Here is a 144179-nt window from a genome sequence, read left to right as displayed (position 1 = left end):
ATTTTTTATGGTGTTCATCTGAGGGGTTAGGTCATGTGATAGGTTTTTTAGAGCCGGTCGATACGAACGCAGCGATACCTATATGTATACTTTTTTTCCACCCTATTTTCTACCATTTTTTTTTTACTTTGTTTGGGGAAAATGACATTTTTGTTTATTTTTAGTTGAAACTTTTCAACTATTTTTTTCACTTTATTTTTTGTCCCACTTTGGGACTTGAACTTTGGGGGGTATATTCCTTTACAATGCATTCCAATACTTCTGTATTGGAATGCATTGGCTGTATGAGTAATACTGTGTGTATTACTCATACAGCTTCCGGGGCCTGTGAGATGCAGGGGGCTGGATCTCACAGGCTCTTCACGGGAAGGCAGCGCGATGCCTTCCTTAGACATCGCGCTGCCTTCCATGCCATCGGGTCCCCTCCACAGCCGAATGGGGACCCGATGGCACCGCCGCACAGCCGCCACAACCTCAGATAAAGCCGCAAACCGCAGGTTTGAATTGACCTGCGGTTTGCGGCGATCGCCGATACGGGGGGGTCACATGACCGCATAAATCACAGAAAAAATGCACCAAACGGATATGCCACTGACTATACTGGCTAGTCATAAATGCAGATATTAAAAGCTGAGACTTTTGCCAATATATTCCTGTCAGGAAAATATCGGAGCCCATCATGCACCACGTCACGGTCACTCAGCATGGCAAGGGGTCCTACCACTACGCTAACTATGGTGTGAACAAGGTCTGAAGGTGATGTAATCCAGCTCACAGCCAAGCTTCCACACAACCGCCTAGCAGGACAACTAGTGCAATGTGAACAAAGCCAGACTGTAAGCCACACCTATATCAGATCATGTGATGGAGGTTACCAGGTGCAAAAGAGTGTTTGAATGCCAGGTAAAGGCACATACACTACATATAAAACAAGACATAAACAAAGAAATATAGTGGCAATTCTGGGGGAGCTGCTCAACCCCTAACATTGTAGCGTGTTTTTCATTGAGGGAGCAGCCCCACCGCATGTGGACCACAGCAAACGACTATCCCCAGCAAAAAATGCATACGGTGGAGGATGTCGGCGCGGTCCACATGCACCACAAAGGCATCCTACACAAAACGGAGCATTGTGCGGCTGAAAATATAATCATATAAATCATAAAATAAATGCACCAAACGGATATGCCACTGACTATACTGGCTAGTCATAAATGCAGATATTAAAAGCTGAGACTTTTGCCAATATATTCCGGTCAGGAAAATATCGGAGCCCATCATGCACCACCATAGGCGTGCTCAGCCTATTGCATTAGGGTGTGCACCCTAAAGCACAAACACACACCGCGCGCGTATGTATGTATGTATGTATGTGTATATATATATATAAATATATATATATATATATATATATATATACACACACACACAGTACAGACCAAAAGTTTGGACACACCTTATCATTCAAAGAGTTTTCTTTATTTTCATAACTATGAAAATTGTAGATTCACACTGAAGGCATCAAAACTATGAATTAACACATGTGGAATTATATACATAACAAACAAGTGTGAAACAACTGAAAATATGTCATATTCTAGGTTCTTCAAAGTAGCCACCTTTTGCTTTGATTACTGCTTTGCACGCTCTTGGCATTCTCTTGATGAGCTTCAAGAGGGAGTCCCCTGAAATGGTTTTCACTTCACAGGTGTGCCCTGTCAGGTTTAATAAGTGGGATTTCTTGCCTTATAAATGGGGTTGGGACCATCAGTTGCGTTGAGGAGAAGTCAGGTGGATACACAGCTGATAGTCCTACTGAATAGACTGTTAGAATTTGTATTATGGCAAGAAAAAAGCAGCTAAGTAAAGAAAAACGAGTGGCCATCATTACTTTAGGAAATGAAGGTCAGTCAGTCAGCCGAAAAATTGGGAAAACTTTGAAAGTAAGGGCTATTTGACCATGAAGGAGAGTGATGGGGTGCTGCGCCAGATGACCTGGCCTCCACAGTCACCGGACCTGAACCCAATCGAGATGGTTTGGGGTGAGCTGGACCGCAGAGTGAAGGCAAAAGGGCCAACAAGTGCTAAGCATCTCTGGGAACTCCTTCAAGACTGTTGGAAGACCATTTCAGGGGACTACCTCTTGAAGCTCATCAAGAGAATGCCAAGAGTGTGCAAAGCAGTAATCAAAGCAAAAGGTGGCTACTTTGAAGAACCTAGAATATGACATATTTTCAGTTGTTTCACACTTGTTTGTTATGTATATAATTCCACATGTGTTAATTCATAGTTTTGATGCGTTCATAGTCATGAAAATAAAGAAAACTCTTTGAATGAGAAAGTGTGTCCAAACTTTTGGTCTGTACTGTATATATACACACACACACACACACACACACACACACACACAAATACACTAAGGGGTATTAGGATACATTATTATGCAGGGGTAATATAACTAAGGGCTATCAGGGTAAATTATACAGGAGTAATATAACTGAGGAGGGCTATCAGGGACATTATACAGGGGTAATATAACTTATATTATATAAGTTCTATTACCCCTTCATCATGTCGCCTGAGATAGCCCTCTTCAGTTATATTACCCCTGTATAATAATGTACCCTGATACCCCTTAGTTTTACCCCCTGTATAATTTACCCTGATACCCCTCAGTTATATGGTATCATATAACTAAGGGGTATCAGGGTACATTATACAGGGGTGTAAATGAGGAGGGGTAGCAAGCAGCAGGGAACATACAGGGCAGAGTTCCAGTGGCGTAGCGTGGGTTGACAGCACCTGAAGCAAGCCAAGTATTGCCCCCCCCCAACCTGTGGACATGCCCCTTTTTACAAATAATGCAGTAGATGTCACCTACAGTCCTATGTAACACTACAGATAACACAGTGATAACTGTCTGAGTACAGATAATGCAGTAGATGTCACCTGCAGTCCTATGCTACACTACAGATAACACAGTGATAACTGTCTGAGTACATATAATGTAGTTGATGGGTGTGAGGCCCCAGAATTCAGAACACGTACAGTGTGACCTGAAGTCTGGGGCCAGGCTTCAGCAGTGTGGGCCAAATCCTATAGCCACCCCCCCCCCCCCAAACAGATATGTGGATGGACATTACATATAATGGTACACACTATACAGTACAGTACAGCAGCACATACCTGTTACATCCAGTGACGTCTCCTGTGATGTAGACCTTCCTCAACGTCTTCATTCGGCGATAAGACCGCCATATTACCTTCTTTCAGCCGCGTCTCTGCAGAGTTTCACAGAAAAATGTTTAGATTTCTCACTTTACTATCATCCTCAGATAACAGGCCTCCCCTCCACCCGTAGTGCCCATAAGTATAATGCCCTCTGTATAATTATAATATATATTGGCCCCTCTGTATTATTATTATTCTTAATATTATAATGGCCCCCTCTGTATTAGGCTCCATTCACACGTCCGCAGAATGTGTTCGCATCCATTCCGCAATTGTGCCGAACGGGTGCGGACCATGCATTCTCTATGGGAACAGAATGGATGCGCATCTGCATTTCCGGAGCGGCCTGCCGAACTTCCGGTCCGCAGCTCTGGAAGAAAATAGAACATGTCCTATTCTTTCCCTGACGGCACATGTGCCCCATTTCCCTGACGGCACACTGGGTGAATGTTGTGGAGGCCGGAAGCGAGTCATACTTTGGGATGGCACAGGTGCTACCGACACCAAGGATTGCAGGCCCTACGTCGATCAGGATTTCCGCCAGCACCTACGTTAGTTGCTCCAAACCCTACTTCTCCTCCTCTACCCTCCTCCACTTCCACCTCCAAATTATCCTAGTGCAGCACCAGTCATTAGCTGGAAAAAGTGTAGCACTGCAATGGGGAAGCGGCAACAGGCAGTGCTGAAACTGATATGCTTAGGGGACAAACAGCACACCGACACACACCTGTGGCAGGGGATAAGAGACCAGACTGAGCTGTGGCTCTCGCCACTCAACCTACAACCAGGCATGGTTGTGTCTGATAATGGCCGTAACTTGGCGGCTTTGGAGCTCGGCAAGCTCAGACACATCCCATGCCTACCCCAATTTGCCTGAGCTACTGGTGAAGGTGCGCCGCGTGTGTGCGCATTTCCGCAAATCAGCGACAGCTTCAGCCGGTCTGTCAATGCTGCAGCAGCGCTTGAAATTGCAAGCTCACTGGTTGTTGTGCGATGTGAGCATGCGCTGGAACTCCACGTTCCACATGTTGGCCAGGCTTTCTGAACAGCAGAGGGCAGTAGTGGAATACCAGCTGCAACATGGTCGTCGCCTTTCCAGTCAGCTTCTGCTATTCACAAGCGAGGAGTGGGCATGGATGTCTGACCTCTGAGAGGTTTTAAGAAACTTTGAGGAATCAACACAGATGGTGAGTGGCGATAACGCTATTATCAGCGTAACCATCCCACTTCTGTGTCTACTCAAACGCTCGCTGCTCACAATTAATTACGCTTTGCATGTGGAAGAGGTGGAAATGGGGGAAGACCACCATCAGTTCATCTGCTCAGCACGAATTGGACGATGAAGAAGAGGAGGAGCAGGAGACGGTTGCCTCCGCTACAGAGAGTAGTACCCATGGAAGTTTAATTCCATCTGTGCCGCGTGGGTGGGCAGAAGAGGAGGAAGAGGATGAGGAGACTGAGAGTGATCCACCTGATGACGACAGCAAAGTCTTGCCTGTTGGTACTCTTGCCCATGGCTGACTTCATCTTAGGCTGCCTTTCCCGCGACCCGCACGTTATACACATTTTAGACAACACAGATTACTGGTTGTTCACCCTTCTCGACCCCCGCTACAAAGATAACTTCTCATTTCTCCTTCTTCTGGTGGAGAGGACGAGGAAAATGGTGCAATACCAGAAGATCCTTGTTGAAAAATTTCTCCCAAAATTTCCATCTGACAATGATGGCGTCAGAGTCCGTACTTCCTTGGCCAACCAAGAAGGAGAGACAAGGGGAACACACAGCAGTTCCAACAGAGGCAGGACAACACTCTCCAAAGCCTGGGACAGTTTGATGACACCCCGCCAGCACCCTCACACTGATGCGCTGCCTAGTGTCACAAGGAGGGAAAATTTTTGGAAGATGGTGAAGGAGTACATAACAGACAGTGTCAGCATCCTCAATGATCCCTCAGTGCCTTAGAACTACTGGGTGTCCAAGCTGGACACGTGGCACAAACTGGCGCTCTATGCCTTGGAGGTGCTGCCCTGCCCTGCCTTCAGCATTTTGTCTGAGCGGGCATTTAGTGCTGCTGGTGGCCTTATAACAGATAAGCGTATCCGCCTGTCAACTGAAAATTTTGACAGGTTGACTCATAAAAATGAACAAGGCCTGGATTGACCATGACTTCTCGACGCCACCAGAGCAGAGCTGATAAACATAAAGTCACTTTAAATGTGTTGTTTATAATGTACTGAATACACTATATTCCCATGCACCCCTTCCACCACAAACAAGGGTATATGGTTGAATCTTCCTTTTCTCATCCTCCTTCTCCTTTTCCATTATATCAACACATGCTTGTTCGTCGCATATAATGCCCTCGCATATATGCCCTTTGCATATACTGCCCTTACCAGTAGAAAGAGGGAGGTGCTCATGCGCTCTACAGAGCACTAGTGAGACCTCATTTGGAGTATTGTGCACAGTACTGGAGACCATATCTCCAGAAGGATATTGATACTTTGGAGAGAGTTCAGAGAAGAGCTACTAAACTAGTACATGGATTGCAGGACAAAACTTACCAGGAAAGATTAAAGGACCTTAACAACATGTATAGCTTGGAAGAAAGACGAGACAGAGGGGATATGATAGAAACTTTTAAATACATAAAGGGAATCAACAAGGCAAAAGAGGAGAGAATATTTAAAGGGAATCTGTCACCAGGATTTTGGGTATAGAGCTGAGGACATGGGTTGCTAGATGGCCACTAGCACATCCGCAATACCCAGTCCCCATAGCTCTGTGTGCTTTTATTGTGTAAAAAAACTGATTTGATACATATGCAAATTAACATAAAAGAGTCATATCTTACTTGTGTGACCAGAGAAGAGTCATATTTTCAAGCTATCACTCATCTCAGGTTAATTTGCATTTGTGGTCAGGACCTAAACGAGTGGAAGATGCCCAACCACCACCCCCCTACCTAATTGGCCTGAGGTGTGCCTTGGCCTCACTAGGTCGGTATGCCTGAAAAAGGGGGCATACCCTGAATGTAATGGTTGAATGACTGAATGAAGAATGGGAATGGGTGGGCAGGGGACGTCCGAATGCCGACGTGCTGCCTGGGAGAGCCAGACTGCTTAAGACAGGTACCGGCCTGCGGCCAGCCTTAACACTTGTGGTCAGGACCTAAACGAGTGGAAGATGCCCAACCACCACCCCCCTACCTAATTGGCCTGAGGTGTGCCTTGGCCTCACTAGGTCGGTATGCCTGAAAAAGGGGGCAAAACCCACCAGTGAGGGAAGGATTGGCCTGAGGTGCTACTCTGCCAATGTACTGAATGCTTGGACCAGCTCCGCTTGTGGCTCCGGGATATACCGTACAAAGCACCCCGAGCGCCAGCGCCCCAAGTGTTTAATGATATGCACAGGGACTCCATGCTTGGACGCCGCGGATGCCGCACCGATGCGGAAAGAATGCCCCGAGAATTGAGGCGGATTCAATCCTACACTGGTCAACAGGATGCGAATATGTTTGATGAACTGGCTGGACGTCAGTGGACCAACAGGGAATGGAAGTAATGGGTCGGGTGGGCTGTGAAGACTAAGGGCCAGCAAGAGGTTGTCCAAGACTGTCACTGGACACCATGCGTTTGTGGTCTGGAAGAACTTAACTACATGGCCGGGACCTACCTGCCTTGTTTTGTTGTGAGGCAACTGCGAATGAGTTACTGCCCATCCTGACTAAATCTCCCTTGCGGAGAGCCACCGCCCCTTGTCTGGCCTGTGTCACTTCACCTGGTCTTAAAAACCCGTAAGACGCCAAGTACATCGCCGCCTTGATCACCAGGCTGGGAAGGACTCCGAATGGTGACAATGTGAGAACTTCCGACAGGCTACGAAACGTGTCCCCCTTAATAGGTCGACGGACCGACTTGACCGTGACCTGGCTTTTTTTGAATGCCTCTGAGGATGGCCTTGATCGGGTGAGCTGAAAATATAGAGGGTCTGTCTGGCTCTTGAAGTGCCAAAAAATGCTGCACCCCAGCCAAATATAGCCTAATGGTGTTGTAGGATAAAGCCAATACCGAATGACAATAAGACACGAAAGCCACCATATACTTGACCTGACCTGTGTCACCTCTAGGATATGCCAACTTAAAGTTCGAAAAAACCACCCACGCTCGGCGGTACGACCGCAACGTACTGGCCGACAAAGACTTGGTAATGAGTGAACTGGCGACCACCATCAGAGAGTCTAATCCAAGACCAGCAGCCGCCAGTCCGGTACCGGGGTGCCCACTGAGTCTGCTTCTGGGTTCTGTAAGAAAAAGCGAGAAAAATCAAAACGAGATAAAGCATCAGCTGCAACGTTGCTGACCCCGTCCAAAAACAGGGCATGAAAATGAAACCCCTGTTCCAGAGCTATCCAGGTCAATCTACGCATGAAAGACATGATGAGTAACGATTTAGATCTGCCCTTGTTAATGATCTCTGCGGTCGCCATGTTGTCAGTGTGGAAAACCACCGTGTGACCCGACCACCTATGCCCCCAGACTATAGCAGCTGCTACGATAGGATAGATCTCGAACAATGCCGACATCTGAGAAAACCCTGGCAACTGTAGCACGTGTGTGGGCCATGAGCCGGCGAACCAATGTGAGCCAAATATGGCCGCGAAACCTACCGAGGCAGCAGCGTCTGAAAATACATGTGGAGAATCAGAAGTGGCCCTCGGAATAAACATGGAAATGCCGTTCCACTCACTGAGAAATCTGTCCCACATGAACAGATCTGCTCGGGCGTTCGCATTAAGATGCACTGATGCGTCCAAATCACTGGTCTGTTGTAATAAGACTAGCAATCTTGAAATGAATGATCTACCCTGAGGAATGATCCTCATGGCAAAGTATAACATGCCCAACAGAGACTGCAATTCTCTCTTGGTGCAAACCTGAGACATGAGCAAGGAACGGACACCTGATTTGATTCTGTCGAGTTTGTCTTGTGGCAGACTGGCTGACATGGCACGTGAATCAGAGAGATCCCCAAGAACGTGACAACCTGCGCAGGCCCTTCTGTTTAGTGTTCGGCCACTGGAATGTTTAACTCCTTGAAGACCTGCAAGAGAACCTGCAAGTCAACAGGTGCCTGTGAGGGTTCTTCGATCAACAGAAAATCATCCAGGTAGTGAATGACATTCTGGCAACCCTGTTCCAACAAAATCCATTCCAGTGCCTGCGCTAACCTGTCAAACAGACTGGGGCTGCTCTAGGAACCAAACGTCAACTTGGTGGCGAAATAGTACGCATCTCTCCATTTGATGCCATGCCATTGCCAGAGAGATGGGCTAATGGGCAGCAGTTTGAACGCATCAGAGACATCTGCTTTGGACAGCCAAGCCCCCATGCCTGTCTGAAGAATGACCTGGATAGCCTGGTCTACGGAAGTATACTTCAAGGAAATTCCTCGGACGGAATCAACGAGTTGAGACTAGGACCGTGGGAAGAATGTGGAGCAGACAAATCATAAATCAAACGAAATTTATTGGAATATTTTCCCTGCACCACCCCCACCGGGCTCACCCTCCAAGTGCAGAAAGGAGGGGACTGGAAAGGACAATGATGAAACCCTTGTCCAGCTCAACTGCCAAGAGTGAATCCACCAGACCAGCATGTTTAGAAGCCGACTGCAAGTTGGGGCATTCATAAGTCTGCTGGGGCAAGGTGATGAGCCCAGTGTGAAACCCCCGTGAAAACCCTTCCACCAGGAATGAACGGAACGGCTGAACCGGATGAAGCCGCAGCATCTGGTCTAGTGCCTCCACATTCACCCGGCTCAGTCACGCCGGCTTCAATGTGCAGACCGTGACCGGATGTGCCCTAAAACATGTGGCACAGACACGCAGGAGCCTGCACTGGCTGAAGTTGCAGATGGCGTAGACCACTGCAAACAACACAACAAACACCACAAAACAACAACAACAAAAAAGAAAACGAAGAAAGAAAAAAAAGAGAAAAAAATAAATAAACTGTTAACCCTACGACCTGCTGCCCGTAAGCTGACAAACAGATGACGGAATCTAAGCCCCTCCCCTTCCCCCCCCAGCAGCGTGAAACGAATGAACGAAAAGCCTTCGAGGCTGACAGGGAGTATGATAGTCGTTTCCACTGACGTATGAAGCGAGCCCGAGTTTGTGTGAATCTGTGACGTGGCAGATTAATTAAAAACGAATACTGCGGGCTAAAGAACCTACAGACGTGGTAGGTGATGTATGTAAGTATAGGATTTGTGAAAACAGACCGTATGACGTATGACACTAGTCTACGAGATGAAACGGGGTGTGTATGTCGTGCGAGCGTGTAGCTGTATTGGCGGATGTACCTATGCTAGAGGTGTATAGATGAAGCTTGGTGGATAAAGTTTTTTTTTTTTTTTTATCCCAAAAAATTGTCTCTTTTTTTTTTTTTTTTTTTATTTGAACAACCCACTCATTTTATTTTTTTTTACTTTATTTAACAATCCACTTGTACCCTTTTTTTTTTTTTTTTTATTTCTTTATTTGAACAACCACTCTTTTTTTTTTTTTTAACTTTATTTAACAATCCACTTGTACCCTTTTTTTTTTTTTTTTTTCGTCAAACTGCCTGATGTGCGAACTATGTGTCCTAAGGTATATATGTAGTGTATGTGATGAGTGTCAAACATGTGCACAAGCAGCAACCTTGTAAGTAATCAACTCAGTAATGGCACCAGGACCCAGCTGCCAGAGTTTAACCTGCTGAGCCCAGATAACTCGCAGCCCCTGTATGAACTTAGATACAGGTTATGCTGAGACAGGCAATGAGCTCCAACTATGTGACAATGCTGCCCATTGGTGCCAAAACTTGAATTGCATGTGCCTGAACGCAGTGAGGAGAAGAGATCCTCCGGCACACTTCCCCCTCTCTACACACCCTCCTCCACGTTGCCACGCTCCCCAAACAAACCAGTTATCTTGGAAAACGACCTGAACAGCTTGCAGACTGAAGGGAAAGGTACACCCGGCTTCTCTGAGATCCGACTCGTGCAGGACGCTTGCTGATGACGTCACACCCGGAAGTAGCAGACGTCCGAAATGCCGACGTGCTGCCTGGGAGAGCCAGACTGCTTAAGACAGGTACCGGCCCCCTCCCACAAATCCAGGCTAGCCTGCGGCCAGCCTTAACACATGTAACAAATCGGTTTTTATACACAATAAAGCACACAGAGCTATGGGGACTGGGTATTGCGGATGTGCTAGCGGTGATCTAGCAACCCATGTCCTCAGCTCTATACCCAAAATCCAGGTGACAGGTTCCCTTTAAAAGAAGAAAAAACTGCTACAAGAGGACATAGTTTTAAATTAGAGGGCAAAGGTTTAAAAGTAATATCAGGAAGTATACTTTACTGAGAGAGTAGTGGATGCATGGAATAGCCTTCCTGCAGAAGTGGTAGCTGCAAATACAGTGAAGGAGTTTAAGATGCATGGGATAGGCATAAGGACATCCTTCATATAAGATAGGGCCAAGGGCTATTCATAGTATTCAGTATATTGTAACATAGTAACATAGTACATAAGGCCGAAAAATACATTTGTCCATCCAGTTCGGCCTGTCATCCTGCAAGTTGATCAGAGGAAGGCAAAAAAAACCTGTGAGGTAGAAGCCAATTGAAAGAAGAATATCCAGCTCAATTCAGGTGAAATTATAAATGACCTTTATTCCAGCATTAAAATCCGTAATGCAAGTATATGAGTATAAGTGTATACTTGCATTACGGATTTTAACGCTGGAATAAAGGTCATTTATAATTTCACCTGAATTGAGCTGGATATTCTTCTTTCAAATTTCTGAACTTTACCGCATCCAGGTGCGGCAAGGGTGTTCACAACCAACGCAGGTGAGAGCTGCCTTATTATATTATCCATATTCAGAATATTGGGCAGACTATCTGCCGACACATTCTATGTTTCTATGTTTCTATAATGTTTTACAGGGTCAGCTCACCAGCAGGACCTCACCTACAATGTTTTACAGGGACAGCTCACCTGCAGGCCCTCAACTACAACCTTTTAGATTGTCAGCTCACCAGTAGGCCCGCACCTAAAATCTTTTACAGGGTCAGCTCACCAGCCGGCCCGCATCTCAAATTTTTTACAGGGTCAGCTCACCTGAAGGCCCTCGCATATAATGTTTTAGAGGGTCAGCTCACCTGCAGGCCCGCACCTAAAATCTTTTACAGGTTTAGCTCACCTGCAGGCCACATCTAAAATCTTTTTACAGGATTAGATCACCTGCAGACCCTCACCTACTATACCTATTAGGTAATTTGCTTGCATGCTGCCCTGCTTGGATGTGGTAGCTAGTGATAAGCGGCAGGGGTCATATTCGAATTCACAATATTTTGCGAATATTTTGTAGAATATTCGTCGAATATTCGCAAATTTGAATATTCGTTTATTCTACGATTTTTTTACTCAAAAAATCGGCAAGGTAATGATCGTGTAATATGCAAATTTTCGTAATGCAAATTTTTATTGCGAATCTTTCAACTTAAAACTATTAGACAAAGAAGATTATTGCACTATATTAGCTAAATTGCTCTATATTCGTTTTTTTTCGAATATTCGCTATATTGCTATAACTTCGTTTTTTGAATATCATAATAATCTAAAACAAGAATATATAGCAATATAGTGAATATTCGAAAAAAAAACAAATATAGAGCAATTAGCTAATATAGTGCTATGATCTTGTCTAATAGTTGTAACTTGAAAAATTGCAATAAAAGTCGCATTACAAAAATTTGCATTACAAAAATTTGCAAACAACACTACTCCTAATGTCAAATATACTGCAGCCTTCTCATCAGCCCACAAGCCTAGAAGCAGGGAGGGATCATGTGTACTGATTAAAAAAAAAATCTAATATTCGAAATTACGAATATATATCACTATATTCAAATATTCGCGAAGTACCTATATTCGCGATAAAAATTCAAAATTCGAATATTCGTGATCAACACTAGTGGTAGCCATAGCTGTTTCTAAGGCTCCCTCTCCGGAATCGAATGATGATTCCCCCGTTACCGATGGGCTGAAAATAACATTGAACATTGATAGAGCAGACATCCGACTGGGACGTGCGATCAGCCCCAGGTTATTAGAGTCACCAAAGCAGCAGCAGGACCTCGCCAATAATGTTTTAAGGTGGTCAGATCAGCAGGACATTGCTCCAAAGTTTTTGAGGGTCACCCGCAGGCCATCAATCATAATTTTTCAAGGCTGTGTATGATACCCTCCTTTATTGTAACAAAGGGTGTATTGGAGTGCTGGTTCCTTGTAATTTTTGGCAGCCCTTTTACTTAGCGCATAGGCTTTATGAGTGTAAGAGTCCCACTACCTGAACAATTGTACCACAATGTGAATGTGGCCCTCCTTTATGTGATATACAGGTTATATCAGAGTGCCTCTCCCTTGTAATTTTTGGCAGCACTTGCACTTTATATACAAGTAAATATACAGGAAAGAATGTCAGTCTGTAAAAGTGGCATACAACTCGGACAACATCATTCCCAGCAGCGATCTGGAAGTCCAAGATGCATCCAGACATCCTCTCAATGCTGTTCCCGAACCATTTAGGTGGTGTTTCCATAATTTTCTGACCTTTTCCTATGAACCAGGCACCCTCCCCTCTTCAGTGCAGGAAGTGCCTTGTTTAATACTCGGGTTCTCCCATTGTCTTCCATTATACTCTGGTGCACACGAGCATCCCGATGTGTTCGGCCAGAACACCCGAGCACCCAAGCACTTTGTACTACAGTAGCATTTAATGTAGCACAACTCCTTTAATATATTATCACTATATTTATTTGTAGTTTGGAGAGACATACAGTACAGACCAAAAGTTTGGACACACCTTCTCATTCAAAGAGTTTTCTTTATTTTCATGACTATGAAAATTGTAGATTCACACTGAAGGCATCAAAACTATGAATTAACACATGTAGAATTATATACATAGCAAACAATTGTGAAACAAATGAAAATATGTCATATTCTAGGTTCTTCAAAGTAGCCACCTTTTGCTTTGATTACTGCTTTGCACACTCTTGGCATTCTCTTGATGAGCTTCAAGAGGTAGTCCCCTGAAATGGTTTTCACTTCACAGGTGTGCCCTGTCAGGTTTAATAAGTGGGATTTCTTGCCTAAGAAAAAAGCTGCTAAGTAAAAAAAAACGAGTGGCCATCAATACTTTAAGAAATTAAGGTCAGTCAGCCGAAAAATTGGGGGAAAAACTTTGAAAGTAAGGGCTTATTTGACTTGAAGGAGAGTGATGGGGTGCTGCGCCTGATGACCTGGCCTCCACAGTCACCGACCTGAACCCAATCAAGATGGTTTGGGGTGAGCTAGACCGCAGAGTGAAGCAAAAGGGCCAACAAGTGCTAAGCATCTCTGGGAACTCCTTCAAGACTGTTGGAAAGACCATTTCAGGGGACTACCTCTTGAAGCTCATCAAGAGAATGCCAAGAGTGTGCAAAGCAGTAATCAAAGCAAAAGGTGGCTACTTTGAAGACCTAGAATATGGACATATTTTCAGTTGTTTCACACTTGTTTGTTATGTATATAATTCCACATGTGTTAATTCATAGTTTTGATGCGTTCATAGTCATGAAAATAAAGAAAACTCTTTGAATAAGAAGGTGTGTCCAAACTTTTGGTCTGTACTGTATATTGTATTTATTTCAGAGTTAATTTGTGTTGGTCTAATTATTATACATTTACCTTATAATCTAAAATTTGTTTGATACAGTTTAGCACTACAATAAAAAGAAACGGTGATAGGAAAAGAAGACTTTTTCCCTTATACACATTTTAAGTGATGTGATTGATCTATTTAAAAATGCATGACAACCCTGCCTACTTTACGAGTCATTTCATTAAGGTCCTGTGTTTTCTTACTGCTAAATAAATGCTATTTCAGCTAAATCTGCTTAAGCGAACATCTGGTGGTTAGGGTTATTAACTTCCATTTGTTTTCTATGAATCTAGAATGCGTTGTTATGCTATCATTCATCTAAAAACAGAAGCCAAGTATTTGAATTATATCTCTGAGATATCTTTACATTTTATAAAACTAAATAATTCATATATCGTACTCTAAACTTCACCATCTTTTATATTGTTTTTGTTTAGAAAATTCTGAGATTATTGAAAAAAAATGTGCTTGGATATTTAATTTAACTAAATCAAAATAAAGCAAGTAACCTTATTTTACTATCCTAAGGAAAATAAGTCTAAATGATAATACATAGATCATAAATAGGATAATGTCCAAAGTGCATAAAAAGAAAACAATGCTCAATAAGCAAATACTGTGAATCCCATCTGAGGATCCCTTTGTGAAGCCCTTTCATTTCAAATTTCTGTTGTTTTGCTGCAAAGCTTTTATATTGCTTAATTCCCTAACATGACGTTCTTATGATTGTCAGCCGTGTTACAGATGCAGTGGAGCTGCAATCCAGTCCGTGCCTTAGGTCTGCAAACTCTTACTACGTTTTCTCTCCTTTCTCATGCTGCAGGAAGGGATAGTCTGCAGGCTTGAGTCAGTGCCTAAGTTGCAGAATATACAGCCCTTTACAATTGTATTCTTGTTTTGTTATATTACAACCTGGAATTTTTGCGGGGATTTTAACGGGGGGTTTGTGCCATTTAACTTACACAACATGCCTATCACTATGAAAGCTGTGAGGAATATGGATTAATATTGTACTGTCAGCATGTCCTCACACCCCCATGTGCTGACAGATAGCGAGGGTAGTGAACTCCACAGGAGGCCCCTGCTTCAAAGCCTCAGGCCTGATTGTCATCTGATGCACCTCTTGGCATGTTCAGTGTACATGCAAAATTAGTTTACACCCCCCAGCCATCTGAATGTCAGTTGGCAAGGAAGAGAGCCCCCCATGGGGTCCAGGCTTCAAGGAGAAGGTCACACCTCCACCAGTTTGGAGCCAACTGAATCCTGCAGGAAAACCCCCCAGCAGGGGGTATCTGCCCTTGCCCAGGATCAATGAGACACCCAGACATGTGGCACCTACCTTTCATAAGGAATATGAACCGCCTGGCCATCGCAGGCGCAAACCGGATACATATTTGTGTCCGGGTGGCCACGAGGTACGTTCCCATGGTCTTTGTTTAATGAGACGAGGTCAGGGTAGAGAGATATCCATATCTCCCCATAGAAACCACATACGGTACCAGGTTTGGGCTCTACTTGTAGCCGGAACCCAGGCAGGGTCCATTGGTCCCAGAACCATCTCCCTATGACCCTCTGGTCTGGAGCTATGAACCCTAAAGGGTTTTGTGGGTCATTTGCTGCCAGCCCAGAAGAGGGGGAGTGGACCCCTCCCTGAGGCCGGGAGGGGAGGGGCCGGCTACAGGTTAAAAGTCTGGTGCCAGCAAGGTAGGCGCGTCTTTCTCTGAAGAGGGGTCACATCCTACAAATGTGTTTAGAGGGACCCAGGAAATAGCTGAGATCACGGCCCTTCATGTGGACTCCAGCATAGAACATCTCAAAGGACTTCATCTTACCCGGTAACTGACTTTTACACTGCTTAACCCTGTTGTAACCATATAACCTGTAATCTGTAACCTCAGACCACCTGTATTAATATTGTCGTGTATATTGTGTTAAATCTAGTGTGCCCAGACGGCGATTAAATCTATAATTTAATCTTGTGCTATCTTGTATCTCGATCACGAATCCCCACGTCCGTGTTTTGGGCCTAGTTGTAAGCTAACGCGGTTGGTTTCTGACCCTATATAATCCCGTTAGCGGACCGGGCTTATATCAAACTAGAACTGGTGGCAGATACCCAGGCTGAGGAGTCGCTGTTTCACTGCGGCAGTGAAAAGGCTCTCTCAGGTTGTTGCCTCTCTGTGCCCGCGTGGACAGGAGGTGGTGTGTAAGCTATACCAACCTGACCTTACGTGCTCACTGGAGGGCATAACTTCACGTTTTTGGTAGACCCGTGACCATACCACGTCTCGTGAGCTCGACGTAGCTGACGTCAAGTGGGCACGAGGTGTGGCATTCATCACAAAAGCACAAATATTATTATTGTGACACAAATAATAATTGAAACCAAAAAGCAGAGAACTTTAATGTGCATAAGTATTCACTCTCTCAAAGTCAATACTGTTTGGAGCCACCTTGTGCTACAATTACAGATGAAAGTCTTTTGGGGTTTGTCTCTATAAGCTTAGCACATCTAGACGCAGGGCTTTTTCCCCATTCTTCTAAACAAAACTGCTTCAACTCCTTGAAGTTAGATGGATTGCATTGGTGTACAGAAGTCTTCGAGTCATGCCACAGATTCTCAGTTAGACTGGGGTCTGAGCTTTTAGTAAGCCATTGGGAGACATTTAAATGCTTCTCTTAAACCACTCCAGTGTACTATATTTTACGTCCATCTATCTTTCCATCCATCAATACTAACAGGTTTTCCAGTTCATGCTGATGACAAGCATACCCACAGGATGATGCTGCAACTACCATGCTTCAATGAGGGAATTGTGTTCTTGGATGGGGAAATGGAAGGTTGGATTTGAGACACATATTCTAGTTTCTGACCAGAGAACCTTCTTTCATGTCTTTAAAGGGTTTTCTAGGAATTAAGATTTAAAAATTATGGAAAATACTTAATTATTACTTAATTATAAATATTTTCCCAATTATCTTTCATTAGTTATAATGGCTCGTTTTGTCTGGGGAGCAATCATCAGGAGAAATAAAAACGGCCACTCAAAACCTGTCTTTATCACACAGTTACTTCAGAATACTGAGGTAGAGAGCTGCCTCATCATCCTCTCTGCTCTACTTGTCAGCAATTCTGATCTTGAATACAGCTGATAAGACGACAGCTAAATCTCTGTAGAAATGGAGTTCATGGGGAAAACATGATGAACAGAGAGGATGGACAGGACAGACTGTGGTAATGTGGGGCTGTGGTAATAGATACTGCATACATGTGCTGCTGCTCATAGCTACATGCCCCCTCCTCTGTACTGAATGTCTCTTCATGAAGTTCATTCCTACAGAGAATCAGCTGAAGAAAGTATTCAGGATCTTAATCCCTGACAAGTAGAGAAAGAGAGGGGGTTGAGGCAGCTCAGGGTAGTTAAGTAACTTGTCCTCCTATGTGATTAGGACAGGTTTTGTTTGTACTGATAGGATGGTAGCCATTTTATTTTTCCTAAGTGATTTCTCCCAGACAAAATGAGCTAATATACATAATGGAAAGGTATTTGGGAATATATTTATAATAAAGTAATATTTAAGTATTTTCCTTTTTTTAATTCCTGGAGAACCTCTTTAAAGGAGGGCTGTTCTGCAAACTCCAATTATGTTCTCTGTTATGTTTTCTCGAAGTAATGTTTTTTGTTTTTTTTCGGGTCACTACATAAAACCACACTCTGTGCATGTTAAGGCTTATAGTGGTTCTAAGGAGAGATACTTTCATCTGTGCTTGTGGACCCTGTAGATAATTATTGTTGGTGTCTCTGCTGAATCTCCTATTACTGTCCTCTGTGCCCGGCCTGTGAGTTTTGGTGGGCAGCTTTCTCTTGTCAGGTTGGTAGCTATGCCATAATCTTTCCATTTTGTTATAAATGAATTAATGGTACTTTATGAGATATTCAAACTTCGAGAAATTTTTTAATGCAATCCTGTGCTATAAATCTCACAACTTTGTCATCGACCTCTTTAGAGAACAATTGAAAGTTAAATTGGTTATACCAGACCTTATTTAGGAGTTTTGTAGCAAAGGGGGGAATTCATATGACACACAACTTTTTAACTCACAAGTTTTGTAGTTATTCATTTTTTACATTTTTTAAACATTTGGGCTATTTTCAGGTCCATTGCATAAAATCTACCTTAAAATACAGAATAAACACCAGGGGTTTAAATATTTTTGGAAGGCACTGTATGAATTTATTACTAAGCGAGTTCCCTTTTCATACACAGATACAATGCACTCACCACTTGTAATTACCGCTTTGGTAAAGAAGACATTTAAGAGATTTTAGTTTTTCTATTACCAAATTCTAACAACCGTAACATTATTTTTGTCTTGATACAGTTGCATGGTGTCATGTATTTTACTGGATAAGCTGTAGATATTGTTAAACCCCTTACAACCAAGCAGCGTACATGTGTGGTACTTGGTTCTAGATTTCACTCTGGAAAGAAGCACATATTCGTGGCAGATTAAAGCTCCTGCATATACAATCTAAGGAGATCATTGGGTCCCCCACTGGAGACCCAAAATGAAGACAAAAGTGGTTTATTATTTAGGAGAATTTTTTGTGCTAAAATTAGATTTAAAAAAAGTAAATAATATATACGGTAATAGAATACATAAAAATGTAATACAAAGAGGGGGGAGGAGCCTGGATGCTTGAAGTGGATGGCTGTGTGAAGTCACAGCTCCTCCACACCTAAGCGAGAAAAGTCAGATTAGAAGCGAAAACGCGCTCAAGATTGTTAAATATGGAAGAGAAAGAGGGTTGATCCCAGGACACACCGAGATCACACAAAGGCAAGCAGGATATGCAGTGTTTCCTTAAAAAGAAGCGCACACTCACGCAACGCGGGCAGAGGAGGAGAAGGAATCGAGGCAGACAGCACGTGCGGAGAGGAGACAGAGACCCAGGACGGCTCTTTGGTATCTAAATCCTTCCTAACTAAGGTACTGGGTCAAGCGCTTGAGCGGGCCATTAAACCTGTGCTAACAGAACTGTCTGACATAAAAACAGAGTTACTGCAAATTGGACATAGAGTCGTAGGGCCCTGAAATAACGGCTCACTAAATAGTAGCACACTCTGCAGAATGGCGGAGCACGTGACGCTGCACACATCGATGATAATGATAGAGGATCAGGGAACCGCAGCAGACGGTGGAATATACGCATGAAGGGGATCCCTGGAGACTTGGTCACCCCGAATCATTTTGCAAGGTGAAAATGGACATAATTGTGGATTTAGTAGGCCAAGAAGCAGCCTCATCAATTACAATAGAGCGTGTACAGTTGTGGCCAAAAGTTTTGAGAATGACACAAATATTAGTTTTCACAAAGTTTCCTGCTAAACTGCTTTTAGATCTTTGTTTCAGTCGTTTCTGTGATGTAGTGAAATATAATTACAACGCACTTCATACGTTCAAAGGCTTTTTATCGACAATTACATGACATTTATGCAAAGAGTCAGTATTTGCAGTGTTGGCCCTTCTTTTTCAGGACCTCTGCAATTCGACTGGGCATGCTCTCAATCAACTTCTGGGCCAATTCCTGACTGATAGCAACCCATTCTTTCATAAACACTTCTTGGAGTTTGTCAGCATTAGTGGGTTTTTGTTTGTCCACCGCCTCTGGAGGATTGACCACAAGTCACAATGGGGATTAATGATCTGGGGAGTTTCCAGGCCATGGACCCAAAATGTAAATGTTTTGGTCCCCAAGACACTTAGTTATCACTTTTGCCTTATGGCACGGTGCTCCATCGTGCTGGAAAATGCATTGTTCTTCACCAAACTGTTGTTGGATTGTTGGAAGAAGTTGCTGTTGGAGGGTGTTTTTGGTACCATTCTTTATTCAATGGCTGTGTTTTTGGGCAAAATTGTGAGTGAGCCCACTCCCTTGAATGAGAGGCAACCCCACACATGAATGGTCTCAGATGCTTATAACTGTTGCATGACACAGGACTGATGGTAGCGCTCACCTTTTCTTCCTCCGGACAAGCCTTTTTCCAGATGCCCCAAACAATCGAAAGAGGCTTCATCGGAGAATATGACTTTTGCCCCAGTCCTCAGCAGTCCATTCACCAGAAGATCAATCTGTCCCTGATGGTTTTGTTGGAGAGAAGTGGCTTCTTTGCTGGCTCTTCTTGACACCAGGCCATCTTCCAAAAGTCTTTGCCTCACTGTGCGTGCAGATGCGCTCACACCTGCCTGCTGCCATTCCTGAGCAAGCTCTGCACTTGGTGGCACTCCGATCCCGCAGCTGAATCCTACTTTAGGAGACGATCCTGGTGCTTGCTGGACTTTCTTGGATGCCCTGAAGCCTTCTAACAAGAATTGATCCTCTTTCCTTGAAGTTCTTGATGATCCTATAAATTGTTGATTCAGGTGCAATCTTAGTAGCCACATTATCCTTGCCTGTGAAGCCATTTTTTATTGCAATGCAATGATGGCTGCACGCGTTTCTTTGCAGGTCACCATGGTTAACAATGGAAGAACAATGATTTCAAGCATCACCCCTCCTTTTAACATGTCAAGTCTGCCATTTTAACCAAATCAGCCTGACATAATGATCTCTAGCCTTGTGCTCGTCAACATCTCACCATGAGTTAACAAGACGATTACTGAAATGATCTCAGCAGGTCTTTTAATGACAGCAATGAAATGCAGTGGAAAGATTTTTTTGGGGATTAAGTTAATTTTCATGGTAAAGAAGACTATGCAATTCATCTGATCACTGTTAGGAGTTATACATGTTACATGTTTACTGCCACCTGTAGGCTATATAGATATGACAGTTTATAAATACCTTGTTAATATGTTTGTGTCTGAATAAAGTTTGTGAATTACCTCAGATCGCCTCAGGAAACATGGTGTCAGAAGTGGAAAGGGCTTGGTGTTTTAGAAACCACTAAAGTCCTAATATCAGAACAAAAGATCAACAAGATAGTTTCTCTGGTAATTTATTAATAAGATACACACAGTGTTTACTGAAAATGGCTGCAAACAACTTCCCTGTGCCGTCTCCCATGGACTGTAAGGGGACGTGGCAGTTAACTGGGACATATTTCAAATCCCAGTGGGAAGATTATGAGGTGGGCAAATGAACTTGATAAGAAAGACTCCAAGATAAGGATAGCGACACTGCGCTCAGTGATGGGAAAGACTGTCTAACGTATTATCAGCACCTCTCACTCTCTGATGCCGACTAGCAGGACATAGAGAAAACTCTGGATGCATTACAGAGTCATTTTATGCCTTCACGTAACATCATTTATGAGAGGTACATATTCAATACCACAAACCAAGGCCCATTGGAAACTATAGATCAGTATGTGATTAGACTGAGGCAGCTAGCCGCTACATGTGAGTTTGGAGTATTACATGATGAACTTATCAGAGACAGAATAGTTCTGGGATCAAAAGACATTAATGCTAGAAAGCGAATGCTCAGAGTACCAGACCTGAACCTACAGAGAGCCATTGATATGTGTAGAAGCCATGAACTTACAGAAATGCAAATACAAGCAATGCAAGAAAGCAAAAGTGAAACTGAAGCTGTACATTATACTGCTAAAACATATAAAAAGCCCATGAAAGAAAGCAAAGTAAAAACAATCAGATGTAGATAGTGTGGAAACAATCACCCCTGGGGGAGAGACCACTGTCCTGCATATGGAGAAACCTGTAGTAAATGCAAAAAGCAAAACCATTTTTCTAGAGTATGCAGGCAGAAAGCAAATGCCAGAATACATATGGCTGAACAGATCAAGAGCAGCAGCTCAGAAGAATCAGTATTCACTATTATTCATAAAATAGGAGCAGTAAGCAGCCCAGGAGCACAGTGGTTTGTACCACTAGAACTCAGCATTGACAGAGAAGCAGGGGAAAGGTTACACTGTCAGTTAGACTGTGGGGCCACCTGCAACCTTATGACATACAAAGACTATTGCAAAATTGTTAAAGAAGGAAAGCCAACATTACAGAAAAGTAATGTCAAATTAAAATGGTACAATGATACCTATATGATACCTATGGGCCAATGTAATCTAAATTGTACATATAAAGATAAAACATATACACTGCAATTCCAAGTTGTTCCAAGGTAAACACAAACCACTTCTCTCAGCAGAACACATGTCAGAAAATGGGCCTCCTTACACTGAATGTAGAACATAATGTATTATTACATGATGACCAGCAAACAACTACAACTTCACACCCTTTTCTTATGAAATGAACACAACTGAATATAGAGACATTTTCAAAGGACTAGGGTGTCTACCTGGAGAGTATCACCTTAGAAATAGATGAAGCAATACCTCCTGTTCAACACCAACCCACGTAGAGTGCCGGCTCCACTTAAAGCAGACTTAAAGGCGAAAATAGAGAGATTAGAGACACTGGGAGTGATAAAAAAGGTCATAGAACCTACGACATGGATAAGAAGTATGGTTGCTGTTAAGAAACCAGGCAAGCTGCGAATATGCATTGATCCCAAAGACTTAAATAAAGCACTAAAACGCTCACATTATCCAATGCCCACTATAGAGGAAATCCTGGCAAGTTTAACAAATGCAAAAGTATTTTCTGTCTTAGATGCTAAGGATGGCTTCTGGCAAGTAAAACTGGACACTAAAGCAGTTATCTCACTACATTCTGGACTCCCTTTGGGCGTTACCGATGGCTACGCATGCCTTTTGGGATTGCTACTGCACCAGAAGAATATCAACGTAGACAACATGAAGCAGTAGAAGACCGCCCGGAGTGGAAGTTATTGCAGATGATATATTGGTGTATGGCTGTGGTGACACCTACAGAGGAGGCCACAAAGATCATTACAAGAATTTGATTGACTCTTAGAGAGAGCACGAAAGCTGAACCTAAATTCAATAAAAAGAAGCTGAGATTGAGGCTATCATCGGTACCATACATGGGACATTAGCTCACAGCAGAAGGCCTGCGTCCTAATCCAGAAAAAGTCAGAGCAATTTTAGAGTACCAAAGCCTGACAATGTACAAGCAGTTCAGAGACTGTTAGGGTTTGTAAACTACCTTTCAAAATTCTTACCACATCTTTCGGATGTATGTGAACCACTACGCAGACTGACAGACAAAGACAGCTTGTGGGCCTGGCAATCCAGCCATGATAAGCCTCTCAAGCAAATATTTGTTACTAAACATCCAGTTTTGAGATACTACAATGTCAATGAAGAAGTAACAGTCCAATGTGATGCCAGTGAAAAAGGTCTTGGAGCAACACTTTGCAAGGAGGTCAGCCAGTGACGTTTGCATCACGTACACTGTCTTCAACAGAACAAAGATATGCCCAGATTGAAAAGGAATGTCTTGCCATTGTATATGCATGCCAGAAGTTTAATCAGTACTTACATGGAAAAAATATTATTAACATTGAGACTGATCATAAGCCACTAGAGAGCATTTAAAAAAAAATCTCTCCTAGTAGCACCAAAAATGTCTACAGCGCATGATGCTACAGTTGCAAAAATACAACCTTAATGTGGTTTATAAAAAAGGATCAGAAATGTATATTGCAGACTTCTTATCAAGAGCAGCATTACCTCCACAAAACAATGGACAGGATGGCCAGACCAGAAAGAAAAAATACAGATTTGTATCAGGACTACTGGGGCTTTAGAGATGAGATAAGCATACAAAATGGAATTCTGTATAAAGGACAGAGAGTCATCATACCAAAAAACATGCGCCCAGAATGATAGCGAGGACTCATTCTAGCCACTTAGGAATAGAAGCATGCCTTCGCAAGGCCAAGGATGTCATCTTTTGGCCACACATGGGCCCAGAGATTATAGAGGCAATAAAGAACTGTAATACTTGCAATGAGTATATGCGTAAACAAACAAAAGAACCTCTGATGACTCACAAATTGCCCACTCTACCCTGGAGCAAACTAGGCATGGACTTATTTTCCTTAAAAGGACAAGATTACTTAATAATTGTTGATTATTATTCAGATTTCTGGGAAATTGATTTCGTTTTTTTTTTTTTTTTTTTGAACAATAATTTTTATTAGCATTTCCATAAAAAATAGGTTACAAATGAATGGATTCAATCACATGTACAGGTTGTATCACAGCAGAAAATAAGGCCACTTGTGAAAACTTCTAATAGAAAAGGAAATTACACTGCACATGACAGATAAACTGGTACCAATAACAGGAAAGGTCAATATAGGTACATAGATACTGGGATAAATACTAGTATACAAGTAACAGGCTAGAGAGCAAGGAGATCAAAATCTAATAGCTGCATTAGGAGGAATATTGCATTTATTATCATTTAGCCACACTTCCCAATTCTTTAGAAAAACAGTTTTCGAGTTCCTAGCTGAAGCCCATAGACCCTCAAATAAGCAGTTGTTATCAAGTGTTCTAAAAATTCTCTTGATATTAGGGAGTATACCAGATTTCCAGCAGGCAGCAATTTTCAAACGTGTAACAAATATTAAGTGGCTGGCAATTACTCTAAAGTGGCATGGAAGGTCTATAAGACCTACAGATAGTAAAGCCATCTTAGGAGAGGGGTCAATAGGATAACATGCTAGAGAAGATAGGAACTTAAAAATTGAGATCCATAGACATTTTACTGTTCGGCACTCCCACCACATGTGAAGATATGTTCCAGAATCGTGACCACACCTCCAGCAAGCTGGGGAGACCTCAGGAAAGATTCTATTTAGATAAACAGGGGTTCTATACCATCTATATAATAACTTTCTTGCTCCTTCTAAATGATCAGAGCATTTAGAGAGTTTAGAAACAGAGGTAAAACTTCGTTCCACTCGGAGTCTGTGAGATCTGAACCCAGCTCAGCATTCCACATGTCTAGGATATGCTGTAAGGGATTTGTATTTGATTCCTTTAGTAGATGATAACCTTTAGTAATACCTTTATCTAATTTATGTGTCATTTGAATCCACTCCGATAGAGAGTGATTGTGTGAAATATAGTGAAAGTTTCTTGGGGATTGAAGTAGGTGCCTTATTCTTAGATACTTATAGAAATCTGTAATTGGGTATGTTAAACTCTTTGTGTAGATAAGCAAAATCAACAAAAACATCATTTTCTTTAGTTGCCCGATATTAGTAATACCCAAAGAAATCCAATTATTAATCCTTAGGTCTGGTATGGCTAATTCACAAATTTCTAAAGGCAGGGAAAAAACTGAAGTTGGTAACTAACTTTTCTATTCTAGCAATGGAGTACCAGATGTTGTGTATTGCTTTCAGGGTTGAGAGTGAAGAGATATTTTTGATGCCAAAGACCGCTGTAGCAGAGAGGTGTAAATTTATATCATTGGAGCCCATTATATTTTTTTCGAGTAAAACCCATTTTTTTGAGTATCATTTTTGATCAGGTATCTCATTTGATCAAGTATAGAAGAGGCATAATAATGTTTAATAGATGGGACATTAAGGCCACCTGTTTTAAGTGATTTGTTAAGAATAAGACCTTTCACTCTGGGTTTAAATTTCCCCCAAATGTGTCGGTTGATTAAAGCTTGTAGTTTTGTTATATATCCGTTGGGAATAGCAATTGGAATATTACGGAACATATAAATGATTTTGGGTAGAATCACCATTTTGATTGCAGCTATTCTTCCTAACCATGAAAGCGAGTCCATTCTTAGGTTGTTTAAAGAGTCGTTGATTTTATTATATAGTGGCCAAAAATTGACTTTAAATAGTTTGCTAGTAGGGAAGGCGAGTTGTATACCCAGATATGTTAATGATTCATCAGCCCCAGGGGTATTTATACAAGTTGGAAATTGACCGCTTGGTGGATCGGGATAAACCCAGGTCAAGAATTTGGGACTTATTGATATTAACTTTATAAAAGGAAGCTTTGCAAAATTAGAAATAATATTATTAATAGCATTTAATGCAGTAGTTGGGTTTGATGTTAAAATTAAAACATCATCTGCAAAGAGTCCTATGCGATGATCTGTGTTTCCCACTGTTATCCCTTTAATAAGAGGGGAGGATCTGATATGTTCCGCAAAGGGTTCCATTGCCAGGGCAAATATTAGGGGTGACATGGGACAGCCTTGTCTGGTTCCATTCTTGATATTGAATGGAGCAGATAAAAAACTAGAAGAGTATATAGAGGCGCTAGGATTAGAATATAAGGACATTACTGCGGATAGGAAGAAATCTCCAAATCCATACTTTTTCAAGGTAGCCTGAATATATTTCCAATGTATTCTATCGAACGCCTCTCCGCATCCAAGGAGAGGAGCAAGAAGGCAGTGAAAAAGGTCTTGGAGCAACACTTTTGCAAGGAGGTCAGCCAGTGACGTTTGCATCACGTACACTGTCTTCAACAGAACAAAGATATGCCCAGATTGAAAAGGAATGTCTTGCCATTGTATATGCATGCCAGAAGTTTAATCAGTACTTACATGGAAAAAATATTATTAACATTGAGACTGATCATAAGCCACTAGAGAGCATTTAAAAAAAATCTCTCCTAGTAGCACCAAAATGTCTACAGCGCATGATGCTACAGTTGCAAAAATACAACCTTAATGTGGTTTATAAAAAAGGATCAGAAATGTATATTGCAGACTTCTTATCAAGAGCAGCATTACCTCACAAAACAATGGACAGGATGGCCAGACCAGAAAGAAAAAATACAGATTTGTATCAGGGACTACTGGGGCTTTAGAGATGAGATAAGCATACAAAATGGAATTCTGTATAAAGGACAGAGAGTCATCATACCAAAAAACATGCGCCCAGAAATGATAGCGAGGACTCATTCTAGCCACTTAGGAATAGAAGCATGCCTTCGCAAGGCCAAGGATGTCATCTTTTGGCCACACATGGGCCCAGAGATTATAGAGGCAATAAAGACTGTAATACTTGCAATGAGTATATGCGTAAACAAACAAAAGAACCTCTGATGACTCACAAATTGCCCACTCTACCCTGAGCAAACTAGGCATGGACATATTTCCTTAAAAGGACAAGATTACTTAATAATTGTTGATTATTATTCAGATTTCTGGAAATTGATTTCGTTTTTTTTTTTTTTTTTTTTTTTTTGAACAATAATTTTTATTAGCATTTCCATAAAAAATAGGTTACAAATGAATGGATTCAATCACATGTACAGGGTTGTATCACAGCAGAAAATAAGGCACTTGTGAAAACTTCTAATAGAAAAGGAAATTACACTGCACATGACAGATAAACTGGTACCAATAACAGGAAAGGTCAATATAGGTACATAGATACTGGGGATAAATACTAGTATACAAGTAACAGGCTAGAGAGCAAGGAGATCAAAATCTAATAGCTGCATTAGGAGAATATTGCATTTATTATCATTTAGCCACACTTCCCAATTCTTTAGAAAAACAGTTTTCGAGTTCCTAGCTGAAGCCCATAGACCCTCAAATAAGCAGTTGTTATCAAGTGTTCTAAAAATTCTCTTGATATTAGGGAGTATACCAGAATTTCCAGCAGGCAGCAATTTCAAACGTGTAACAAATATTAAGTGGCTGGCAATTACTCTAAAGTGGCATGGAAGGTCTATAAGACCTACAGATAGTAAAGCCATCTTAGGAGAGGGGTCAATAGGATAACATGCTAGAGAAGATAGGAACTTAAAAATTGAGATCCATAGACATTTTACTGTTCGGCACTCCCACCACATGTGAAGATATGTTCCAGAATCGTGACCACACCTCCAGCAAGCTGGGGAGACCTCAGGAAAGATTCTATTTAGATAAACAGGGGTTCTATACCATCTATATAATACTTTCTTGCTCCTTCTAAATGATCAGAGCATTTAGAGAGTTTAGAAACAGAGGTAAAAACTTCGTTCCACTCGTAGGTCTGTGAGATCTGAACCCAGCTCAGCATTCCACATGTCTAGGATATGGCTGTAAGGGATTTGTATTTGATTCTTTAGTAGATGATAACCTTTAATAATACCTTTATCTAATTTATGTGTCATTTGAATCCACTCCGATAGAGAGTGATTGTGTGAAATATAGTGAAAGTTTCTTGGGGATTGAAGTAGGTGCCTTATTCTAGATACTTATAGAAATCTGATTTGGGGTATGTATAACTCTTTGTGTAGATAAGCAAAATCAACAAAAACATCAGTTTTATCTTTAGTTGCCCGATATTAGTAATACCCAAAGAAATCCAATTATTAATCCTTAGGTCTGGTATGGCTAATTCACAAATTTCTAAAGGCAGGGAAAAAACTGAAGTGGTAACTAACTTTTCTATTCTAGCAATGGAGTACCAGATGTTGTGTATTGCTTTCAGGGTTGAGAGTGAAGAGATATTTTTGATGCCATAGACCGCTGTAGCAGAGAGGTGTAAATTTATATCATTGGAGCCCATTATATTTTTTTTCGAGTAAAACCCATTTTTTTGAAGTATCATTTTGATCAGGTATCTCATTGATCAAGTATAGAAGAGCATAATAATGTTTAATAGATGGGACATTAAGGCCACCTGTTTAAGTGATTTGTTAAGATAAGACCTTTCACTCTGGGTTTAAATTTCCCCCAAATGTGTCGGTTGATTAAAGCTTGTAGTTTTGTTATATATCCGTTGGGAATAGCAATTGGAATATTACGGAACATATAAATGATTTGGGTAGAATCACCATTTTGATTGCAGCTATTCTTCCTAACCATGAAAGCGAGTCCATTCTTAGGTTGTTTAAAGAGTCGTTGATTTTATTATATAGTGGCCAAAAATTGACTTTAAATAGTTTGCTAGTAGGGAAGGCGAGTTGTATACCCAGATATGTTAATGATTCATCAGCCCAGGGGTATTTATACAAGTTGGAAATTGACCGCTTGGTGGATCGGGATAAACCCAGGTCAAGAATTTGGGACTTATTGATATTAACTTTATAAAAGGAAGCTTTGCCAAAATTAGAAATAATATTATTAATAGCATTTAATGCAGTAGTTGGGTTTGATGTTAAAATTAAAACATCATCTGTAAAGAGTCCTATGCGATGATCTGTGTTTCCCACTGTTATCCCTTTAATAAGAGGGGAGGATCTGATATGTTCCGCAAAGGGTTCCATTGCCAGGGCAAATATTAGGGGTGACATGGGACAGCCTTGTCTGGTTCCATTCTTGATATTGAATGGAGCAGATAAAAAACTAGAAGAGTATATAGAGGCGCTAGGATTAGAATATAAGGACATTACTGCGGATAGGAAGAAATCTCCAAATCCATACTTTTTCAAGGTAGCCTGAATATATTTCCAATGTATTCTATCGAACGCCTTCTCCGCATCCAAGGAGAGGAGCAAAGAAGGCAGTGAAAAAGGTCTTGGAGCAACACTTTTGCAAGGAGGTCAGCCAGTGACGTTTGCATCACGTACACTGTCTTCAACAGAACAAAGATATGCCCAGATTGAAAAGGAATGTCTTGCCATTGTATATGCATGCCAGAAGTTTAATCAGTACTTACATGGAAAAAATATTATTAACATTGAGACTGATCATAAGCCACTAGAGAGCATTTAAAAAAAATCTCTCCTAGTAGCACCAAAATGTCTACAGCGCATGATGCTACAGTTGCAAAAATACAACCTTAATGTGGTTTATAAAAAGATCAGAAATGTATATTGCAGACTTCTTATCAAGAGCAGCATTACCTCACAAAACAATGGACAGGATGGCCAGACCAGAAAGAAAAAATACAGATTTTGTATCAGGGACTACTGGGGCTTTAGAGATGAGATAAGCATACAAAATGGAATTCTGTATAAAGGACAGAGAGTCATCATACCAAAAAACATGCGCCCAGAAATGATAGCGAGGACTCATTCTAGCCACTTAGGAATAGAAGCATGCCTTCGCAAGGCCAAGGATGTCATCTTTTGGCCACACATGGGCCCAGAGATTATAGAGGCAATAAAGAACTGTAATACTTGCAATGAGTATATGCGTAAACAAACAAAAGAACCTCTGATGACTCACAAATTGCCCACTCTACCCTGGAGCAAACTAGGCATGGACTTATTTTCCTTAAAAGGACAAGATTACTTAATAATTGTTGATTATTATTCAGATTTCTGGGAAATTGATTTCGTTTTTTTTTTTTTTTTTTTTTTTTTTGAACAATAATTTTTATTAGCATTTCCATAAAAAATAGGTTACAAATGAATGGATTCAATCACATGTACAGGGTTGTATCACAGCAGAAAATAAGGCACTTGTGAAAACTTCTAATAGAAAAGGAAATTACACTGCACATGACAGATAAACTGGTACCAATAACAGGAAAGGTCAATATAGGTACATAGATACTGGGATAAATACTAGTATACAAGTAACAGGCTAGAGAGCAAGGAGATCAAATCTAATAGCTGCATTAGGAGGAATATGCATTTATTATCATTTAGCCACACTTCCCAATTCTTTAGAAAAACAGTTTCGAGTTCCTAGCTGAAGCCCATAGACCCTCAAATAAGCAGTTGTTATCAAGTGTTCTAAAAATTCTCTTGATATTAGGGAGTATACCAGATTTCCAGCAGGCAGCAATTTTCAAACGTGTAACAAATATTAAGTGGCTGGCAATTACTCTAAAGTGGCATGGAAGGTCTATAAGACCTACAGATAGTAAAGCCATCTTAGGAGAGGGGTCAATAGGATAACATGCTAGAGAAGATAGGAACTTAAAAATTGAGATCCATAGACATTTTACTGTTCGGCACTCCCACCACATGTAAAGATATGTTCCAGAATCGTGACCACACCTCCAGCAAGCTGGGGAGACCTCAGGAAAGATTCTATTTAGATAAACAGGGGTTCTATACCATCTATATAATAACTTTCTTGCTCCTTCTAAATGATCAGAGCATTTAGAGAGTTTAGAAACAGAGGTAAAAACTTCGTTCCACTCGGAGTCTGTGAGATCTGAACCCAGCTCAGCATTCCACATGTCTAGGATATGCTGTAAGGGATTTGTATTTGATTCCTTTAGTAGATGATAACCTTTAGTAATACCTTTATCTAATCTATGTGTCATTTGAATCCACTCCGATAGAGAGTGATTGTGTGAAATATAGTGAAAGTTTCTTGGGGATTGAAGTAGGTGCCTTATTCTTAGATACTTATAGAAATCTGTATTGGGTATGTTAAACTCATTGTGTAGATAAGCAAAATCAACAAAAACATCATTTTTCTTTAGTTGCCCGATATTAGTAATATCCAAAGAAATCCAATTATTAATCCTTAGGTCTGGTATGGCTAATTCACAAATTTCTAAAGGCAGGGAAAAAACTGAAGTGGTAACTAACTTTTCTATTCTAGCAATGGAGTACCAGATGTTGTGTATTGCTTTCAGGGTTGAGAGTGAAGAGATATTTTTGATGCCAAAGACCGCTGTAGCAGAGAGGTGTAAATTTATATCATTGGAGCCCATTATATTTTTTTCGAGTAAAACCCATTTTTTTGAAGTATCATTTTTGATCAGGTATCTCATTTGATCAAGTATAGAAGAGGCATAATAATGTTTAATAGATGGGACATTAAGGCCACCTGTTTTAAGTGATTTGTTAAGAATAAGACCTTTCACTCTGGGTTTAAATTTCCCCCAAATGTGTCGGTTGATTAAAGCTTGTAGTTTTGTTATATATCCGTTGGGAATAGCAATTGGAATATTACGGAACATATAAATGATTTTGGGTAGAATCACCATTTTGATTGCAGCTATTCTTCCTAACCATGAAAGCGAGTCCATTCTTAGGTTGTTTAAATAGTCGTTGATTTTATTATATAGTGGCCAAAAATTGACTTTAAATAGTTTGCTAGTAGGGAAGGCGAGTTGTATACCCAGATATGTTAATGATTCATCAGCCCAGGGGTATTTATACAAGTTGGAAATTGACCGCTTGGTGGATCGGGATAAACCCAGGTCAAGAATTTGGGACTTATTGATATTAACTTTATAAAAGGAAGCTTTGCCAAAATTAGAAATAATATTATTAATAGCATTTAATGCAGTAGTTGGGTTTGACGTTAAAATTAAAACATCATCTGCAAAGAGTCCTATGCGATGATCTGTGTTTCCCACTGTTATCCCTTTAATAAGAGGGGAGGATCTGATATGTTCCGCAAAGGGTTCCATTGCCAGGGCAAATATTAGGGGTGACATGGGACAGTCTTGTCTGGTTCCATTCTTGATATTGAATGGAGCAGATAAAAAACTAGAAGAGTATATAGAGGCGCTAGGATTAGAATATAAGGACATTACTGCGGATAGGAAGAAATCTCCAAATCCATACTTTTTCAAGGTAGCCTGAATATATTTCCAATGTATTCTATCGAACGCCTTCTCCGCATCCAAGGAGAGGAGCAAAGAAGGCGTTCTGGTGGCATATGCCACATCTAGGAGATCTATGAATCTCCTAGTACCATCTGATGATTGTCTGTTGGGAACAAAACCAATTTGATCATTGGCTATTAAGGAAGGAAGAATGGTAGATAATCTTTTTGCTAAAATTTTTGCAAATATCTTTATATCAGAATTTAATAGCGATATAGGTCTAAAGTTAGCCGGTTTATCTGCAGATTTACCAGGTTTTGGGAGCGTAATTATCAGTGCATTTAACATATCCTTGGGGATTGAGTTTTGCTCTGCTATCAAATTGAAAGATCTAGTCAAAAAGGGATTTAAAATGTTGGAGAAATTTTTATAATATTCGTTTGTAAGTCCATCTGGACCAGGAGACTTATTATTTTTAAGGGAATGAATTGCTTCGGATATTTCCTGATGTGTGATTTTAGAGTTAAGAGATTGATTTTGGGATGGGGTTATAGACGGTAGGGAAATGCCATTGAGAAAGTCATTAATATATTCAGAAGTTGGTTGAACAATGTTAGTTGTTTTCTCCAGATTGTATAAATTTTCATAGTATTTAGCGAATTCCTCTGCTATGTGTTTGGGGTTATATAGTTTTTGGTTCTGGTTGTCATATAAGAAGGGGATTCTTGATTTGACTTCTCTTTTTTTAATTCTATTAGCCAAAATTTTTGATGCTTTGTTACCTTGAGAATAGTGGTCTGATTTGACTTTACGAAGGTAAAATTCATGTTTTTCATGAAGATGTAGGTATAGATGATGTCTGGCTGTTTTTAATTTGCTAAGGATTTTTGGGTCTAGAGAGGTCTTAGAGGAGTCCTCCAAGGTTTTGATATCAGCTAATAATTTATCTAGGCTTTCCCTTCTTTTTTTCTTTTGAATAGCTGCATGTTTTAGTAATACACCTCTTATAAATGCCTTGTGCGCACTCCATAGTGTAATATCTGATACCAAATTATTGTCATTTGTATTAAAATATTCTTTTAGAGAATTTTCTACATCTGTGCGTATAGAGGCATTTTGGAGTAAAGAATTGTTTAGTCTCCACGGGGAATATATTCAATTGCTATACATGTCGTCTAGTGTAAGAGAGATAAACGCATGGTCAGACCATGTTATATTAGAAATTGTTACCTCTAATACTTTTTGAAGAAGCCATTTATCTGATACAAAGAGGTCAATTCTAGAGTAAGTGTTGTGTGGGTGAGAAAAAAAGGTAAAATCTTTTTCATTGGCGTGATGGACCCTCCAGATATCTAGAAGTCCCTCCTGAAATAGGAAATCTCTGAGTTGCGAGTTTTTAAGAGAGGGGGGATGAGAAGGGAGTCTATCAATTGAGGAGTCGGGGCACATGTTGAAGTCGCCACATATCAATAAAGATCCTTGTTTAGAATCCTGAGCTAGTTTGATGGTGCGTTTGATGAAATTAATCTGATCAGCATTTGGGGCATAGAGATTAACTATTGTGTATCTAGAATTGTTTATGTCACATATAATGATAATATATCTACCCTCTTCATCTATTATTGTATTATGGCATTGGAAAGCAATAGAATTCTTAAAGCCTATAATCACACCTTTTCTTTTTTTTGAAGCTGGGGAGAAAAAAGTATGCGGAAAGGAGGGATGAGAAAATCTGTAGGAGTCTTCCTCATTAAGGTGGGACTCTTGAATACAGATGATGTCAGCTCTCTGTTTCCTCACCTCATTCCAACAAGCTGAACGCTTAAAGGGGCTATTAAGACCCTTAACATTTGCAGAGAATACTTTTATACCTTTACTGGCCATCTTGATCTTCAAGGTAGCATGCTAGAGTTACTGATCCGATTTGATTAACTAGTAGTGTGTGAATAATATAATAAAGTACCCAAATGTTACCGTATATCAGTTGTAGAATTGTACCTTTGGTTTCAGTTGTTTGAGGAGGTAGCTGTAAACCTTTTTTTGTGTAACCTTGTAAAACAACAGGTTAAAACATAGAAAATAAAATAAATAGTAAATAACAATAACATAACAATGGTCTAACAGTGACCACAAGATGTGATGTATCTCACTTAGTATGGGAGGCGTTAGGGAAACAGTGGATTAGGGAATATGAACACTGAGATGGAATATGTGTTCTGAGAGGTAGAGCAACAGGGTGTGGAACCCCGTAAAAATAGTATAACATGGAAGTATACTTAAGGTAATATAGATAATGTCCAGAGTAGATATCACGGAGGGTTTCTTCCTACTTTGATCCACTCTGGGGTTAGGTTAAGGTGACTTCTGTCAGAGGAAGTCTTGTTAGAAGGAGAGTTCGTTGCTTTATCTTTGTCTTTGTCTTTGGCGCCCTCTGGTGGCAGAGTGATGTTCCAATTGGCAAAAGCTTTTGAAGCTTCCTGAGGAGAAACTAGAACAGTTGATGAGTTTTGATATCTCACAATCAGCTTAACAGGGAAACCCCATTTGTAAGGGATATTGTTATCCCTTAATGCTTTGGTGTAAATTTGAAAATCACGTCTTCTGCTCAGCGTTGCTGGTGATAGGTCGGTGAATGGGAGTACATTAGAAAATCTCTCAGGAATATCCGACCTCTTTTTTTGAGCTTCCCTCATCAGGGAATCTTTTAGATGATAAAAGTGGATTCTGGCTAATACGTCTCTGGAATAGAGGCTGTAGAGCTTTGGGTTTAGGAACCCGGTGAACCCGGTCTATAATTAACTCAAACCCTGGGGTATCTGGTAAATATGACACTATAAGGTCCGCAATAAAATCATGCAGCTGAGAGTCCAGAACGCTTTCAGAAATGCTTCTGAATCTAACGTTATTTCTTCTGGAGCGATCCTCCAGATCGGCGATTTTAAGTTTGATAGTTGCTATATCATCTTCAACCGCATTATGATTATCTACTAATGAATTATGCGCTGTGACAAATTCCTCCATTTTTTCTTCTAAATGTGCGGTTCTTTCTCCTATGGCGACTATGTCTGTATGAATAACAGAGATTGTCTCTTTAAAATCGCCATGTATAGATCTTTTTAGATCTGCCAGGCATGTCCTGCATTGTGGCAACTGTAAAACCAGGGCCTATATCTGGTGAAGCAGGGTAAGTATCAAGGGGAGGACTGTATGGGCTGTTGTTCACTCACCCTTTTTTGTTTTTTAGGTTCCTGTGGAGGTGGGGAACCGGATCCTGCTGAAGAGGGAGATCCAGGAGATTGCTGGACTGGTGCCGCTGCAGAGGACAGACAGGGCTCTCCCTTTGTGTGGCGGGAACCGGCGCCATCTTGTGAAGCCCCAGGAGCTGGGTGAAAGAACGCCGTCATCTTCTGCGGCTGCGGGTCCTTTTTCCTTCCTCTGGTCATCATCGGCGAGTCTGCCGGCTCAAGAGCTGTCCTGGGACAGGTAAGTATATTAAAAGTGCGCTGTAGTTAAGTCGCTATGTGCCGCTGACGGAGTTCCACAGCCGGAGCTCTGGCACTATGCGACCTCTCCTCCCGGCATCCGGCCACGCCCCCGATTTCGTTTCTGATACCACCTCTAAAACAATTATAGATTGTTGCAAAGCACATTTTAGCAGACATGGAATCCCTGATTCTGTAATTACAGATAACGGACCACAGGTTTGTCAGCTCAGAGTTTGCACGATTTTGTAGAGAGTGGGAATTTGAACATCTTACATCATCCCCATATCACAGTCAGTCCAACGGTAAAGCTGAAGCTACTGTAAAAATAGCAAAAACACTCGTAAAGAAAGCTAAACGAGATGACAAGGATATCTGGAAAGCGGTTCTTGACTGGAGAAATACCCATCAGAAGGCACCAGCAGTAGTCCTGTACAACGGCTAATGTCAAGAAGGACCAGGACTTTACTTTCGACTGCTCAGAAACTGCTGTTTCCAAAGGTTATAAAAGGAGTGGTCGAGAACCTAACTGAAAGACGCAAAAAAGCAAAGGCATATTATGATAAAAGAGCCAAGGAACTTCCCGAACTAAGCATTGGTCAACCAGTGCGAATACAACCATCGCCGTCGTCAACAGATGAAATTGGCGACAAGGTATTTGTTTGGAGAAAGCTGCTCCACGATCTTATAAAGTGGAAGCAAATGGACAGTTGTACAGAAGGAATAGGAAGTTTCTGAGGACTGCAGATAACAAATCTGACATTGAAATAAGTGAAGTGATTACACCAGGTACATCTCCAGATGAGACAACTCCCAAAGAAACAGGGATGGATGATCATATACAACAATGTGAAGCTCCTGCCACACCAAGACATACTAGAACTAGGGTTATTAGAACACCAACAAGATATAAGGATTTTGTATGCTAGATACATTATAAAAAAACATTGTCACCTTTGGAATGTATTGTGGTATCCAATCATCTTATGTTATATATTACTTGATTTCACAAGAAAGGGAGGATGTTAGGAGTTATACATGTTAACATGTTTACTGCCACCTGTAGGCTATATAGATATGACAGTTTATAACCTTTGTTATATTGTTTATTACCTCAGATCGCCTCAGGAAACAATCACTCTTCATAACATTCTGGAGTATATGCAAATTGCTATTATAAAAACTTAAGCAGCAACTTTTCCAATTTCCAATATTTATGTAATTCTCAAAACTTTTGGCCACGACTGTACATAGAGCTCTCAGACCGACACCAAAGGCCTCGGAGAGACCCAGAGATGTGGTGTGCAGTATCTTATAATTTGTGGACACTACCCGCATATTATCCACAGGCAGAGAAAAAGGCCCTCTCACATATGAAGGCGCGGAGATAGCCATATATCAGGATATCGCGCCATCTAAATTAGCAAAACGCTGCATCATGAAGCTGCTACTAGAAGCCCTGAGAGCCCAGAGAATTCCATACACATGGATGTTCTCCTTCGGCATCTCTAGCCTTAAAAATGGGAAAAGAGTAACAATTAACACGCCAAAAGATTTGGAAAAAGCCTAGCCGGCCCTGGGAATCCGACCATTAGAGGTACCCACCTGGATTCCAGTAGCTCAACATGCTGCGCTACCGCAGCTCCCAAAAATCGAGCCCTGGAAAAAGATCTCTAAAGCTAAAGCAGCGTAAGCAGCAAAAACCATGAGCAGACCCACGTCCCCTCCAACATGAAGGACTGGAGCGGCAGAGGAGGTTCCACTCTTCCATTCAATGTGGTAACCCTCCTGTATGATGGATTGCTAGACCAATATATGTAGAAGAGGTTGTGGGGTCAGCAGAATAGAATACAGGAGGATACTGGGCAATAGTCCATGACTGCAAAGAAACTGTAAGAAGCTTTAAGTTAACTTATATGATTCTATACTACAAGTTAAAATAGTTATTGTTTGCATTTACTTTGAACTTCCTGAACCTTGCCCCAGTTGGGTGATCTCTTTTGGGAACCCTTTGCATTCCCCCCCCCCACTACTCCTTCCCCCCCCCACCCCCCCACACCTATCCCACTCCCCCTCAGGAACCCGGAAGACATAACTTAACATATATTGTTAGAGAGACTCTCATCTAAAGGAATTAGGTAAAGAATATTACCAGATGAGTCGGGTTGGTTCATAAGGTCGAACAAAAGCTCAGTTTTTTCTGCTTGGAGTAAGCGGATAGGTTGTGAGTAGAGTTGAGCGGACACCTGGATGTTCGGGTTCGACAGGTTCGGCCCGAATTTCGGAAAAAAAGTTTGAGTTCGGGACCCGAACTTGAACCGAACTTGACCCCGAACCCGAACCCCATTGAAGTCAATGGGGACCCGAACTTTTGAGCACTAAAATGGCTGTAAAAATGTCATGGAAAGGGCTAGAGGGCTGCAAATGGCGTCAAAATGTGGTTAAGAGTAGAGTTGAGCGAACACCTGGATGTTCGGGTTCGAGAAGTTCGGCCGAACTTTCCGGAAATGTTCGGGTTCGGGATCCCAACTCGACCCAAACTTCGCCCCGAACCCCATTGAAGTCAATGGGGACCCGAACTTTTCGGCACTAAAAAGGCTGTAAAACAGCCCAGGAAAGGGCTAGAGGGCTGAAAAAGGCAGTAAAATGTAGGTAAATCCCCTGCAAACAAATGTGGATAGGGAACTGAATTAAAATTAAAATAAAATAAATAAAAATTAACCAATATCAATTGGAGAGAGGTCCCATAGCAGAGAATCAGACTTATAGAAACATAGAAACATAGAAACATAGAATGTGTCGGCAGATAAGAACCATTTGGCCCATCTAGTCTGCCCAATATACTGAATACTATGGATAGCCCCCGGCCCTATCTTATATGAAGGATGGCCTTATGCCTATCCCATGCATGCTTAAACCCCTTCACTGTATTTTCAGCTACCACTTCTGCAGGAAGGCTATTCCATGCATCCACTACTCTCTCAGTAAAGTAATACTTCCTTATATTACTTTTAAACCTTTGCCCCTCTAATTTAAAACTGTGTCCTCTTGTGGTAGTTTTTCTTCTTTTAAATATGCTCTCTTCCTTTACCGAGTTGATTCCCTTTATGTATTTAAAAGTTTCTATCATATCCCCTCTGTCTCTTCTTTCTTCCAAGCTATACATATTAAGGTCCTTTAACCTTTCCTGGTAAGTTTTATCCTGCAATCCATGTACTAGTTTAGTAGCTCTTCTCTGAACTCTCTCTAGAGTATCTATATCCTTCTGGAGATATGGCCTCCAGTACTGCGCACAATACTCAAAGTGAGGTCTCACCAGTGTTCTGTACAGCGGCATAAGCACTTCACTCTTTCTACTGCTTATACCTCTCCCTATACATCCAAGCATTCTGCTGGCATTTCGTGCTGCTCCATTACATTGTCTTCCCACCTTTAAGTCTTCTGAAATAATTACTCCTAAATCCCTTTCCTCAGATACTGAGGTCAGGACTGTGTCAAATATTCTATATTCTGCCCTTGGGTTTTTACGCCCCAGGTGCATTATCTTGCACTTATCCACATTAAATTTCCGTTTCCAGAGTTCTGACCATTCTTCTAGTTTTCCTAAATCCTTTTCCATTTGGCGTTTCCCTCCAGGAACATCAACCCTGTTACATATCTTTGTGTCATCAGCAAAAAGACAAACCTTACCAGCGAGGCCTTTTGCAATATCACTTATGAAGATATTAAACAAAATCGGTCCCAGTACAGATCCCTGTGGAACCCCACTGGTAACATTACCTTGTTTGAATGTTCTCCATTGACTACAACCCTCTGTTGTCTGTCACTCAGCCACTGCCTAATCCACTCAACAATATGGGAGTCCATGCTCAATGACTGCAGTTTATTGATAAGTCTTCTATGTGGGACAGTGTCAAAAGCCTTACTAAAATCTAGATAAGCGATGTCTACTGCACCTCCACCGTCTATTATTTTATTCACCCAGTCAAAAAAATCTATAAGATTTGTTTGACATGATCTCCCTGAAGTAAACCCATGTTGTTTTTCATCTTGCAATCCATGGGATTTTAGATGTTCCACAATCCTATCCTTTAATAGGGTTTCCATTATTTGCCTACTATTGATGTCAGACTCACTGGTCTATAGTTGCTCGATTCTTCCCTACTACCTTTCTTGTGAATGGGCACGACATTTGCCAATTTCCAATCTTCCGGGACGACTCCTGTTACTAATGATTGGTTAAATAAATCTGTTAACGGTTTTGCCAGCTCACCACTAAACTCTTTTAATAATTTTGGGTGTATCTCATCAGGCCCCTGTGACTTATCTGTCTTCACCTTAGACAGCAAACTTAGAACATCTTCCTCTGTAAAGATACATGCATCAAACGATTTAATAGTCATTCTTTCTAGTGGAGGTCCTTCTCCTTTTTCTTTTGTAAAAACTGAACAGAAGTATTCATTAAGGCAGTCGGCTAGCCCTTTATTCTCTTCTACATACCTTCCGTCCTTTGTTTTTAATTTAGTTATTCCTTGTTTTAATTTCCTTTTTTTATTTATATATCTGAAGAATGTCTTATCCCCTTTTTTCATAGACTGAGCTAGTTTTTCTTCTGCCTGCACTTTAGAAGTTCTTATAACTTGCTTGGCCTCTCTCTGCCTAATCTTGTAGATTTCCTTATCTTCATTGCTCTGGGTTTTTTTATAATTACAAAATGCTAGCTTTTTATTTTTAATGATTTGGGCCACTTCTGCTGAGTACCACATTGGTCTCCTCCTTTTTTTGCTTTTACTGACAAGTCTAATGCAATTTTCTGTTGCCTTCAATAATGCACCTTTTAAGTAGTCCCATTTCTCCTGGACTCCATGTAATCCGTTCCAGTCTGATAAGGACTCATTTATGACTAATTTCATTTTTGAAAAGTCTGTTTTTCTAAAATCTAAAACTTTAGTTTTTGTGTGGTGGGACTCTTTCACAGTTCTTATATTAAACCACACTGACTGGTGATCACTAGATCCCAAGGTTTCGCCTACAATGACATCATATACCGAATCCCCGTTTGTGAATACCAAATCCAAAATGGCCTCCCTCCGGGTTGGCTCCTCAACCACTTGTTGTAGAGATAACCCCAGTAGGGAATTTAGAATATCTGTACTCCTGGTAGAACTTGCTATTTTGGTTTTCCAGTTTATATCTGGAAGATTGAAATCTCCCATAATGATAACTTCTCCTTTCATTGTCATTTTAGCTATTTCTTCGACTAGTAGATCATCTAGTTCTTTAACTTGACCAGGTGGTCTATATATCACACCTACACGAGTTACTGCATGGTTAGCAAACTGCAACGTAACCCAAACTGACTCTATGTTGGCCTCACCAACTTGTATTAGGTTAGATTTAATGCTATCTTTCACATACAGGGACACTCCTCCTCCTTTCTTGCCTTCTCTGTCTCTTCTGTATAAAGAGTACCCTGGTATGGTTATGTCCCAGTCATTTCTTTCATTAAACCATGTCTCCGTAACAGCCACTAAATCTACATTCTCAGATGCCATTATTTTTAGGCCTCGGCACCCAGACAAAGGAGAGAGGTCCCATTGCAGAGAATCAGGCTTCATGTCATAGCTGAGAATCAGGCTTCATGTCACCCACCACTGGAAAAGGCCATTGTCAGATATTTTTAGGCCCCGGCACCCAGACAGAGGAGAGATGTCCCATAGCAGAGATTCAGGCTTCATGTCATAGCAGAGAATCAGGCTTCACGTCACCCAACACTGGAACAGGCCACTGTCAGATATGTTTAGGCCCCGGCACCCAGACAGAGGAGAGAGGTCCCATAGCAGAGAATCAGGATTCATGTCATAGCAGAGAATCATGCTTCATGTCACCCAACACTGGAACAGGCCACTGTCAGATATGTTTAGGCCCCGGCACCCAGACAGAGGAGAGAGGTCCCATAGCAGAGAATCAAGCTTCATGTCATAGCAGAGAATCATGCTTCATGTCACCCAACACTGGAACAGGCCACTGTCAGATATGTTTAGGCCCCGGCACCCAGACAGAGGAGAGAGGTCCCATAGCAGAGAATCAGGATTCATGTCATAGCAGAGAATCATGCTTCATGTCACCCAACACTGGAACAGGCCACTGTCAGATATGTTTAGGCCCCGGCACCCAGACAGAGGAGAGAGGTCCCATAGCAGAGATTCAGGCTTCATGTCATAGCAGAGAATCAGGCTTCACGTCACCCAACACTGGAACAGGCCACTGTCAGATATGTTTAGGCCCCGGCACCCAGACAGAGGAGAGAGGTCCCATAGCAGAGAATCAGGATTCATGTCATAGCAGAGAATCATGCTTCATGTCACCCAACACTGGAACAGGCCACTGTCAGATATGTTTAGGCCCCGGCACCCAGACAGAGGAGAGAGGTCCCATAGCAGAGAATCAAGCTTCATGTCATAGCAGAGAATCATGCTTCATGTCACCCAACACTGGAACAGGCCACTGTCAGATATGTTTAGGCCCCGGCACCCAGACAGAGGAGAGAGGTCCCATAGCAGAGAAACAGGCTTCATGTCATAGCAGAGAATCATGCTTCATGTCACCCAACACTGGAACAGGCCACTGTCAGATATTTTTAGGCCTCGGCACCCAGACAAAGGAGAGAGGTCCCATTGCAGAGAATCAGGCTTCATGTCACCCACCACTGTAACAGGCCACTGTCAGATATTTAGGCCCCGGCACCCAGACAGAGGAGAATGGTCCCATTGCAGAGAATTAGGCTTCATGTCACCCACCACTGGAACAGGCCACTGTCAGATATTTAGGCCCCGGCACCCAGACGGAGGAGAGGTTCATTCAACTTTGGGTTGCCCAGCAATATTATGGTAAAATTAAAAAAGAGGATTGAATGAAGTGCCCTGGAGTACAAGAATATATTGTTAAGGGGATGTAGTTATAAATGTCTAATCTGCACAAAGGATGGACAGGTCCTGTGGGAACCATGCTTGGTTAAATTTTATGAACGTCAGCTTGTCCACATTGAATGTGGACAGGCGGCTGCGTTTGTTTGTAATGACGCCCCCTGCCGTGCTGAATAGATGTTAAGACAAAACGCTGGCCGCCGGCAGGCCAGCACCTCCAAGGCATAAAAGGCTAGCTCTGGCCACGTGGACAATTTGGAGACCCAGAAGTTGAATGGGGCCGAACCATCAGTCAGTACGTGGAGGGGTGTGCACACGTACTGTTCCACCATGTTAGTGAAATGTTGCCTCCTGCTAACACGTTCCGTATCAGGTGGTGGTGCAGTTAGCTGTGGCGTGGTGACAAAACTTTTCCACATCTATGCCATGCTAACCCTGCCCTCAGAGGAGCTGGCCGTGACACAGCTGCGTTGGCGACCTCTTGCTCCTCCTCTGCCTTCACTTTGGGCTTCCACTTGTTCCCCTGTGACATTTGGGAATGCTCTCAGTAGAGCGTCTATCAACGTGCGCTTGTACTGGCGCATCTTCCTATCACGCTCCAGTGCAGGAAGTAAGGTGGGCACATTGTCTTTGTACCGGGGATCCAGCAGGGTGGCAACCCAGTAGTCCACACACGTTAAAATGTGGGCAACTCTGCTGTCGTTGCGCAGGCACTGCAGCATGTAGTCGCTCATGTGTGCCAGGCTGCCCAGAGGTAAGGACAAGCTGTCCTCTGTGGGAGGCGTATCGTCATCGTCCTGTATTTCCCCCCAGCCACACACCAGTGATGGGCCCGAGCTGCGTTGGGTGCCACCCCGCTGTGAACATGCTTCATCCTCATCCTCCTCCACCTCCTCCTCATCCTCGTCCTCCTCGTCCTCCAGTAGTGGGCCCTGTCTGGCCACATTTGTACCTGGCCTCTGCTGTTGCAAAAAAACTCCCTCTGAGTCACTTCTAAGAGACTGGCCTGAAAGTGCTAAAAATGACCCCTCTTCCTCCTCCTCCTCCTCCTCCTCCTGGGCCACCTCCTCTTCCATCATCGCCCTAAGTGTTTTCTCAAGGAGACATAGAAGTGGTATTCTAACGCTGATAACGGCGTCATCGCCACTGGCCATGTTGGTGGAGTACTCGAAACAGCGCAACAGGGCACACAGGTCTCGCATGGAGGCCCAGTCATTGGTGGTGAAGTGGTGCTGTTCCGCAGTGCGACTGACCCGTGCGTGCTGCAGCTGAAACTCCACTATGGCCTGCTGCTGCTCGCGGTTAGCGGGAAGGCCGAAGTTACGCTGTAGCGCAGACAGGCGAGCAGAGGCAGGATGTGAACGCCGGAAGCGCGCACAGACGGACCGCACTTTATGCAGCAGCTCTGACATGTCGGGGTAGTTGTGAATGAACTTCTGCACCACCAAATTCAGCACATGCGCCAGGCAAGGGATGTGCGTCAAACCTTTTAGTCCCAGAGCTGCGACGAGATTTCCACCATTATCGCACACCACCAGGCCGGTCTTGAGGCTCACCGGCAGCAACCACTCGTCGGTCTGTTGTTCAATACCCCGCCACAACTCCTGCGCGGTGTGGGGCCTGTCCCCAAAAAATATGAGTTTCAGAATGGCCTGCTAACGTTTACCCCGGGCTGTGCTGAAGTTGGTGGTGAAGGTGTGTGGCTGACTGGATGAGCAGGTGGAATAAGAGGAGGAGAAAGCCGAGTAGGAGGAGGAGGTTACAGGAGGCATTGAATGTTGCCCTGTGATCCTTGGCGGCGGAAGGACGTGCGCCAAAGAGCTCTCCGCCTGGGGCCCAGCCGCCACTACATTTACCCAGTGTGCAGTTAGGGAGATATAGCGTCCCTGGCCGTGCTTACTGGTCCACGTATCTGTGGTTAGGTGGACCTTGCCACAGATGGCGTTCCGCAGTGCACACTTGATTTTATCGGATACTTGGTTGTGCAGGGAAGGCACGGCTCTCTTGGAGAAGTAGTGGCGGCTGGGAACAACATACTGTGGGATAGCAAGGGACATGAGCTGTTTGAAGCTGTCTGTATCCACCAGCCTGAATGACAGCATTTCATAGGCCAGTAGTTTAGAAATGCTGGCATTCAGGGCCAGGGATCGAGGGTGGCTAGGTGAAAATTTACGCTTTCTCTCAAATGTTTGTGAGATGGAGAGCTGAACGTTGCCGTGTGACATGGTTGAGATGCTTGGTGACAGAGGTGGTGTTGTTGGTGGTACATCCTCTGTTTGCTGGGCGGCAGGTGCCAACGTTCCTCCAGAGGCGGAGGAAGAGGCCGAGGCAGCAGCAGAAGAGGTAGCAGGGGGAGCCTGAGTGAGTTCCTTGTTTTTAAGGTGTTTACTCCACTGCAGTTCATGCTTTGCATGCAGGTGCCTGGTCATGCAGGTTGTGCTAAGGTTCAGAACGTTAATGCCTCGCTTCAGGCTCTGATGGCACAGCATGCAAACCACTCGGGTCTTGTCGTCAGCACATTGTTTGAAGAACTGCCACGCCAGGGAACTCATTGAAGCTGCCTTTGGGGTGCTTGGTGCCAGATGGCGGTGGCCAGTAGCAGGCGGACTCTCTTGGCGGCGGGTGTTCTGCTTTTGCCCACTGCTCCCTCTTTTCCTACGCTGTTGGCTCGGTCTCACCACTGCCTCTTCCTCCGAACTCTGAAAGTCAGTGTCACGATCTTCATTCCATGTGGGGTCTAGGACCTCATCGTCCCCTTTATCGTCTTCCACCCAGTCTTCCTCCCTGACCTCCTGTTCAGTCTGCACACTGCAGAAAGACGCAGCAGTTGGCACCTGTGTTTCATCATCAGAGACGTGCTGAGGTGGTATTCCCATGTCCTCATCATCAGGAAACATAAGTGGTTGTGAGTCAGTGCATTCTATGTCTTCCACCGCTGGGGAAGGGCTAGGTGGATCCCCTTGGGAAACCCTGCCAGCAGAGTCTTCAAACAGCATAAGAGACTGCTGCATAAGTTAAGGCTCAGACAGTTTCCCTGATATGCATGGGGGTGATGTGACAGACTGATGGGCTTGGTTTTCAGGCGCCATCTGTGCGCTTTCTGCAGAAGACTGGGTGGGAGATAATGTGAACGTGCTGGATCCACTGTCGGCCACCCAATTGACTAATGCCTGTACCTGCTCAGGCCTTACCATCCTTAGAATGGCATTGGGCCCCACCAAATATCGCTGTAAATTCTGGCGTCTACTGGGACCTGAGGTAGTTGGTACACTAGGACGTGTCGCTGTGGCAGAACGGCCACGTCCTCTCCCAGCACCAGAGGGTCCACTAACACCACCACGACCATGTCCGCGTCCCTTACTAGACGTTTTTCTCATTGTTACCATTCACCACAATAAGAAAAAAATTATTTGGCCCAATGTATTGAATTCAAATTCAGGCCTTTTTTTTACAGGCACCTAACACTATCTGGCTATCTACTTAGGTACCGTATTACACTAATACAGGCACAGCAGTAACCACAGATTTAGCTGAATATAAATTGTAGGCCTATTATTTAGGCGCTGGATGACAGGTATACGTTTACGGACAGAATTAGACTTGGAGATGCACGGTAGTGTTTGAAGTTATTGAGAATGACCCTATCCGCACCTTCAATCTAATATACCCTTTTATGGATAGATTTAAACTTGGCCTGATACAGCAGAAACCACTGATTTAGGGAATTGCTAAGTTGGGAATTGTATTTCAACCCAGAACAAAAACTGTGCTTTGACGGACACTAAATAACTTTACCAGCCACAGCAGTAAACACAGATTTAGCTGAATATAAATTGTAGGCCTATTATTTAGGCGCTGGATGACAGGTATACGTTTACGGACAGAATTAGACTTGGAGATGCACGGTAGCGTTTGAAGTTATTGAAAATGACCCTATCCGCACCTTCAATCTAATATACCCTTTATGGATAGATTTAAACTTGGCCTGATACAGCAGAAACCACTGATTTAGGGAATTGGTAATTTGGGAATTGTATTTCAACCCAGAAAAAAATATATCCTTTGGCAGACAGCAGACAGTATTACAATTGGCTAGCCACAGCTGAAACACCAGATTTAGGGTACTGCTATTTTGGCAATTGTATTTCACCCCTTAATAAAATAGCAAGCACAGCCAAGCCCCTGATGTAGTAGGCATGGCTGTGATAGCCTCTTGGGGCAAGTAGTATGACGCTTGTTGATTGGCTGCTTTGCAGCCTTTCAAAAAGCGCCAAGAATGCACCGAACACCGAACCCGGACTTTTACGAAAATGTTCGGGTTCGGGACCGTGTCACGAACACCCCAAAATTCGGTACGAACCCAAACTATACAGTTTGGGTTCGCTCATCCCTAGTTAAGAGCATGGCAAGTGCTCTGCAAACAAATGTGGATAGGGAAATGACTTTAAATAACATAAAATACGTAAAAATAAAAAAAAATAATCTTGATCTAGGAGGACCAGGTCCATATGGAGTAGGAGGTTGAGGAGGCGGTGGATGTGGCGGTGTCGGTGGAAGCGGCGGTGGAGGAGGATGTAGCCTACACTGGTTTTTGGTTTTAAATTTTATTTTTAAAATTAGGGTACACCCCAAAACATTGGGAAATATAACCCCTCCAGTCATGCTAAACACACGTTCAGACAATACACTGGCTGCAGAGTAGGCCAGCACCTCCAAGGGGTAAAGGGCAAGCTCAGACCATGTGCCAAATTTGGAGACCCAGAAGTTGCAGGGGCTGACCCCTGTCAGTCAGTTCATGTAGGCGTGTCCACACTTACTGCCCCACCATGTCGCACGTCCCCGTGATGTTCACAATCCAATTTGATATCTGCTCTATCAACTTTCGATGTTCTTTTATGCGCTTACCATAGTGATTACGTGTGGCGGGGAATCAGGGTTCCAGGCCGGAGAAGGAGCGTGAGATAAAAAGAGACCAAATTTAAGGGAGGATCCATTTTTTCAAATTTAAAATTAGAGTTGAAATATGGGAGAAATTATTAAAGCATAAAAGTGTGACAACTTTTCAAAGTTTAAGCATTGAATGTAAGGATGTGGTGCGCATTAATTACTGAATAATTTATAAAATGTTATTCCCTATGCATAGCAGGTGTTTATTCACGTCTAAAATTGTATAATGTCAACCCAAGAATATAACTGAAAAATTATTGAAATTTATTAAGCTGTCAACTTGGTAGAGGAGGGTATATTACACCCAAAAATTGGTGAATTTCACAAAAAAATGTAACTGACAATTTTTTTTTTTCCGGTCTACTAGGTATAGGAGTGGTACATCACACCCAAAAATTGGTGAATTTCACAAAAAAATGTTACTGACAAATTTTTTTTTTCCGGTCTACTAGGTATAGGAGTGGTACATCACACCCAAAAATTGGTGAATTTCACCAGAATATATAACTGACAATTTTTTTTTTTAACCTGTCTACTAGGTATAGCAGTAGTACTATACACCCCAAAAAATATATTTCGCCAGAAAATGTAACTGACAATTTTTTTACCGTTTCAATAGGTATAGCAGTTGTACTATACACACAAAAATTGGTGAATTTCACCCTAAAATGTAACTGACAAAATTCATTTTTTTTACCGGTCTACTTGGTACAGCAGTGGTACTATACACCCATAAATTGGTGAATTTCACCCGAAAATGTAAATGACAAAGTAGTGAAAAAATCAAAAATAATACACGTACAAAAAATAAAATGGATTTATGAGGGGGAGTTCCATATGGAGTAGGAGTTTGAGGAGGCGGTGGACGTAGCGGAGTAGGTGGAAGCGGCTGTGGAGGAGGACGAGCTAGCCAACACAGGTTTTTTGTTTTAATTTAATTTTGTAAAAGTAAGGTACACTCCAAAAGAGTGTGAAATATCAAAAATACAAACATGAGCAATTGCGCTGCAGTATAACAATGGCTGCTTAGTGCCGGTATACATGTCTATTCTGGACAAGGTACGGACAAGTCCTGAGGATTTCCTGCCTGGTTCATTTTAATGAACGTGAGCTTGTCCACATTGGCTGTGGAATGGCGCTGCCCATGTCTGTAATGACGCCCCCTGCTGTGCTAAACACACGTTCAGATAATACACTGGCTGCAGGGCAGGCCAGCACCTCCAAGGCATAAAGGGCAAGCTCAGACCATGTGCCAAATTTGGAGACCCAGAAGTTGCAGGGGCTGACCCCTGTCAGTCAGTTCATGTAGGCGTGTCCACACTTACTGCCCCACCATGTCGCACGTCCCCGTGATGTTCACAATCCAATTTGATATCTGCTCTATCAACTTTCGATGTTCTTTTATGCGCTTACCATAGTGATTACGTGTGGCGGGGAATCAGGGTTTCAGGCCGGAGAAGGAGCGTGAGAAAAAGAGACCAAATTTAAGGGAGGATCCATTTTTTCAAATTTAAAATTAGAGTTGAAATATGGGAGAAATTATTAAAGCATAAAAGTGTGACAACTTTTCAAAGTTTAAGCATTGAATGTAAGGATGTGGTGCGCATTAATTACTGAATAATTTATAAAATGTTATTCCCTATGCATAGCAGGTGTTTATTCACGTCTAAAATTGTATAATGTCAACCCAAGAATATAACTGAAAAATTATTGAAATTTATTAAGCTGTCAACTTGGTAGAGGAGGGTATATTACACCCAAAAATTGGTGAATTTCACAAAAAAATGTAACTGACAATTTTTTTTTTTCCGGTCTACTAGGTATAGGAGTGGTACATCACACCCAAAAATTGGTGAATTTCACAAAAAAATGTTACTGACAAATTTTTTTTTTCCGGTCTACTAGGTATAGGAGTGGTACATCACACCCAAAAATTGGTGAATTTCACCAGAATATATAACTGACAATTTTTTTTTTTAACCTGTCTACTAGGTATAGCAGTAGTACTATACACCCCAAAAAATATATTTCGCCAGAAAATGTAACTGACAATTTTTTTACCGTTTCAATAGGTATAGCAGTTGTACTATACACACAAAAATTGGTGAATTTCACCCTAAAATGTAACTGACAAAATTCATTTTTTTTACCGGTCTACTTGGTACAGCAGTGGTACTATACACCCATAAATTGGTGAATTTCACCCGAAAATGTAAATGACAAAGTAGTGAAAAAATCAAAAATAATACACGTACAAAAAATAAAATGGATTTATGAGGGGGAGTTCCATATGGAGTAGGAGTTTGAGGAGGCGGTGGACGTAGCGGAGTAGGTGGAAGCGGCTGTGGAGGAGGACGAGCTAGCCAACACAGGTTTTTTGTTTTAATTTAATTTTGTAAAAGTAAGGTACACTCCAAAAGAGTGTGAAATATCCAAAATACAAACATGAGCAATTGCGCTGCAGTATAACAATGGCTGCTTAGTGCCGGTATACATGTCTATTCTGGACAAGGATTTCCTGCCTGGTTCATTTTAATGAACGTGAGCTTGTCCACATTGGCTGTGGAATGGCGCTGCGCTTGTCTGTGATGACGCCCCCTGCTGTGCTAAACACACGTTCAGATAATACACTGGCTGCAGGGCAGGCCAGCACCTCCAAGGCATAAAGGGCAAGCTCAGGCCATGTGCCCAATTTGGAAACCCAGAAGTTGAAGGGGGCAGACCCGTCATTCAGTACGTGTAGGCGTGTGCACACATACTGCTCCACCATGTTGGTGAAATGCTGCCTCCTGTTAAGACGTTCCATATCAGCTGGTGGTGCTGGTTGTTGTGGCATGCAGACAAAGCTTTTCCACATTTCGGCGATGCTAACTCTTCCTTCTGAGGTGCTGGCGGTGCCCCAGCTGCATTGGCGACCTCTTCCGCATCCTCTGCCTTCACCTTGTGCATCCACTGTGCCCCCGCTGTCAGGTGGGAATGCCACCAGCAGCCCGTCTACCAGCGTGCGCTTGTACTCGCGCATCTTACAATCACGCTCCAGTGACAGAATTAAGGGCGATACGTTGTCCTTGTAACGGGGATCCAGCAGCATGGCCACCCATTAATCAGCACAAGTTAGAATGTGGGCAACTAAATTTGGAGATCCAGAAGTTGAAGGGGGCAGACCCGTCATTCAGTACGTGTAGGCGTGAGCACATATACTGGTCTACCATGTTGGTTAAATGCTGCCTCCTGCTAAGTTGTTCCATATCAGCTGGTGGTGCTGGTTGTTGTGGCGTGCTGACAAAGCTTTTCCATATGTCGGCCATGCTAACCATTCCTTCTGAGGTGCTGGCGGTGCCCCAGCTGCGTTGGCGACCTCTTCCTCGTCCTCTGCCTTCACCTTGTGCTTCCACTGTGCCCCCGCTGTCATGTGGGAATGCCACCAGCAGCGCGTCTACCAGCGTGCGCTTGTACTCGCGCATCTTACGATCACGCTCCAGTGAGGAAATTAAGGACGGTACGTTGTCCTTGTAATGGGGATCCAGCAGCGTGGCCATCCAGTAATCAGCACAAGTTAGAATGTGGGCAACTCGGCGGTCAATGCGGAGGCATTGCAGCATGTAATCGCTTATGTGTGCCAGGCTGCCCAGAGGCAACAAAAAGCTGTCCTCTGTGGGAGGTGTATCGTCTGTGTCCTCTGTATCCCCCCATCCACGCACCAGTGATGGCCATAAGCTGGTATGGGTGCCACCCTGCTGTGAACATGGTTCCTCCTCCTCCATCTCCTCCTCCTCATCCTCCACCTCGTCATCCTCCAGAACTGTGGCCTGGCTGGACAATTGTGTACCTTGGGTTTGTGGGTGCAGGAACTCACCTTCGGAGCCACTTGGGAATGACTGGCCGGAAACCCCTACGAAATGATCCCTCTTCCTCCTCCTCCTCCTGTGCCACATCCTCTTCCATCTTCGCAAGGAGCGTTTTTTCAAGGAGGCATAGAAGTGGGATAGTAACGCTGAAAACTGCATTATCGGCACTGACCATGTTGGTGGAGTACCCGAAACAGCGCAACAAGGAACACAGGTCTCGCATGGAGGCCCAGTCATTGGTGGTGAAGTGGTGCTGTTCCGCCAAGCGACTCACCCGTGCGAGCTGCAGCTGAAACTCCACTATCGCCTGCTGCTCGCACAGTCTGGCAAGCATGTGCAAGGTGGAGTTCCACCTTGTGGGCACGTCGAATATGAAGCGGTGAGCGGGAAGGCAGAAGTTACGCTGCAGCGCTGACAGGCGAGCAGCAGCAGGGTGAGAACGCCGAAAGCGCGCACAGACAGCCCGCACTTTATGCAGCAGCTCTGACATGTCGGGGTAATTTTTAAGGAGCCTCTGCACCACCAAATTCAGCACATGCACCAGGTAAGGGATGTGCGTCAAACCGGCTAGTCCCAGAGCTGCTACGAGATTTCGCCCATTATCGCTTGCGGCTCACTGGCACAAACTACTCATCGGTCTGTTGTTCAAGGCCCGTCGACAGCTCCTGCGCGGTGTGTGGTTTGTCCCCCAAACAGATAAGTTTTAAAACTGCCTGCTGTTGTTTACCCCTAACTGTGCTGAAGTTGGTGGTGAAGGTGTTACGCTGACCGGATGAGGAGCTGGTAGAGGATGAGGAAGCAGAGTAGGAGGAGGAAGCAACAGGAGGCAAACTGAAGCGCCCTGCAATCCTCGGTGGTGGAAGGACATGCGCCAAACTGCTATCTGCCTTAGGCCCAGCCGCCACTGCATTTACCCAGTGTGCTGTTATGGATATATAACGGCCCTGACCGTGCATACTGGTCCACGTATCCGTAGTCAGGTGCACCTTGCCACAGATGGCATTGCGCAGTGCACACCTCATTTTGTCCCCTACTTGGTTGTGCAGGGAATGGATGGCTCGCCTTGAAAAGTAGTGGCGGCTGGGCACGACGTACTGTGGGACAGCCACCGCCATAAGGCCTTTAAAACTATCCGTCTCCACAAGACGGAATGACAGCATTTCAAATGCCAGTAATTTAGAAATGCTGGCATTCAGGGCTAGGGATCGCGGGTGGGTAGGGGGGTACTTCCTCTTCGTCTCCAGCGTTTGGGATATGGAGAGCTGAACGCTTGCGTGGGACATTGTGGAGATGCTTGGTGACCCAGGTGTTGGTGTTGCTGGCAGATCCTCTGTTTGCGGGGTGCCAGGTGGCACTGTCACTCCAGAGGTGGATGAAGAGACCGCGACTGCAGCAGGAGAGGAAGCAGGTCATGCAGATTGTGCTCAGGTTAAGGCTTCTTTCACACTAGCGTTCGGGTGTCCGCTTGTGAGCTCTGTTTGAAGGGGCTCACAAGCGGCCCCGAACGCATCCGTACTGCCCTAATGCATTCTGAGTGGACGCGGATCCGCTCAGAATGCATCAGTCTGGCGGCGTTCAGCCTCCGCTCCGCTCAACAAGCGGACACCTGAACGCTGCTTGCAGCGTTCGGGTGGCCGCCTGGCCGTGCGGAGACAAGCGGATCCGTCCAGACTTACAATGTAAGTCAATGGGGACGGATCCATTTGAAGATGACACAATATGGCTCAATCTTCAAACGGATCCGTCCCCCATTGACTTTCAATGTAAAGTCTGGACGGATCCGTTCAGGCTACTTTCACACTTAGAATTTTTTTTAAACTATAAGGCAGACGGATCCGTTCTGAACGGATCCAAACGTCTGCGTTAGAGGAGCGGATCCGTCTGTGCAGACATCAGACGGACCCGCTCTGAACGGTAGTGTGAAAGTAGGCTAAGAACATTTATGCCTCGCTTCAGGCTCTGATTGCACAGCGTGCAAAACACTCGTGTCTTGTCGTCAGCACATTGTCTGAAGAACTGCCACACCAGGGAACTCCTTTGAGCTGGCTTTGGAGTGCTCGGTCCCTTGCTGCGGTGGGCAGTAGCAGGCGTACTGTCTAGAGGATGGCTGCTCCGATTTCGCACCCAGTTCCCTCTTCTGCTGTGCTGGTGGCTCTGTGCGACAGCTGCCTCTTCCTCCGAACTACATAGGTCACTCGCATGACCTTGATTCCATGTGGGGTCGAGGACCTCATCGTCCTCCACATCATCTTTCACCCAGTCTTCACTCCTGCCCTCCTTGTCAGTCTGCACACTTTCGAAAGCCCCAACAGTTGGCACCTGTGTTTCGTCATCATCCGATACGTGCTGCGATGGTCCTCCCAGGTACTCATCTTGAAAGATAAGTGGTTGGGCATCAGTGCACTCAATCTCTTCAACTTCTTGGGCAGGGCTAGGTGGATGGCCCTGGAAAACCCTGCTAACAGAGTCATTAAAAAGCAGAAGAAACTGCTGCATGACTTGGGGCTCAGACTGCTTGGCTGATTTGAAAGGGGGTTATGTAAAAGACTGATGGACATGGGCTGCAGGTACCAACTCTGATCTTTCATCAGGAGACTGGGTAGGAGACAATATGAAGGAACTGGATCCACTGACCCAATCTACTATCGCCTGTACTTGTTCAGGCCTCACCGTTCGTAGAGCAGCATTAGGCCCGACCAAATAATGCTGCAGGTTCTGTCACCTACTCGCACCTGAGGAAGGGTTTTCACTTGTGCATGTAGCTGGCCCAGATCGACCACGTCCTCTCCCTGCAACATGAGCTCCACCAGCAGCACCACGACCTGGGCCACATCCATTATTTGAAGCTCTCCTCATATTTCTCGAATTTAGGATCTTGCCCTAAATGGGTGTTTAAAAATACTAGAATAGAACGACAGTATGTACAGGGTGTATCTCACACGCCCTGAACTAGACTAGGCCTCAATTAAATTTGTTTGCCCTAAATGGCTGTATTTTAAATACCTGAATAAAACCCCTGTATTTAAAGGGTGTATCTCACATGCCCTGACCCACACTAGGCCGCAATTAAAGATTTATGCCCAAAATGGCTATATTTCAAATAAGTGAATATAACCCAAATATATAAAGCGTGTATCTCACACGCCCTTACCCACACTAGACCGCAATTAATGATTTATTCCCAAAATGGCTGTATTTCAAATACCTGAATAGAACCCCTTTATATAAAGGGTGTATATCACATGTCCTGATCCACACTAGGCCGCAATTAAAGATTTATGCCCAAAATGGCTGTATTTCAAATAACTGAATATAACCCAAATAGATAAAGGGTGTATCTCGCACGCCCTGACCCACACTAAGCCGCAATTAAAGATTTGTGCACAAAATGGCTGTATTTCAAATATCTGAATATAACCCAAATATATAAAGGGTGTATCTCACAATGACATCTGCAGCAACGGCTGCCAAATATTTGTTTTTTGCCAAAACGGGTCTTAGTTTAATAACTGAATATGAGAGCAGAATATAACCCTGGAATTTCAAACGTCTTGATGCTGCAAGGCCTGAAAAATTATGTATTTTGCACAAAAAAGGTGTTTTATTATTAAAATACTAAAACCCCTGCATATAAAGGGTGTTTCTCACACGCCCTGACCCACACTAGGCCGCAATTAACGATTTGTGCACAAAATGGCTGTATTTCAAATACCTGAATAGAACCCCTGTATTTAAAGGGTGTATCTCACACGCCCTGACCCACACTAGGCTGCAATTAACGTTTTGTACCAAAAATGGGTATTTGATTAATAACTGAATATGACAGCAGTATATAACCGTGGAATTTCTAACGTCTTGATGCTGCAAGGCCAGAAAAATGTTGTATTTTGGCAAAAAAATGTGTTTTTAAAAACCCAGAAAATTATGGCTATATTTCTAGCTTAAATTGCACACTGACTAATCCTGCAAATGCACCAGATATTGCATATTGCCAAAAAAGGTTGATTTTTTGCAACCAGATTATTAGTGCTGTTTTTCAATCTTGGATTTCAATGTCACAAAAGCTCAGATGCAGTGCTGGTGCACTGAGCTTGCATAAAATGGCAGCCGCCGCCGCCCACCTAACTGACTTATAAATTTTTTTTTTTTTAGGTCACTGGGCTCAGGGCAGGATTAAAAGATTGTGCCCTGCACCCACACAACAAAATGTATGTAGATCGCTGAGTTAGATTCACGTTTTCAACAAAGATTTAGTACTATTCTCTCCCTGAAATCACCAGCCGCATCCTCTCCCTACACTAGTAACAGCAGAGTGACGTGCAGCGCTAAGTGACTCCAGCTTATATAGAGGCTGGGTCACATGCTACACTGGCCAAACATAGCAATGCCATTAGTAGGCATGGCTGTGATGGCTTCTAAGGGCACACAGTTAAACGCTTGTTCATTGGCTGCTCTGCAGCCTTTAAAAAAGCGCTGAGAAAGCGCTGAACACCGAACGCGAACCCAAACTTTTACTGAAATGTTCAGGTTCGGGTCCAGGGTCAAAAAATTCTAAAGTTCGGTACGAACCCGAACTTTACAGTTCGGGTTCGCTCAACCCTAATAAAGGGGTTTGATTTACCGGCTTTCAGAATATACTCATTAAATGGTTCTATATGCCTGTTTCCACAAAATACTGAAGAGGGGATTGATATGCCGGATTCCACCAGATATTGATTGAGGCCTGCGACACACCGGCTTCCACCAAATATTGATCAAAAGGTTTGATTTACCAGCTTCCAAAAAATACTCATTAAATGGTTCTATATACCTGTTTCCACAAAATACTGATAGAGGGGATTGATATACTGGCTTCCACCAAATATTAATTGAGGCCTGTGATACACCGCCTTTAACCAAATATTGATTAAGAGGTTTGATATACCAGCTTCTAGCAAATACTCTTTAAGGGGTTCTATATACCTGTTTCCACAAAATACTGATAGAGGGGATTGATATACCGCCTTCCACCAAATATTGATTCAGTCCTGCAATACACCAGCTTCCACAAAATATTGATTAAGAGGTTTGAATTACCGGCTTCCAGCAAATACTCATTAAGGGGTTCTGTATACCTGTTTTCACAAAATACTGAAAGAGGGGATTGATATACTTGCTTTCACAAAATATTGATTGAGTCCTGGAATGCACCAGCTTCCACCAAATATTGATTAAGGGGTATGATATACCACTTTCCAGCAAATTTTTATCGCGAATATTGGCACTTAGAGAATTCGAGAATATCTAGAAAATAGTGCTATATATTCATAATTGCGAATATTCTAGATTTTTTTTTTATCAGTGCCGATGATCCCTCACTGCTTCTTGCTTGTGGTCCAATGTGAAAGCTGCTATTTCTTTGACTTTTGGAGTAGTGTTGATAGCAGATTTTTGTATCGCAAATTTCCCAATTGCCGATTTTTGCAATCAAGAAAATAATGTCTGGAGTTCACGAATTCTCGAATTCGCGAATATATGATGAATATTCGCGAAATATCGCAAATTCAAATATTGCCCCTGCCGGTTATCACTGCTCATTAAGGGGTTTTATATACCTGTTTCCACAAAAGACTGATTGAGGGGATTGATATACCGACTTCCACCAAATATTGATTGAGGCCTGAGATACACCGGCTTCCACCAAATATTGATTAAGGGGTTTGATATACTAGCTTCCAGCAAATACTCATTAAGGGGTTCTATATACCTGTTTCCACAAAATACTGAGAGAGAAATTGAGTTTGATATACCAGCATCCAGCAAATACTCATTAAGGGTTTCTATATACATGTTTCCACAAAATACTGATAGAGGGAATTGATATACTGGCTTCCACAAAATATTGATTGAGGCCTGCGATACTCCAGTTAACACCAAATATTGATTAAAGGGCTTCTGTCAGCCCACTAAACCGTTTTTTTTTTCCCTTAATGCGATTTATCCATACATAAGTAAAATAATAATTTTGGTTCAGTAGAATTTGCTAAAACCCTATTTTTATAATATGTAAATTACCTTGCTACCAGCAAGTAGGGCGGCTACTTGCTGGTAGCAGCCGCATCCTCCCATCGTAATGACGCCCCCTCCGCTTGTTGATTGACAGGGCCAGCGGACGGGATCTTTCTCCGCTGGCCCTGCCTGTTTTCATTCAATATCTGGCGCCTGCGCCGCGGCCGTACCTGTCTTCAATCGGCGCATGCGCACTGGGAGGCGGCCACTCACTCGGCCGCTTCATCCTCAATGCGCTTGCGCCGATGACGTCACATCTACACCCGGCGCAGGCCTGCGCCGATTGAAGATAGGTGCAGGCGCCAGATATTGAATGAAAACAGGCAGGGCCAGCGGAGAAAGATCCCGTCCGCTGGCCCTGTCAATCAACAAGCAGAGGGGGCGTCATTACCATCGGAGGATGCGGCTGCTACCAGCAAGTAGCCGCCCTACTTGCTGGTAGCAAGGTAATTTACATATTATAAAAATAGGGTTTTAGCAAATTCTACTGAACCAAAATTATTATTTTACTTATGTATGGATAAATCGCAGTGTAGGGGTTATTATTAAACAAAAAAAAAAAAACGGTTTAGTGGGCTGACAGAAGCCCTTTAAGGGGTTCCATATACCACTTTCCAGCAAATACTCATTAATAGTGTTGATCGCGAATATTCTAATTGCAAATTTTTATCCCAAATATTGGCACTTAGAGAATTCGAGAATATCTAAAATATAGTGCTATATATTCATAATCGCGAATACTCTAGATTTTTTTTCATCAGTACCAATGATCCCTCACTGCTTCTTGCTTGTGGCCCAATGAGAAGGCTGCAATATCTTTGACTTTAGTAGTAGTGTTTAGGGTTGAGCGTACCCGAACTGTAAAGTTCGGGTTCGTACCGAACTTTACGGTGTTCGGCACCTGAACCCGAACATTTCAGTAAAAGTTCGGGTTCGGTGTTCGGGTAATATTAATATACCATCTGATCGGAATTTTCTCCAATTTGATGGTATATTTTAACTTGAAGCGTCCCCATCAAAATGGGAACGCCTCTATGTTAGAATATACCATCAGATTTGAGTTAGATCGTGAAAACCGATCCGACAGTATATTCTAACACAGAGGAGTTCCCATAGTGATGGGGACGCTTCAAGTTAGAATATACTGAGAACTGTGGACATAATGGCCCCCTGCTGCCTAGCAGCACCTGATCTCTTACAGGGGGGTGTGATCTGCACAATTAACCCCTCAGGTGCCGCACCTGAGTGTTTAATTGTGCGGATCACAGCCCCCTGTAAGAGATCAGGTGCAGCCAGGCAGCAGGGGGCCAGACCCCCTCCCTCCTCAGTATTAAAATCATTGGTGGCCAGTGCGGCCCCCCCACCCCCTATTAAAATCATTGGTGTCCAGTGCGGCCTTCCCTCTCCCCCCCTTAATTAAAATCATTGGTTAACAACCCCCCCATCATTGGTGTCAGCGGAGCGGCAGTTCTAATCGGAGTCCCAGTTTAATCGCTGGGGCTCCGATCGGTTACCATGGCAGCCAGGAAGCTACTGCAGTCCTGGCTGCCATGGTTACTTAGCACTTTTAGCAGCATTATACTTACATGCGCTGTCTGTGGCTGGCCGGCGCTTCTCCTACTGGTAAGTGAAAGGTCTGTGCGGCGCGTTGCTCATAGCACAGACCTGTCACTTACCGGTAGGAGGAGCGCCCGGCCGGCCACAGACAGAGCACGTAAGTATAATGCTGCTAAAAGTGCTAAGTAACCATGGTAGCCAGAACTGCAGTAGCGTCCTGGCTGCCATGGTAACCGATCGGAGCCCCAGCGATTAAACTAGGACTCCGATCGGAACTGCCGCTCCACTGCCACCAATGATGGGGGGAGGGGGGTTGTTACCCAATGATTTTAATTAGGGGGGGAGAGAGGAGGCCGCACTGGACACCAATGATTTTAATAGGGGGGGCCACACTAACCACCAATGATTTTAATAGGGGGGGTGGGGGGGGCCGCACTGGCCACCAATGATTTTAATACTGGGGAGGGAGGGGGGTCTGGCCCCTGCTGCCTGGCAGCAACCGATCTCTTACAGGTGGCTGAGATCCGCACAATTAACCCCTCAGGTGCGGCACCTGAGGGGTAATTGTGCGGATCACAGCCCCCTGTAAGAGATCGGGTGCTGCCAGGCAGCAGGGGGCAGTTATGTACACAGTTCTTAGTAAATTCTAACTTTAAGCGTCCCCATCACCATGGGAACGCCTCTGTGTTAGAATATACTGTCGGATCTGAGTTTTCACGATCGTGAAAACTCAGATCTGAAAAAGCTAATACTATTATTTTCCGTTATAACCATGTTATAACGGAAAATAATAAAGTGAAGTTCGGGACTTTAAAGAGGACCTTTCACTACTGTACAAAATACAAACTAACTAGATCAGTGGGCAGAGCGGCGCCCAGGGGTCCCCCTGCACTTACTAGTATGTCTGGGCGCCGCTCCGTTCGCCCGGTATAGGCTCCAGTGTCTGCGCTTCCTCTGACTGATTTCTTGTATGAGGCGTGTCTTGCTGCAGCGCTGGCCAATCGCAGCGCACAGCTCATAGCCTGGCTATGAGCTGTGCGCTGCGATTGGCCAGCACTGACAAAGACACGCATCATACAAGAAATCAGTCAGAGGGAGCGCAGACACCGGAGCCTATACCGGGCGAACGGAGCGGCGCCCAGACATACTAGTGAGTGCAGGGGGACCCCTGGGTGCCGCTCTGCCCACTGATTTAGTTAGTTTTTATTTTGTACAGTTGTGAAAGGTCCTCTTTAATGGGGTTCAGGTTCGGGTCCAAGTTCGGATCAAGTTCGGGTGCCGAAACCGAACTTTTTTTTTAAAGTTCGGCCGAACTCCCCGAACCCGAACATCTAGGTGTCCGCTCAACTCTAGTAGTGTTGATCGCAAATTTTCGTATCATGAATTTTTATAGCGAATTTCCCAATTGCCAATTTTCGCAATTAAGAAAATAATGACTAGAGATCACGAATTCTCGAATTCGCAAATATATGACAAATATTCGCAAAATATTGCGAATTCAAATATTGCCCCTCCCGGTCATCACTGCTCATTAAGGGGTTCTATAAACCTGTTTCCACAAAATACTGATAGAGGAAATTGATATACCAGGTTCCATTAAATATTGATTGAGGCCTTCGATACAGCGGCTTCCACCAAATATTGATTTAGCGGTTTGATTTACCAGCTTCCAGCAAATACTCATTAAGAGGTTCTATATGCCTATTTCCTCAAAATACTGATAGAGGGGTTTGATATACTGGCTTCGACCAAATATTGATTGAGGCCTGCGATTCTCCGGCTTCCTCCAAATATTGATTAATGGGTTTGATATACCTGCTTCCAGCAAATACTCATTAATGGGTTCTACAGGGAGTGCAGAATTATTAGGCAAATGAGTATTTTGACCACATCATCCTCTTTATGCATGTTGTCTTACTCCAAGCTGTATAGGCTCGAAAGCCTACTACCAATTAAGCATATTAGGTGATGTGCATCTCTGTAATGAGAAGGGGTGTGGTCTAATGACATCAACACTCTATATTAGGTGTGCATAATTATTAGGCAACTTTCCTTTGGCAAAATGGGTCAAAAGAAGGACTTGACAGGCTCAGAAAAGTAAAAAATAGTGAGATATCTTGCAGAGGGATGCAGCACTCTTAAAATTGCAAAGCTAGTTCTGAAGCGTGATCATCGAACAATCAAGCGTTTCATTCAAAATAGTCAACAGGGTCGCAAGAAGCGTGTGGAAAAACCAAGGCGCAAAATAACTGCCCATGAACTGAGAAAAGTCAAGCGTGCAGCTGCCAAGATGCCACTTGCCACCAGTTTGGCCATATTTCAGAGCTGCAACATCACTGGAGTGCCCAAAAGCACAAGGTGTGCAATACTCAGAGACATGGCCAAGGTAAGAAAGGCTGAAAGACGACCACCACTGAACAAGACACACAAGCTGAAACGTCAAGACTGGGCCAAGAAATATCTCAAGACTGATTTTTCTAAGGTTTTATGGACTGAGAGTGAGTCTTGATGGGCCAGATGGATGGGCCCGTGGCTGGATTGGTAAAGGGCAGAGAGCTCCAGTCCGACTCAGACGCCAGCAAGGTGGAGGTGGAGTACTGGTTTGGGCTGGTATCCTCAAAAATGAGCTTGTGGGGCCTTTTCGGGTTGAGGATGGAGTCAAGCTCAACTCCCAGTCCTACTGCCAGTTTCTGGAAGACACCTTCTTCAAGCAGTGGTACAGGAAAAAGTCTGCATCCTTCAAGAAAAACATGATTTTCATGCAGGACAATGCTCCATCACACGCGTCCAAGTACTCCACAGCGTGGCTGGCAAGAAAGGGTATAAAAGAAGAAAATCTAATGACATGGCCTCCTTGTTCACCTGATCTGAACCCCATTGAGAACCTGTGGTCCATCATCAAATGTGAGATTTACAAGGAGGGAAAACAGTACACCTCTCTGAACAGTGTCTGGGAGGCTGTGGTTGCTGCTGCACGCAATGTTGATGGTGAACAGATCAAAACACTGACAGAATCCATGGATGGCAGGCTTTTGAGTGTCCTTGCAAAGAAAGGTGGCTATATTGGTCACTGATTTGTTTTTGTTTTGTTTTCGAATGTCAGAAATGTATATTTGTGAATGTTGAGATGTTATATTGGTTTCACTGGTAAAAATAAATAATTGAAATGGGTATATATTTGTTTTTTGTTAAGTTGCCTAATAATTATGCACAGTAATAGTCACCTGCACACACAGATATCCCCCTAAAATAGCTAAAACTAAAAACAAACTAAAAACTACTTCCAAAAATATTCAGCTTTGATATTAATGAGTTTTTTGGGTTCATTGAGAACATGGTTGTTGTTCAATAATAAAATTAATCCTCAAAAATACAACTTGCCTAATAATTCTGCACTCCCTGTACCTGTTTCCACAAAATACTGATAGAGGGGATTGCTATACCGGCTTCCACCAAATATTGTTTGAGGCCTGCGATGCACCGACTTTCACCAAATATTGATTAAGGGGTTTGATTTACCAGCTTCCAGCAAATACTCATTAATGGGTTCTATATACCTGTTTCCACAAAATAGTGATAGAGGGGATTGATATACCAGCTTCCACCAAATATTGATTGTGGCCTGCGATACACTGGCTTCCACCAAATATTGATTAAGGGTGTGATATACCGGCTTCTAGCAAATACTTATTAAGGGGTTCTATATACCTGTTTCCACAAAATACTGAGAGGTGATTGATTAAGCAGCTTCCACGAAATGTTGATTGAGGCCTGCAATATACCTGCTTCCACAAATACTGCTCTTCTATAGGGACTTTGTCAGTGGGAAATTTTGGAAGTGGCAGCCCGAGGAAGAGGCAGGTCATTCCGCAGGTTTGGTATCGGTTGGGCAGGTGCACCAGGCTGGAGCCTAAGTGGGAAGTTGGAGAAGGTGTATGTGATTACGTCAAAGGACGCACCAGAGTTGGTTGAGTAGCTCACTCAGCCTTCCACTTCTGCACCTTCCTCATCCTCTGTATTTGCACCCTCCTCTTTGCACCCCCACAGATCCCACCACCACCACCATCATAGCCCTTTTACTCGAGTCAGAGGAATTATTTTCTTATCCATTCCCAGACCTTACCTATGCACAGCCATTCTTGGTATCGGATCAGTAAGAGGAGGTTGCAATGGCTGCCACCCAGTGGTCTGACGACATTACCCAGTTCAGCCCAAGGACGGAGGTCCCCGCTGTTGCTGCCTACTCCGAGATCTCTAATGTCAGTGGTGGCGAAAATGTGGGTGCCCGCAAGAGAGTAAGAGGAGGAGAGTTCAGAAGGAGAGACAGAGCAGCAGATAGGGGGTAGAAGGAGGAGAAGCAGGCAGGACTCGCAGTGCACAGGAGTAAAAAAGCAGACTGCAAATGTATCTGGAGCGAGCCATCCACCATGCACAGTCACATGTGGTGCTCCCAGGACGCCGGCACATGGCTCCGCAGTGTGTGCTTTTTTAACGTGTCAGTTGCTGACAATAGTGTTGCCATCTGCAGCCTGTGCTATAAAAACATAAGTCGCAGTAAGCCCAACACTCAACTAGGGACGAATGCCTTAAGAAGGCACCTGGCCTCCTATCACTAAGCCCAGTGGGATCAACACTGTCAGAACCCACAAAGCCACACTCCCGGTGCTACACGTCCTGCCTCTTCTCCTTCTCCTCTCTCCTCCCATTTGTCCTCCACTCCACCTTCCACCGTGCCGTCGTTGCATTCATCTGGGGAAAGGCAGGCTTCCGTGGCCCAAATGTTTGAACGTAAAAAGTTGATTATGCCAGATAACCCTCTTGCCCAAAGGCTGACCGCTGGCTTGTCGGAACTGCTAGCCTGCCAACTACTGCCAAATAAACTGGTGGACTCTGAGGCCTTTAGAAAATTTGTGGCCAACGTGGTTACCGGCCGATGTGGACGCTCTGAGAAGCGGGGAACCCCTGGACTACTTGGTGTGTAGGCTTGACCTGTGGCCAGAGCTGGCAAAATTTGCCATGGAACTCTTGGCTTGCCCCTCGCCTTGTGTCCTGTCCAAAAGGATGTTCAGTGAAGCAGGGGGGATCGTGACCGATAGGCGAACTCACCTAGCTCACGACAAAAATGAATGAGGCATGGATCTCGGAGGAATTCAACACCTGTGACGACCACATTTAATTGAATTTGCTAATGCCAGCCCACACATATCCGCCACCACCCAGAACAATGAATGGTCCCTGTCTTATGTAAATACAGCGGCATAAAAGGCCTTTTCTGTCTGGTGAATGCCTAATGTTTGAGTCCTGTACTCCACTGGGCTGCAGTAAAATTGGTATCCAATGATCATCTAATATGCCTACAGCCACATAATCTCTTGATCTTTTTTGTACGGTGAATGCCTAATTGTTGGGGCCTCGGAGGAATTCAACATCTGCGAGGACCACATGTTTTCAAATTTCACCTATTATCATTTGGGGTTTATTCAAGAGGGGGGATTTCGTTAGCTATGTTTTTAATCCAATTTTAAATTTTTAGTTCTTTAAAACATATGTATTTGACATATATTTGTACTGGCCTACAGTAAAATTCTTATCCAATGACCGTCAAATATACAGTACAGACCAAAAGATTGGACACACCTTCTCATTCAAAGAGTTTTCTTTATTTTCATGACTATGAAAATTGTAGATTCACACTGAAGGCATCAAAACTATGAATTAACACATGTGGAATTATATACATAACAAACAAGTGTGAAACAACTGAAAATATGTCATATTCTAGGTTCTTCAAAGTAGCCACCTTTTGCTTTGATTACTGCTTTGCACACTTTTGGCATTCTCTTGATGAGCTTCAAGAGGTAGTCCCCTGAAATGGTTTTCACTTCACAGGTGTGCCCTGTCAGGTTTAATAAGTGGGATTTCTTGCCTTATAAATGGGGTTGGGACCATCAGTGGCATTGAGGAGAAGTCAGGTGGATACACAGCTGATAGTCCTACTGAATAGACTGTTAGAATTTGTATTATGGCAAGAAAAAAGCAGCTAAGTAAAGAAAAACGAGTGGCCATCATTACTTTAAGAAATGAAGGTCAGTCAGTCAGCCGAAAAATTGGGAAAACTTTGAAAGTAAGGGCTATTTGACCATGAAGGAGAGTGATGGGGTGCTGCGCCAGATGACCTGGCCTCCACAGTCACCGGACCTGAACCCATTCAGATGGTTTGGGGTGATCTGGACCGCAGAGTGAAGGCAAAAGGGCCAACAAGTGCTAAGCATCTCTGAAAAATCCTTCAAGACTGTTGGAAGACCATTTCAGGGGACTACCTCTTGAAGCTCATCAAGAGAACGCCAAGAGTGTGCAAAGCAGTTATCAAAGCAAAAGGTGGCTACTTTGAAGTACCTAGAATATGAAATATTTTCAGTTGCTTCACACTTGTTTGTTATGTATATATTTCCATGTGTGTTAATTCATAGTTTTGATGCCTTCATAGTCATGAAAATAAAGAAAACTCTTTGAATGAGAAGGTGTGTCCAAACTTTTGGACTGTACTGTACCTCCAGCCACATAATCACTTGATCTTTTCTGTCCGGTGAATGCCTAATGTTTGGGGCCTATATTCTAACTGGCCAACAGTAAAATTGTTATACGGTGACCATCACCTAATGTACCTCCAGTCACATAATCACTTATTCTTTTCTGTAAGTTGAATGCCTAATGTTTGGGATCTGTACTCCACTGGCCTGCAGTAAAATTGATATCCATTGACCGTCTAATATACCTCCAGCTACATAATCACTTGATCTTTTCGGTCCGGTGAATGCCTAATGTTTGGTCCTGTATTCTAACTGGCCAACAGTAAAATTGTTAAAGGGTGACTGCCTAATGTACCTCCAGCCACATAATCACTTGATCTTTTCTGTACAATGAATGCATATTTTTGGGGGCCTGTAATTTAACTGGCCAAAAGTAAAATTGTTATACGATAACTGCCTGATGTACCTCCAGCCACAAAATCACTTGTTCTTTTCTGTACGGTGAATTCCTAATGTTTGATCCCTGTACTCTACTGGTCTGCAGTAAAATTGTTATCCAATGACCGTCTAATATACCTCCAGCCACATAATCACTTGATCTTTTTTGTCTGGTGAATGCCTAATGTTTGAAGCCTCTACTCCGCTGACCTGCAGTAAATTTGATATCTATTGACCGTCTAATATACCTCCAGCCACATTATCACTTGTTCTTTTCTGTACTGTGAATGCATAATATTTGGGGCCTATACTCCACTGGCCTGCTATAAAATTGTTATCCAATGACCGTCTAATATACCTTCAGCCAAAAAATCACTTGATGTTTTCTGTCCGGGGAATGCCTAATGTTTTGGGCCTGTACTCCACTGGCCTTCAGTAAAATTAATATCCAATGACCGTCTAATATACCTCCAGCCACATAATCACTTGATGTTTTCTGTCCGGTGAATGCCTAATGTTTGGGGCCTATACTCCACTGGCCTGCAGTAAAATTGATATACAATGACCGTCTAATATACCTCCAGCCACATAATCATTTTCTGTATGGTGAATGCCTAAAAGAGATAGCCTTACGGTTCGCCCGGTGGTCGTTTCGCGGCAAACTTTGCGCGTTCGCGATTCACTGAACATGCAAACATATGGAGATATTCGCATCCGCCATATTCTCTTGCATTGCGCCAAACTTTGACCCATGACAAATCAATTGGGTGGGACAGGACAGCCAATTGAGACGTTTCAGCACATGGACACACCCCCAACCCTATAACAGAACCTGATCTGGAAGCCATTTTAAATTATGTGTTTTCCATATACCTGCATCCACAAAATACAGATTGCGGGTTTTAATATACCTGCTTCAACTAACAACTGATTGAGGCCTTCCATATATCAGCTTCCACAAAATAGAGGTGGAGGTTTTGCAAATACCTGCGTCCACAAAATACAGATTGTGGGTTTTGATATACCTGCTTCAACTAACAACTGATTGAGGCCTTCCATATAGCAGCTTCCACAAAATAGTGGTAGAGGTTTTCCATATACCTGCGTCCAAAAAATTACTGCTTGAGGGTGATATACCAGCTTCAACTAACAACTGATTGAGGCCTGCCATATATCAGCTTCCACAAATACTGCTCTTCTCTAGGGACTTTTTCACAGGGTCATTTTGAAAATGACAGGCAGAGGAAGAGGCAGGGCGTTCTGCAGGGGTGGTAGGGGTCGTGCAGGTGCACCAGGCCGGGGCCTAAGTGGAAAGTTGGAGAAGGTGCGTGCGATTATGTAAAAGGACGCACCACAGTTGGTTGAGTGGCTCACTCAGCCTTCCGCTTCTGCACCCTCCTCATCCTCTGTATCTGCACCCTCCTCACTCTCTGCTGTGTGCACTCCCAAAGACACTACCACCACCACATAGCCCCTCCACTCGAGTCAGAGGAATTATTTTCCCATCCATTCCCAGACCTTACCGATGCGCAGCCATTCTTGGCATCGGATGAGGAGGTAGCAACGGCCAGTCTGACGACAGAACCCAGATCAGCACAAGGAGGTTTGTCCCCGCTGTTGCTGCCTACTCCGAGATCTCTAATGTCAGCGGCGCTGAAAATGGGCAAAATGACACACGTGCCGTGCATGGCACACGTCCTGAAATTAGTCGTGCAGCAATTTGTTGCCAAATACCTTGGGGTCCAGGACGGCTTGCGGCAGGCCAGGAAAATCTCTGGCCATTTTAGAAGATCTTACACGGCCATGGCTCGCCTTGCTGACGTTCAGCAGCGATATCACCTGCCCATCAGATGTCTGATTTGTGACTGCCCGACGCAATGGAACTCCACCTTGTATATGCTTGATAGGCTGCTCCAGCAGAAACGTGCAGTTAACGACTACCTATACGAACTCTGTGGCAGGGCAGGTTCTGGGGAGCTTGATTTTTTTTCATCGCACTAGTGGCTGCTCATGCGCAACGCATGCAAACTTCTGCTGCCATTTGATGAGATCACCAAACTGGTCAGTCACAGCCAGGGCGCCATCAGTGACATCGTATCTTACGCCTTCTTTCTGGAGCATGCATTGCGTTGTGTCATTGATCAAGCCGTCGAGGAGCAGGAGCAGGAAGAGTAGGAAATCGCGATGCTTCTCCATCTGAGACAAGTCAACAGGAGTCTGAAGAGGAGTCAGAGGCGGATGGTGCCGGGGCAGATGAGGATCAAGAAGAGCAGGCTTTAAACTTTTCTGGGATCACTGGTGTTGTCCGTGGCTGGGGGAAGAGACAGAGGATGTCATTAACCTGGACGATGAGCAGGAACCAGGCCACTCCACCGCTTCCAGTTTAGTGCAAATGGGGGCCTTCATGCTTCAGTGTTTGAAGAGGGACCCCCATATAAAAAGTATAAAGGGCAAGGACCAGTACTGGGTGGCAACGTACTTAGACCCCCGGTACAAACACAAAAATGGCGGACATGTTACCAGCATCACAGAGGGCTGTTAGAATGCAGCATTTCCAGGCCTTGCTTCGAGAAATGCTGCATTCTGCTTTTGTTGGTGCTGGTAGAGAAATTTCCACTCACAGAGAAACAGTTGCTGGTACCAATACAACAGCACACGCAAGAAGAGAGCGGTTTGAAGATGTGTTGGTCACTTCGGTTATGAGATCATTCTTTCAACCAACCCATCGACAGCCGCCCTCTGGATCTAGCCTCAGGGAACGCCTAGACCGACAGGTGTCCGACTACATTGAATTAACGGCCGATGTGGACGCTCTGAGAACCAAGGAACCCCTGGACTATTGGGTGTGCAGGCTTGACCTGTGGCCAGAGCTGGCACAATTTTCCATGGAACTCCTGGCTTGCCCCTCGTCGAGTGTCCTGTCCGAAAGGACGTTCAGTGCAGGAGGGGGCATCATGACCGATAAGCGCAATCGTCTAGCTCACAACAGTGTGGATTACCTCGGCGGTCCCTAAACGCCGGGCCGCCACACAGGACCGGGCCCTGGAAGATTGTTTGCCGGGCCGCGACGATCAGGGCCGTCTTTAACGTGGTACTAATGAATCGCTTCCATTATGGAAGCGCTTCATTATTACAGGAGGACCAGGAAGTGGTGAAGGATCTGTACTCACCGCTTCCTGGTTCTCGGCTTGGCTGTTGGCGGTGCAGGGCTGCGCACAGCGTGAGGTCGCACTGTGACCTCACACTGTGCGCCGCGATACACAGCCGACATGTTGAGGAGCAGTGGTGTCCAGGAGCAGGAGAGGTAATAGTTTTTTTTTTATGTTATTTGCGCTGGGGGCTGACATAAGGGCTGATGGCTGACATGGGGGCTGACATATGGGTGACTTAAGGGCTGGGGGCTGACATGGGGAGCTTATGACTGACATGGGGGCTGATGGCTAACATGAGGGCTGATGGCTGACATAAGGGCTGGGGGCTGACAGGGGGGGCTTATGGCTGACATGGGTGGCTGATGGCTGACATGGGAGGCTGATGGCTGATATGGGGGACTGATATGGAAGGCTGATGGCTGATATGGGGGGATGATGGCTGACATGGAGGGCTGATTGCTGACATGACGGCTGGGGGCTGACATATGGCTGATGGCTGACATATGGCTGATGGCTAACATAAGGGCTGGGGGCTGACATGGGGAGACTGATGGCTGACATGGGGGGACTGATGGCTGGCTGAAATGGGTGGCTGATGGCTGGCTGACATGGGGGGCTGATGGCTGACCTGAGGGCTGATGGCTGACATGGGGGCTGATAGATGGCTAAAGGTTGGGGGGTTGATCTGAGGCATTAGGGGTCTGATCTGAGGTCTGATTGACATTGGGGTCTGATTGCGTGTCTGACCTGAGGTGTAATGGAAAATATTTTTTTCTTATTGTTCTCCTCTAAAACCTAGGTGCATATTATAGGGCGAAAAATACGGTACAGTGCAGCAGAGACCAGTGCAACAGATACCCTAGTCAGTTTATATAGTCGTTATATAGTATTATATATTTTAATATGTACCTTGTGTTTTGTTTTGCGAGTGAATAAGTCAGCTCTGACTAGCACCCCATAAGCCACGCCCCCCAAGCCACCCGGTCCCTGAGAAAATTGTCTTGCATGAAACTGGTCCTTGGTGCAAAAAAGGTTGGGGACCACTGGACTACCTCACATTTCTAAAAATGAATGAGGCATGGATGTCGGAGGAATTCAACACATATGACGAGTCGACGACCACGTTTAATTTAATTTCCTCATGACAGCCCACAAATATCCGCCACCACCCAGAACAAATAATGGTCCCTGTCTTAGGTTAAGACAGCAGTATTAAAGGCCTTTTCTGTCCGGTGAATGCCTAATGTTTTGGGCCTCGAAGGAATTCAACACCTGTGACGACCACGTGTTTCAACTATTATCATTAGGGTTTTTTTCAAAAGGGGGGATTTCGTTAGCCATGATTTTAATCCAATTTGATATATTTTTTGTTCTTTTAAAAAAATGTATTTCACCTGTATTTGTACTAACCTTCAGTAAAATTGATATCCATTGAATATCTAATAGACCTCCAGCCACATAATCACTTGATCTTTTCTGTACGGTGAATGCATGATTTTTGGGGTCTGTAGTCCACTGGCCTGCTGTAAAATTGATATCCAATGACCGTTTAATCTACCTCCAGCCACATACATACTTGTTCTTTTCTGTACGCTGAATGCATAATTTTTGGGGCCCATAGTCCACTGGCCTGTTGTAAAATTGACATCCAATGACCGTTTAATCTACCTCCAGCCACATACTTTTTATTTTCCGTACGCTGAATGCATAATTTTTGGGGCCTGTAGTCCACTGGCCTGTTGTAAAATTGATAACCAATGACCGTTTAATCTACCTTCAGCCACATACTTACTTGTCCTTTTCTGTACGCTGAATGCATCATTTTTGGGGCACTCACAGAGAAACAGTTGCTGGTACCAATACAACAGCACACGCAAGAAGAGAGCGGTTTGAAGATGTGTTGGTCACTTCGGTTATGAGATCATTCTTTCAACCAACCCATCGACAGCCGCCCTCTGGATCTAGCCTCAGGGAACGCCTAGACCGACAGGTGTCCGACTACATTGGATTAACGGCCGATGTGGACGCTCTGAGAACCAAGGAACCCCTGGACTATTGGGTGTGCAGGCTTGACCTGTGGCCAGAGCTGGCACAATTTTCCATGGAACTCCTGGCTTGCCCCTCGTCGAGTGTCCTGTCCGAAAGGACGTTCAGTGCAGGAGGGGGCATCATGACCGATAAGAGCAATCGTCTAGCTCACAACAGTGTGGATTACCTCGGCGGTCCCTAAACGCCGGGCCGCCACACAGGACCGGGCCCTGGAAGATTGTTTGCCGGGCCGCGACGATCAGGGCCGTCTTTAACGTGGTACTAATGAATCGCTTCCATTATGGAAGCGCTTCATTATTACAGGAGGACCAGGAAGTGGTGAAGGATCTGTACTCACCGCTTCCTGGTTCTCGGCTTGGCTGTTGGCGGTGCAGGGCTGCGCACAGCGTGAGGTCGCACTGTGACCTCACACTGTGCGCCGCGATACACAGCCGACATGTTGAGGAGCAGTGGTGTCCAGGAGCAGGAGAGGTAATAGTTTTTTTTTAATGTTATTTGCGCTGGGGGCTGACATAAGGGCTGATGGCTGACATGGGGGCTGACATATGGGTGACTTAAGGGCTGGGGGCTGACATGGGGAGCTTATGACTGACATGGGGGCTGATGGCTAACATGAGGGCTGATGGCTGACATAAGGGCTGGGGGCTGACAGGGGGGGCTTATGGCTGACATGGGTGGCTGATGGCTGACATGGGAGGCTGATGGCTGATATGGGGGACTGATATGGAAGGCTGATGGCTGATATGGGGGGATGATGGCTGACATGGAGGGCTGATTGCTGACATGACGGCTGGGGGCTGACATATGGCTGATGGCTGACATATGGCTGATGGCTAACATAAGGGCTGGGGGCTGACATGGGGAGACTGATGGCTGACATGGGGGGACTGATGGCTGGCTGAAATGGGTGGCTGATGACTGGCTGACATGGGGGGCTGATGGCTGACCTGAGGGCTGATGGCTGACATGGGGGCTGATAGATGGCTAAAGGTTGGGGGGTTGATCTGAGGCATTAGGGGTCTGATCTGAGGTCTGATTGACATTGGGGTCTGATTGCGTGTCTGACCTGAGGTGTAATGGAAAATATTTTTTTCTTATTGTTCTCCTCTAAAACCTAGGTGCATATTATAGGGCGAAAAATACGGTACAGTGCAGCAGAGACCAGTGCAACAGATACCCTAGTCAGTTTATATAGTCGTTATATAGTATTATATATTTTAATATGTACCTTGTGTTTTGTTTTGCGAGTGAATCAGTCAGCTCTGACTAGCACCCCATAAGCCACGCCCCCCAAGCCACCCGGTCCCTGAGAAAATTGTCTTGCATGAAACTGGTCCTTGGTGCAAAAAAGGTTGGGGACCACTGGACTACCTCACATTTCTAAAAATGAATGAGGCATGGATGTCGGAGGAATTCAACACATATGACAAGTCGACGACCACGTTTAATTTAATTTCCTCATGACAGCCCACAAATATCCGCCACCACCCAGAACAAATAATGGTCCCTGTCTTAGGTTAAGACAGCAGTATTAAAGGCCTTTTCTGTCCGGTGAATGCCTAATGTTTTGGGCCTCGAAGGAATTCAACACCTGTGACGACCACGTGTTTCAACTATTATCATTAGGGTTTTTTTCAAAAGGGGGGATTTCGTTAGCCATGATTTTAATCCAATTTGATATATTTTTTGTTCTTTTAAAAATATGTATTTCACCTGTATTTGTACTAACCTTCAGTAAAATTGATATCCATTGAATATCTAATAGACCTCCAGCCACATAATCACTTGATCTTTTCTGTACGGTGAATGCATAATTTTTGGGGCCCATAGTCCACTGGCCTGTTGTAAAATTGACATCCAATGACCGTTTAATCTACCTCCAGCCACATACTTTTTATTTTCCGTACGCTGAATGCATAATTTTTGGGGCCTGTAGTCCACTGGCCTGTTGTAAAATTGATAACCGATGACCGTTTAATCTACCTTCAGCCACATACTTACTTGTCCTTTTCTGTACGCTGAATGCATCATTTTTGGGGCCTGTAGTACACTGGCCTGCTGTAAAATTGATATCCAATGACCGTGTAATCTACCTCCAGCCACATACTTACGCTGAATGAATAATTGTTGGGGCCTCGGAGGAATTCAACACCAGTGATGACCACGTGTTATCGAATTTCAACTATTATCATTAGGGTTTTTCTCAGGAGGGGAGATTTCGTTAGCCATGTCTTTAATCCAATTTTATATTTTTAGTTCATTTAAACATATGTATTTGACCTGTATTTGTACTGGCCTGCAGTAAAATTGATATCCATTGACCGTGTAATATACCTTCACCACATAATCACTTGATCTTTTCTGTCCGGTGAATGCCTAATGTTTTGGGCCTGTAGTCAAGTGGCCTACAGTAAAATTTTTATCCATTGACCACATAATGTACCTCGAGCCACATAATCAGAATTTATTTTATGTCAGGTGAATGCCTAATTTTTAAGGCTTGTACTCCCGTGGTGTAAAATAAAAATTTTCTAGGCTCTGACACAGCACATTTCAGAGAATTTCCCATTATGACGCATAAAAATGTCCCCTGATTAAGATACATATTTTTAGTTGGAATTTTTGTCATTGATCCCCCTCTAGTATGTCACTGTCCATGTTGTGGGACTATTTGTGCACTTCTTGTAAGTATTTGGTGGCTAATGCTCACTTGCTTGGGTAGTGACAGCCGAATTATCACCATTCGGCAGAGGGATGACTTCAGGCTCTCCACTTTGTTGGACCCTTGCTACCGGTCCAAAATGGGGGCCTTTTTTGCACCCACTGAACTGAAATTCTATAGAGACATCGTATGTAGTCAGTTGGCCACTGCCTATCTGCACCATCTTCTCGCAGGTCTGACCAGGAGGGCCCTCTGCGGAATCAGCTGACAACGGTGTAAAAGGAGTGCGCTCTTTCATGCTACAGTAGGATCTTGGGCCTCTGCACGGTTCTTTATACCTGGCGCTAACATCGACCTGTAAGGCTGAGTTCACATTTGAGTTATTTGGTCAGTTTTGGCCCCGTAACTGCCCAAACAAGTGAAGTGTGCAGTGATTCTAAGAGCGACGCCTGTTATGTGCATGTCATACTGACTCACAGTATTGTTTCACTACCACAGCAGATTCCCTATGCGTGTTACTGCAAGGCACAGTGTTTTACACCACAATACAGGCTTTCTGCAGCCAGGAAATAGCTGTTTTTTAACGCTATTCGCCGTGAATACATTTGGATCTAATTAAATCTTTTAGATAAATTCACTCATCTCTAAAAACCACAGATAACACTGGTGCAGATAACGTGGTAGTGTTACCTGCAGTCCTATGTAAAACCTCAGATAACACTACTGCTGATAATGTGGTAGTGTTACCTGCAGTCCTATGTAAAACCACAGATTACACTAGTGTAGATCATGTGTTAGTGTTACCTACGTCCTTAGTGTGCCTCCTTGTGACTCTCCCACGGGACTCCATGCTGGTGGCGCTGCCTCCTCTTCCTTCTTCTTCTTCTTGCCCCGCACAGAACGTCCTGATGCAGCTGTGTCAAGACATAGGGACACTGTGGACATGGTGATGGTTACACACACACACAGGGACAGACACACAGGGATATACACATACACTGGGACAGACACAGAAACAGACACACACACAGGGACAGACAGGTACAGACACACACACAGGGACAGACACACACACACACACAGGGACAGATACACACACAGGGACATAAGTTCTTACTGTATACTGTATGTGGCTATCTTTGAGACAGAAATTGCAATCTATATCTATCAAGAAATAGTAAATCTGTCTGTGGAGACCCCACTTTCAGTTTTGTTTTGAAAAGTGGCAAGAGGTGTGAAACTTCACAAATATGGTGTGTGCCATAATTTGTGACTTTTCCATGCTATAAAAGTACCATAATGCCTTTAATGCATTCCTCCCAAAAAATAAGCTTCTAATCTCCCTCTAGTAGTGACCACAGACACACACAGGGACAGACACACACAAACAGGGACACACATATACAAAGGGACAGACACACACACATACACACAGGGATGGACAAATACACACAGGGACAGGGACACACAGGGACGGACACACACACACAGGGACAGACATACACACAGGGGGACACACATACACAAGGACACACATACACAGGGACACACACAGGGACACACACATACAGACGGGGAGAGACACACACAGGGACCGACACAGCGACAGACATACACATAGGGACAGACACACACACAGGGACACACATATACGCATTGGGACAGACACACACAGGGACAGACAGAAGCGCACACAGGGATAGACTGACACACACACACAGGGACACACAGACAGGGACACACACACACACAGGGACACACACACAGGGACACAGGTGTGCTGTCCACATTTTTTGCAGACCCATTAAAATGAAAGGGTCTTTATCCAATCGGCAAAAAAAACGGAACAGACACGGAAACAAAATATGTTCGTGTGCATGTAGCCTTACTCAGTAATAAAATACTGAAGACATAAAAAGTGATATGCATGAGGCCTTATATTGTAAATGTATTTAAGTATTCTTCTCTCCTTTTAAGATGCAGCTTTTTAAATTGACATTTGCTGGAGCACTGGTTATAATCACCAAACAATAATTGTAAGTTGTTTCGATATAGTTACCTGTGAATAATAAAGTATTGTAGCTATACTGTAGCTATTCATTAGTAATACCATATACCATACTATTTATTTGTCATATGTATTTATGTCTCTGAATTCTGTTTGTATGCAACATACACGTACATGCTATCGTAGAGGTAAGAAAGTAGATGTGCAGGTTGTCCTTTTTGTTGCAATATCAAAAAAGGGAATTAAATGCTTTAAATCAATTTCTCTAGGAAAACTAATAATTTCATCAAGAAGACTACTAGAATCTGTATTTTGCTGTAGTTTTCCTTTTATTGAGAATTTTAATACATATTATGCATCAAATAAATATGTGATCATTAAGTGCATTCATCACTAGTGATGGACGAACATCGGCCAGGACAATTCGCGAACGCAATCGGTTCGCGAACCGAAAGTTCGCGCCGGGCCCCATTCACCTTCAGGTTATATTTGCAGCCACCAAATACTTACTAGAAGTGCACAAATCGTCCCACAACATGAACAGTGACATACCAGAGGGGGATCAAAGGCAAAAATTCCCACAAAATATATGCATTTTAGTCACGGGGCTATTTTTATGCGTCTTAAAGGGAAACTCTCAAAAATGTGCCCTGCTGGAGCCTAGAAATTTTTTATTTTAGGCCACGGGAGCACAGGCCCCAAACATTAGGCATTCACCGGAGAGAAAACATCAAATGATTATGTGGCTGGAGGTATATTAGACGGTCATTCGATAACAATTTTACTACAGGCCTGTACAAATACATGTCAAATACATACCGTATTTTTCGCCCTATAAGACGCACTGGCCCATAAGACGCACCTAGGTTTTTGGGGAGGAAAATAAGAAAAGAAAAAATTTTTAACCAAAAGGTGTGCTGTGTGTTTGGTGGGTTTGGAACTAATGGTGGTCTGTGGATGGCACTATTACTGGAGATCTGTGGATGACGGACACTGTTATGGGGGATCTATGGATGACGAACACTGTTATGAGGAAATCTGTGGATGACGGACACTGTTATGGGGGATCTGTGGATGATGGACACTGTTATGGGGGGATCTGTGGATGACGGACACTGTTATGGGGGGATCTGTGGATGACGGACACTGTTATGGGGGGATCTGTGGATGACTGATACTGTTAAGGGGGGATCTGTGGATGACGGACACTATTATGGGGGGGATCTGTGGATGACGGACACTGTTATGGGGGGGATCTGTGGCTTGCACTGTTACAGGGGGATCTGTGGATGGCACTGTAACAGGGGGGGATCTGTGGATGGCACTGTTACAAGGGGGATCTGTGGGTGGCACTGTTACAGGGGGGATCTGTGGATGGCACTGTTATATATGTGCCATCCACAGACCCCCCACCCCATAACAGTGCCATCCACAGACCCCCCCAGCCCATAACTGTGCCATCCACAGACCCCCCCACCCCATAACAGTGCCATCCACAGACCCCCCCAGCCCATAACTGTGCCATCCACAGACCCCCCCAGCCCATAACTGTGCCATCCACAGATGTCCCCCATAAAAATGTCATCCACAGATCCCCCCCGCCGCTCCGGTATACTAATATAAGATGTCTTATTCAATTAATAGTTATTAAACATGCCCCCCAACTCCTAATAGTACCTTACATCCTAACATCTTCTGTACAATGCCGGCAGGCAGGCCGGGCGGCCGGCGCGTCCCTCACTGATGTCACTTGCCTGCGCCACCTGCTTCATTCATAAAGTAGGCGGCGCAGGCACGTGACATCAGGGAGTTACGCTGCTGCCCGGCTTGCCTGCCTGCATTCTAAAGAAGCGGTTAGGATGTAAGGTACTATTAGGAGTGAGGGGGCATGTTTAATAACTATTGAATTGAATAAGACATCTTATATTAGTATACCAGAGCGGCGGGGCGGGGCTATACTACACTGACTGCACCGCCCTGCCGCTATTGCCGGCCCCCAGCTCCTCCTCCCAGTCCGTCCCCGCTCGCTCGTACATCGCAGCTTGCGATGTAAAACTGCAAGCATTCGCCCCATAAGATGCAGGGGCATTTTCCCCCCATTTTGGGGGGAGAAAAAGTGCGCCTTATGGGGCGAAAAATACGGTATGTTTAAAATATAAAATTGGATTAAAAACATGGCTAACGAAATCCCCCCTCTTGAAAAAAAAACCAATGGTAATAGGTGAAATTCAATTAAACATGGTCATCACAGGTGTTGAATTCCTCTGAGATCCATGCCTCATTCATTTTTAGAAATGTGAGATAGTCCACAGGCGCTTATCGGTCACGATCCCCCTGCTGTGCTGGATGTCCATTCGGACAGGACAATCGACGAGTGACAAGCCAAGAGTTCCATGGCAAATTGTGCCAGGTAAAGCCACAGGTCAAGCCTGCACACCCAGTAGTCAAGGGGTTCCTTGCTTCTCAGAGCATCCACATCGGCCATTAATCCGATGTAGTCGGACACCTGTCGGTCTACACGTTCCCTGAGGCTGGATCCAGAGGGCAGCTGTCGATGGCTTGGTTGCAAGGATGATCTCATATCCGAAGTGACCAACAAATCTTCAAACCACCCTCTTCTTGCATGCGCAGTAGGATTGGTACCCCCTCAACTGTTTCTCTGTGAGTGTAAATTCCTCTGCCAGCACCACAGAATGCAGAATTTCTCGAAGCAAGGCCTGGAAATGCTGCATTCTGGCAGCCCTCTGTGATGCTGGTAACATGTTCGCCATTTTGTATTTGTACTAGGGGTCTAAGTATGTTGCCACCCATTACTGGTCCTTGCCCTTTATGCTTTTTATACGGGATACGGGGGTCCCTCTTCAAACACTGGAGCATGAAGGCCCCCATTTGCACTAAATTGGAAGCGGTGGAGTGGCCTGGCTCTTGCTCATCGCCCAGGAGAATGTCGTCCTCGGTCCCCTCCCCCATCCGCAGACAACACCAGGGATCCCAGAAAAGTTTAAAGCCTGCTCTTCTTGCTCCTCCTCCTCCTCCTCCTCCCCCCAGGCACCATCCTCCTCTGACTCCTCTTCAGACTCCTGCTGACTTGTCTCAGATGGAGAAGGCCCCCCCGGGAATTCATTTATTATTGCGACTTCCTCATCTTCCTGCTCCTCGACAGGCTTGATCAAAAACACTAAAGAAATACGTATTTGCACTAGCGATACGCGTTAGGATTGCTTGGCTCCCCTCCCTGATGGGTTACTGCTATTTCATGTGCTACCACTGTGCTTCATGATAAGTATTTCTCCTAGGATTTGCAGATACTTTATTGTTTCCTGTCATGGTTTTGTGATTACATGGTTATTCATGCACTGTAGCATTTTAAATCCTTCCCCATGTGTGGGGTTTGCCTTGTCCATTCATGTTTTTAACTTGTAACTTGTCTGTTTCAATAAAATTATGCTTTATTTTTGGAGGTGCGGCTGCATTATGTTATTGCTTTCTTTAGTGTTTTTTCAAAGTTCAGGACGTGTGTCATGCATGGCACCTGTGTCATTTTGCCCAATTTCAGCACGCTCAGCAGATTGGCACCGTTGTCGTACACCACTTTACCAACTGTCAAGTTGAGCAGGGTTAGCCACTGATCGGCCTGTGACCGCAGAACTGAAAGTAGTGCAGGACCACTGTGGCTTTTGGCTTCCAGGCACAACAGCCAAGGCACAGCATGGCAACATCTCATCTGGCACGTCGAATAGGTTCTGGGGAGCTTGGGGGGTGCAGCGGAAGAGGCTGTAGCAGTGGAAAAAGAGGAGTCAGCCGAGGAGGAGACGGAGGATGGAGTAGGAGGAGGAGAAGAAGAGGCAGGCCTGCATGCAATCCGTGGTGGAAACACCAAATCAACATAGGTGCCACGGGTTGCCTGCTTGACAGCCATCAGAAGGTTCACCCAGTGGGCAGTAATAGTTATGTACCTTCCGTGCCCGTGTTTTCTAGACCACGTGTCTGTGGTCAGATGTATCTCGGCACCGACACTGTGTGCCAGAGATATATTCACTTGCCACTGAACATGGCCATATAGCTCTGGGATGTCCTTCTGGGAGAAATATTTCCTTCCGGGGACCTTCCATTGCGGTGTGCCAATGACCATACATTTTCTAAAGGCCTCCGAGTCCACCAGTAGATATGGCAGTAGTTGGTGGGCTAGCAGTTCCGACAAGCCGGCGGTCAGCCATTGAGCAATAGGGTTATCCGGCGTCATCAACTTTTTACATTCGAACATTTGGGCCATGGAAGCCTGTCCTTTGCCAGATGAATGCGACGACGGCACGGTGGAAGGTGAAGTGGAGAACAAATGGGAGGAGAGAGGATAAGGAGAAGAGGCAGGACGTGGAGTCCTGGGAGTGTGGCTTTGTGGGTTCTAATAGTGTTGCAACCACTGGGGTCGGTGATGGGAGGCCAGGTGCCTTCTTAAGGCGTTCGTCCCTAGGTGAGTGTTGGGCTTACCCAGGGGCGTAACGATCGCGGTCGCAGGGGGTGCGACTGCGACCGGGCCCGGCGGGGGGAGGGGGCCCGCTGTACTAACATGTAATGAAGAGCTGTGACGGGGCCCGGCATGAAGTACAGTGACAATGCCAGCCCCGTCAGGGCGCTCCATTACACGTTTAATATTATGAGGCAAGGTGGGGGAGGTTTGCGCAGAGAGGGGGAGGAGGAAGAGGGGGGACGCGCGCACTCACTCATATACACTCGGCCCGGCAGTTCTTGTCACTGCCGGGCTGTCTCCAGATCATCAGTGAAGCAGGAGCTCTAGCGCTCCCTCTGCTTGCCGCACATCGCGCTGCTGGCTGTGGGAGGAGCTCTGAAGGCCCGGGAAACTGCCTTCAGTACAGCCAGCAGCGCGATGTGAGTGTGGCAGTGAAACATCAGGGAAGAGGGTAAGTATGTTTTTTTTTTTTTTTGCAGACTGGGGGCAAAGGGGAAGGGGGGGCACAAAAGTGTGCATCTCTACTGAGGGGGCACCTAATCTGTCATAACTACTGTGAGGGGGGCACATATAAAGGCATTACTATGAGGGGGCACATATATCAACTACTGTGAGGGGGGGCACATAATCTGGCATAACCACTGTGAGGGGTACATATGTGGGCATATCTAATGTGAGGGGCACATAATCTAGCATAACCACTGTAGGGGGGCACGTATCTGGTCATTACTGTGAGGGGCAAATAATCTGGCATAACTACTGTGAGTGGGCACATATCTGGTCATAACTACTGTGAGGGGGAACATATCTGGCCATAACTACTGTGAGGGGCACATATCTTGCTATATCCACTGTGAGGGGCACATATCTGGGCATATCCACTGTGAGGGGCACATATCTGGGCATATCCACTGTGAAGGGGGCACATATCTGGGCATAACTACTGTGAAGGGGGCACATATCTGGCATAAATACCGTGAGGGGGCACATATTTGGCATAACTCCTGTTAGGGGGCACATATTTGGCATATCTACTGTTAGGGGGCACATATCTGGGCATAACTACTGTGACAGGAACAAAGGTGGGCTTAATTACTGTGAAAGGCCACAAGGTGGGCATTAGTACTGTGAGGGGCCACAATGTGGGCATTAGTACTGTGTGGTAGCACTTAGGGGAAATGTCCTAAATTACCCTGCTATACATTGGCATAGCTCAGTCTACCAGGCCAGCACAGCGCCCCCTGCTGGTGATTTCATAGGGGCAGTCACCATCCCTTCCTTATGTGATTATTCATTTTTTTCTCTATCACCACAGGGACCTTGTTCTGGATCCAGTGGATATCACGCCGAAGCCAGCGACACCCTGGATGAGGTAGGACCAGATTTTATTAGGACTGGGTTAGTGTAGCCATGCATTGGGCTTAGGGCTCTTTAACACAAGCGGATCCCGTGTGGCTAATCCGCTGTGTGAAAGAGTGCCAAGCCCCGCTCCGGACAGCAGAGACACGTAGCAGTAACATAATTGATAATGCTCTGTGCCTCTCTATGATCGTTTTGCTACAAACTCACAGTGACAACTTTATCTCACTGTGATTTTGTAGTAAAAAGGTCACAGAGAGGCACGGAGCATTATCAATCATGTTACTGCTCCGTGTCTCTGCTGTCCGGAATGGAGCTTGGCCCTCATTCACGCAGCGGACTAACCACAAGGGAAAGAGCCCTTCGTAAGAAAATCTGCCGCTTCTTTGTAAAAAGGGGGGGGGGGGGGGCCCCGATCCAAAGTTTGCACTGGGGCCCATAACACTCTAGTTACGCCACTGGGCTTACCGCAACTTATGCGTTGACAGCACAGGCTGCAGATAGCAACACTATTGTCCTTCAACACGTCATCATCGTCACCTTCACCACAACTGACATTAGAGATCTCGGAGTAGGCAGCAACAGCGGGGACCACCTTCTTTGGGCTGATCTGGGTACTGTCGTCAGACCGCTGGGTGGCGGCCGTTGCTACTTCCTCTTCCTCATCTGATGCCAAGAATGGCTGCACATCGGTAAGGTCTGGGAATGGATGGGAAAATAATTCCTCTGACTCGAGTGGACGGGCTATGGTGGTGGTGTATTTGGGGGTGCATACAGCAGAGAGTAAGGAGGGTGCTGATACAGAGGATGAGGAGGGTGCCGAAGCTGAAGGCTGAGTGAGCCACTCAACCAACTCTGGTGCCTCCTTTGACATAATCGCACGCACCTTCTCTAACTTCCCACTAAGGCTTCGGCCTGGTGCACCTGCCTGACCCCTACCACCCCTGCAGAATGGCCTGCCTCTTCCTCTGCCTGGCCTGTCATTTCAAAATGACCCTGTGACAATGTCCCTATGGAAGAGCAGTCTTTGTAAAAACAGGTATATAGAACCCCTTAATGATTATTTGCTGGAAGCAGGTATATCAAACCCCTTAATTAGTTTTTTGGGGGGCAACAGGTAAATTACAATTGCAATAATTTTTTCCAATAGCGTTTGTCCCTCTGTATAGCTCCGGTATCGCTGCAGAAATGCACATAACTGCTGCGCAATACAAATGCACTATATAGAAATTATTTTATAGAAATATCACACCCCCACCTCAATCAGTTCTTTTGGGGGCAACTGGTATGCTAAACCAGTTGCAGTTAGTTGTTCCAATAGCGTTTGTCCCTCTGTATAGCTGCGGTATCACTGCAGAACCGCATACAACTGCTCCACAATAAAAATGCATTATATAGAAATTATATTATAGGTATATCACAACCCTGCCTCAATCAGTTTTTTTGGGGGGGGGAATCTGGTATATCACACCAGTTGCAATTACACTGCGTGCAGAATTATTAGGCAAATGAGTATTTTGACCACATCATCCTCTTTATGCATGTTGTCTTACTCCAAGCTGTATAGGCTCAAAAGCCTACTACCAATTAAGCATATTAGGTGATGTGCATCTCTGTAATGAGAAGGGGTGTGGTCTAATGACATCAACACCCTATATTAGGTGTGCATAATTATTAGGCAACTTCCTTTCCTTTGGCAAAATGGGTCAAAAGAAGGACTTGACAGGCTCAGAAAAGTCAAAAATAGTGAGATATCTTGCAGAGGGATGCAGCACTCTTAAAATTGCAAAGCTTCTGAAGCGTGATCATCGAACAATCAAGCGTTTCATTCAAAATAGTCAACAGGGTCGCAAGAAGCGTGTGGAAAAACCAAGGCGCAAAATAACTGCCCATGAACTGAGAAAAGTCAAGCGTGCAGCTGCCAAGATGCCACTTGCCACCAGTTTGGCCATATTTCAGAGCTGCAACATCACTGAAGTGCCCAAAAGCACAAGGTGTGCAATACTCAGAGACATGGCCAAGGTAAGAAAGGCTGAAAGACGACCACCACTGAACAAGACACACAAGCTGAAACGTCAAGACTGGGCCAAGAAATATCTCAAGACTGATTTTTCTAAGGTTTTATGGACTGATGAAATGAGAGTGAGTCTTGATGGGCCAGATGGATGGGCCCGTGGATGGATTGGTAAAGGGCAGAGAGCTCCAGTCCGACTCAGACGCCAGCAAGGTGGAGGTGGAGTACTGGTTTGGGCTGGTATCATCAAAGATGAGCTTGTGGGGCCTTTTCGGGTTGAGGATGGAGTCTAGCTCAACTCCCAGTCCTACTGCCAGTTTCTGGAAGACACCTTCTTCAAGCAGTGGTACAGGAAGAAGTCTGCATCCTTCAAGAAAAACATGATTTTCATGCAGGACAATGCTCCATCACACGCGTCCAAGTACTCCACAGCGTGGCTGGCAAGAAAGGGTATAAAAGAAGAAAATCTAATGACATGGCCTCCTTGTTCACCTGATCTGAACCCCATTGAGAACCTGTGGTCCATCATCAAATGTGAGATTTACAAGGAGGGAAAACAGTACACCTCTCTGAACAGTGTCTGGGAGGCTGTGGTTGCTGCTGCACGCAATGTTGATGGTGAACAGATCAAAACACTGACAGAATCCATGGATGGCAGGCTTTTGAGTGTCCTTGCAAAGAATGGCTATATTAGTCACTGATTTGTTTTTGTTTTGTTTTTGAATGTCAGAAATGTATATTTGTGAATGTTGAGATGTTATATTGGTTTCACTGGTAAAAATAAATAATTGAAATGGGTATATATTTGTTTTTTGTTAAGTTGCCTAATAATTATGCACAGTAATAGTCACCTGCACACACAGATATCCCCCTAAAATAGCTAAAACTAAAAACTAACTAAAAACTACTTCCAAAAATATTCAGCTTTAATATTAATGAGTTTTTTGGGTTCATTGAGAACATGGTTGTTGTTCAATAATAAAATTAATCCTCAAAAATACAACTTGCCTAATAATTCTGCACTCCCTGTAGTTGTTCCAATAGCATTTATCCCTCTGTATAGCTGCGGTATTTTAGCAGAACCGCACCCAACTGCTGCACAATACAAATCCACTATATAGAAATTATATTAAAGGTATTTCACGCCACTGCCACAATCAGTTATCTTGGGGGGCAACTGGTATATCACACCAGTTGCAATTAGTTGTTCAAATAGCGTTTGTCCCTCTGTACAGCTGCGGTATCTCAGCAGAACCGCACACAACGGCTGCACAATACAAATGCACTATATAGAAACTATATTATAGGTATATCACACACCTGCCTCAATCAGTTTTTTTGGGGGGCAACTGGTATATCACACCAGTTGCAATTAGTTGTTCCAATAGTGTTTGTCTCTCTGTATAGCTGCTGTATCTCAGCAATACCGCACACAACTGCTGCACAATACAAATGCACTCTATATAAATTATATTATAGGTATATCACACCTCTGCCTCAATCTGTTTTTTTTGGGGGCAACTGGTATATCACACCAGTTGCAATTAGTTGTTCAAATAGCGTTTGTCCCTCTGTATAGCTGCAACTGCTGCACAATACAAATGCACTATATAGAAATTATATTATACCTATATCACACCACTGCCTCAATCAGTTTTTTTGGGGGGCAACTGGTATATCACACCAGTTGCAATTAGTTGTTCCAATAGCGTTTGTCCCTCTGTACAGCTGCGGTATCTCAGCAGAACCGCACACAACGGCTGCACAATACAAATGCACTATATAGAAACTATATTATAGGTATATCACACACCTGCCTCAATCAGTTTTTTTGGGGGGCAACTGGTATATCAGACCAGTTGCAATTAGTTGTTCCAATAGTGTTTGTCTCTCTGTATAGCTGCTGTATCTCAGCAGAACCGCACACAACTGCTGCACAATACAAATGCACTCTATATAAATTATATTATAGGTATATCACACCTCTGCCTTAATCAGTTTTTTGGGGGGGCAACTGGTATATCACACCAGTTGCAATTAGTTGTTCAAATAGCGTTTATCCCTCTGTATAGCTGCGGTTATTTTAGCAGAACCGCACACAACTGCTGCACAATACAAATGCACTATATAGAAACTATATTATAGGTATATCACACCCCTGCCTCAATATGTTTTTTTGGGGGGCAACTGGTATATCACACCAGTTGCAATTAGTTGTTCAAATAGCGTTTGTCCCTCTGTATAGCTGCGGTTATTTTAGCAGAACCGCACACAACTGCTGCACAATACAAATGCACTATATAGAAACTATATTATAGGTATATCACACCACTGCCTCAATCAGTTTTTGGGGGGGCAACTGGTATATCACACCAGTTGCAATTAGTTGTTCCAATAGTGTTTCACTCTGTATAGCTGTTTTATTGCTGCAGAACCGCACACAACTGCTGCACAATACAAATGCACTATATAGAAATTATTTTATAGGTATATCACACCCCTGCCTCAATCCTTTTTGGGGGGCAAATGGTATATCACACCAGTAGCAATTAGTTGTTCCAATAGCGTTTGTCCCTCTGTATAGCTGCTGTATCGCTGCAGAACCGCACACAACTGCTGCACAATACAAATGCACTATATAGAAACTATATTATAGGTATTTCACACCCCTGCCTCAATCTGTTTTTTGGGGGGCAACTGGTATATTACACCAGTTGCAATTAGTTGTTCCAATAGCGTTTGCCCCTCTGTACAGCTGCGGTATCTCAGCAGAACCGCACACAATGACTGCACAATACAAATGCACTATACAGAAACTACACTCACCTAAAGAATTATTAGTAACACCTGTTCTATCTCATTAATGCAATTATCTAGTCAACCAATCACATGGCAGTTGCTTCAATGCATTTAGGGGGGTGGTCCTGGTCAAGACAATCCCCTGAACTCCAAACTGAATGTCAGAATGGGAAAGAAAGGTGATTTAAGCAATTTTGAGCGTGGCATGGTTGTTGGTGCCAGACGGGCCGGTCTGAGTATTTCACAATCTGCTCAGTTACTGGGATTTTCACGCACAACCATTTCTAGAGTTTACAAAGAATGGTGTGAAAAGGGAAAAACATCCAGTATGCGGCAGTCCTGTGGGCAAAAATGCCTTGTGGATGCTAGAGGTCAGAGGAGAATGGGCCGACTGATTCAAGCTGATAGAAGAGCAACGTTGACTGAAATAACCACTCGTTACAACTGAGGTAAGCAGCAAAGCATTTGTGAAGCCACAACACGCACAACCTTGAGGCGGATGGGCTACAATAGCAGAAGACCCCACCGGGTACCACTCATCTCCACTACAAATAGGAAAAAGAGGCTACAATTTGCACGAGCTCACCAAAATTGGACTGTTGAAGACTGGAAAAATGTTGCCTGGTCTGATGAGTCTCGATTTCTGTTGAGACATTCAAATGGTAGAGTCCGAATTTGGCGTAAACAGAATGAGAACATGTATCCATCCTCTGATGGCTACTTCCAGCAAGATAATTCACCATGTCACAAAGCTCAAATCATTTCAAATTGGTTTCTTGAACATGACAATGAGTTCACTGTACTAAAATGGCCCCCAAAGTCACCAGATCTCAACCCAATAGAGCATCTTTGGGATGTGGTGGAACGGGAGCTTCGTGCCCTGGATGTGCATCCCTCAAATCTCCATCAACTGCAAGATGCTATCCTATCAATATGGGCCAACATTTCTAAAGAATGCTATCAGCACCTTGTTGACTCAATGCCACGTAGAATTAAGGCAGTTCTGAAGGCAAAAGGGGGTCCAACACCGTATTAGTATGGTGTTCCTAATAATTCTTTAGGTGAGTGTATATTATAGGTATATTGCACCCCTGCCTCAATCAGTTTTTTTGGGGGGCAACTGGTATATCACACCAGTTGCAATTAGTTGTTCCAATAGTGTTTGTCTCTCTGTATAGCTGCTGTATCTCAGCAATACCGCACACAACTGCTGCACAATACAAATGCACTCTATATAAATTATATTATAGGTATATCACACCTCTGCCTCAATCTGTTTTTTTTGGGGGCAACTGGTATATCACACCAGTTGCAATTAGTTGTTCAAATAGCGTTTGTCCCTCTGTATAGCTGCAACTGCTGCACAATACAAATGCACTATATAGAAATTATATTATACCTATATCACACCACTGCCTCAATCAGTTTTTTTGGGGGGCAACTGGTATATCACACCAGTTGCAATTAGTTGTTCCAATAGCGTTTGTCCCTCTGTACAGCTGCGGTATCTCAGCAGAACCGCACACAACGGCTGCACAATACAAATGCACTATATAGAAACTATATTATAGGTATATCACACACCTGCCTCAATCAGTTTTTTTGGGGGGCAACTGGTATATCAGACCAGTTGCAATTAGTTGTTCCAATAGTGTTTGTCTCTCTGTATAGCTGCTGTATCTCAGCAGAACCGCACACAACTGCTGCACAATACAAATGCACTCTATATAAATTATATTATAGGTATATCACACCTCTGCCTTAATCAGTTTTTTGGGGGGGCAACTGGTATATCACACCAGTTGCAATTAGTTGTTCAAATAGCGTTTGTCCCTCTGTATAGCTGCGGTTATTTTAGCAGAACCGCACACAACTGCTGCACAATACAAATGCACTATATAGAAACTATATTATAGGTATATCACACCCCTGCCTCAATATGTTTTTTTGGGGGGCAACTGGTATATCACACCAGTTGCAATTAGTTGTTCAAATAGCGTTTGTCCCTCTGTATAGCTGCGGTTATTTTAGCAGAACCGCACACAACTGCTGCACAATACAAATGCACTATATAGAAATTATATTATAGGTATATCACACCACTGCCTCAATCAGTTTTTGGGGGGGCAACTGGTATATCACACCAGTTGCAATTAGTTGTTCCAATAGTGTTTCACTCTGTATAGCTGTTTTATTGCTGCAGAACCGCACACAACTGCTGCACAATACAAATGCACTATATAGAAATTATTTTATAGGTATATCACACCCCTGCCTCAATCCTTTTTGGGGGGCAAATGGTATATCACACCAGTAGCAATTAGTTGTTCCAATAGCGTTTGTCCCTCTGTATAGCTGCTGTATCGCTGCAGAACCGCACACAACTGCTGCACAATACAAATGCACTATATAGAAACTATATTATAGGTATTTCACACCCCTGCCTCAATCTGTTTTTTGGGGGGCAACTGGTATATTACACCAGTTGCAATTAGTTGTTCCAATAGCGTTTGCCCCTCTGTACAGCTGCGGTATCTCAGCAGAACCGCACACAATGACTGCACAATACAAATGCACTATACAGAAACTACACTCACCTAAAGAATTATTAGTAACACCTGTTCTATCTCATTAATGCAATTATCTAGTCAACCAATCACATGGCAGTTGCTTCAATGCATTTAGGGGGGTGGTCCTGGTCAAGACAATCCCCTGAACTCCAAACTGAATGTCAGAATGGGAAAGAAAGGTGATTTAAGCAATTTTGAGCGTGGCATGGTTGTTGGTGCCAGACGGGCCGGTCTGAGTATTTCACAATCTGCTCAGCTACTGGGATTTTCACGCACAACCATTTCTAGAGTTTACAAAGAATGGTGTGAAAAGGGAAAAACATCCAGTATGCGGCTGTCCTGTGGGAAAAAATGCCTTGTGGATGCTAGAGGTCAGAGGAGAATGGGCCGACTGATTCAAGCTGATAGAAGAGCAACGTTGACTGAAATAACCACTCGTTACAACTGAGGTAAGCAGCAAAGCATTTGTGAAGCCACAACACGCACAACCTTGAGGCGGATGGGCTACAATAGCAGAAGACCCCACCGGGTACCACTCATCTCCACTACAAATAGGAAAAAGAGGCTACAATTTGCACGAGCTCACCAAAATTGGACTGTTGAAGACTGGAAAAATGTTGCCTGGTCTGATGAGTCTCGATTTCTGTTGAGACATTCAAATGGTAGAGTCCGAATTTGGCGTAAACAGAATGAGAACATGTATCCATCCTCTGATGGCTACTTCCAGCAAGATAATTCACCATGTCACAAAGCTCAAATCATTTCAAATTGGTTTCTTGAACATGACAATGAGTTCACTGTACTAAAATGGCCCCCAAAGTCACCAGATCTCAACCCAATAGAGCATCTTTGGGATGTGGTGGAACGGGAGCTTCGTGCCCTGGATGTGCATCCCTCAAATCTCCATCAACTGCAAGATGCTATCCTATCAATATGGGCCAACATTTCTAAAGAATGCTATCAGCACCTTGTTGACTCAATGCCACGTAGAATTAAGGCAGTTCTGAAGGCAAAAGGGGGTCCAACACCGTATTAGTATGGTGTTCCTAATAATTCTTTAGGTGAGTGTATATTATAGGTATATTGCACCCCTGCCTCAATCAGTTTTTTTTGGGGGCAACTGGTATATCACACCAGTTGCAATTAGTTGTTCCAATAGCATTTGTCCCTCTGTATAGCTGCGGTATCTCAGCAGAACCGCAAACAACGGCTGCACAATACAAATGCACTATAATATACTTTCTATGATAGAAAGTATATTATAAGTATATCACACCCCTCAGTATGTCACACCTATCGATAGCACACCTATACCAGTCCTTAAAAGGACTTTTGTGTCCCTATTAGCTAGCGTTTGGTGTCCCTAACAGTCTGTACCTGCTCCACACAGCCACCTCTCCCTACATTGGCAAAAGACTGAATGTAAAATGGCAGCAAGATCGGGTTTATTTATAGGGTAGGGGGTGTGTCCATGTACTGAAAAGTCTCAATTGGCTGTCCTGTCCCACACGATGGATGTGTCATGGGTCTAAGTTCGGCGCAATGCAAAAGAATATGGCGCCGGCAGACATCGCCATATGTTCGCATGTTCGGCGAATCGCGAACAAGCAAAGTTTGCCGCGAAACAACCTGCGGGCGAACTGCAAGGTAATCTCCATTCATCGCCACAATAGATCCACATCCTATTCACACTGTATGGGGTAACTAAGGTTATCTAGGTTATTAGGTGGTATGAACCGTACAGTAATTTTTTATACAGGGATCAAAATTTTAAAACACAGTTGCATTCCATTCCATTTAATGAAATCTCTATTTTTCTTCATTTTTTTTTTTATTGTAACCTGACACTTTGCAGTTCACTTTGCTTCCTCATCTTTTTAGTTCAAACTTCCACAACAACTAATTTCTTTACATATCATTATGGTGTTTCTGTGATCAGGAAAACGGGCATTAACCTGGCTGACATTAGTAATTTGCTATTGTCAGCTGAACATAACTATATTAGTCCCATTTTACCATATGCCCTGGTAATAAAAACAAACCAAAAACTTTTATAATATGCAAATGAGCCTCTAGGAGTGTGGGAGGGGGGTTGCTCCTGCTCCTAGAGGCTCCGTTCTCCCACCTCTGGCCACGCCTTGCTACACTTGATTCACAGGGCCAGGCAGCGTTCACGTCCTCTTGCCGGGCCCTGATTTCGGGTGCAATTTTCAGCCGTTTAGTAGAAGAAATTATGCTCGCTGACTGTGGACTTCCTTACTGCACCTGTCTTCTGGTACAAAACTCCAAATACACTACTGAATACCTAATGCTTTTTCTGCTTGCAGCACCACCCGAGGGGGCATAAGTTCTTACTGTATACTGCATGTGGCTGTTCTTGAGACAGAAATTGCAAACTACATCTTCTGGCACAAGAAATAGTAAATCTGTCTGTGTAGGCTCCACTTTCAAATTTGTTTTGAAAAGTGGCAAGAGGTGTGAAACTTCATAAATATGGTGTGTGCCATAATTTGTGACTTTTCCTTGCTATAAAAGTACCATAATGCCTTTAATACATTCCTTCCAAAAAGTAAGCTTCTAATCTCCCTCTAGTGGTGACTACAAGTAGCCAAAATGTTATGAGCCAGACTTTTTTTTGTGCAGATGGCATTTTTCACAATAATTTTGTGACTTTTTGCAACTCTCTGCTGCTCTCACATATTTTTTTTTAAAGTGGGAAAGGTTAACAGAAGAGGCACTGGAGGTCGACACATTTACAACAATTTACCTGAGAAAACTGGCATAAATTATAACTACACCATGTTTAATAAAACCAACCATTCACTATAGCATTCAGCATCATCTGTATAATCCCTGATCACCACTATTATATATGCAAACATTTGATCGGTTATTCCAGAAAGGCATCTTTTAGAATTTTGCTTTAGATGTTAAAATCCTCAGTTCAGTAGGACTTTGTCTGGGAATAATAATGTTCTTAATAATTTATGGAACACATGTACCCTTCATATCATAACTAAACTGAAACAGTATGGTCTGGTCCCAGATATTTTGTGACATCCCATTTAATTGTGCGGTAAAACACGAAGCATTTAAATATTAATCTGCATTGCTTACATTTTTACAGACACTTTTAGTTACGAATATATGGCAATTTATGTCTTTTTTTTAAACCAAGTACTTACTGTAACTGATAAGCATTTTTTAACAACAACTTAACACTGCTTACTTTGTATTTTTTTGCCTGATTCAGCAAAGACAAATAAGCTGAAAATAGTTTACTAATAGTAAGAAAAGGTCAATTGGTGAAGCACATATGACAGGGGAGCTGATTAAACAGTATGATAATGGAGTAACGATTTGGCAAAAGTATTAGACTTATACTGTGGGGAACATAATATCTAATAGTTTCCCTTATAATAAAATGCAAGTTTAATAAGACACAATTCATAGGAGTACCATAAATTCTGAACATTTACATACATGTAAAATTTAATTTGGAGAGGTCAGGCATGAATGGAGTTGTTCCTATGTATCCTGTCATATGCTAAGTAAAAGGAATAGCAAAGAAAATGTTTGGTTATAGATATCCTCTGGCCCGGTAGAGAGTTTTTCTGTTAAGATTGAAAAAATCTATGTGTGCCCAATACATTGTAGTAGATACTACTGTAGAGACCAGTGTCAGACTGGGGTGCCTGGGGCCTACCAGTAAAATTTATTTTGGGGGCCCACCGTAAGGATACATTGAAATATTACCTGCTCACACAACAGCAAGATGCTATCAGATAATTGAATATGGGGGTCCCTGCAGGAAGTTTGAGAAGGTAGGTCCTAGTGAAAAGAGCACATTGGCTAGCTTTCCTCTAAACCTAGAAGTCATCTCAGCTATGTGACCATGTCTATAATAATAAACTGGGGAGTTTCTTTAATAATCTATCATTATATGAATATAGGCTGGTGGAGGTGCTGTAAATTGAATATATGTAGGTACGTAGTGCAGTAAGTCTACTGTGTGGGAGTTTTAAAAGGGTTGTACAGGATTTGATATTGATGGTCTATCATCAAGATAGGCCATCATTATCAGATTGGAACCCCCACCAATCAGCCGTTACCTTATAGCCCAAGTGCTGGAAGTTAGTACCAGAAAACACATCCTACCTATTGTGTAGTGGAGGGAGCAGTGCTCTAGGTACCAGCTCCATCCATTACACAGTGGATGGAGATGTGCAGTTTTTTTCCGACTGGCCATGGCTACGTAACAAAACATTGGCCAAAAAACATTGGTCACAATCATGATGCAAGCTAGTTTCCTGCAGTCAACTTTGTGTCATTTTGAAGCCATAGCCTTAAAGAGGAGCTTTCACCTTTTTTTAAATTTTTTTATTACTAAGTACCTTTACAAGCTGGGTATGCTCCTCTGATGCTGCTATAACTTTTGTATTTTTTTTTCAAATACCCCACGGCTACCCCGCTGTGCCCTCGTTCTGTTTTTGCACCCTGTATTCTAATAGATAGCATCATTACAGGGAGAAGGAGATGCCATCACTTCTTGGTGGGCATCTCCTTCTCCCTGGCTGTGGTGCCGTCCAATTGCAGCAGATCACGTCACAGCCAAGGAGAAGGTGAGCTGTTATTTCTCCCTATAAATATAAATCAGGTATACCCAGGCCACTCTGCCTTAGGGTATGGCCACATGGAGCGGCGTTGCTGTGGGCCGTTTGCAGCCAATGTGGTGAAGAACCGCATGGCCAATTAGCCACTACCTACAGCATTTAACTCAAGAACAGAATTCTTATTAACTATTTCCTGAACCATGAGTCAACTAAAATGTTCGTACATGCCCTCTTCATCTCTCATCACTTATCTAGCACCTCGCATCCCTCAAAACTATCCTCAATTCTGCTGCACAATTCATCCACCTCTCCCCCCATTTCTCCACTGTCTCTCCCCTCTGCCAAGCCATTCACTGGCTCCCCATTGCCCAATGAATTCAGTTCAAAATACTAACAACTACATATAAGACCATATAAGGACTTTGGAGAGAAAGAGGAAAGGAGTACTACAACTCCCATCCTTGCTTATATCCATGCATCTCTATCTGGGAAGATCTGCACTGTTAATTGTTTGGAACTGTGCTTGATGCTGTTGCATGTACTACAACTCCTGTATTGCACTGTTGTAAAGAGACACTTGTGTATTTTCTACAACCGTCTGATCATTCACTCTAGCAAAAATTGCTGGCCTACATCTATTTCCTTGCACCCATACAACACTCATAGCACCAAGGGGACCCCAACTACCATCAGGCAGGAGCGCAACATTCAGGATGTATCCAGAGGGAAGAAAGGGTGTTCCCACCTGTCAGTGTCTGGGCCCTAAGGAGCATCAGTGTGAGGATTGCCACAGTAATTAAATGTTGCACCAGTACCACTACCACTCCCATCCTCCATTCCACTTATCTGGGACTTGCAACAGCACTACATAGCCAGGTGAGAATCCTTTAACCTAACCTCCTTGTCTTTCCCCTTTTCCTTGTAGATTGTAAGCTCTTGTTGGTAAGGTCCTCTCCCCACTTCTGTACTAGTCTATTAATAATTCCATGCCTATTGTACTTGCGTTTTAAAATTTTGTATGTATACTCTTGCTTAGCTGTACAGTGTCATTGAATTAATGGTGCTTTCAAATAAATAATAATAATTAGAAATTCAATTCAGAATTTTTCTATAATTTCATGTGATTTGTTTCAGGTGAATCAGAAAGAAAGAAACCATATGTAATATTCCAGTAAAAAACACCTAGTTTACATAAGTACATAAGGAGTATTGTAGTCCAGCCAACACATCTCTGTTTTTCTGGGAAAAATATATGCAAGTTAGCATGTATTTGAAAATCATTCCCAGAAACCCAAAGGTATGCAAATTAGCTCTCCTTTATGAAAAAGCACTGGTTGGACAGTTTGTAGGTACCACCAGGGAAAAATCTGGTAGTTGCCTCAAACTATTCAATCAGTGCTTTTTCATAAAGGAGAGCTAATTTGCATACCTTTCGGTTTTTGGGAATGATTTTCAAATCATGGTGGTAGCCTCGAACTGTTCAATCTGCATTTTTTCATAATAAACTTTGGCGAAAATTTGGCGACTCACACCCAAAACGAATTTCAAGAAATTCCGTCATCTCTACTTTGAATGCATTTTTAATATTATTGCATTATATTTATTTTATGCTAAACAGTTTTACCAAAAGGTCTTTCTTTTAAAAAAATCATCCATTTGTCTTTGTAGGTTGCATTTTTTTGCATATACTGTATTCTAGGCTGCACTGCTTCCTTCACAGTGAAATCGATGAGAAGCTGTCTGATAACTTGGTCTGTAACCTTCATCTCTCCTCTGCTGAGAACTCATAAACACACATTTAAAGAGCATCTGTCAGTATGATCAATCCTCTTTAACCAAGCATACAGCCTGGTAGGGTTGATCATGCTGATAAAAACAATACCCTTATTATGACTCTCTGTAGCCCCATTACTGAGAAAACTGCATTTTTGTTTATATGCAAATTGACTTACTAGAGCACTGAAGGGCAGGCCAAAGCCGTCGGAGCACTAGTTTGTTACACCTCTTTCAGCATTAGTCCTTCCCCTGGATTGACAGTGCTGGTCTTCTAGTGCCTTTGGCTCTCCTAGCGCATACACCACAGTGCATGCTTGCTCTGAGTTTCTCCTGCAACACACCAAGCATTGCAGTTTCCAATTGAGCAAGCTCCAAGATCTGTCATCTCATGCCTGATTTGTGTCTCCGATACAGCACAGGCACAAAATGACATGTCTCGGCACTTGCCTAGTTTCAATCTGTGCTGCTTGGAGCACAGTAGAAAAAACACTGGGCAAGTGCCAAGACCAGAAGACAGCGCAGGCAGGAGAATACAGGTGTCAGTGTTAGGAGGGTAGCAAGCACCAGAAAACTAGCACTATCAATCCATGGGAAAGGGGAGAGACTGAAGCCCCTTGGTGGTCCAGTTAGGTCACTTGCATATAAATAAAAATCAGTAACAGAACCATGGAGAGTCATAATAAGGGTATCATTTTATCATCATGATCAACCCTACTAGAATGTATGTCTTGTCTAATAGGGTTGATCATGCTGACAGATGTTCTTTAAGCTAAATTATTATCAATTTGATAAGAATTCAGCCTAAATGAGTGTTCTGAATGCTCATCAGTGTATACAATTGCACAGTACGCTATCTATATTTTTATTTTTGAACTGTGTCATGTAACTGCATAGGATTATGGTGCAATTAGCATTGTTTTTGCTAGAGAACTATCTAACAAAATAGTTCTCAAAACTTTATCTGATTAGTTTTCTAATATTTAGCTGCTTTATTCCAGCTATTTCTATTTTAAATACTGTATACAATTTACAGCTACAGCATTCAGCCTCTAGTCATTTAACGCTGATCAATACAAAAGTTAATGTGACCATAGTTAAAATACTTGAGCTTACTCAGGAATAATTTGATTTTGAGTGGAATATGGCTGCAAGTTATTATCTAAAGAAATCACATTGATTATTGCATTAAAAACAAATTTCTGAAAGTAATTGATGTTAACCTGCATGCAAGTAATTGTAATTCTTTCAGTAAATTACAAAGGGGAGAAACTATAAAATATTATCTCTCCATTTATTTACTACCTTCGTCTAGTCTGAGATTTACAGATCAAATACTAAGACGGGTAATCTAATATACTATGTTTTCTACTTCTTTGATTATGAGAATAGACTTTTTCATTTAATTAGTTTTTAAGTTTCAATCACTGGTTACTTCAACTGTTGGCAGTAGTGGCCAAAGAACATTTACACATGTCAAACAAACATATTTACTCTGTGTACCACAAAAATGTGGGTCTAATACAAGACAAACAGGCTGATGTGTTATTTGGTCACTGCCCAAGGTCTCAGAGCAGTACAGATGCCTTAAAGGGTTTCTGTCACCAGAAATACCTAAATTAAACTGGCTGACATTAGTGATATGCTAATGTCAGCTGAACATAACTAGCCTATTCCTGGTTTTATCCATGCCCCCGTTACTCCATAAATGTAACTTTTTTAATATGCAAATTAGCCTCTAGGAGCAGGGTGGCGTTGCTCCTGCTCCTAGAGGCTCCGTTCTCCCACCTCTGTCACCTCCCTCCAAGTCTTGATTGACCGGGCCAGGCAGCGTTCGCATCCTCCTGCCGGCCCGGAGTGCATGTTAAATCTTGCGCCTGCGCCGTGCAGTATTCGGTGCAGGCATAGTAAAGGAAGGACACTCACTGGCTGCCGACTTCCTTACTGCATGTTGCAGTTGCTGCCAATATTCTGCAACTTCGCACAGCTATTAAAGAGGAGTGGACCAACATTCCACAGGCCACAGTCAACAACCTGATCAACTCTATGTGTTGCACTGCTTGAGGCAAATGGTCACCAGATACTGACTGGTTTTCTGACACACACACTCCCCCCTTTCCCCAGTAAGGCAAAACTGTGCACATTTTAGAGTGACCTTTTATTGTGGGAAGTCGAAGGCACAAATGTGCAATATTCATGCTGTCTAATCAGCACCTTGATATGCCACACCTGTGAGGTGGGATGGATTATCTCAGCAAAGGAGAATTGCTCACTAACACAGATTTGGAAACAATATTTGAGAGTAATGGGTCTTTTATGTATGTAGAAAATGTTTCAGATCTTTGAGTTCAGCTCTTGCAAAATGGGAGCAAAACCGAAAGTGTTGCGTTTATATTTTTGTTCAGTGTATATTACTTGGGCATTGCATAGTAGTATTATTTAACCTCTTAAGGACACATGACGTACCGGTACGTCATGATGTCCTGGTACCTAAGGACACCCGGCCGGCAGTGATCGGAACAAGGTGCCTGCTCAAATCATTGAGCAGGCACCTAGGCTAAATGCGCGGGGGGTCCCGTGACCCCCCCATGTCGGCGATCGCAACAAACCGCAGGTCAATTCAGACCTGCGGTTTGATGCGCTTTCTGCAGTTTCTGATCCCCGCGGTCCCTGACCGCGAGAATCAGAAACTTTATAATGTCCAAAATAGATCTGTATCCCCCCCCCCCCCTGCACCCCTGAGTGATTTTAGCCCGGTGGGAGGTGCAGGGGGAGGGTTGCGGGCGGTGAGGGCGGTGCGGGAGGCGGGCGGTGCGGCAGGCGGGATCGTGATCCCCCGCCCGCCTCCCCTTGAATGATCGTTGGTGGTTAGTGGGTATACCAGGGTGCCAGCACATTGCTGGCACCCTGGTATAAACGGATGACATCTGCGATGGGATGTCAGCCGTTTAACCCTTTCCATACAGCGGTCCGTACGGACCGCTGTATGGAAAAAGTTAACAGTAAGAGGGAGCTCCCTCCCTCTCCTATCGGGGAGCTGCAGTGCCTTTGCAGCCCCCCGATGGGAGAGAGAGGGAGCTCCCAGACAGCCCCCCGACAGATCCCCTCCTTACCCTTCCCCGTCTGCGAAGTTCTGAGCAGACGGGGAAGGTTCCCATGGCAACAGGACGCCGTCTCAGGCATCCTGCTGTCCATGGTGCTGAACAGATCTGTGCTAAAGGCAGAGATCTGTTCAGACAAAGTGTGAGTGAAATACAGTACATTACAATATATATTGTACTGTACTGTATTATAAAGACATCAGACCCACTGGATCTTCAAGAACCAAGTGGGTCTGGGTAAAAAAAAAAGTGAAAAAAAACGAAAAAAAAGTAAAAGTCAAAAAACACATTTATCACTGATTAAAAATGAAAAAAATAAAATTCCCTACACATGTTTGGTATCGCCGCGTCCGTAACGACCTGATCTATAAAACGTTCATGTTACTTTACCAGAACGGTGAACGCCATAAAAATAAAAAATAAAAAACTATGATGAAATTGAAATTTTTCCCACCTTACTTCCCAAAAAAGGTAATAAAAGTGATCAAAAAAGTCGCATGTACGCCAAAATTGTAACAATCAAACCGTCATCTCATCCCGCAAAAATCATACCCTACCCAAGATAATCGCCCAAAAACTGAAAAAACTATGGCTCTTAGACTATGGAAACACTAAAACATGATTTTTTTTGTTTCAAAAATGAAATCATTGTGTAAAACTTACATAAATAGAAAAAAAGTATACATATTAGAAATCGCCGAGTCCGTATCGACCGGCTCTATAAAAATATCACATGATCTAACCCCTCAGATGACCACCGTAAAAAAATAAAAATAATAAAGGTGTAAAAAAAAGCCATTTTTTGTCATCTTACGTCACAAAAAGTGTAATAGCAAGCAATCAAAAAGTCATATGCACCCCAAAATAGATGCCAATCAAACCGTCATCTCATCCCGCAAAAAATGAGACCCTACTTAAGATAATCGCCCAAAAACTGAAAAAAACTATGGCTCTTAGACTATGGAGACACTAAAACATTTTTTTTTGTTTTAAAAATGAAATCATTGTGTAAAACTTACATAAATAAAAAAAATTGTATACATATTAGGTATCGCCGCGTCCGTGACAACCTGCTCTATAAAATTACCACATGATATAACCTGTCAGATGAATGTTGTAAATAAAAAAAAAAAAACGGTGCCAAAAAAGCTATTTCTTGTTACCTTGCCGCACAAAAAGTGTAATATAGAGCAACCAAAAATCATATGTACCCTAAACTAGTACCAACAAAACTGCCACCCTATCCCGTACTTTCTAAAATGGGGTCACTTTTTTGGAGTTTCTACTCTAGGGGTGCATCAGGGGGGCTTCAAATGGGACATGGTGTCAAAAAACCAGTCCAGCAAAATCTGCCTTCCAAAAACCGTATGGCATTCTTTCCTTCTGCGCCCTGCCGTGTGACCGTACAGCGGTTTACGACCACATATGGGGTGTTTCTGTAAACTACAGAATCAGGGCAATAAATAATGAGTTTTGTTTGGCTGTTAACCCTTGCTTTGTAACTGGAAAAAAAATATTAAAATGGAAAATCTGCCAAAAAAGTGAAATTCTGAAATTGTATCTCTATTTTCCATTAAATCTTGTGCAACACCTAAAGGGTTAACAAAGTTTGTAAAATCAGTTTTGAATACCTTGAGGGGTGTAGTTTCTTAGATGGGGTCACTTTTATGGAGTTTATAATCTAGGGGTGCATCAGGGGGGCTTCAAATGGGACATGGTGTCAAAAAAACAGTCCAGCAATCTCAGCCCTCCAAAAACCAAACGGCGCACCTTTCACTCTACGCCCCGCTGTGTGGCCGTACAGTAGTTTACGGCCACATATGGGGTGTTTCTGTAAACAGCAGAGTCAGGGCAATAAAGATACAGTCTTGTTTGGCTGTTAACCCTTGCTTTGTTAGTGGAAAAAATGTGTTAAAATGGAAAATTAGGCAAAAAAATGAAATTCTCAAATTTCATCGCCATTTGCCAATAACTTTTGTGCAACACCTAAAGGGTTAACGACATATGTAAAATCAGTTTTGAATACCTTGAGGGGTGTAGTTTCTTAGATGGGGTCACTTTTAGGGAGTTTCTCCTCTAGGGGTGCATCAGGGGGGCTTCAAATGGGACATGGTGTAAATAAACCAGTCCATAAAAATCAGCCTTCCAAAAACCAAACGGCGCACCTTTTACTCTACGCCTAGCTGTGTGGCCGTACAGTAGTTTACGGCCACATATTGGGTGTTTCTGTAAACGGCAGAGTCAGGGCAATAAAGATACAGTCTTGTTTGGCTGTTAACCCTTGCTTTGTTAGTGGAAAAAATGGGTTAAAATGAAAAATTAGACAAAAAAATGAAATTCTCAAATTTCCTCCCCATTTGCCAATAACTCTTGTGCAACACCTAAAGGGTTAACAACGTATACAAAATTAGTTTTGAATACCTTGAGGGGTCTAGTTTCTTAGATGGGGTCATTTTTGGGTGGTTTCTATTATGCAAGCCTCGCAAAGTGACTTGAGACCTGAACTGGTCCCTAAAAATTGAGTTTTTGTAAATTTCTGAAAAATTTCAAGATTTGCTTCTAAACTTCTAAGCCTTATAACATCCCCAAAAAATAAAATATTATTCCCAAAACAATTCAAACATGAAGTAGACATATGGGGAATGTAAATTCATCACAATTTTTGGGGGTATTACTATGTATTACAGAAGTAGAGAAACTGAAACTTTGAAATTTGCACATTTTTCAAAATTTTTGTTAAATTAGGTATTTTTTGGTGCAAAAAAATATTTTTTTTTACTTCATTTTACCAGTGTCATGAAGTACAATATGTGACGAAAAAACAATCTCAGAACGGCCTGGATAAGTCAAAGCGTTTTAAAGTTATCAACACTTAAAGGGACTCTGGTCAGATTTGCAAAAAATGGCCTGGTCCTAAGGTGTAAAAAGGCTGTGTCCTTAAGGGGTTAAATGTTGTATGGTGGAATTATGGGGCTATGTTATTTATTAGAGATGTGTATGACAGTATTATTTTCCGACTATATAAGAATATTATTTAACCTCTAAATGTCAATTTTAATCAAATTCTGCATGCCCCTTTTAATTTGTACAGTGTTAAAGGGTAACTGTTTTAGTGGAAACTTCTATATAAGCCACCATGTGTACTTTAGTAATAATACTGTTTCTGACCATTGTATGACTTCTGTTAAGCATTTTTCCAGAAAATGTCTCCACTCTACAGGCTCCATTTCTATTTGTCAGTGTATAAAAGGTGGAGACTAGCTGCTATTATGTCTCCCATACAGAGCAAAGAGTAAAAAGAAAATATCCTTCTTTACAATATCAATCAATGATAGAAGCAGAAGCATATAATACATTATACATAAGCAATGAGCTGCCCTGCTTTTGTGAAATTAGCACAGAATTGAACACGAGAGTCTCTGTGTATCTGTCGCTTTAGTAGCTCCCCCTTTTCTCTCTAAAGACATCTATGGGGAGCAACTATTAACTAATCTCTCGGTCAGTTTGTAGCATGTTAATCTGTGTTTATTACTAGTAGAGGGCGAACATCGGCCGGCACATTTGCGATCAAATGTTCGCGAAACGCTAGTTCGCGGCTGGCCCCATTCACTTTAATGGCAGGCGAACCTGAAAAACTTTCAGGTCATATTTGCAGTCATCAAATACTTACTAAAAGTGCACAAATTGTCCCACAACAACGACAGTGACTTGTTTTGACCGAGCATGACCGGCTGAACTGCTGTTCGGCTCGAGCATCGCTATGCTTGGCAGATCCGAGTGCTCGGCCGAATACTTTGGGTGCTCAATTACAATTTAATACAATGAAAGTCAATGGGAGACCCGAGCTTTAAACCAGGCACCCCCTGCTCTAAAGAAAAGAGGGTGTCCGGTTCACAAAAAAAGGTTAGAAATTGATGGAAACCCCATCAAAATGGTTTGGAAACAGCATTAAGAGGATAGCTGGATGCATCTTAGACTCTTATTATGTACAACATACAATAGACAACCACACAAAGGCTATATGCCAAAAGCCAGGTATGTGCAAGCCATCAATCTATCCATAAGACAGATAACAGCCAGCATACCTTACAATGGCAGTCTTGTGCACTATGAGATATTCCAAACAAGCTCTCATCTGACTGAGAACCAGTAAACCTTAAAGTTATTTTGCATCTGTTGGATGGCTTGGGTGGACCTGCACACCTAGATCAATATCATTAGGGCGACAATAAGTTTTCTGATTGTCCTAACATAATATTCAATAACCTTTCTATACAGTTTTGTCATGTAAAAACTCATGGGCATATAGGAAAGACATGCAAATGAGCAGAATCTGCCTTGTTTTTCAGCTGTTATAAGACTATGAAAACCAATAGATGTTACGAATAGTGATGAGCGGCAGGGTCATATTCGAATTTGCGATATTCGTTAGGAGTAATGTTAATTGCGAATTTTTGTAATGTGAATTTTTGTAATGAGAATTTTCGTAATGAGAATCAATGAGATTGTGAAAACTCAGATCCAATGGTATATTCTAACCCCCAGGCGTTCCCATGGTGACGGGGAAGCTTGTCGGGGAGGAGTATGCCAAAGTGGAACAACTGTACAGATAAAAAAAAAAAAAAAGACGAATATTCTAAAAAATGTATATATTCGTTTTTTAGAATATTCGTAATATTCTAAAACAAGAATATATAGCGAATATAAAAAAACAATAAACAATTTAGCTAATATAGTGCTATAATCTTTTTTTTTTAAAACTTCAGATGAGAAAGAAATTACAACTATTAGACAAAGAAGATTATATCACTTTATTAGATAAATTGCTCTATATTTGTTTTTTTTTTCAAATATTCGCTATATTGCTATATATTAGTTTTTATATTCGTAATATCCTAAAACAATATTCTATAACAATATAGCGATTTATTATATTACGAAAATTCACATTATGAAAATTCTCTCATTACAAAAATTTGCATTACGAAAATTCGCAATCAACACTACTCCTAAAGTCAAAGATATTGCAGCCTTCTCATTGGCCCACAAGCTAGAAGCAGGGAGGGATCATATGTACTGATTAAAAAAAATCTCGAATATTCGCTATGTTGCTATATATTCTTGTTTTAGAATATTATGAATATTCTAAAAAACTAATATATAGCACTATATCGAATATATTCGTTTATTAGAATATTTGTCTTTTTTTCCATCTGAAGTCATGATTCCTCCCTGCTTATAGCTTGTGGGCCAATGAGAAGGCTGCAATATCTTTGACTTTAGGAGTAGTGTTGATTGCAAATTTGATTGCAAATTTTCCTAATGCAAATTTTTGTAATGCGAATTTTCGTAATATTATAATTTGCTATATTGCTATATATTCTTGTTTTAGAATATTACGAATATTATAAAAAACAAATATTTAGCAATATAGCGAATACTCTAAAAAAAAATAATATAGAGCAATTTAGCTAATATAGTGCTATAATCTTCCTTGTCTAATAGTTGTAATTTTTTTCTCATCTGAAGCTCAGATTAGAAAAAAATTACAACTATTAAAAAAAAGATTATAGCACAATATTAGCTAAATTGCTCTACATTATATATTTTTTTTCGAATATTCGCTATATATTGCTATGTATTCTTGTTTTAGAATATTACGAATATTCTAAAAAACAAATATATAAATTCTTTTGAATATTCGGCTTTTTTTTTTATCTGTACAGTTGTTCCACTTTGGCATACTCCTCCCCGTCACCATGGGAATGCCTGGGGGTTAGAATATACCATCGGATCTGAGTTTTCAAGATTTCTTTGATTCTCATTACAAAAATTCGCATTATGAAAATTCTCATTATAAACAATTTGCCTTACGAAAATTCGCAATCAACACTACTCCTAAAGTCAAAGATATTGCAGCCTTCTAATTGTCCCACAAGCTAGAAGCAGGGGGATCACGTGTACTGATTTTAAAAAAAATCTTGAATATTCGAAATTATAAATTTATATCACTATATTCTAAATATTCACAAATTCTCGAAGTGCCAATATTCGCAATAAAAATTCGCAATTCGAATATTCGTGATCAACACTAGTTACGAACAGTGCCATTTATTGGGAAAGACATGTAAATGAGCAGAATCTGCCTTGTTTTTCAGCTGTCTTAAGACTATGAAAACCAATAGATGGCGCTATTGAGTTATGAACAGCGCCATCTATTGGTTCCACAGTCTTATGACAAGAGTAGACTAATAGTTTTGTCAGAAGACTATGAAACCAATAGATGGCGCTGTTCATAACGCAATAGCACCATCTATTGGTTTTATACAAGAATATTAGACTATAAGTCTTATGACAAGCTTATTGGTGTAGCTTTTTGCATGGAAAATTCGCAATAAAAATTTGCGATTAGAATATTCGCGATCTACACTAGGATAATATCTGACACTAGGAAAGCTGGGTAATAACTCAGTGATAAAATCTGACACTGGGAAAGCTGGGTAATAACTCAGTGATAAAATCTGACACTGGGAAAGCTGGGTAATAACTCGGTGATAAAATCTGACACTGGGAAAGCTGGGTAATAACTCAGTGATAACATCTGACACTGGGAAAGATGGGTAATAACTCAGTGAAGATATCTGACACTGGGAAAGATGGGTAATAACTCAGTGATACAATCTGACACTGGGAAAGTTGTGTAATAACTCAGTGATAAAATCTGAAACTGGGAAAGCTGGGTAATAACTCAGTGATAAAATCTGACAGTGGGAAAGTTGGCTAATAACTCAGTGAAGATATCTGACACTGGGAAAGCTGGGTAATAACTCAATGATGATATCTGACACTGGGAAAGCTGGGTAGTAGGTCAGTGATAATATCTGACACTGGAAAAGCTGGGTAATAACTCAGTGATGATATCTGACTTTGGGAAAGTTGGGTAATAACTCAGTGAAGATATCTGACACTGGGAAAGGTTGGTAATAACTCAGTGATGATATCTGATACTAGGAAAGCTGGGTAGTAAGTCAGTAATAATATCTGACACTGGAAAAGCTGGGTAATAACTCAGTGATGATATCTGACACTAGGAAAGCTGGATAATAACAAATATTCTAATTGCGAATTTTCCATGCAAAAGGCTACACTAATAAGCTTGTCATAAGACTCATAGTCTAATATTCTTGTCAGAAGACTATGAAACCAATAGATGGCGCTATTGAGTTATGAACAGCATCATCTATTGGTTTCATAGTCTTCTGACAAAACTATTAGTCTACTCTAGTCATAAGACTGTGAAACCAATATATGGAGCTATTCATAACTCAATAGCGCCATCTATTGGTTTTCATAGTCTTATGACAGCTGAAAAACAAGGCAGATTCTACTCATTTACATGTCTTTCCTATATGCCCATGTTTATGCAAATTAGTTTTTACATGACAAGGTTTTGAATATTATGTTAGGACAATCAGAAAACTTTTTGTTGCCCTAATGATATTGATCTAGGTGTGCAGGTCCACCCAAGCCATCCAACAGATGCAAAATAACTTTGAGGTTTACTGGTTCTCAGTCAGATGAGAGCTGGTTTGGAAAATCTCATAGTGCATGCTATTGTAAGGTATGCTAGCTGTTATCTGTCTCATGGATAGATTGATGGCTTGCACATACCTGGCTTTTGGCATATAGCCTTTGTGTGGTTGTCTATTGTATGTCGTACATAATAGAAGTCTAAGACGCATCCAGCTATCCTCTTAATGCTGTTTCCAAACCATTTTGATGGGGTTTCCATCAATTTCTAACCTTTTGGTATGAACCAGACACCCTCTTCTCTTCCGAGCAGTGGGTGCCTGGGGTTCTCCCATTGAATTCTATCGTGCTCGGGTGCTTGGTAGAACACACAAGCTTACCAATGTGTTCAGCCCGAGCACACGAGCACTTTGATGCTCGCTCAACACTAACAGTGACATACCAGAGGGGGATCAATGGCAAAAATTCCCACAAAAAAAATCAGTATTTTAAACAGGGGACATTTTTATGCGTCTTAAAGAAAAAATCTCTCAAAAATGTGCCCTGCTGGAGCCTAGAAAATTTTTATTTTAAGCAACGGGGGTACAGACCCCAAAAATTAGGCATTCATCTGATAGAAAAGAACAAGTGATTATGTGGCTGGAGGTATATTAGGCAGTCATTGGATAACAATTTTACTGCAGGCCAGTGGAGTATAGGCCCCAACATTAGGCATTCACCGGACAGAAAAGAACAAGTGATTATGTGGATGGTGGTATATTAGGCATCAGTGAATAACAATTTCATTTCAGGCCAGTGGAGTATAGGCCCAAAAAATTATGTATTTACCTGAAAGAAAAGAACAAGTGATTATATGGCTGGAGGTATATTAGGCGGTCAGTGGATAACAATTTTTCTGCAGGCCAGGCACTTTGATGCTCGCTCAACACTAACAGTGACATACCAGAGGGGGATCAATGGCAAATATTCCCACAAAAAATCAGTATTTTAATCAGGGGACATTTTTATGCGTCTTAAAGAGAAACTCTCAAAAGTGTACCCTGCTGGAGCCTAGAATAATTTTATTTTAAGCAATGAGGGTACAGACCCCAGAAATTAGGCATTCATCTGATAAAAAAGAACAAGTGATTATGTGGCTAGAGGTATATTAAGCAGTCATTGGATAACAATTTTACTGCAGGCCAGTGGAGTATAGGCCCCAACATTAGGCATTCACCGGACAGAAAAGAACAATTGATTATGTGGCTGGAGGTACGGTATATTAGGCGGTCAGTGGATAACAATTTTACTGCAGGCAAGTGGAGTATAGGCCCCAAACATTAGGCTGTCACCGGACAGAAAAGAACAAGTGATTATGTGGCTGGTGGTATATTAGGCGTCAGTGAAAAACAATATTATTTCAGGCCAGTGGAGTATAGGCCCAAAAAATTATGTATTCACCTGAAAGAAAATAACAAGTGATTATGTGGCTGGAGGTATATTAGGCGGTCAGTGGATAACAATTTTACTGTAGGCCAGTGTAATACAGGCATCAAAAATTATGCATTCACCTGACAGAAAAGAACAAGTGATTATATGGCTGGAGGTATATTAGGCGGTCAGTGGATAACAATTTTACTGTAGGTCAGTGTAATACAGGCTCCAAAAATTATGCATTCACCGGACAGAAAAGAACTAGTGATTATGTGGCTGGAGGTATATTAGGCGGTCAGTGGATAACAATTTTACTGCAGGCCAGTGGAGTACAGGCCCCAAACATTAGGCATTCACTGGACAGAAAAGAAAAAGTGATTATGTGGCTGGAGGTATATTTGGCGGTCAGTGGATAACAATTTTACTGCAGGTCAGTGAAGTACAGGCCCCAAACATTAGGCATTCACCAGACAAAAAAGAACAAGTGATTATGTGGCTGGAGGTATATTAGGCGGTCAGTGGATAACAATTTTACTGCAGGCCAGTGGAGTATAGGCCCCAAACATTTGGCATTCTCCGGACAGAATAGAACAAGTGATTATGTGGCTGGAGGTATATTAGGCGGTAAGTGGATAACAATTTTACTGCAGGTCAGTGAAGTACAGGCCACAAACATTAGGCATTCACCGGACAGAAAAGAACAAGTGATTATGTGGCTGGAGGTATATTAGGAGGTCAGTCGATAAAAATTTTACTGCAGGCCAGTGGTGTATAGGCCCAAAAAATTATGCATTCACCTGACAGAAAAGAACAAGTGATTATGTGGCTGGTGGTATATTAGACGTTCAGTGGATAACAATTTTCTTTAGTGCAGTGGAGTACAGGCCCAAAAAATGATGTATTAACCTGACAGAAAAGAACAAGTGATTATGTGGCTGGAGGTATATTAGGCGGTCAGTGGATAACAATTTTTCTGCAGGTCAGTGGAGTATAGGTCCCAAACATTAGGCATTCACCGGACAGAAAATAACAAGCAATTATTTGCTTGGAGGTACATTAGGCGTTCACTGAATAACAATTTTACTGTAGACCAGTGGAGTACAGGCCCAAAAAATTATGCTTTCACCTAACAGAAAAGAACTAGTGATTATGTGGCTGAAGGTATATTAGACTGTCAGTGGATAACAATTTTACTGTAGGCCAGTACAGACCCCAAAAACTAGGCATTCACCTGACAGAAAAGAACTTGTGATGATGTGGCCTGAGGTACAATAGGTGGTCACAGGCTAAAATTTTTACTGTAGGCCAGTATAGGCCCCAAAAATTAGGCATTCACCTGACAGAAAAGACCTTTTATGCCGCTGTATATACATAAGGCAAGGACCATTCTTTGTTCTGGGTGGTGGTGGATATGTGTTGGCTGGCATGAGGAAATTCAATTTATTTTTTGCAGGCATGGTAGGATTGGTACCAGCACCTGTTAAGCTGTTGGTGGAAATTTCTCTGACATCGCCTGCAACAGCAGAATGCAGCATCTCTCGCAGCAAGTCCTGGAAATGCTGCATTCTGACATTCATCTGTGATGCTGGTAACATGTCCGCCATTTTGTGTTTGTTCCGGGAGTCTAAGTACCTTGCCACCCAGTACTGGTCCTTGCCCTTTATGCTTTTAATAAAGGGGTCCCTCTTCAAACACTGGAGCATAAAGGCCCCCATTTGCACTAAATTTGAAGCAGTGGAGCGCCCTGGCTCCTGCTCATCGCCCAGGAGAATGTCATCCTCGGTCTCCTCCCCCCAGCAACGGACAACACCAGGGCTCCCCAAAAAGTTTAAAGTCCCCCTCAAAGCCTGCTCTTCTTGCTCCTCCTCCTCCTCCCCTCAGCTACCATCCTCCTCTGACTCTTCTTCAGACTCCTGCTGACTTGTCTCAGATGGAGTAGCCCCCCTGGGAATTCATTTAGCATTGCAACTTCCTCATCTTCCTGCTCCTGCTCCTCAACGGTTTTGATCAATGACACGACGCAGTGCATACTCCAGAAAGAAGACGTAAGGTATGATGTCACTGATGGCACCCTGGCTGCGACTGACCAGTTTGGTTATCTCATCAAATGGCCGCAGAAGTCTGCATGCATAGCGCATGAGTAGCCACTGGGTGGTGAAAAGAAACCAAGCTCCCAGAACCTATCCTGCTGCAGAGTTCGTACGGCATGTTGCTGCTGAAGCAGCCTATCAAGCATATACAAGGTGGCGTTCCAGGGCGTCGGGCTGTCACAAATCAGACGTCTGTCGAGCAGGTGGTGTCGCCGCTGAATGTCAGCAAGGCGAGCCATGGCCGTGTAAAATATTCCAAAATGGCCAGAGATTTTCCTGGCCTGCCGCAAGGCGTCCTGGACCCCGGGTATTTGGCAACGAATCACTGCACAACTAAGTTTAGAACGTGTGCCATGCATAGCACGTGTGCCATTTTGCCCTGTTTCAGCGTGCTCAGCAGATTGGTACCGTTGTAGTACACCACTTTACCAACTGTCACAATGTGCTTGGTTAGCCACTGAACGGCCTGTTACAGCAGAGCTGAAAGCAGTGCAGGACTGATGTGGCTCTTGGCTTCCAGGCACAACAGCCCCAGTACAGCATGGCAACGTCTCACCTGGCACGTCGAATATGTTCTAGAGAGCTTGTGGGGTGCAGGGGAAGAGACGGTAGCAGTGGAAAAAGAGGAGTCAGCCAAGGAGGAGTCTGAGGATGGAGTAGGAGAAGGAGAAGAAGAGGCAGGCCTGCTTGCAATCCGTGGCGGTAACACCAAATCCACACAGGTGCCACAGGTTGCATGCTTGACAGCAGTCAGAAGGAATACCCAGTGGCCAGTAAAAGTTATGTACCTTCCCTGCCCGTGTTTGCTAGACCACGTGTCTGTGGTCAAATGTATATTGGCATCGACACTGTGTGCCAGAGATATATTCAATTGCCACTGAACGTGGCCATATAACTCTGGGTTGCCCTTCTGGGAGAAATATTTCCTTCCAGGGATCTTCCATTGCGGTGTGCCAATGGCCAAAAATTTTCTAAAGACCTCCGAGTCTACCAGTTTATGTGGCAGTGGTTGGTGGGCTAGCAGTTCCGACAAGCCAGCGGTCAGCCATTGGGCAAGAGGGTTATCCGGCATCATCAACTTTTTACACTCAAACATTTGGGCCATGGAAGCCTGCCTTCTTCCAGATAAACATGATGACGGTACGGTGGAATGTGGAGTGGAGAACAAATGGGAGGAGAGAGGAGAAGGAGAAGAGGCAGGACGTGGAGCGCCGGGAGTGTGGCTTTGTGGGTTCCGATGGCTTTGTTTCCACTGGACTCGGTGATGGGAGGCCAGGTGCCTTCCTAAGGCGGTCGTCCCTAGGTGAGTATTGGGCTTACCGCGACTTATGTGTTGACAGCACATGCTGCATATGGCAACACTATTGTCAGCAGCTGACACGTTAGCTATGTGCCAGCCTCCTGGGAGCACAAGATGTGACTGTGCATGGTGGATGGCTCGCTCTAGATACATTTGTAGTTTGTTTTTTGCCTCCTGTGCACTGCGAGTTCTGCCTGCTTCTCCTCCTTCTCCTCCTTATCTGCTGCTCCGTCTCTACCTCTGAACTCCCCTCCTCTTCCTCTCTTGTGGGCACCCACATGACTTCCATCGACATGTCATCATCGTCACCTTGTCACCTTTACCACCACTGACATTAGAGATTTCGGAGTAGGCAACAACAGCGCGGACCACCATCTTTGGGCTGATCTGGGTACTGTCGTCAGACCGCTAGGTGGGGGCCGTTGCTACCTCCTCTTCTTTATCCAATGCCAAGAATGGCTGCGCATAGGTAAGGTCTGGGAATGGATGGGAAAATAATTCCTCTGACTCGAGTGGAGGGGCTATGGTGGTGTCTTTGGGGGTGCACACAGCAGAGAGTGAGGAGGGTGAAGATACAGAGGATGAGGAGGGTGCAGAAGCGGAAAGGCTGAATGAGCCACTCAATCAACTCTGGTGCGTCCTTTGAAGTAATCGCACGCACCTTCTCCAACTTCCCACTTAAGCTCCGGCCTGGTGCACCTGCACGATCCCTACCACCCCTGCGGAATGGCCTGCCTCTTCCTCTGCCTGTAATTTTCAAAATGACCCTGTGTCAAAGTCCCTAGAGAAGAGCAGTATTTGGCGAAGCAGGTATTTGCAGGCCTCAATCAGTATTTGGTGGATGCTAGTGATGAGCGAGCATGCTCGGCCCAGTACCGGTCCGGCTCGAGCATCGCTATGCTCGGCACGTGACGGTACTCAGCCGAATATCACGTGTGCTCGTCGCATTGCTCGAGTCTCCTCCAGCAGCCATTGGGGCTTCCAGCTCACCGACTGTTGTGAGACGTGAGCACGTGCTGGAACTCTACGTTTTACATGTTGTCCAGGCTTTGTGAGCAGCAGAGGGCAGTTGTGGAATACCAGCTGCAACATGGTCGTCGCCTTTCGAGTCCACTGGCACTATTCACAAGCGAGGAGTGGGCATTGATGGCAGACCTCTGTGAGGTTTTAAGAAACTTTGATGGATCCACACAGATGGTTAGTGGCGATAATGCTATAATCAGCGTTAGCATCCCACTTCTGTGTCTACTCAAACGATCGCTGTTCACAATTAAGGACGACGCTCTGAATGTGGCAGACATGGAAATGGGGGAGGACTTTAGTGTGGGTGATAGCCAGACCACCCACATTTCGTCTTCTCAGCGCGAATTGGACCATGAGGAGGAGGAGGAGCTGGGGACAGTTGCCTCTGCTACAGAGGGTACTACCAACGGAACTTTAATTCCATCGGTTCGATGTGAATGGGCACAAGGGGAGGAGGAGGAGGAGAATGAGGAGATTGAGAGTCATCCTGACGTCGACATAGACGCCTTGCCTGTTGGTACTGTGGCACACATGGCTGACTTCATGTTAGGCTGCCTTTCCCGCGACCCTCGTGTTATACGCCTTTTAGATAACACTGATTACTGGGTGTTCATCCTTCTCAACCCCCGCTACAAAGAGAACTTCTCATCTCTCATTCCTGTGGTAGAGAGGGCAAGTAAAATAGTGCAATACCAGAAGGTCCTTGTTAAGAAATTGCTCCAAACATTTCCATCTGACAAAGTTGGCAGCAGAGTCCGTACTTCCATAGGCAAACGAGGAAGGCAGACAACGAGAACACACTCCAGTTCCAACAAAGGCAGGGCAACACTCTCCAAGGCATGAGACACTTTCATGACACCCCGCCAGCAACCGCACCCTGAAGCATGGCCTACTGTCCCAAGGAGGGAAAAGTTTTGGAAGATGGTGAAGGAATACATAGCAGATCGTGTCAGCGTCCTCAATGATCCCTCGGTGACTTACAACTACTGGGTGTCCATGCTGGACATGTGGCACAAACCTGCTCTCTATGCCTTGGAGGTGCTGGCCTGCCCTGCCGCCAGCGTATCGTCTGAGCGTGTATTTAATGCTGCTGGTGGCATTATAACAGATAAGCGTATCCTCTTGTCCACTGACAATGCTGACAGGTTGACTCAGATAAAAATGAACAAGGCCTGGATTGCCCCTGACTTCTCCACTCCACCAGAGGAAAGCTGAGCTAATGAAGAACGAAAACACAATTTAAATGTATGATTTATAATGTACTAAATCCACAAGATTCAGATGCACCCTTTTCACCGCAAAAAAATTGTATATGTTTGAATCTTGTTTTCTCATCCTCCTCTTCCATACAGTAAATATTTTCTCACTACAATGTTTTATACGGTCCGCTCACCTTCAGGCCCTCACCTCTAATGTTTTATATGGTCTGCTCACCTGTAGACCCTCACTACAATGTTTTATAGGGTCCGCTCACCTTCAGGCCCTCACCTCCAATGTTTTATACGGTCTGCTCACCAGTAGGTCCTCACCTCTAATGATTTATACAGTCTGCTCACCTGTAGGCCCTCACCTGTAATGTTTTATGCGGTCTGCTCAGCTGAAAGCCCTCACATATAATGTTTTAGCGCTTCAGCTGAACAGCAGGCCCTCACATATAATGTTTTAGAAGGTCAGCTCAGCAGCAGGTACTCGCCCCTAATTTTTTATTTTGGAAGGTCACAGCAGGCCATCAAGGATAATTTTTCAAGGGTATGTGTAAGAAAGGGTGTATTGGAGTGCCGGTTCTTTGTAATATTTAGCAGCCCTTGCATAGGCTTTAGGAGTGTAGCAGTGTACCTGAACAATTGTAGCACCATGTGAATCAGGCCCTCCTTTATGTGATATACAGGCTGTATCGGAGTGCTTCTTTCTTGTAATTTTTGGCAACACTGTACAGTCGTGGCCAAAAGTTTTGAGAATTACATAAATATTGGAAATTGGAAAAGTTGCTGCTTCAGTTTTTATAATAGCAATTTGCATATACTCCAGAATGTTATGAAGAGTGATCAGATGAATTGCATAGTTCTTCTTTGCCATGAAAATTAACTTAATCCCAAAAAAACCTTTCCATTGCATTTCATTGCTGTCATTAAAGGACCTGCTGAGATCATTTCAGTAATCGTCTTGTTAACTCAGGTGAGAATGTTGACGAGCACAAGGCTGGAGATCATTATGTCAGGCTGATTGGGTTAAAATGGCAGACTTGACATGTTAAAAGGAGGGTGATGCTTGAAATCATTGTTCTTCCATTGTTAACCATGGTGACCTGCAAAGAAACGTGTGCAGCCATCATTGCGTTGCATAAAAATGGCTTCACAGGCAAGGCTATTGTGGCTACTAAGATTGCATCTCAATCAACAATTTATAGGATCATCAAGAACTTCAAGGAAAGAGGTTCAATTCTTGTTAAGAAGACTTCAGGGCGTCCAAGAAAGTCCAGCAAGCGCCAGGATCGTCTCCTAAAGAGGATTCAGCTGCGGGATCGGAGTGCCACCAGTGCAGAGCTTGCTCAGGAATGGCAGCAGGCAGGTGTGAGCGCATCTGCACGCACAGTGAGGCGAAGACTTTTGGAAGATGGCCTGGTGTCAAGAAGGGCAGAAAAGAAGCCACTTCTCTCAGGGACAGATTTATCTTCTGCAGAAAGTTTGGTGAATGGACTGCTGAGGACTGGGGGGCAAAGTCATATTCTCCGATGAAGCCTCTTTCCGATTGTTTGGGGCATCTGGAAAAAGGCTTGTCCGGAGAAGAAAAGGTCCTGTGTCATGCCAACAGTAAAGCATCCTGAGACCATTCATGTGTGGGGTTGCTTCTCATCCAAGGGAGTGGGCTCACTCACAATTTTGCCCAAAAACACAGCCATGAATAAACAATGGTACCAAAACACCCTCCAACAGCAACTTCTTCCAACAATCCAACAGTTTGGTGAAGAACAATGCATTTTCCAGCATGATGGAGCACCGTGCCATAAGGCAAAAGTGATAACTAAGTGGCTCGGGGACCAAAACGTTGACATTTTGGGTCCATGGCCTGGAAACTCCCCAGATCTTAATCCCATTGAGAACTTGTGGTCAATCCTCAAGAGGCGGGTGGACAAACAAAAACCCACTAATTCTGACAAACTCCAAGAAGTGATTATGAAAGAATGGGTTGCTATCAGTCAGGAATTGGCCCAGAAGTTGATTGAGAGCATGCCTAGTCAAATTGCAGAGGTCCTGAAAAAGAAGGGCCAACACTGCAAATACTGACTCTTTGCATAAATGTCATGTAATTGTCGATAAAAGCCTTTGAAACGTATGAAGTGCGTGTAATTATATTTCACTACATCACAGAAACAACTGAAACAAAGATCTAAAAGCAGTTTAGCAGCAGACTTTGTGAAAACTAATATTTGTGTCATTCTCAAAACTTTTGGCCACGACTGTATATACAATTGAATGTACAGGAAAGAATGTTTCCTAACAATTTTTCCTCTAAAAAGTTTTTTTTTTTTTTAGGGGTGCAGGATTTTGGGCGTTTTTTTGTCGGTCTGTAAAAGTGGCGTACAACATGGTTCCCAGCAGCGACATTGGAGTCCAAGATGCATCCAGACATGGTCCCCCTGCTGTTCCTGATCAATTTCAGAGGTGTTTCCATCACTTTCAGGCCTTTTCCTATGAACCAGGCACCCTCCCCTCATCCGAGCAGGGGGGGCCTGGTTGTCTCCCATTGACTTCCATTATACTCGGGTGCTCGGCCGAGCGCACGAATATCGCTATGTGTTTGGACCGAATACCTGAACACTTTGGTGCCCGCTCATCACTAGTGGATGCCTTTATATCGCACCCCTCAATCAGTATTTTGTGGAAGCAGGTATATAGAACCCCTTAATCAGTATTTTGTGAAGCAGGTATATCGCACACCTCAATCAGTGTGTTGTGGAAACAGGCATATAGAACACCTGAATTAATAGTTGGTGGAAGCAGGTGTATCGCACCCCTCAATCAGTATTTTGTGGAAGCAGTGTATCGCAGAACTCAATCAATATTTAATTGAAGCAGGTATATCGCACCCCTCCATCAGTATTTTGTGGAAGCAGGTATATAGAACCCCTTAATCAGTATTTTGTAGATGCAGGTATATCCCACCCCTCAATTAGTATTTTGTGGAAACAGGTATATAGAACACCTTAATAATTATTTTGTGGAAGCAGGTATATTGCACCCCTCAATCTGTATTTTGTGGAAGCAGGTATATAAAACCCCTTAATCTGTATTTTGTGGAAGCAGGTATATCAATCCACTTAATCTGTATTTTGTGGAAGCAGGTATATAGAGCCCCTTAATCAATATTTGGTGGAAGCAGGTATATCGCACCCCTCAATCTATATTTTGTGGAAGCAGGTATATCAAACCCCTTAAACAGTTTTTTGTGGAAGCAGGAATATCGCACCCCTTAATCAGTATTTTGTGAAAGCAGGTATATAGAACCCCTTAATCAGTATTTTGTAGGAGCAGTTATATCGCACAACCTCAATCAGAAATTTGTGGAAGCCGGTGTATCGCAGGCCTCGATCAATATTTGGTGGAAGCAGGTATATCAAACCCCTCAATCAGTATTTTGTGAAAGCAGGTATATCGCACTCCTCAATCAGTATTTTGTGGAAACAGGTATATAGAACACCTGAATCAATATTTGGTGGAAGCAAGTATATTGCACCCCTCAATCAGTATTTTGTGGAAGCAGGTATATCAAACACCTTAATCATTATTTTGTGGAAGCAGGTATATCGCACCCCTCAATCTGTATTTTGTGGAAGCAGGTATATCAAACCCCTTAATCTGTATTTTCAGGAAGCAGGTATATCAATCCCCTTAATCAGTATTTTGTAGAAGCAGGTATATAGAGCCCCTTAATTAATATTTGATGGAAGCAGGTATATCGCCTCCCTCAATCTATATTTTCTGGAAGCAGGTATATCAAACTCCTTAATCAGTTTTTTGTGGAAGCAGAAATATCGCACCCCTTAAAGGGAACCTGTCACCGGGATTTTGTGTATAGAGCTGAGGACATGGGTTGCTAGATGGCCGCTAGCACATCCGCAATACCCAGTCCCCATACCTCTCTGTGATTTTATTTTGTAAAAAAAACGATTTGATACATATGCAAATTAACCTGAGATGAGTCCTGCCCCTGAGATGAGTCAGGGACAGGACTCATCTCAGGATAATTTGCATATGCATAAAATCTTTTTTTTTTATATCGCACCCCTCAATCATTATTTTGTGGAAGCAGGTATATCGCACCCCTCAATCAGTATTTTGTGGAAGCAGGTATATAGAAACTTTTAATCAATATTTTGTAGAAGCAGGTATATCGCACCCCTCAATCAGTATTTTGTGGAAACAGGTATATCAAACCCCTTAATCAGTATTTTGTGGAAGCAGGTATATCACACCCCTCAATCTGCATTTTGTGGAAGCAGTTATATCAAACCCCTTAATCTGTATTTTGTGGAAGCAGGTATATCAATCCCCTTAATCAGTATTTTTAGAAGCAGGTATATAGAGCCCCTTAATCAATATTTGGTGGAAGCAGGTATATAGAACACCTGAATCAATATTTGGTGGAAGCAGGTATATCGCACCCCTCAATCTGTATTTTGTGGAAGCAGGTATATCAAACCCCTTAATCTTTATTTTCAGGAATCAGGTATATCAATCCCCTTACTCAGTATTCTGTAGAAGCAGGTATATAGAGCCCCTTAATTAATATTTGATGGAAGCAGGTATATCGCACCCCTCAATCTATATTTTGAGGAAGCAGGTATATCAAACTCCTTAATCAGTTTTTTGCGGAAGCAGGAATATCGCACCCCCCAAAAGGGAACCTGTCACCGGGATTTTGTGTATAGAGCTGAGGACATGGGTCGCTAGAAACCCGCTAGCACATCTGCAATACCCAGTCCCCATAGCTCTCTGTGCTTTTATTGTGTAAAAAAAAAGATTTTTATACATATGCAAATTAACCTGAGATGAGTCCTGTCCCTGAGATGAGTCAGGGACAGGACTCACCTGAGGTTATTTTGCATATGTATCAAATCTTTTTTTTTACACAATAAAAGCACTGAGAGCTATGGGGACTGGGTATTGCAGATGTGCTAGCGGGTTTCTAGCGACCCATGTCCTCAGCTCTATACACAAAATCCCGGTGACAGGTTCCCTTTAAGGAGTTTGATATACCTGCTTCCACAAAATATAGATTGAGGGGTGAGATATACCTGCTTCCATCAAATATTAATTAAGGGGCTCTATATACCTGCTTCTATACACAAAATCCCGGTGACAGGTTTTCTTTAATCAGTATTTTGTAAAAGCAGGTATATTGCACCACTCAATCAGAATTTTGTGGAAGCCGGTGTATCGCAGGCCTCAATCAGTATTTTATGAAAGCAGGTATATTGCACCCCTAAATCATTATTTTGTGGAAGCAGGTATATTGCACCCCTCAATCAGTATTTTGTGGAAGCAGTTATATAGAAACTCTTAATCTATATTTTGTAGAAACAGGTATATCGCCCCCCTCAATCAGTATTTTGTGGAAACAGGCATATCAAACCCCTTAATCAGTATTTTGTGGAAGCAGGTATATCGCACCCCTCAATCTGCATTTTGTGGAAGCAGTTATATCAATCCCCTTAATCAGCATTTTTTAGAAGCAGGTATATAGAGCTCCTAATCAATATTTGGTGGAAGCAGTTATATAGAACCCCTTAATCAGTATTTTGTAGAAGCAGGTATATTGCACCCCTCAATCAGTATTTTGAGGAAACAGGTATATATAGAACACCTGAATCAATATTTGGTGGAAGCAGGTATATCGCACTCCTCAATCAGTATTTTGTGGAATCTGGTGTATTGCAGGCCTCAATCAATATTTGGTGGAAGCAGGTATATAGCACCCCTCAATCAGTATTTTGTGGAAACAGGTATATATAACCCTTAATCAGTATTTTGTAGAAGCAGGTATATCACACCCCTCAATCAGAATTTTTTGGAAACCGTTATATAGAACACCTTAATCAATATTTGGTAGAAGCAGGCATATTGCACCCCTCAATCAGTATTTTGTGGAAGCCAGTGTATCGCAGACCTCAATCAATATTTGGTGGAAGCAGGTATATTGCACCCCTCAATCAGTATTTTGTGGAAGCCGGTGTATTGCAGACCTCAATCAATATTTGGTGGAAGCAGGTGTACCGTACCCCTTAATCAGTATTTTGTAGAAGCAGGTATATTGCACCCCTCAATCAATATTTTGTGGAAACAGGTATATAGAACCCCTGAATCAATATTTGGTGGGAGCAGGTATATCGCACCCCTCAATCAGTATTTTGTGGAAGCAGGTATATCAAATAGGGATGGCCTTGCGGTTCGCCGAACATGCGAACATATGGAGAAAATCGCGCCCGCCATATTCTTTTACATTGTGAAGAACTTTGACCCCTGATACATCCATCAGGTGGTACAGGACAGCCAATTGAGACATTTGAGAACATGGACATACCCCCTACTTTATAAATTAACCGGATCTGGCCGCCATTTTACATTCAGTGTTTTGCCAGTGTAGGGAGAGGTTGCTGTGTGGAGTAGGGACAGGCTGTTAGGGACACCAAACGCTAGCTAATAGGGCCACAAAAGTCATTTTAAGCACTAGTATAGGTGTGCTATCGATATGTGTGATACACAGAGGAGTATGATATACTTATAATATTCTTTTATAATGAGTTAAAAACACATAGATCTATAAGTTAGGGGCCTAGGGGCTAAGGGCTTACTAGGGCCATTTTCATATAGGGTAAGGTTCCAGACTGGGTCGCTCTTATCAGGGCGGGTGGTCTGTGGTTAGGCTTTCAGGGCAAGAATAGCACCCTCCTGTAGGGCAATATCAGGGACAGTTCTTTGCTCACCCTGTCCTTCAATACCACATCATCAACTAGCCCAAGGATGGATGTTTTTTTGCTTTCCCTCCTGGATTCATCGATGTGCACTGGAACCCTCCCGTATTGTGGTAGGACATATGGTTTCTGATTTGGTGCCGCCAAGCACCTTATTTAGTGCCGCCGAGCACTTGTTATTGCCTACCACATCTATGCTTTTTGCTTAACTTTAATAATTGAATTAATTTTTATTTTTAGGGATATCTTTTCCATTCACACGTCCGCAAAATGGGTCCGCATTCATGCCGCAATTTTGCGGAACGGGTGCAGACCCATTCATTTTCAATGGGGCCGGAATGTGCTGTCCGCATCCGTGGATCCACATCCGCATTTGCGGATCCGCACTTCCGCAGCTGTGCTTCCGTTTCCGCAAAAAATAGAACATGTCCTATTCTTGTCCGCAATTGCAGACAAGATTTGGCATTTTCTATTATAATGCCGGCGATGTGCAGTCCACAAATTTCAGAATGCACATTGCCGGTGTCCGTGTTTTGCGGATCCGCAAAACACTTACGGACGTGTGAATGGACCCTCATAGTAAAATTATTAAAGGTTACTTTTTATCTTCATGCATATTCTAATGGATTGCCTTCCTTGTACAATGTTATAATATACTTTCTATGTTAGAAAGTATATTATAGTGCATTTGTATTGTGCGGCGGTTGTGTGCAGTTCTGCTGCGATACTGCAGGTATATAGAGGGACAAGCGTTATTGGAACAAATAATTTCTACTGGTGTGATATACCAGCCATCCCCCCAAAAAACTGATTGAATCCGGGTGTTATATACCAATATACTTTCTTTATAGTGCATTTGGGCACTGTATAGTACATTTGCGCATGCGCGTACACGAAAATTATATTGCCGATATTTCGCATAAAAAAAAAGAATGGAGATCGTAAATTTGAATAATACATCTGATATGTCACTGTCCATGTTGTGGGACTATTTGTGCACTTCTAGTAATTATTTCTTGGCTGCAAATATGAGTTGAAGGTTTTACAGGTTCGCCTGCCATTAAAATGAATGGGACCCGCCGCGAACTTGCAGTTCGCGAACATTTGATCGCGTTCGCGAACCATCCCGGCAGATGTTCGTCCATCACTAATATCAAACCCCTTATTTAGTATTTTGTGGAAGCAGGTATATCACACCCCTCAATCAGTTTTTTTAGGGCAACAGGTATATCACACCCATTGCAAATAGTTGTTCCAATAACATTTGTCACTCTATATACCTGCGGTATCGCAGCAGAACCGCACAGAACTGCTGCACAATACAAATGCACTATAATATACTTTCTATGTTAGAAAGTATATTATAAGTATATTACACATCTTAATCAGTTTTTTTGGGGGCAAAAGGTATCACACCAGTTTCAATGAGTTATTCCAATAGCGTTTGTCCGCTGGTATATCGCACCCCTCAATCTGTTTTCTTAGGGCAACAGGTATATCACACCCATTGCAAATAGTTGTTCCAATAACGTTTGTCACTCTATATACCTGCGGTATCACAGCAGAACCGCACAGAACTGCTGCACAATACAAATGCACTATAATATACTTTCTATGTTAGAAAATATATTATAGGTATATTACACCCCTTAACCACCTCAGGACCGCCGTACGCAGGATTGCGTCTTTGCGGCGGTCCTGTTGTTCTGGGTGGACGCGCCGGTGCGTCCTCTCGCGAGACGCGAGATTTCGTGCATTGCCGGCCCGCGCATGCGCATCGCGGGCCGGCAAAAGTTAAAGAAGTATTTCGTCACCAGCCTGCCAGCAACGATCATTGGCTGGCAGGCTGGCGATTTTCAAAAAATCGAATCAGAAGCCAGATAACAGATCATATTAGTAAATATGATCTGTTATATGGCTTGTCTGCTCCTGTGCTGGTCCTTTTCGTCGGTTGGATCCAGCAGAGGAGCAGACTTCACAGTGAGTAGCACCAACACCACACTTTAGCCCCAGATCACCCCCCTGCACCCCAATTAACCCTTTGATCACCCCTTTGATCGCCCCTGTCAATCACTATTGAAAGGAAAAAAAGTGATCAGTGTAAACTGTCACTTTTTTTTTTTCACTAGTATTGGCTGTTAGGTTTTAGGGATAGTTTAGGCCCCTTGGTTAGGTAGTTAGCGTCAGTTAGCGCCCAGCCCACCGCACCGCAGTCACTTTTATTCGCTGATTAGCGTATCGCTAATCAGCATTTGTACTTTTATAGTATCTGTAAGTGATCAAAACTGATCACGGTCAGATCTATAATAGTATTAGTGTCACTTTAGTTCGCCCTCCACCCAAAACGCAGTGTTTGCCCGATCAGGCCTGATCGGTCGCCCACACGTGCGTTCACCCACGCCCGCCCCACCGCAGTGACAAAAAAAATGTTGTTTTTTGATCACTGCACATTCACTTTACAAGCACTGCGGCGATAAAAAAATCAGTTTTGATATTTTTTATCAACCGCAGCAGCCTCCGGTACTTCGCTAGCCTCCCCTTTGTAAGACAGGTTTGCTTTTTTTCTTGGGTAGTCTCAGGGAATACCCCTAAAATTAGTAGTCCAAATGTCAAACAGGGGGTATTCTTCTGAAGAGGCCTACAGGATTCTGACCCAGTCGGATGAGGAGTGGGAACCCTCATCTGATGAATCTAGCGGGTCAGAATATGAACCTGTGGAAAGCAGTGGCTCTCTGACCCAAAGTTCGGACGAGGAGGTGGAGGTCCCTGGCAGCACCAGGCGTACCCGGCCCCGTGTCGCTAGACCACAGGTTACGCAGGATCCGTTTCAAGAGCAGCAGAGTGGGGCTGTCGCTGCCGGATCACGTGGTGAGGCATACACCAGCAGCGCAGCCCTTCCTGGACCTAGTACCAGCACTGCCGTACAACATGGTGACGTGGCGAGCACCAGAAGGGCAGTTGAAGCTGGTACGGTGGCACGTGCACTAGTTACCCCGTCGCAGCCACCGCGCAGACAGGCCCGTAGAGCCCCTAGAATCCCTGAGGTGCTGGCAAACCCTAATTGGCAGTCACCAACTTCAGCCGCACCTGTAGTTCCCCCTTTCACCGCCCAGTCTGGAGTTCGGGTTGAGACGGCTCAAATCGGTTCGGCCCTGGGATTTTTTGAGCTGTTCTTGACTGCGGAGCTCTTGGACTTAGTCGTGGCAGAAACAAATCGGTATGCCACACAATTTATATCCGCCAACCCGGGAAGCTCTTATGCCCAGTCTTTCCGGTGGAAACCAGTCCAAGTTTCCGAAATTAAAATTTTTTTGGGCCTTCTCCTCAACATGGGTCTAACTAAAAAGCATGAATTGCGGTCATATTGGTCCACGAACCCAATTCATCACATGCCCATGTTCTCTGCTGCTATGTCCAGGACACGATTTGAGACCATCCTACGTTTTCTGCATTTTAGCGACAACACCACCTCCCGTCCCAGAGGCCACCCAGCTTTTGACCGGCTCCACAAAATTCGGCCCCTCATAGACCATTTCAACCAGAAATTTGCAGATTTGTATACCCCTGAGCAAAACATCTGCGTAGACGAGTCCCTAATACATTTTACCGGGCGCCTTGGTTTCAAACAATACATCCCAAGCAAGCGTGCCCGGTATGGGGTCAAATTGTATAAGCTCTGTGAAAGGGCCACAGGCTATACCCAAAAATTTCGGATCTATGAGGGAAAAGATCAGACCCTGGAGCCGGTCGGTTGCCCTGACTACCTGGGGAGCAGTGGGAAGACAGTCTGGGACTTGGTGTCACCCTTATTCGGCAAGGGGTACCATCTTTATGTGGACAATTTCTACACAAGTGTGGCCCTCTTTAGGCATTTGTTTCTAGAACGGATTTGCGCCTGTGGCACCGCGCGAACTAGTCGCATGGGCTTCCCCCAACGGCTTGTAACCACCCGTCTTGCAAGGGGGGAGAGGGCTGCCTTGTGTAACGAAGAACTGCTCGCGGTGAAATGGAGAGACAAGCGTGACGTTTACATGCTCTCCTCCATTCACGCAGACACGACAATCCAAATTGAAAGGGCAACCCGTGTCATTGAAAAGCCCCTCTCAGTCCACGACTATAATGCGCTCATGGGAGGGGTGGACTTCAATGACCAGATGTTGGCTCCCTATTTAGTTTCCCGCAGAACCAGACGCTGGTATAAGAAGGTGTCTGTATATTTAATTCAATTGGCGCTGTACAATAGTTTTGTTCTCTACAGTAAGGCTGGGAGAACACGATCTTTCCTCAAATTCCAGGAAGAGATCATCGAGAACCTCCTTTACCCAGGAGGTTCCGTGGCCCCATCCACCAGTGTAGTTAGCCGTCTACACGAGCGACATTTCCCCAGTGTCGTTGCTGGTACCTCAACCCAACCGCCACCCCGAAAAAAATGTCGTGTCTGTAGCAGGAGTGGAATAAGGCGTGACACCTGCTATTTCTGTCCTGACTGTCCTGACCACCCTGCCCTATGCTTTGGTGAGTGTTTCTGGAAGTACCACACACAGGTACACCTAGCATAGGGATTGCATCTCACAGGACAGGCACACAGGGCTATTAGGGCCCTTTTACTCACAGCTGCTGCAAACCTCTCCTTTCACCTGGGATAAAGTGCATAATGTACTTCGCCACATCTTTGGGCAATTTGCGCTTTGCACATTGTCCCATGGGGAAGGAGAGGTTTGTTCTATAAAGGTAAAAAAAACTAAACAAAAAAAAAATTACCGGTAAGTAAAAAAGTTAAACGTTCAGTTAAAAAAGTTAAAAAAAAGTTTCTATGTTCTGTTCAACAGTTAATAAATTTATTGCGTTGCGGCCTGGTTTTTTCTTTTTTGTTTTGTTTTTTTTACCTTTCAGGTGGACCAACCGATCGACTAGCTGCAGCACTGATGTGCATTCTGACAGAAGCATTGCGCTGCTGTCAGATTACACGCAAGTCGGTGTATGCGGCGCTGCAAGACGAGATTTCTCCTCTGCAGTAAAAGATATGTTTGCCGAGGCATATGAGCTGAGGAGGTGGCGGTGTTCATATACTTTGGCAAACACTTTGTATATATAAAAAAAAAAATCCCGGCAATGATTTATTCATCCACATCGATTGATGTGAATGGAGAAATCTGGTTTGCCAGGGCATACGAGCTGAAGTGGGTATGGATGTTGGGCGGAGCTCCTATGTCCTGGCAGACGCCTTTCCCCTCCTTTTTTTTTTTTTGGCAGAGATTTTTTCATCCACATTGATCGATGCGAATGAAGAAATCTGTGCCGTTCATTTTTTTCTTTCAGCCCAGAGGCTGAACGGAAAAAAAAAATCTCATTACCCGTATGCTCAATATAAGGAGAATAGCAGAAACTCCTAATGCTGGGCATACATGTAATGATTGTGGAGACCCTCAAATGCCAGGGCAGTACAAACACCCCACAAATAACACCATTTTGGAAAGAAGACACCCCAAGGTATTCGCTGAGGGGCATATTGAGTCCATGAAAGATTGAAATTTTTGTCCCAAGTTAGCGGAAAGGGAGACTTTGTGAGAACAAAATCAAAAAAATCAATTTCCGCTAACTTGTGCCAAAATTATTTTTTTTCTATGAACTCGCCATGCCCCTCATTGAATACCTTGGGGTGTCTTCTTTCCAAAATGGGGTCACATGTGGGGTATTTATACTGCCCTGGCATTTTAGGGGCCCCAAAGCGTGAGAAGAAGTCTGGTATCCAAATGTCTAAAAATGCCCTCCTAAAAGGAATTTGGGCCCCTTTGCCCACCTAGGCTGCAAAAAAGTGTCACACATGTGGTATCTCCGTATTCAGCAGAAGTTGGGGAATATGTTTTGGGGTGTCATTTTACATATACCCATGCTGGGTGAGATAAATATCTTGGTCAAATGCCAACTTTGTATAAAAAAAATGGGAAAAGTTGTCTTTTGCCAAGATATTTATCTCACCCAGCATGGGTATATGTAAAATGACACCCCAAAACACATTCCCCACCTTCTCCTGAGTACGGAGATACCAGATGTGTGACACTTTTTTGCAGCCTAGGTGGGCAAAGGGGCCCACATTCCAAAGAGCACCTTTCAGATTTCACAGGTCATTTACCTACTTACCAGACATTAGGGCCCCTGGAAAATGCCAGGGCAGTATAACTACCCCACAAGTGACCCCATTTTGGAAAGAAGACACCCCAAGGTATTCCGTGAGGGGCATGGCAAGTTCCTAGAATTTTTTATTTTTTGTCACAAGTTAGTGGAAAATGATGATTTTTTTTTTTTTTTTTTTTCTTACAAAGTCTCATATTCCACTAACTTGTGACAAAAAATAAAAACTTCCATGAACTCACTATGCCCATCAGCGAATACCTTGGGGTCTCTTCTTTCCAAAATGGGGTCACTTGTGGGGTAGTTATACTGCCCTGGCATTCTAGGGGCCCAAATGTGTGGTAAGGAGTTTGAAATCAAATTCAGTAAAAATTGACCTGTGAAATCCGAAAGGTGCTCTTTGGAATATGGGCCCCTTTGCCCACCTAGGCTGCAAAAAAGTGTCACACATCTGGTATCCCCGTACTCAGGAGAAGTTGAGGAATGTGTTTTGGGGTGTCTTTTTACATATACCCATGCTGGGTGAGATAAATATCTTGGTCAAATGACAACTTTGTATAAAAAAATGGGAAAAGTTGTCTTTTGCCAAGATATTTCTCTCACCCAGCATGGGTATATATAAAATGACACCCCAAAACACATTCCCCACCTTCTCCTGAGTACGGAGATACCAGATGTGTGACACTTTTTTGCAGCCTAGGTGGGCAAAGGGGCCCATATTCCAAAGAGCACCTTTCGGATTTCACTCGTCATTTTTTACTGAATTTGATTTCAAACTCCTTACCACACATTTGGGCCCCTAAAATGCCAGGGCAGTATAACTACCCCACAAGTGACCCCATTTTGGAAAGAAGACACCCCAAGGTATTCCGTGAGGGGCATGGCGAGTTCCTAGAATTTTTTATTTTTTGTCACAAGTTAGTGGAAAATGATGATTTTTTTTTTTTTTTTTTTTTTCATACAAAGTCTCATATTCCACTAACTTGTGACAAAAAATAAAAACTTCCATGAACTCACTATGCCCATCAGCGAATACCTTGGGGTCTCTTCTTTCCAAAATGGGGTCACTTGTGGGGTAGTTATACTGCCCTGGCATTCTAGGGGCCCAAATGTGTGGTAAGGAGTTTGAAATCAAATTCAGTAAAAAATGACGAGTGAAATCCGAAAGGTGCTCTTTGGAATATGGGCCCCTTTGCCCACCTAGGCTGCAAAAAAGTGTCACACATCTGGTATCCCCGTACTCAGGAGAAGTTGAGGAATGTGTTTTGGGGTGTCTTTTTACATATACCCATGCTGGGTGAGATAAATATAAATTTAGAGCAAAATTTCTATATGGATGTCGTTTTTTTTGCAAAATTTTACAACTGAAAGTGAAAAATGTCATTTTTTTGCAAAAAAATAGTTAAATTTCGATTAATAACAAAAAAAGTAAAAATGTCAGCAGCAATGAAATACCACCAAATGAAAGCTCTATTAGTGAGAAGAAAAGGAGGTAAAATTCATTTGGGTGGTAAGTTGCATGACCGAGCAATAAATGGTGAAAGTAGTGTAGGTCAGAAGTGTAAAAAGTGGCCTGGTCTTTCAGGGTGTTTAAGCACTGGGGGCTGAGGTGGTTAATCAGTTTTTTTGGGGGGGCAACAGGTATATCACACCAGTTGCAATTAGTTATTCCAATAGCGTTTGACCGCTGGTATATCGCACCCCTCAATCAGTTTTTTTAGGGCAACAGGTATATCCCACCCATTGCAAATAGTTGTTCCAATAACGTTTGTCACTCTATATACCTGAGGTATCGCAGCAGAACCGCACACAACCGCTGCACAATACAAATGCACTATAATATAATTTCTTTGTTAGATAGTATATTATAAGTATATCACACCCCTCAGTATATCACACCTATCGATAGCACACCTATACCAGTCCTTAAATGGACTTTTGTGGCCCTATTAGCTAGCGTTTGGTGTTCCTAACAGTCTGTCCCTGCTCTACAAAGCAACCTCTCCCTACACTGGCAAAACACAGAATGTAAAATGGCGGCCAGATGTGGTTCTGTTTTAGGGTGGGGGTGTGTCCATGTGCTGAAACATCTCAATTGGCTGTCCTCTCCCACCTGATGGATGTGTCATGGGTCAAAGTTTGGCGCAATGCAAAAGAATATGGCACATGTCAAAATCGCGATATGTTCGCATGTTCGGCAAATCGCAAACAAGCAAAGTTCGCCGCGAAACGACCGCTGGGCGAACCGCAAGGTCATCTCTATTTATTACTGCTTTACTAAAGATGGGTTTCTCCAGTGAATTGAGAGTCAGTGAACTGTTATAAACATAAGGCATGAGAGCCGTTTTGTGGTCTGTCTTTATGGTAGTTTATGTTAGTATAGCGGGATTATATCGGGCCAGAAACCAGCCCAGGTAACATATAATGTAATACTGAGACACGGACATTTGGATTCATGGATCGGCGTAAAGAACAGCGCCATATTAAATTATATATTTAACTAGCAGAAGGACACAGCTTCGCAGGGGTATATTTCATCTATTTCATTTAATGTTTGTGTGTGTTGTTAAAAGATATCGACAGTATCCACTATAACAGTGACATCTACAGTACCCCGCCCCTTTAACAGTGACCTCCAGAGCGGCCTGCCCCCTTAACAGTAACATCCACAGCGCCCTCCCCTTTAACAGTGACCTCCACAGCGGCCGCCCCTTTATTAGTGACCTCCACAGTACCCCGTCTTGTTAACAGTGATTTCCACAACACCCCATCCCCTTAACAGTGGCCTCTACGGCAATCTGCACCTTAACACTGACCTCCATAGCAAACCTTCCCCTTAACTGTGTGACCTCCACAGCAGCCTGCCCCTAGGGTGGCCAGAGGTCCGGTTTTAGGCCAGACAGTCCAGCTTTCAGACTCCCTGTTCTCCATCTGGCGCAGGGCCTGGAGTGACACAGGGATGTCCTTTTGAACAGCTCACTCTCAGACAGCAGCACAGTACTGTCTGAGCATGTGCTGCAGGGAGAAAGTCACCATCCCTCCTACCCCTGGAGCTGACAGAAGTAGATTTTTACCTTGATTTTCTCAATCCCTGTTGGCTGCGGAGTGGGAAGGGGTGTGGCCTAACTGGTCTGGGTGTGGCTTAGCAGGACCTGGGGCGGGGGTTTTAAGTCCGTCTTTTGCCGTCTTTTGAACTGTGACCTCCACAGCACTCCGCTCCCTTAACTCTGTCATCCACAGCACCCTGCCCCTTTAACCTCTTACAACACAGGGTGTACAAGTATGCCCTGATTTACGAGTCCTTAAGGACACAGGGCGTACATGTGCGCCCTGTGTATTTCCAATCATCGACGCACGGCGGGCGGTGATCAGAACAGAGTGCCTGCTGAAATCATTCAGCAGGCACTCTGTGACAATGCCGAGGGGGGTCCTGTGACGCCCCATATCGGCAATCGTAGCAAACCGCAGGTCAATTCAGACCTGCGGTTTGCTGCGTTTCCGGGTCATTCGGGTCTCCGGTGACCCGATAACCCGCAATAGGATGGTGATCGGTGGTGTGATAATACACCACCAATCACAATCCTTAGATCCTGTGAGGTGGCGGTGACATCACCTCTCAGGATCGCATCCTATTTGCTGGACGGGCGGGGGGGTTAACTTCCCCCAGCTCTGCTCTCCTCCTCCACACTGCTTCCATGAAGTCAGGAGATTGGAGCCCGTACGTCCACCTCTGAGACCAGCACCCCCACGTGAGCCACCATAGTGCCATCTGGCACTCAAAAGTTATTAGGGACAGGTTTAGGGAAAGGTTAGATTAGGCAGGGAGACTGAGGGATAGTTTAGGGGAAAAAAATCTTTATTTTTTTTGTGCTTCACCCTGATCAGGTGTCTGGGGTCCACAGCACACTCAGCTGTGCGACCCTACACCCCCCAGGGGTGCTGCAGTCTTAGCGTCCGGCCACTGTTAGCGCATCGCCCACCCCACCGCTGATCAGCTTCGGACCGCTGATCAAAGAGTTTGAATCTTTTATTTTTTAAAATTTTTGGGGCTTCAATTTTTTAGGTTTAGGGTGGGTTAGGGTAGGGTATAAGTGAACGTGAATAAATAGTAGATAGGGAATTACAGAGGCTCTACTGTCAGCAAATCACTGATGGCAGTACCTATTGCCAAAATATTGGATATACTATAGAGATTCAGAAGGTGGAGGGCACTCAAGTGACTGGGCATATAGGTAATCAACCATCATCAGTGGTGCACCGAAACGCGTTTGGTATAGGATAGAAAGTATATGGACTTATAATAACTCAATCAGGGGCGGACTGAGCGGTCGGGCACTTCGGACGTGGTCCGAGGGCCCGACCGGGATGGGGGCCCGCCGCAGCAGTGCACATAACGTCAGTCGTCACTGTGTTCCTTCTGCACCGCACTGACGTCACACACACACCGCCGGCGCCCGGCAGCGTGTGTGACAGTTTATTTTCAAGTTAGTTAAATATGATTGATTCTTGTCTTAGCGGACAAGGCCCCCTCGCTAATGTGATCTTAATCTTACTGTCTCCTGAAGTCTCCCGATGTGTCTGGGATTTGAACCCACAACCTTCATGCATCAGAGGCAAAGCATTTACCCACACAGCCATAAATGACTGACAAAGTATGAGACTTCTACTGTTGTAGCTGGCTAAGTGTACATCTATACACATGACAGCTGCCCCAACACACCCAGCACTGCTATATCTCTATATGACAGCTGTCCCAGCACACTCAGCTCTGCTATATCTCTATATATGACAGCTGCCCCAGCAAACCAAGCTCTGCTACATCTATACACATGACAGCTGCCCAAACACACCCAGGTCTGCTACATCTATACACATGACAGCTGCCCCAGCACACTCAGCTCTGCTATATCTCTATATATGATAGCTGCCCCAGCACACCCAGCTCTGCTACATCTATACACATGACAGCTGCCCCAACACACCCAGCACTGCTATATCTCTATATGACAGCTGTCCCAGCACACTCAGCTCTGCTATATCTCTATATATGATAGCTTCCCCAGCACACCCAGCTCTGCTACATCTATACACATGACAGCTGCCCCAACACACCCAGCACTGCTAAATCTCTATATGACAGCTGTCCCAGCACACTCAGCTCTGCTATATCTCTATATATGATAGCTGCCCCAGCACACCCAGCTCTGCTCCATCTAATACACATGACAGCTGCACCAGCACACTCAACCCTACTATATCTCTATATATGACAGCTGCCCCAGCAAACCCAGCTCTGCTACATCTATACACATGACAGCTGCCCAAACACACCCAGTTCTGCTACATCTATGCACATGACAGCTGCCCCAGCACACTCAGCTTTGCTATATCTCTATATATCTATCTACTGTATAGCAATACTTAGAGATATATAGATGTAGCAGAGCTGGGTGTGCTGGGGCAGCTGTCATATATAGAGATATAGTAGAGCTGAGTGTGCTGGTGCAGCTGTCATGTGTATTAGATGGAGCAGAGCTGGGTGTGCTGGGGAAGCTATCATATATAGAGATATAGCAGAGCTGAGTGTGCTGGGACAGCTGTCATATAGAGATATAGCAGTGCTGGGTGTGTTAGGGCAGCTGTCATGTGTATAGATGTACACTTAGCCAGCTATAACAGTAGAAGTCTCATATTTTTTCAGTCATTGGCAAGGCTGCTCTTATGGCCGTGTGGTTAGGTGCTTTGCCTCTGATACAGAAGGTCGTGGGTTCGAACTTTTCTGAAATACAAGCACTGACTCCATATATGGACATACAGGGCGGGACACAGGAAGAGGCTGCATCGCATCGCTGACATGGAGGTAAGTAGAAGTGTTTATTATATATTTTTTAATACCCGACTGTTACTGCCATGGGGGGAACGGGAGGCACTTGATACTGGCACATGGGGGAGGGGGGTTGGCACCTGATACTGGCACATGGGGGGGAGAGAGGCACTATGATACTGGCACATGGGGGGTGGGAAGGAGAGTGGCACTTGATACTGGCACATTGGGGGGGAGAGATGGCACTATGATACTGGTACATGTGGGCGGGAGGAGAGAGGCACTTGATACTGGCACATTATTGGGGGGCATTATGGGGGACACTAGGCCGGCAGCCTATCAGAGGCCGGACACTGAGGGGCATCTACTGGGGCACTATATATGGGGCATTTTATACTGGTGCATTATGGGGGCACTAGCAGGAAGGGGGGAGATGAGCACTATGGGGGAATTTACTGGGGACACTATATAGGGGTATTTTTTACTGGGACATTATGGGGGCACTATGGAGACATTAGCTCAACTGGGGGCATTACAAGGGGGTATTTTTGCACTGTCACATTATAAGGAGAATTATTTCTACTGGGGGGCATTATGGTGGGCTTTATTACTCCCCCATGGTATGACCCCCTAGTAGCAGCACCAGCCTCTCCCTGCTCTGCGACCCCTCTGCCCCTTCTCCAAATCCTTATTATAAAATCTATCTCATTAGGATAAAACACATCAGCTCCTCCGAGCCCCCCAGCCAAGTGTGGAAGTGGCGTCCGACATCCCCAAGGGCCAAGCCAAGTAACTGTAAGTTTTCATATGAAATATGTTTGTTATACACATATAGCATACACCGTGCCCCACAATATACAGTATACCGCTACACTGTGCCCCACAATATACAGTATACCTCTACACTGTGCCCCACAATATACAGTATACCGCTACACTGTGCCCCACAATATACAGTATACCTCTACACTGTGCCCCACAATATACAGTATACTGCTACACTGTGCCCCACAATATACAGTATACTTCTACACTGTGCCCCACAATATACAGTATACCTCTACACTGTGCCAAAGGAGTGGGGTTTACACAGGAGGAGGGAGGTGCGAAGTGCGCTGGAAGGGCCCTTACAAATATTTGCTGTGGGGCCCAGTCACTTCTAGTTACGCCCCTGCACACCGCAACGCTGTTCGCGCACTCATTGGCGCTGTGGGATTCGCAGGAGAAGGAAGGGAACTCTGAGGAGCGTGGGCACAGAGTTCGCTGAGGTAGTGGTTTTTGGTTAAGTGGTAGCCTAGGCAGCTTTACGTCTCAGCTATGTCTGGTCTGAAAGAAATTGAAAGACTGTGCTGGGCTGGCGGCACTGCTGTTGCTGTGGGCTGTGGCAGGGCCGGGGTGAAAAGGGGAGAAAAATAAGTTATAAAAAAGTCTGATAAATACCAGTGTGAATGAAGGACTGTTAAAAGGGGTTAATAGCTACTGAAGGCCCTTCACAGTAGTTATTAACCCGTTTCAGCAGTCCCCCATTCACAGTATTTATTAACCCCTTTCACTAGTCCCCTCTTCAGTGAAGGGGGGACTGCTGAAGGGGTTAATAAATACTGTGAATGGGGGACTGCTGAAGTGGTTAATAAATACTGTGAATGGGGGACTGCTGAAAGGGGTTAATAAATACTGTGAATGGGGGACTGCTGAAAGGGGTTAATAACTATTGAAGGCCCTTCACAGTAATTATTAACCCCTTTCAAATGTCCCCTGTTCACAGTATTTTTTAACCCCTTCAGCAGTCCCCTCTTCACTGAAGAGGGGACTAGTGAAAGGAGTTAATAACTACTGTGAATAGGGGACTCAGGACTGCTGAACTAGGTTAATAATACAGCGCTTTTCCATCCCGCAGAATACAGTAAAGCAAAAGCGCTATAGTGAAGTTTTTTTTTTTCTTTTGCCGGGCACTTACTGGGAGAGGGGCGTCGTTTATCAGGTTGAGGATGTGGCCTAGAATGTCCTCCTTTTTGGGGTGAAGCAAGTGGCCACCCTATTCGCGAATCGTAATACTTACCTGTATAGGATAGATCTCAGGAGGGGCCTGGTCCTGTACACGTGGGTGGGGCTTGCAGCAGAACATGGGTGGAGCCTGTAAGGGGGCCCTTGATTTATTTTGCCCGGGGGCCCTGAGGCTTCTCAGTCCACCCCTGAACTCAATAAGTTGAGGACCTCTATAAAGAAAAATACTAGCTGACATCAATAAAGCAGGTTACAAATCGCTGACGTAACCACCCAGCTTACCGCAGCAACATAGTTACTCTTCCGGTCACGTGGGACGCCATATTCTGCACCACGTGGGACGCAGCAAGAGAAGCCAGAAACCCAGGACGCCGCAGCGGAGAGAGACACCGAGGGAGCAACGAACCACCTGTGCACCAACGCCATCTAGCACTGGATCATCGCCCGCATAGACCAGGGTACTGTGAACACAGAACCTTTTACAGCCGCTCTCTGAGACCCACAACTAATGGGGTAAGACTGTTCCTTTATCCATACGGCTGCTAATATTTATTCAGGACATAAGAACAAGACAACAAATACCCATGATACCAACAGTTTTATGCGATTTATTTCTATTTTAATAATTTGCCTATCATGCGTTTTATTTTATTTCGATTTTAATAATTTGCCTATTGTGCACTTTTAATAATTTGCCTATTGTGCACATTTATGTATTTAATCAATACCTCTATACAGATTGATCACCTGTATGAGTAGGTAACCCACAATATAGAGGGATATATATATAGTCCAATCGACTACATATACTTTTACAATATCTTATTTGTGGCCAAGACATCACTGAAATTGCAAGACTCAGTGGTGCTATATATTTTATATATTTTTTATATGCAAATAATAAACATTCTTTTATATATACCACATCTGCATTTGATACAAATTGATTACCTATATACCCAGTCACTTGAGTGCCCTCCACCTTCTGAATCTCTATAAGTGAACATGAACACCCGTCCCCCCACACACACGCACACTAGCCATAGTGAGGACGAGGATGACCCCACTTTCCTCTTGTCATCCAGGTCCTCCTCATCATCTAGTGATGATAATGAGCCTCCAAGGCGGCGGAGACGCCGCCAGGTGGAGACAGGGGACCCCCATGCCAGGGACCCTGGGGCCCACACTAGTATGAGCAGCCCTGGGGCTCGAACTAGTTTTCCGGCCCACCAGATAAGTCCACCTGAACCCCCTACCGGTGAACTTGTCTGGTGTACCCCAGAGGATTTTGAGCCCGTGATTCCTGACTTTGTTGGCCAACCAGATTCCCACAGTGGGCTTCACTGAATATGATTTTATTTTTATTTTTTTCAGTGACCACTTTGTGAATCTGATGGTGGAGCAAACGAACTTCGCCCAACAGTTCATTGCTCAACACCCGGGCTCCTTTTTGGCTAGGTCCGATGGCTGGACTCCGGTCAGTGCAGCCGAGATGAGGATGTTTTGGGGCCTCGTGCTGCACATGGGCCTAGTAAAAAAAAAAAACTGTTTCAGGCAGTACTGGAGTGGGGACGTCCTCTACCAGACACCACTCTACTGTATGGCCATGACACGTTCCCGTTTTGAGGCCATTCAGAAATGCCTGCATTATGCAGATAATGCAGCATGTCCCCCCTGAGGTGATCCTGCCTATGACCGCCTGTACAAAATGAGGCCGGTCATCGATCACTACAAGGCCAAATTTTTGGAGGCCTATGTACATGGAAGGGAGGTCGGTGTTGATGAATCTCTCATTGCTTTCAAGGGGAGACTCATTTTCCGCCAGTATGTTCCCTCTAAGCGGGCGTGGTATGGTGTGAAGCTGTACAAACTTTGTGAGAGTACCTCAGGGTACACTTACAAGTTTTGTGTGTACAAGGGGCGAGATTCCCGTATTGAACCCCCAGAATGTTCCTCCACTCTGGGTGTTAGCAGGAAACTTGTGTGGGACCTTATGCACCCACTGCTAGGTAAGGGTTACCACCTATACGTGGATAACTTTTATACTAGTATCCCCTTGTTCCAGTCCCTGGCCACCAGATCCACGTCTGCTTGTGGGACCGTGCAGAAAAATAAACGCGGCCTCCCTACCCACCCCCTCCAGGTACCTATCCCAGGGGTGAGACCCGTGCCCTTACCAGTGGAAAGCTGTTGCTGGTCAGATATAAGGACAAGAGGGATCACCCATGTTCCTGTGCCGTGTACCGTGGCAACGGTCCTCAAGCCTGATTGTATCGTGGACTACAATCGGTATATAGGAGGAGTTGATCTCTCTGATTAAGTCCTCAATCCATATAACGCCATGCGCAAAACCTGGGCATGGTACAAAAAATTAGCGGTCTACTTCGTACAGGTTGCCTTGTACAACTCTTTTGTGCTGTCCCGGAGCACTGGCGACACAGGGAAATTCCTGCAGTTCTAAAAGGCAGTCCTCAAGGCCCTGATCTTTTCTGACAGGGAAAGAGCAGGCTGGAGTGCCTCGGGAACTGGAGGCGCCCGGATCATCCCTGGCCAACACTTTCCAGGTGTGGTCCCCCATACTGGAAAGAAGGGACGGTACCCAAAAAAAGTGCAGAGTGTGTCACAGGAGGGGGATATGGAAGGACACCACCACTCAGTGTGACACGTGCCCCGATCATCCGGGCCTCTGTTTTGACGGTTGCTTCAGGGAGTACCACACTTCCATGGAGTACTACATTTATAATCCCCTTCCCCAATTTTAATTATATTTGACCACAGACAATCGCCCAGAAAAAAAAAAAAAAAAGGCTCTCAGACTTTGGAGACACTAAAACAAAATTTTTTTTTTTTTTAAAAAAAATGATATTATTTTGTAAAGCTAAAATAAATAAAAAAGTACACATATTAGGTATTGCTGCTATGTAAAAATAACACATGACCTAACCCCTCAAATAAACACGGTCAAAAAAATTAAATAAAAAAATTCCAAAACAGCTATTTTTTGCAAAATTTTCCATTTTAATCCACTTTTTCCATTAACAAAGCAAGGGTTAACAGTCAAACAAAACTCTACATTTATTGCCTTGATTCTGTAGTTTACAGAAACACCCCATATGTTGGGCGCACAAGTAAAAGGAGCGCCATATGGTTTTTGGAAGGCAGATTTTGCTTTAGTTTCCAAAATGGGGTCACTTTTTTGGAGTTTCTACTGTAGGGGTGCATCAGGGGGGCTTCAAATGGGACATGGTGTAAATAAACCAGTCCAGCAAAATCTGCCTTCCAGAAACCATATGGTGTTCCTTTCCTTCTGCGCCCTGTCGTGTGCCCGTACAGTAGTTTACGACCACATATGGGGTGTTTCTATAAACTACAGAATCAGGGCAATAAATATAGATTTTTTTTTGGGCTGTTACCCTTGCTTTGTTACTGGAAAAAAATGGAAAATTTGCCCAAAAATTGAAATTCTGAAATTTCATCTCCATTTGCCAATAACTCTTAAAGGGTTAACAAAGTTTGTAAAATCAGCTTTGAATACTTTGAGGGGTGTAGTTTCTAAAATGGGGTCATTTTTGGGTGGTTTCTATTATGTATGCCTCACAAAGTGACTTCAGACCTGAACTGGTCCTTAAAAAGTGGGTTTTCGAAAATTTCTGAAAAATGTTAAGATTTGCTTCTAAACTTCTAAGCCTTGTAACGTCCCCAAAAAATAAAATGGTATTCCCAAAATCAGAAATTGAAACTTGGAAATTTGCTAATTTTTAAAAATTTGGGGTATTTTTTTATAAATAAAAATGAATTTTTTTACTCCATTTTACCAGTGTCATGAAGTACAATATGTAATGAAAAACAATCTGAAAATGGCCTGGATAAGTAAAAGCGTTTTAAAGTTATTCACACATAAAGTCACACAAAAAATGGCCTGGTCCTTAAGGTGAAAATGAGCCCGGTCCTTAAGGGGTTAAAGCTGACCTACATCAGTGAAGAAAAATGGCTGGTATGTTATGGAAACCTGGTTTAAAACTGTGTGTATGTGTAGACTAAGGCCTGTGAGCTTCTATTGGCTGATAAGGGTCATGTGACCAGGCTTCCATTGGCTAATGCATTTTTGGGGAATATCTCAGGAATGGTACATCTTAGAGAGCGGAGACCCGATCTAAAACCTTTCTGGACACCTGATGTACCTGTATGCCAAAGTTCGTGATTGTAAATGCAACGGTGCGGATTCCTTTAGCGGACATACATACAGACACACACACAAACACATACATACACTCAGCTCCGCACGGGCACTTAAACCTTAGTCGCATTCCTGGGAGGATCCCTTTCCCCCTCCCTTTGGCCTGGCATCTTAGAAACATACGAAGACAAGGAGAATGTCTGTCTCCATCCTAGGGTTTCAAAGACAAAAACAGTGTATTTCTGAGATGTACGGGTATTCCATAATTTCTAATGAACTCCAGGTTTCATGATGTCTGGGGAGTTCTTTCATTCTAGAAAGAGCAACTGCCCCCCCCAGCAGGAGGTTGTCCTGCCAGTGGAGCTTGCTCCCAGCAAGGCTGATAGAGTTGGGAAATGTAAACACTGGGAGGCTTTGAAGCTGGGCCACCTGTGGAGCCTGCTTTCTCTGCCAGCTGACAGCAAATGGGCAGGCATTAAAATATGTTTCCTGATATTTCTAACACAGATAAAATGAATGTTAAGGAGAGATGGCAAAAATATAGAATAGTAAATAGATGGCAAGAGGTCAGAGCACAGTGGCAGAGAAGGTGGAGTGAAAAAAAACATTTTACTAATAGGGAGACCAAATGCAATGGATAAGGCTGAGTTCACACAAGCGAGATTTCCGCGCGGGTGCAATGCGGGAGGTGAATGCATTGCACCCGCACTGAATCTGGACCCATTCATTTCTATGGGGCTGTGCACATGAGCTGTGATTTTCATGCATCACTTATGCGTTGCGTGAAAATCGCAGCATGCTCTATATTGTGCGTTTATCACGCAACGCAGGCCCCACAGAAGTGAATGGGGCTGAGTGAAAATTGCAAGCATCCGCAATCAAGTGCGGATGCGGTGCGATTTTCACGCACGGTTGCTAGGTGACAGTCTATTCACTGTATTATTTTCCCTTATAACATGGTTATAAGGGAAAATAATAGCATTCTTTAATACAGAATGCTTAGTAGGTGGTCAATTGAGGGTTAAAAAATTAAAAATAATTAACTCACCTTCTCCTCTTGACAGCGTAGCTGCCGGTCTCTTCTTACTTCTTTAATCATGAGCTGCTGGCTAAAGGACCTGTGGTGACCTCATATCACATGGTCCAATCACAAGATCCATCACCGTGGTGATGGACCATGTGATTGGACCATGTGATCTGACGTTACCACAGGTCCTTTAGCCGGCAGCTCATGATTAAAGAGGACCTTTCACTAGAATAGAAAATCTAAACTAAGCATACAGACATGGAGAGCGGCGCCCAGGGATCTCCTTGCACTTACTGTTATCCCTGGGCGCCGCTCCGTTCTCCCGGTATAGCCTCCGGTATCTTCATATATTCGGCTCCACCCAGTTGAGCCTGCCGGCGTCTCCTTCTCCCATGCTGTAGCGCTGGCCAATCGCAGCGCTCAGCTCATAGCCTGAGAGTTTTTTTTTCTCTCAGGCTATGAGCTGAGCGCTGCGATTGGCCAGCGCTACAGCCTGGGAGAAAGAGACGCCGGCAGGCTCAACTGGGTGGAGCCAAACATATGAAGATACCGGAGGCTATACCGGGAGAACGGAGCGGCGCCCAGGTATAACAGTAAGTGCAGGTAGATCCCTGGGCGCCGCTCTCCATGTCTGTATGCTTAGTTTAGATTTTCTATTCTAGCGAAAGGTCCTCTTTAAAGAAGTAAGAAGAGACCGGCAGCTACGCGATCAAGAGGAGAAGGTGAGTTAATTATTTTTTATTTTTTAACCCTCAATTGACCACCTACTAAGCATTCTGTATTAAAGAATGCTATTATTTCCCCTTATAACCATGTTATAAGGGAAAATAATTACATCTACACAACCTTGAACCCAAACCTGAACTTCAGTGAAGAAGTTCGGGTCTGGGTACCACAGTCAGTTTTTTATCATGTGCGTGCAAAACGCATTGCACCCGCGCGATAAAAACTGAACAACGGAACGCAATCGCAGTCAGAACTGCAATTGGGTACCTACTCGCGCGGGTTTGCTGCAACGCATCCGGACCTTATCCGGACACGCTCGTGTGAACTCAGCCTAACAGCACTACAAAATGCAGCTATTCAGACCAAGAGACTGGGACCTCACACATTGGTTCTGCAACGGGCGCCTTCCCCCATGGCCCTCTCTATATCGATCGCGTCCCAGGTGTAGGAATTCCGAGTGGTATAATGCTCCTACCTGGATACGGCTGGACCCCAGGCTTTGGCTTCAAAGCAATTAATAGGGGGAATAATTGAGGGATTTGAAGAAATAACTTGAGTCCAGACCTTGAGGTGAAGTTCAGTGGCAGCTTTACTTGAATAACTGTTTCTCCAAACAGTTTCAGGCTTTGTCTTGGTTCCAGGAGGCTTTAGCATTAAATTGGCAGGCAATCTCAACTATGCTATAACTGTTTCTCTCTGACTCTGCTGTACTGACAGGCTGGGTGTACAACTCAGCTTCTTCTGTATGCTGAACTTCTTCTCTGTAGTCTGACTCTAGCTTATGCCAGGGAACTTTCTTCCTGGCTTCTGAGGCTTCAAGCTTTGGCCTCCATGGCCAGCAGAGATTAAGGCGCTCTGGTTGGCGTGGGCACGTCCAGCAGAGACGTGCCCCTGCACACCCTTCCCCTAGCAGGGAGTGAACTAGACTAACACTAGCTGGTCCCCATCCTTCCTGCAGCATGTAGGTCAAGTTCACTCCCCTCCAGAGGGGGTTAGAATGGAATGGAAAGCTCCATTCTACCCAAGTACAGCTCTGCCATGTTTGCTGACGCCTGCTGGTGAACCAGGCATATTACACGAACATAACAGTTGCAAACAGATTAGGAATGCACGGTGTATAGGACCTGGACAAAATACATAGATGGCATTGGAGTTAGCCCAATAAATACAGTAGCAGGGTGCAGAAGTGGTAACACTAGTGATGATTGGGCATGCTCAGCTGAACAGCTGTTCGGCTTGAGCATCTCGATGCTCGGCACATGGCAGTATTCGGCCGAATACTGCATGTGCTCGAGCGCAATGCTCGAGTCTCTGCCCCAGGGCTGGGACAAGGTCCACCACCAACAGAGGCTGAGCTGCCCAAGTGCGCCCCGCCGCCATTTAGATATGTATGTTTGTTATTAATCATCATCCAGATCGCCCTCCCCTAAACAGTGCCATCCACAGATCCCCCTCCCCTAAACAGTGCCATCCACAGATCCCCTCCCCTAAACAGTGCCATCCACAGATCCCCCTCCCATAAACAGTGCCATCCACAGATCCCCCTCCCCTAAACAGTGCCACCACAGATCCCCCTCCCCTAAACAGTGCCATCCACAGATCCCCCTCCCCTAAACAGTGCCATCCACAGATCCCCCTCCCCTAAATAGTGCCATCCACAGATCCCCCTCCCCTAAACAGTGCCATCCACATATCTCCCTCCCCTAAACAGTGCCATCCACAGATCCCCCCTCCCCTAAATAGTGCCATCCACAGATCCCCCTCCCCTAAACAGTGCCATCCACAGATCCCCCTCCCCTAAACAGTGACATCCACAGATCCCCCTCCCCTAAACAGTGCCATCCACAGATCCCCCTCCCCTAAATAATGCCATCCACAGATCCCCCTCCCCTAAATAGTGCCATCCACAGATCCCCCATCCCCTAAACAGTGCCATCCACAGATCCCCCTCCCCTAAACAGTTCCATACACAGATCCCCCTCCCATAGCAGTGCCATACACAGATCCCCCTCCCCGACGCCCCCAGGAGTACATTTATAAACTAATCAGTAACTTTAACTTTAATCATTGCTGATCTCTTTACTTGGATATCTTACTCTGTCTTAGCTCCGGTAACAGCAGTAAGTGCCGGCGGGCGGCGCTCACTCACTGGCGTCACGCACCTGCGCCGCCTAGTGGGAGGAGCAGGCGCGTGATGTCAGTGAGTGAGCACCGCCCGCACGTACTTACTGCTAAGACAGAGTAAGATATCCAAGTAAAGAGATCAGCAATGATTAAAGTTAAAGTTACTGATTAGTTTATAAATGTACTCCTGGGGGCGGCGTGGCCCTGTATATTCTAACCCCCAGGCAAGCGTCCCTGTCACCATGGGAACGCCTGGGGGTTCAAATATACCATCGGATTAGAGTTTTCACAATCGTGAAAACTCAGATCCGATGGTATGTTCTAACCCCCAGGCAAGCGTCCCCGTCACCATGGGAACACCTGGGGGTTAGAATATACCATCGGATCTTCTGACTCAGTGGCCTGCCTGCCTGCCACCCAGAGGCTGGGGAGCTGGCCTGCGCCCTGAGGCTGGAGCCTCCCCAGCCTCTGTGTCGGCCCGGCCCTGCTCTGCCCCGCATGTTTCTTGGCTGCTACGCAACCAATAAACATGCAGTATAGCATGTGCGCTTAAAAAATGTATCTGTGACATACAGTGTAATTTTTCAATAGACGGTGTCCGCTTCTGACAGTGACATTACCAGCGCCACATCTGCAGTGTAACATGTGCGCTTCTAAAATTTATCTGTGACATACAGTGTACTTTTTTCATAGATGGAGTCTACTATGGATAGTGACATTACCAGCGCCACATCTGCAGTGTAACGTGTGCGCTTCTAAAATTTATCTGACATACAGTGTACTTTTTCAATAGACTGTGTCCGCTTCTGACAGTGACATTACCAGCGCCACATCTGCAGTGTAATGTGTGCGCTTTAAAATTTTATCTGTGGCATACAGTGTACTTTTTCAGTAGACTGTGTCCGCTGCAGACAGTGACATTAGCTGTGCCATATCTTCTGTGTAAAGTGTGCGCATCCAAAAAATATCTGTAACATACGGTGTACATTTTCCGTACACTTTGTCTGCTACGGAAAGTGACATTAGCTGTGCCACATCCCCAGTGTAAAGTGTGCGCTTGAAAAAATGTATCAGTGACATACAGTGTACTTTTTTAATAAACGGTGTCTGTTGCGGACAGTGACATTACCAGCACCACAACTGCAATGTAACGTGTGCTCTTCAAAAATGTATCTGTGACATACAGTGTACTTTTTCCGTAGACAGTGTCTGCTGAGGACAGTGACATTACTAGTGCCACATCTGCAGTGTAATGTGCGCGCTTCAAAAATTTATCTGTGACACACAGTGTACTTTTTCTGTAGACAGTGTCTGCTATGGACAGTGACATGACAATGGTATTAGGCACTTGATCGGGTTTTCTCCTTTTTTATCTATATGACAACCCCCTTTTTTACCACCCCTGACTTTCCCAATCCCATACTAAATAACCACAGACCACAGTTCGGATTATAAGGCCACGGCAGACGTTTATTTAAATAAATAAATAACAACATAACAGTTAAATAACCAAAACAATTAACCCCTGACGAGGGAGGTCCTAGAAGCCCCAAATAACCAGAGAACTCAAAGCGGCGACTCCATCTTACCCCCAGCCGTTCAACCCAGCTCGGAGGCACCAACTGATGGCCGCTTTTAATTCCTCATGAGAGTCCAGCTCCTCCCGCGGGGCCCTCCCATCCTCAAGTACCATGATATTTTCCAACTTTGAGGACCTCCCCCGCCTCCATGAACGCGCAGCTTGACCTACTTAAGCCTGCACGTCCCTCCACATCCGTAAAGCTGTCTCAATCCCCCCCTGAATCCCCAAGGACCATAAGTCGATCCCCACAGCATTGAGGTGTACACCGTCCGACCTCCAAAAATTGCCGACCCCTTTCGCCAACTCCTCATGTCGAACCGCGATTGCCACGTTTTTTGCCATAAACCTACCGACAGCCCTATTTACTCTTATATGGGCCCTGTTAATTCCATCAACCAATCTAGCCCCCCCTCCAGGACTGCCTCGGAACAATGTCCGACCACACTGGGACCAGACCTGGAAATAAGGCCCAAAGTCTGAGCAGATCAAACTTCACATCCCTGATGAGCTCTCTGAAGGGCCGACTACCCAAATCGTTCCAGGCGAACAAAACTGTGAACTTCTCGCATCACTCCTCCCCACAA

Source organism: Bufo bufo, chromosome 2, assembly GCF_905171765.1.
Source record: "Bufo bufo chromosome 2, aBufBuf1.1, whole genome shotgun sequence".
In the NCBI taxonomy this organism is placed as follows: Eukaryota; Metazoa; Chordata; class Amphibia; order Anura; family Bufonidae; genus Bufo; species Bufo bufo.
Note: the sequence above shows the minus strand (reverse complement) of the source record.